The 144,179-nt window shown below is 35.9% G+C and overlaps 3 protein-coding genes across 3 annotated transcripts; 2 read left to right on the top strand and 1 right to left on the bottom strand.

The window, feature by feature from the left end:
* Nucleotides 1-42,082: 42,082 nt before the first annotated feature.
* LOC145292830 (uncharacterized) lies at nt 42,083-43,093 on the bottom strand. The gene has a single exon (XM_080138873.1). It carries the CDS (start codon nt 43,091-43,093, stop codon nt 42,083-42,085), a length of 1,011 nt encoding a protein of 336 aa, XP_079994999.1.
* Nucleotides 43,094-68,591: 25,498 nt separating this feature from the next.
* LOC145293317 (uncharacterized) lies at nt 68,592-114,321 on the top strand. Its single transcript, XM_080139962.1, has 2 exons — nt 68,592-68,792; nt 106,149-114,321. Exon 2 carries the CDS (start codon nt 106,333-106,335, stop codon nt 107,218-107,220), a length of 888 nt encoding a protein of 295 aa, XP_079996088.1. The 5' UTR covers nt 68,592-68,792; nt 106,149-106,332; the 3' UTR covers nt 107,221-114,321.
* A 19,048-nt stretch (nt 114,322-133,369) lies between these two features.
* On the top strand, nt 133,370-134,788 carry LOC145292829 (uncharacterized). Its single transcript, XM_080138871.1, has one exon. The coding sequence runs from the start codon at nt 133,370-133,372 to the stop codon at nt 134,786-134,788; it is 1,419 nt and encodes a 472-aa protein (XP_079994997.1).
* The last annotated feature ends 9,391 nt before the right edge of the window (nt 134,789-144,179 follow it).

The raw sequence follows: 144,179 nt of genomic DNA, 5'->3' as shown, positions 1-144,179 counted from the left end.
AAAATGTATATTTTGTTTGTTTATTTAATCAAGTGACAGTGTAAAATATTGAGATGACCCTTCTAGACTTGTCGAATTTACTTTCGACTTTGTCGGGCATAAGTGAAATTGCAAGGCTGCCTAATTTTCTTGGTTCAAATCTATTTTTGTCATTTGTCTGACTTCGTCGTTTGTGCAATTTCTTCCTCATTTTTTAGTTGTTTATGTGAAATATTTCGTTTCACAATTTTTTAAATGATGATTATTTGGATTATGCGGACTGAAGTTCTCATCGTGGATGTTAACAATAGTTCCACAAATCCAAACAATAATGAAATGTTCAATCTCCAAAATAAACATGATTTTTATAGCTACATGTGTCGGTTAACCTGTACGGATAGGGTCCCGACGTCCAGCCTCGTTATGAGTTCGGGGAAAAGCCGTCTGACATACTTAAATCATTCAGTGACATCTATGCTGATGACACGACCATCTACGGCAACACATCAAAGGCTGTAAATGACAAAGTTCTCTCTGATTCTCTCTCCTCTAATCTATCTCGAGCGCGTGGTTTGGTTCACTGGTTCAGTGGGGAAAGATGTGGCTGGTTACCTTTAATGCATCCAAAACCAAACTCCTATCCTTACATCATCAACACTCTGATCCCCATCTGGCATCAATTGTGATGGATAGCTCTCGTCTGGGTGAGGCCCCGTGTTTTGACAAGCTTCTGGATTTGACCTTTACTCCTGATCTGAAATGGAACACGTACATCAAGTCTGTTGCCAAGGTCGCTGGAAAGATGGTGGGATCCTTCTACTGCTCCAGAAGATAGCTCACTACTGATGCAATTCTCTATCTATATAAAAGCCAAGTACGTCCAAAGATGGAATACTGTTGCCATATCTGGGCAGGAGCTGCTAAAAACAACCTATCCTGCCTTGACAGAGTACAAAATAGACTTCGTGACTTAGTGGGGGATGCCCTTTTCTCTACCCTGCAACCTCTCTCCCACAGAAGAGACGTTCCGAGTCTATCCTTGTTTTATCGTTATTTCCATGGCAGGTGCTCGTCTGAACTCCAATCTCTGGTTCCCCCTCGCCAATCTTACACGAAAAACACCCGTCTAGCTGAATCCACTGTGAAAAATTTCCCCCACTCTATATCTGTGCCTAAATCAAAACGTGGATTCCATGAACAAAGCTTCTTTCTTAGAATTACTGCACGCCTGTGGAACTCTGTTCCGTCTGTCTGCTTCCCACAGGACTACAACTTGGATGACTTCAAGTCCAACGTTAACAAATTCCTAATGAACCGCCCCCTTAAGTAAACACTTCATCAAATCTCCACACTAACGTAATGTACTTGCAATAACCCTTATCCCTGAGTGGCTTCCGGGCCTTGACAAGTGGTGATCACTGTGTAAAAAAAAAAGAAAAGAAAGTGGTGTCGAGGCGAAAAATTACCCCTTGAATAAACTGCCGAGTTGTTAACTTAAGAAAAAGAAGAAAAAAACCCAGTTCAAATAATTAGAATTTTTAAAAAACAACAGTTAAAATAATTAGTATTTTTTTACCCCTTACCAAATTTCTTTTAATTTAATAGTTCAAATAATTAGAAATAAAAAAAATAAACAGTTCAAATAATTAAAATTAAAAAAAAAAAATAAACAGGGCACCTGACAGGTTAACCCATGTGTCTAATTTAAAAAAATAAAGTAGATATTCAAAAATGAAGTGTATTAAAAAAATCAAAATAGAATAAAATAAAAGAGAGAGAAATTTAACAAAGAAATTTCAACAAGCCTTTAATCATTGACATATCATAATCTAAACTAACCAATTCAGCACAATTAATTAATGAACGGACATTTTCACACGAGGAACGAAATAATGATTACACCGTGCTAAGATGATAATAAGTTGTTGATTTTATCTGTAAATAATTTCACGTTTAAATCGTGTTTTTCATCTTTTAATTTTGATTCTTTTATATTTTCATATATTTTATTTCTTAATGAATTGGACACACAAAACAAAAGTTGTATCAATTTACTTAAGAAATCCTAACAAACAAAACGCATTTTCTGTTTTGAACACAAACGAAAAATGAATTCATAATTATTTTATTTATTTATTTTTTTTGTATGTCTTGAAAAGAAAGGTAAGTTGGTATTTTTTCTGCTTTCACATTAAAAAAAAAAAATATTTTTAAATTTTTTATAAAATCTTAAAACTGAAAATATATGTTTGGTACTTGTGCATTTAACGAACCAGACGTAACTCAGTATTTGCTCGGCTTTGTCCGGCGCATGACGTCAACAGCCGGATATAACCGAGCGTTGCCGATTAAGCAGACGAGAATTTCGCTATCAATTGGAAGAGTGTCACAACAAACGCTTATTTGAAGAGAGTTAAAAAAAATTTGTTTTAAAGATAACTCACAAAATAAACCTTGCGGACGAGCTCCAGACCCCAGAGGCTGCACTAAACTTTTGGCCAGGATTGTGTACTTGCAAAGAGAACAAGCCTTTCCGACGGTTACGGTTGGAGGTATAGAAGTGTAACATGTCGTCGATGGACCTCCATTAGGATTGGGACCTTCTTCTCAAAATCCCGACTAACCATCGCATGTATAATAAATAAAAATAATATACTTATGGGCGTTCGAGATGGCATCTACAAAAAATCTCCATCGCGAATGTAGGTTACGTTCTCGCCACACAATCGTGGATTGGAAAATTTTCCTGCGTGATATATGCAGGGACTATTTTCTTAGGAATCCCTGGCAGATTGGAGGCCCAGGCCATACGGTAGAAACCGACGAGTCCGTTTTTAACCGCAGAAAACAAAATGTCGGCAGACTTCTGACACCGGTGGTCTGGGTCTTCGGTGGATACAACCCCGCCGAAAAGGAGGGTTTCTTGGTCACTGTACCAAATAGGAACGCCGAAACCCTCCTTCCACTAATAAATAAAAAAAATCCTTGTTTCTGGCAAAACAAAAGTCCTTGTTCTTGCCCCCCCCCCCCAATGATTTTTATTGCCCTTTTTTAGGCTTTTTCCATTTATTTGACATAAAGAGTTGCAAAAAAAAAAAAAATAAATAAATAAGTAACTTTTACGTGTTTAAGACATAGACAATGTTTTTTAGGTTAAAAATTGAAAAAAAAAACAAAGTTCAGACAAAAAAAAGTTTCCTATTATTTAACAAAAAAACTTGTTTTATATGTATATATTTTGAAAACAGAAAACAATTTCAAACAATAATTAAAAAAACATAAGTGAACGGTAGGTTTTTGTTTTTTATTTATTTAATTTTTTTATGTTTCTACATTTTACAATTTCATTGTACAGTTATTTTGTTGTAGCGTTGTTTTTATTTTATCGCCAACGCTCGGTTTTATCCGGCTGTTGACGTCATGCGCCGGACAAAGCCGAGCAAATGCTGAGTTACGTCTGGTTCGTTAAATGCACAAGTACCATATGTTTTTATTGCAATCCAATAAAAGGTACTCTTGCATAATTTTACTCGAATTCTCGTCAAGCATGGATCGGGCGAGACCGGCAATCATCGGTGCCAGCCGAGCGTCGTAACAGACGCAGACTAATGAAAAAAACAAAACAACCCGAAAAACAAACAAACAAACAAACAAACAAACACAAATGCAAAGAATAAAAAAATAACAAAAAAACCTACCTTGAAAAAAGCAAATATGTTTATTTAATTTATTTTAGTATTTCATTTATTTATTTATTTTTGGTGCTAGTGCACTTACTGATCCGCGCTATTTTTTAAAATCGCATTTCCAAGTTTAATTAAAGTTTTATGATATGGGTTTTTATTCAATTGTAAGGTTAAAGTATAGAATAGGTACAAAACACCCTCCCCTCCCCACGTTAAGAATGGCTTTTTAAATAATAAAGTTATTCTTTCAGCACGGATCAATAAGTGCACTAGTACCATTTTATTTTATTTTATTATTTTTTTTTTTTTTGCAAAATATTTATCAACAGCAAGTTTTTAAAAAATATTTCTTCAAGGAAAGGTTATTTAACTGTATAATTATTATGTGTAAGTGCAACAGTTTTTCTGTAACCGTATTTTTTTTTCTTGTTTATTTTTTATTTTTAGGACTTTTTGTTTAGTCAAGTTTGGGTTTTTTTTAGGGGTGGGGGTGGGGTTACACAGAAATAGAAAAACTTTTTTTTATTTATTTATTTTTTTTTTAAATTGATTTAAAAAATTTTATTTATTTATTTATTTTTTTATGGTTGTTAATTGCCGGCTGAAGAACTTTCTTGAGATCAGGATATTTCCTTAGGAATCTTTTACTTTGGTCGACTGTTGAACGGCCATCAACAGCAAAGAGGGAGGAGATGGGTAGAGCAAATTGAAGGAAGCTTCCCGATCGGGTAGCTTTCGGAATGTGATTCATGATGGAGACAAAAGGATCGTTTCCAAATTTTTGTCTCCAACTAAATTCAAGTAAATTCATGTACGTAAGAAGCTCCTGCATTCTTGCTTATTACAGTGTTTTGCTTCCTTCCGACATCCTCTCAACATGATTTGTTCTTGCCTTTGTCACGGGGTCTATAAAATGCATACTTATGATTCACTGTCAGGTGGTTGGTGGAATCCTTCTCCTACTTTGTTATAGGCCTTCTAACAGTCGGATATATGACTGTTGTCCCCGGCAGAATATATTTGTTTGTGGAAGGAGGGTTTCGGTGTTTCGATTTGGCACAGTCACCAAAAAACCCTCCTTGTTGGTGATGTCATAGCAGCCGAAGACCTAGAGCAGTTGGAGGATTCTCCCTACGTGATGTTTTCTTCAGTTGAATAAAGATTCATCAATTGCAACAGTGTACCCTGGGCCTCCTATCTGCCAGGGATTCCTAAGGAAATACTCCTGACAAATTTCTCTCAGGAAATTCTTACAATCAGTGTGCATGTGCTTGGATATAACACCACATTCTCTTCTCATATTTTTTTTAGGGTTGCCATTTCGAACGCCCATAAATAGATTATTTTTACTATTGTTGCAATCTCCAACTTGGATCGTGCAAAAAAGATCCTGTGCACAATGATACCGATTGTCTGCATTGTCCATTGGTACACCACCAGGAGAAGCCATCTTTTGCACACAATCTTTTTTTAGTAAACATTTGTGTTTACAATTGTTGCACCTCATTCTAAGGGAAAGCAATTTCTTTTCCTGACAATATGAGATTGTTTGCATCGGTGTTTCGATTTGTTTTCTAGCTTGCACAGATTTATTTCCTTGCCTGTCATTTTTCTCTTTGACGAGTCTGAAAATATATTTGTTTGTCAGCTTTTTTGGGTTCAGTCAATTTCTTCCAATTTGAATGTCGTCTGCTTCCATTTAGATATCGCTTTTTTATTGGTTAGTCAGTCTCAGGAATTAAATTACAAAAAAAAAATTTTTTTTAAATAAATCAATAAAAATAACTAATCAGGAAATTAAAAATTACTAAAAACATAAACAAAAAAAATAACTTAATAAAGTTGAGTTAGCGTTTCAACATTTGAAAAATGCTCGGCTGACACAGATGATTGCTGGTCTTGCCCAATCCAAGCTTGACGGGAATTCACAAGAATTTGGGTCAAATTATGCAAGAGTACCCAATAAAATATATTGATATGTTCATACTTTATAACAAACGTGAATAAAAAAAGTATGAATTTCTGAATAAAAAACTGTCCTAAAAATGTATTATTCAATCTGTCATTAGATGTTGATACTGGTGTACTTATTAAACAATGCTGAAATAATAACGTTATTATTTAGACAACTATTCTTAACATGGTGAGTGAAGTGTGTTTTGTAACTAAACTGTACTTTCACCTAACAATTTGATAAAAAAGCTATCGTAAATCTTTAAATTAATTTGAAAATACTATTTAAAAATAGTGTGGTTCAATAAGTGCACAAGCACCTAAATTTTTGCAAAAATTATGATTATTTTGTAAAACTTGTGTGGTGTCTGCAAAAATAATAATTTCATTCAGAATTGATTGAATTGTTAACAACAAAAGCTACTTTTCCGATATTTAATTGTTTTAAGATTTAAAAAAATATTTTTCTATCTACAGTTATCTATCATATTGCTTAAGAATTCGTGGGGATCACTCTTTTTTATAAAATTTACATAAAATGATCAATAACTTAAAGTAGAAAAATATATTTGCTAATCTTTACAATCTAACCCAGCATAGTTTACTTGCATAAAAAAAAAAAATTGACATTATTTTGGCTATTACATTTCAACAGCCTTAAAAATTATCTGTTAAAGGAATAAAAAAATAATTATATGCATCCCAATTTTCTGCAAATTCTCCAAACACTTTACTGGTGAAAGCAGTGGCGTTGTTGGTCAGTATTTTTTATCTGTGCATCTCGCTCAAGGAAAATATTCTCCCAATGTCAGGTAATGGTGCTCACATCCATCTTATGCAGTGGCTGCCATATTGCAAATCTAGAGAGGCTAGTGTGGATGATAATTAGAAAATTCTCACAATTGTGGTGGGTTGTGTCCATCACTAATCTGTCCCAGTTGTTCTTCACACTAAGTTTTCCTTTTTTCCAGTGAACAGGTGCTGGATTTATTTATCAACATGTTTCATAGGCTTTCATAATGGATTTAGCAGTCGCTTTGGACACTTGTGGTCAACTGACATGGCAAAATATAAAGTTTGTTTCACACCTGGATGTCCACTTTGATGAGATGTCAACCACCTGGTCTTCATCCAGTCATCTCACTGTTGTGCAACTCCTAAGCACCAGTTTTCTTTCTTTCTTGAGTAGATCAATCAACCTATGCAGTATTCGGTCAATCCATATTCTTTTGCCACTGATGGCAGGGTTCCTAACAGTTGCTTGCTGAACATCTCACCAGCTGCTCTCGTGTTTACACATGCGTTTTCAGTTAATGTGTCAGAAATACACCAGTGCATGCATGTTGAATCAGTGACCAAGTGTAACACTGTCACTTCCCACTGAAGGGCCAAATCAGCTCCTTTGAGTGGCACGTTGAGTTCAGCTAGATTGATGTGCTAAGCATCATTAGTTGAACAAAGGCAACAAGCATCCTCAATAACCGTTCCATTCATTTCCAATGCCATTCCTGCGGCTATGCAACTCGCATCCATCCAGACTGTAATTTCTTTACCATACATACACTAGTCTCTTCCATTAGAATCCACTTCTCGTACTTTGCTCAAAGTTTCTACCAATATCTGACAGAGATGCGTTTTTGATTCTGTCATCTAAGCCCTTTGTTACTGCAGTTGCTACATGCTTGATAAATGCAACTGCCACTCAGAGCCATCTACATATGGGGAAGTGATCAACGAGTTTCCCAGAGAAAATACACACCAACAGTTCAATTCATCAGGAATTTCCAGAATTAGACTTCCTCATTTCTATTGAAGAGTGCAATCTTTTCCCAGACTTGCAAGCTAAGAACTCTGGCTCCATTTCTCAGTTGCACTAGATCCTTGGAAACCAAACCATAATATAAAAAATGTTGTTGCACATACAACACAGGAAGACTTTAATTAATGAAAATATCATTAATATTTACTGATTTGGCACTTTTGATTACATGGTGTTGAGACACGAAAGCGTCTATAACAGACTTTGTATTAAGTGGTGCCACCTTCAGGTCAAATCCCAACCATGTCAGACAGAAGTGCTGGGCCCCTGAAAATAACTGCTTGAAATGACCATAGTGCCTTGTCAACGTGGATTTGCAATGAAAGCACTTACAAACTCATTAAATTTGCACTAGTCAAGCACAGGACATACCTTTTGCTTTTACTCCTGTATGACTGCCATTAACGGAATTAGACCCTAGGGTGGGTCAAGTTCTTCTGAATATGGCACCAACCATCCATTCTGCTGCCTCTGTTGAATTTCGTTTTCATAGGCATCCCTGGCATGACAAGGCACTGTGTATTCTTTCACACTGTTTCTCAATTACTGGAAGAGTGACTGTTTGCCCATTTCCACAATTCAGTCCATTTTTTGTTAATGTGATCATAAGTCACGCTAAAGTCTGGCTCATCGATCGAGATGGCAGCACATCTGTTTAGGCCTCTGAAACATGCTTTGCCTTATTCCAGGAAATAACCTCCACAAGTTTCTTAATCGTCTCAAACCTCAACAGTGGATAGAAGCCCAACAGCAGCTGTTATCTACAACCAACATCTCAATGTCGGCAGCTCGAACTTGGCTAACCTCTCCTTTTTTTTCTGCCGTATTCTCGACCATTCAATGTCCTTCCATCAGTTGTTAGGACTCCTGCTGATTCCACTTCCAAAAGCAACACATAACTTTACTCACTAGATTCTGCAAACACCCCAAATCGATCAATGCCCTGCACTCTTGCCCATCTACACATACTTTCGCAGAGGGGAGCTTCTTTATGCTCAGCTTGTCGGGGAGGAAACTAATGCTAATGCCTCCTCGCATTCAGCATTTCCCTGGCACTGCGATGCTATATGGCCAAGGCCACTGCATCTGAAGCAACATATCTCATGACTAAATTTATGCCTCTGACTGTCCGTCCTTTCTTGACAATTATGTAAGCAGTTTTTGTGCCAAGTAACTGTAGCAAACAAATTTTTTTACTATTATTCTGCACTTTTGATTCTGAAGGTGTTCGTCTGACAGAGGTAGCAGCAACCAATTCTGCAGAACCTTCATTTTCAGTCATAACAGCTGTTGTTTGGGTCAACAGTTGTTCCGCACTCATTGATTTCATCCTGGATAATATATGCCTGACATGTTGCAGTAGTCCAGAAATGAATGTGCATGTTAACGAACATTCAACCAACAGTCCCCCAACCAACCAGGCCAGGCTTTGCAGCTCAGTAAAACTTGTCCACTGTCTCATCAGGGCAAAGTTGTTGAGTGAGAAACTGGTCATATGCATTAAATGCATTGGAAGCGTTTGTGGTTATAAGAGCCTGCTTGATCTGTTCTGCATCTGTTTTCTGCTCTGTACTTAATTGCCTGTATATGGCCAGAGCTCCCCCTCACAATCGCAATGGCAGGACACACTCGACATTTTCCATAATGCAAAACTCGCACACGTTTTCAATCCACTCGATAATTGGCATATCAGCTGCAGCACTACTAAATTCTGGGATGAAACAGGCATAAAAAATCTTGCCATCCATTGCTGAAAAGTAATATAAAGCTGAAATAGCTTCTAGTTTTAAAATTCATTGTGCTGTATTGGTTTGCATCCAGTCTACTAAATGTGATCATAATTTGCACACTAATATTTCAAACTGCTGTAAATCTCTTTTGTTAGAACATCAGTTACCAGAATACATTTCCACAATGTCATTTCTGGCATTGATGGATTATCAGTTTTTACCACGAGAAGGTCACAGTTACATTCAACTTTATGAAAGTCGTTGGACTTCTTTGTCTTTTCTCCAACTTTGGTTCGCCTTAATTCTCCATTCTTTTTGGATCGCATGGCATCGCCTCTTGGATGGTCATCTGTTTTGCCTTAGTCAAAGCGACCACTGCTAATTCAACCAGCAGATCGACGATTTAGTTCTTGATGTTTTCCTGATGAATGTTCCTCGAAATTTTGTGGAATTTTTTTAGCATTGCATTCACTACTCCATTCATTTGAGGGAGATTTCTGACGATCAATTCATTCTTTGTCTATAGATATTAACTTCTCCATTTTTGATTGAGGAGATAAATTAGTAAAAACTTTTTCCTGTGAAATTTTCATTTTGGTTTTCACATTTCGAAAATCACTTTAAAAACATTGTTATGCACAATTCTAAGACATTAAGTGTTTCGGTTTCCACCAGTTTTTGGAAATGAGGAACAGTGATGTTTTCCATCCAAATATGGTCCACAAAAGTTGATATCCTTTTTTGTGTTCCTGCATGAGCAAGTAATTGCTGCATGGGATGCTACCTTTATTTTATTGCAGTTCAAATAGTACATGTTCCCAACTTTTGAACCTGTAGCTGCTATGTTCTGCTTGTCGAACATTTTACAACCCGTCTCAGTAAATATACAGGTTTTCCCAGATTTAGTAACTCTTGACACACAATAAGTTGTAACATAATTTGGAAGGTATTGAGTCTCATACAACTTGCATCTTTGGTATTTTCCTTTTGATACACTTGCATTTAATTCTATTGTTTTTACTCCTAATGCTTCGATGGAGAATACATTTCCAAAGATAATTTTTTCTGACACTTTTCTGAAATGATTAAATTTCTTCATATCATAGCACATGTTATATCAGAGTCCACAATCCATAATTTTATGTAATTTTATGTTTAGACAAGGGAATATGGGAGAAACGTCCCACAACGTTTGAATTATCCTGCATTTTCTTAGTAAAGAGCACTTTCTTTTTCAGATAATCCTACTTGAAAGTCTCTTTAGTATCTTCACCAAGCAGTCAACAATCACGTTTAATGTGTCCGGTTTATCCACAATGATAAAACTTGGGTCCTTTTTTGCTGACCAAATGTTTTGATTTCGTGGCTTTTAATTCGGCATTATTATTTTCCCTTTCTTTTATTTTAGATTCTTCACATAATAGTCGCTCATTTAGTAAGATCCACTTTGAAACCTCTTGATTAGCTTCGAGTGTTGTCAGCAACATGTTCTAGGAATCTGGAAGTGTAGCTATGAAATGCACAACTCTGTCTTCTTTGCTTATTAAATCACTAATGACTGCCAACTCATTAAATATTTCAATCATCGTTTTGACGTGTTCATTAACAGAGTCACCGTCTTTTAATTAAAGAGAATATAATTTTCTTCTCAAGCATAATTTGTTAGCTCACGTTTTCTTTTGAAATTGATCAGTCAATTTCTTCCAAACGACCATGAGATCAGTCGGCTCTCCAATTAAATATGATAGTGATGTTTTCACTGAGAGAAATATTGTGGCTAATGCTCAGCCTCCCCTTAACTTATACATTCTGGGTGCTTGAACATCAGTGTCCTTTTGGGGAGCAGATTTTGTTCCACCAACAATTCCCCAGGCAGATTTTTAATTAAACCATTTCTATTTGAATTTTCCATGTGGAGTAGTTAACTTCATCAAGTTGTGGCACGAGAACACTAAGCTTTACATACATAATTATTATTTGTTATAAACAATAAAACCCTTTTTTTTTTGCTTTTTATCACAACAGAAAATCCAGATGGTAAAAAACAATGTTTAAACATGTTTTAATTCTTTTCTTTATTTGTTTTTTATTGTTTTATTGTTTTTTGTTTTCGCTGATATGTCGTTTATGGTGTCATGAACTTTATTAATTATAAAATAAATAAAGGAAACGTACGTTTCTTCCTTAAATTACTTCTTACTGGAAGTTATATCAACAAGTTGACAAAAGAAAACAAATCAATTAGCACTTAACATTTTCTTAGCCTTTTCTGAAACAGACAAGGGGAACAACGCCAAGTTGCCTACATCACTGGAAAATAAGTCCAAATCTAGAAGCGTCAAAAGAAAACTCTTTAAGCATTAAAATCCGATGACATTGATAAATTTCCAATATTAGAACAATTTTCTTAAAAGTTTCCCAATTTAGAGTCCTTCCAACCAGCACAATCATTGTTATACATCACTGAAAATAAGCAGAATCTAGAAGCATCCAAGGGAGAAAATTTTTCAAGCATTAAAATCCGACAACATTGATAATTTTCAATATCGCAGTCCTCCCAATCAGCACAATCACTGTTATACAGGTCCTCATACTTTGTAAAGTACTAAACGAAAATTTTGTCTTCATCTGGAGCATAAATTAAATTATCTATAACATTAAGAATTGCATTTTCTGAAACTGCTCTGCAAACTTTCTAAAAATTGGTATTAATATTATTTTTAATTTTTTTGTATAAATATGTCTTCTCTTGTTCTGGTCAGATATGCTTTTGTTGTTTTTTTATTTATAATAGTTTTTGGAATTTTCCTATTATTTTTGTTGTTGTTCTATTTGGTTTCAGCGTGTCCTTCATTCTTTGTTATGTCTGGAAATTCATTTGAAATGTTCTGCATTTGACGTTTAAGTTCACCTTTAAGAAAAAAGTTAACAACAAGCTCTTTTGATTACAACATTTAATTTTCTCTTGGAAAGAAAAACTAAGTGACAAAAAAGAAAACCGGTAAGTTACATTTTAGTATAAAAATCAACTTACAGAGTTTTCATTCATAATTTTTATCTGTTGAATGTCAAAATGAGAGTTGGCAGTTACTAAAAATTATCCTTCAGAATTGTGTAAAGTTCAGAGTTGCTTACTGGTCCTTACCAGGTTTAGTTTTCCAATACTAACATTCTGAATGATTCATTAGTTTTTTTTTTAACAATATCTTCATCACAATATCGCCGTTGTTTGCAATACCATGATTGTTAGTTTGCATACAGTTGTTTTGTAACACAGCTGTATTTTTAATTTGACTTTTTAGCATGCATTCATATCATCGGTTTTGGAAGAACAATCATTTAAAAATTCAGTTTTACCTTATGATTAACTTGAGCCACACTGCAAGGTATTGTAGCCCTTAATAAGAGTCATAAAAGTAAACACAAAGAACAGGTTAAAAAAGAACTAAAATATTATACAAAAAAGTAAAATACAAAAATAATTGTCAGTACATTGACTGGTAAGTAAAATAGTTTGTAGTCTCGCATTAGATTGTGATATCTCCTCCATTAGAATATTAGCCGTGTGGTTAATAAAATGGTTAGAAGAGTCTATTATCTTTGAATGTGTAAGTCTCTGTAACAGTTACTGTTTTGAAAATAAGTAAATTAAAAATTTCTTTCTACCAATAGTTAAGATAAAACATACATTTTTATTTCAGATGCATTAGGGCTGCATATTCGTATGTCAATTACATGTTGTGGAAGACAGAAAATAATTGTATGCAATAAAAGCTTTGTTGAGTAACCCATCGTCAATATTCTGTCATTATAATAATGGTTAACATAATATAAAGTTTCATACACACACACACACACACACACACATATATATATATATATATATATATATATATATATATATATATATATATATATGTACTTCAGAATAGTGTAATGCAATAGATCTCTGGTATGAAAATCCAGTGATTATCGGTCTTACAAAATACTATTGGCTGTAATATTTTATAAAGAAAATCCCAGTTAAATAAAAACTTGCTCAATATACCAGATAGAGCAAATAAATCATAATTTATATATATATATATATATATATATATATATATATATATCATAAATTAATATGCAAGACAAAGAATACAATTCAAAATGTACTTTTTCCCATCAATATAAAACTATTAAAAATGCTAGATAAAATTTTCTCAAGAATATATATTATCGGAAACATCTGCATCGACTGCTTCGTTGTAAAATGAAAGAATATATACTGTGATTTTCCTATTATGTTTTACAATTAATCTAGAGGTTGCACAGAATTCTTATATGTTAATTAAATACTAAACATATTAACTTTCATTTATTTTTATTTACAGATGTTCGTGCGTGAATGCATTTATTGAATACTTCATGAATCATTTTCTGAAAACATTATTATATGGAAAAATCTTGCTTTATGTGGAAGACAATATCGACTTCAGCAAAAGCATTTATTTTACTGGATATATATATATATATATATATATATATATATATATATATATATATATATATATAGCAAATCCTCTGAAATGGTGTGGAAAATCTGCACATCTCGAAGGTAATGTTAATTATTGATAAATATAGATATAATGTTGAAATACATCAAAGTGTATGAACAGATCGCAAATTGCAGTAAAGTACGTATTATTTGAAAAAGCAGTGTTTTATACAATAGCGGAAACCATAGCACTAAAAAATCTTGTAAAAGAAGTAACACTAATAAATAATTTTGTCAAGTAGCTTCTCAGAAAATCAAATTTGGATAGCAATATGAAAACCCATACGAATGAAAAGCCTTATTCTTGTGAAGTGTGTGGATATTCTTGTTCTTTTAATTCATCTTTAGTGAGGCATATGAGAACTCATACTGGGGAAAAGCCATATTCTTGTGAAGTGTGTGGATATTCTTGTTCTGAAAAATCAAATTTAGCATCACATATGAGAACTCACACTGGGGAAAAACCACATTCTTGTGAAGTTTGTGGATATTCTTATTCTGTTAAATCGAGTTTAGTTACACATATGAGAACTCACATTGGCGAAAAAAAGAAAAAGCCTTATTCTTGTGAAGTGTGTGGATATTCTAGTTCTGAAAAATCAAATTTAGTGACGCATCAGCGAACTCACACTGGCGAAAAACCACATTCATGTGAAGTGTGTGCATGTTCTTTTGCTCAAAAATCAAATTTAGTAATGCATATGAGAACTCACACTGGGGAAAAGCCACATTCTTGTTACGTGTGTGGATATTCTTTTTCTCGCAAATCAAGTTTAGTCACACATATGAGAACTCACACCGGAGAAAAAAGAGAAAGCTTACATTCTTGTGAAGTGTGTGGATATTCTTGTGCTCAAATATCAAACTTACTGAAACATGTGCGAACTCACACTGGTGAAAAACCACATTCTTGTGAAGTATGTGGATATTCTACTTCTGAAAAATCAAATTTAGTGACACATATGAGAACTCACACCAGGGAAAAACCACATTCTTGTGTGGTTTGTGGATTTTCTTTTTCTCACAAATCAAGTTTAATCAGGCATATGAGAACTCACACTGGGGAAAGGCCATATTCTTGCAGCGTATGCGAATTTTCATGTTCTTATGAAATAAATTTAGTGAGACATTTGAAAAAACACTATAAATAAAAGCCATATTTTTGCAAAATAATTCTATGGTCTTTTTTTAAGTATTTGTTTTTATTTAAATTTATATGAGAACTTCTTAACAGACAGTATTACAGAATGATATAAACATAACTCGGTGTAGGAGCAAATGGACTGAAATAAAGTTAGAGATATAATTAAACACAATTCTTGGAAGATCCAGCTTTTATGCAAAGTAAATAGCATCTATAAAAACAAAATGTATATACTTAAATGAGCCTTCTGGTATATAATAAAATCAAATATTAGCTTGGAGAACAACTTGATTTCCATGAAGAAAAACCATAATATTTCACACTGTGCTAATATTCGTTTTCTTGGTAAAAACAACTGATTAAGCCATATTCTCAGAAATACTGTGTTTATACATGTGTTAGTTAACACTGTATTTATACTATATATATATATATATATATATATATATATATATATATATATATATATTAATTCACACTAAGAAAACAATTTAAAAAATTTCCATGACAAATATATCCTGTGAAAAAAATTTCAGAGATATTCTAACAATTGTACTTTAAGGAAGATAGAATCTTTAAAAGATCTCTTGGTTGAATGTATGAGCGGTTGAATATCTTTGGTTTGATTGATGCCTCATCTCCAACTAGAACCAAAGGATGAGAATTTTTTTTAAAAATGAATATAAACAAGAGGGTCCAGTAGATATTGAATATAGCGTAATTAAAAAAAAAAATTAAATGCCAGAATCAGAAATAATGCCTGGAATGTTAAAGATAATGTTGGATCGATTCTAGTATAACAAACCCCAACATAGACAATCTATCAAATTTTGGATTGGAGAACCTTTCATCACTTCATGGAAAACATTGTGGTTGTTTCACTGATTCGTTGATTTATAAGGAAGCCTATAACTATGGCTAATAAAAGGTGATATAACTATCATATCTCCGTAACAGTGAGACACTACAGTTTAACAAAAAAAAAAAATAGAACTCTTCTGTCATCTGGTTGTTATGCAACATTTATGAAGAATTTTGTTTTGTATGTACCTTTAAAAAGAACAAACAGTAAATGTTTTGGCATCAAGAATTTCGTTGCTGATAGTCAATGAAGGTTCTGGAAGTGGCACAAAAATCTAAGTTTTGCTTGAATTGATTACCAAAAGGCCTGTACTATGCACGTGTCTACTACGGTGTTTTGAATTATTTATCAGCTAATCAAAAAAAAAAACGTTTATAACAAAACACTGTTATTAAACAACATAAATGGAACAATAGCAATCTGTAATATCAACAGCCTGAAACAAATCTTTTCAAGTAGACAACTTATTTCTTATTCTATTTTGCATGGCGGTAAATCTGCCAATCAATACATGAGAAGGTGTTAACAACCTAATCTAAGACCACCAACAAGACACGAACAATCACCTGCCCATTTAAAGACACAGGAGAGAATTCTGTCTGTAAATATTTGGAAGTAAAAGAGAATAAACTGATTGAGTGTCGAATGATAAAACAATGGTAAAAAAAAGTATATCAGCCTCGGATGATGAGAAATAAGGTTTGAGGAGAATAAATCAACTGAAGTAATAAAATCTGCTTATTGGAAATATTACTTAAAATAATTGTTATCAACTGACAAAAATATCACTTAAAATAATTGTTATCAACTGACAAAAATATCACTTAAAATAATTGTTATCAACTGACAAAAATATCACTTAAAATAATTGTTATCAACTGACAAAAATATCACTTAAAATAATTGTTATCAACTGACAAAAATATCACTTAAAATAATTGTTATCAACTGACAAAAAATATCACTTAAAATAATTGTTATCAACGGACAAAAATATCACTTAAAATAATTGTTATAAACTGACAAAAATATCACTTAAAATAATTGTTATCAACGGACAAAAATATCACTTAAAATAATTGTTATCAACTGACAAAAATATCACTTAAAATAATTGTTATCAACTGACAAAAATATCACTTAAAATAATTGTTATCAACTGACAAAAATATCACTTAAAATAATTGTTATAAACAGACAAAAAATATCACTTAAAATAATTGTTATCAACGGACAAAAATATCACTTAAAATAATTGTTATAAACTGACAAAAATATCACTTAAAATAATTGTTATCAACGGACAAAAATATCACTTAAAATAATTGTTATCAACTGACAAAAATATCACTTAAAATAATTGTTATCAACTGACACGAAATATCACTTAAAATAATTGTTATCAACTGACAAAAATATCACTTAAAATAATTGTTATCAACTGACAAAAATATCACTTAAAATAATTGTTATAAACAGACAAAAAATATCACTTAAAATAATTGTTATCAACTGACAAAAATATCACTTAAAATAATTGTTATCAACTGACAAAAATATCACTTAAAATAATTGTTTTCAACTGACAAAAATATTACTTAAAATAATTGCTATCCACTGACAAAAATATTACTTAAAATAATTGCTATAAACTGACAAAAATATCACTTAAAATAATTGTTATCAACTGACAAAAATATCACTTAAAATAATTGCTATAAACTGACAAAAAATATAACTTAAAATAATTGCTATCAACTGACAAAAAATATCACTTAAAATAATTGCTATAAACTGACAAAAAATATAACTTAAAATAATTGCTATCAACTGACACGAAATATCACTTAAAATAATTGCTATCAACTGACAAAAAATATCACTTAAAATAATTGCTTTCAACTGACAAAAATATCACTTAAAATAATTGCTTTCAACTGACAAAAAATATCACTTAAAATAATTGCCATCAACTGACAAAAATGTCACTTAAAATAATTGTTATCAACTGACAAAAATATCACTTAAAATAATTGTTATCAACTGACAAAAATATCACTTAAAATAATTGTTATCAACTGACAAAAATATCACTTAAAATAATTGTTATCAACTGACAAAAATATCACTTAAAATAATTGTTATAAACTGGCAAAAAATATCACTTAAAATAATTGTTATCAACTGACAAAAATATCACTTAAAATAATTGTTATCAACTGACAAAAATATCACTTAAAATAATTGCTATCAACTGACAAAAATATCACTTAAAATAATTGCTATCCACTGACAAAAATATTACTTAAAATAATTGCTATAAACTGACAAAAAAATCAATTTAAATAATTGTTATCAACTGACAAAAATATCACTTAAAATAATTGTTATCAACTGATAAAAATATCACTTAAAATAATTGTTATCAACTGACAAAAATCACTTAAAATAATTGCTATCAACTGACAAAAAATATCACTAAAAATAATTGCTATAAACCGACAAAAAATATAACTTAAAATAATTGCTATCAACTGACACGAAATATCACTTAAAATAATTGCTTTCAACTGACAAAAATATCACTTAAAATAATTGCTTTCAACTGACAAAAATATCACTTAAAATAATTGCTTTCAACTGACAAAAAATATCACTTAAAATAATTGCCATCAGCTGACAAAAATGTCACTTAAAATAATTGTTATCAACTGACAAAAAATATCACTTAAAATAATTGCCATAAACTGACAAGAAATATCACTTAAAATTATTGCTATCCACTGACAAAAATATAACTTAAAATAATTGCTATCAACTGACAAAAATATTACTTAAAATAATTGCCATCAACTGACAAAATATATCACTTCAAATTAGCTATCAACTAATAAAAATTATCACTTAAAATAATTGCTATCAACTGACAAAAAATATCACTTAAAATAATTGTTATCAACTGACAAAAATATCACTTAAAATAATTGTTATCAACTGACAAAAATATCACTTAAAATAATTGCTATCAACTGACAAAAAATATCACTTAAAATAATTGCTATCAACTGACAAAAAATATCACTTAAAATAATTGCTATCAACTGACAAAAAATATCACTTAAAATAATTGCTATAAACTGACAAAAAATATAACTTAAAATAATTGCTATCAACTGACACGAAATATCACTTAAAATAATTGCTTTCAACTGACAAAAAATATCACTTAAAATAATTGCTTTCAACTGACAAAAAATATCACTTAAAATAATTGCTTTCAACTGACAAAAATGTCACTTAAAATAATTGCTATCAACTGACAAAAAATATCACTTAAAATAATTGCCACAAACTGACAAAAAATATCACTTAAAATAATTGCTATCCACTGACAAAGATATTACTTAAAATAATTGCTATCAACTGACAAAAATATCACTTAAGATAATTGCCATCAACTGACAAAATATATCACTTCAAATTAGCTATCAACTAATAAAAATTATCTCTTAAAATAATTGCTATCAACTGACAAAAAATATCACTTAAAATAATTGCTGTTAACTGACAAAAATATCACTTAAAATAATTGCTATCAACTGACAAAAAAGATCATTTAAAATAATTGCTATCAACTGACAAAAAATATCACTTAAAATAATTGCCATCAACTGACAAAAATATCACTTAAAATAATTGCCATCAACTGACAAAAGTATCACTTAAAATAATTGCCATCAACGGACAAAAAATATCACATAAAATAATTGCCATCAACTGACAAAAATATCACTTAAAATAATTGCCATCAACTGACAAAAGTATCACTTAAAATAATTGCCATCAACTGACAAAAAATATCACATAAAATAATTGCCATCAACTGACAAAAATATCACTTAAAATAATTGCCATCAACTGACAAAAATATCACATAAAATAATTGCCATCAACTGACAAAAAATATCACATAAAATAATTGCCATCAACTGACAAAAGCTGTCGTTTCTGATGGATGTTTCATTATTTATTCACCACCATGCAACATAAATTGCATTGACAAAAGAAAACGTGAAAAATGTTGCCTCTAAATAATATCATGTAACTAATGTACTTAACATGAAGAGAAGATAAGTTGTGCCTAAAAGAACCCTCGAATATTATTTTATTTCAGCGAATCAAGTGATACAGAGGAACGCTTGATATCTTTGGATTACTTGAAAACAAAGTAAACTTATTTACATTTTTTAATTCTTTATTTTTTTCATGAACTCCGAATAAAGTCAACCATAGGAACCTCATATAACATTGGCATCAGTAATAAAAGTTGTTTAAGAATGATCATGTTGATATTAACGTGTAAAATATATTCCACACTTTTTCACAAACAATTCTTTTTACAACTGTTAACATATGTGACTTTAGATTAAGTAATTGAACCATGAACAGATATATTGAACATATTTTGGAAATTAAATGTATACAGTCTTAAAGCATTGAAGTGCTATGTAATTTAATATTTCTCTTGACAAATACAATGCATATATTAATGATTCTGGTGGATCAGAATTATATTTGTACAATACATTATCTACAAACATTACAATATCGCCATGTGTTTATCATTGTCACTCTTACTAAATATTTCAAAAGTTTTGTAAATTGTTGTTTTCTTCAATTTTCAATTAGATTTTCAGCTATTTTTTGTTGAATAACCTAAACACATTATCTACAATACAGGCCTGTCACCGCCAAGGGACCTTACTCTAGTGGTGTAACCTGAAATTAGTTCCTCATACAATATCTTCCCCCTTTTAAGAACAACAACAAAGAAAAAAGATCCACTAACAAAACCACAAAATAACTAAAATACAAAAACAAAACAATGCTTTGTCCTTGTGACCTAGGCCTTCACTGGGCTGACTATCCTCCGGCCTAACAGGGATTATTCTGTCCTTTTCACTTGGACTCAATTAGTTTGTATAGTCTTTGAATCTAGCCGGATTCCTTACTAGTCTCCCTGAACGTGTCATCCTCATTCCTTCAGTATTTTGGTTTGCTGAGGATGGTGTCACCGGCATCATTCCTTCTATTCTATTAGTTTTGAGCTGAGGTGTTTGCAAATTACAAACCCCTTCTGTACTTGGCAGTTCAGTTATTGGTGCCTCCTCGCCAGGCCTTTGATATGACTTAGGGATCAATGATGGTGATGGAAGTGCTTCTGTGTTTTTTTAAAATCCACCCTATTACGTCGGAGCAACTCCCCATCAACTTTGACATGGTATGACCTCTCATCCAGTCTCTGCCACACAACTGCCTTCTTCCACTCTTGCTGACCTTTTATGTGTGGTTTAATATGTACCACATCTCCATGTTGCACTGGCTGAAGTGGTTTTACTTTCCAGTTGAAATAATGCTTTTGCTTTCTGCTGTCCCACTTAACTGTTTTGCTTAGATTTTTGTGTAGTTCTGGTCTGAGTAGGTCCTCTCTGGTTGGAAGAAGTGTCTTTGTTCTTCTTGACATTAGCTTCTGCGCAGGTGATAAGTGACCCTTGGCTGGTGTATTCCTGTGTTCCAGCATCGCTAGGTATGGATCAACCTTATCTTCCATTGATTTCTGGAAAAGGTTCTTTGCCATATTTACAGCAGATTCTACTTTTCCATTTGCCTTGCTATTGTAAGAAATGACGGGTGAATGTGCAAAACACCACTTTCTTGTAAATGTGGAGAATTCTTGACTACTAAACTGTGGTCCATTATCAGTAACCACCTGATCTGGTATCCCATGTCGTGCAAAATGGTGCTTAAGCTTAGTGATCACCGTTCTAGCTTGTGTAGTTGGGAGATGGTCAATTTCCCAGAAATTACTCATATAATTAACGGTGCAGAGATAGTCCCTATCTGCAAAACTAAAGAGATCTACTCCTACTTTTGGCCAGGGTCTCTCCGGAATTTCATGAACCATTAACGGCTCTGCAGGATTGGCTATCTCATATTTCCTGCACGTTGGGCATTTTGAGACAAAGTTTCTGATGTCACTATTCATATTTGGCCAGTAAAAGCATTCTGTTGCTCTTCTGCAGCATCCTTCGACCCTAGGTGTGTGAAATGCAATTTTTCTTTTAACACTGCTCGCTGTGTTGTTGGTACTACTACTCGGTTTCCTCTGAATATTAATCCGTCTTGCACCGTCATTTCATTCCGCATGCTGAAATATGGTCTCACCTCTGGGTCAAGGTGTACTTTGTCTTCTGGCCATCCTTCCATAATTACTTGCTGTAACATCTGCATACATCTGTCTTCTTTTTTGGCTGAGCGCAATTCTAGAAACCTTCCCTCTGTTACTGGAATATATTCTGTTTCCTGGACATCATCATCATCATCATTGATACATTCATTGCTCACTCCATGAATGTATGCCCTTGATAATGTGTCTGCTAGAAACATCTTACCAGGATTGTATAGAACAATCACATTGTAAACTTGTAACCGCATTAACATATTTTGCAGTCGCTTTGGGCATTTCCCCAATTCCTTTTTCATTATTGCTTCTAATAGTTTATGGTCAGTCAGTACTGTAACCTGTTGACCAAATGTGTATTGGTGAAACCGTTCACAGGCATAAACCACTTCCAATAGTTCTTTCTCAATCTGTTCATATCGGGTGTCTGTGTCTGTAAGTGCTCGGCTAATATATGCTAAGGGTTGACCTTCTTGCAGCCATTCAGCCCCCATTCCTTTCTCACTTGCATCACATTGAACGACCAATGGTTTGTTGGGGTCATAGTATCTCAATACTGTTGCTTTTGTGCTTCACTCACCAACTTTTTGATTTTCTCAAAAGCTTCTTCATGGAGCTGAGACCATGTCTATGGCACATCCGCCTTTGTTAAGTTGCGAATTGGAGCCATCACATCAGAGATGTGGGGCAGAAACTTTGCCAAATAATTCACGAATCCTTCCAATCGTTGCACTCCCTTAATGTCTGTTGGCCGTGGCATATCTTTTATGGCTTTTATTTTCTCAGGATCTGGAAGTAAACCCTCACTGGTTATCCTGTGACCCAGGAATGATACAGAAGCTTGCCGTAAATTCATGTTCTCAGCATTCAATCGCATCCCACGATCACGACATCTTTGCAACAGTCTTCTGAGTTTTCTATCATGGTCCTCTGTTGCTTCTTCCATCGTTTTACCAATCCCGACCACCAGAAGATCGTCTGCTTTGTTGATGATTTCTTTCAAATCGGCCACATTACTATATAGTTCTCTTTGAAATATTTCCAGGGCTGGAGCAATTCCAAATGGTAACACCTTCCATCGAAACCGACCATATGGAGTGGCAAAAGTGGTCAAGCGACTGCTGGCTTCATCTTCAGGTGCCAAAATCCATCCCTTAGATCAAGAGTTGAGAAAAGTTTGCTATCAGCAAGTTCTGGGAGGAGATCGTCCAGTACCGGTAACTGGAAATGCTCCCGTTTAAGAGCCTTATTTAATGGTCTGGGGTCAATACATATCCGTAACTTTCCATTTTGTTTGAGTACCAGTGATAAGGCACTTACTCATGGTGTTGGCTCGTTCACTAATTCAATTACCTTCTTTTTTATCAGTCTTTCTAATTTGGCTTTCACTTTTACCTTGATAGCCACTGGTATTCTTTGAGCCGTTGCAACATGTGGTGTTACATTGGAGTTCACCTCCAGATGAACCTCTTCAGGTAACTTACCCAATTCTTCCTGGAATACATCCTGAAATTTGGATATGATGCTCTCTGGCTGCTGGCTGCTGTCTTTTTGAAATATGTTTGCAACCCTCTAAAATTTATCATTGTTCACACTAATGAGTGCCATTTGCTGGATGGAAGTCTTCCTTTACAATAACAAACTTCACTGCATACTCGAGTCTGGTTTTTGGGTTTATCATTTTTATCCGATGTTCTCCTAACGGTTTCATTTGTGACCCGTTCCACATGACAAGGGTCTTATTGGACTCCTCAAGTGTTTTTCCCGCCAATGTTTCTCGTTCAGGATGTTCACTGAGGCTCCACTATCTAGCTGAAAAACAATCGGCTTTCCTCTGACCATCATTTCTGCCTTTATCACTTCAGGTCTGATGGAATTGATTCCTTCTTTCATGGTCACACTGTCCATGTGTCCATAGCCTGAACCATCATTACTGCTATTGCTATCATCTTGTTTCCCAACAAACCGAATATTCTTTTTTCTTGATTTGCATCTTTTTGCAAAGTGGTGCTTTCCATTGCATTTGAAACACGTCTTCCCAAAAGCTGAACAAAACTCTTTTCCGGGTTCATGTCGCAATGCACACACCCTACACCCTCTGTTACTTTCTGTGGTTGTTGGCCTTCCCTTAGGTTTCAAGTCCACTCTGTTAATTGCCTTGGGTCTCAGAATTCTAGACTGTAGCATTGCATTTTCCGATAGTTTGCATATGTCTATGCATCTCTGTAAGTTCAAGTGTCTCATTTTAAGCAGTTCCACTTGGGTGTGGGAGTTGTGTACTCCAAGAATTATCTGGTCTCGTAGTATGGAAGAGACGCAATTCTCACAGAAATTGCATGTCTTTATCAACGTACGGAGTGGCGTGATAAATGCTTCCACTGTTTCACCTTCTCTCTGTTTTCTTGTGTGGAAGATATATCATTCGTCTCTCTCATTAATTTCTCCAATGGCATACTTATCGAACGCTTGGAGAATTTCATTGGGTGTTCTCTCTTCTTCCGGAGTTTGAAATTGAAACCCAAAATATACTTTTAACGCTTCATCTCCAAGTTTATGCAGCAACATCGCCGTTTGGTATGGTACTGGCTGTCTCACTAGATACCTGATGATAGCCTAGTTATTCCATCTTAATTTAAACAGCTTTCAGTTCACTGACAGATTATTTTCCATACACAGGGGTTGTGGAGGTCGTACTCCCGCCACTGGTCTATTTATCTCTTCCATGTTAAGATCGGACACTTTTTTTTTCAATACAATCTTGTGTTTTATGGCCGATTAAATTGGGTTAAACTTCTTTTTTCATATTATTTAAACGCAAATAGATCACAATGACCAGATAAAGCAAAACAAACTTTGTGTGTGTGTGTGTGTGTGTGTGTGTGTGTGTGTGTGTGTGTGTGTGTCCATGCGCAATGTAAAACAATAAATCAAACATTACTTATCTTCGTTTATTTTTCTTACAATACATTTTCCATTTTGTATTCTTCCTTGGAACTCTGTTCATCCGACTGCTGCCAACATGTTTCATTATCTTTACATGCGGATTCCCGTTAATGAAAACAACACAACGCATACACTTGGTTTACTGACATCTTATTTTATTCTCGCACCATTATCTACAATACAGGTCTGTCACCACCAAGGGACGTTACTCTAGTGGTGTAACCTGAGATTAGTTCCTCATGCAATAATCTTATTACACGGTGAAAAGAATATTAACAATTGAAATCTTTAGAAAAATTTAATGTTTTGTATATTAAGTCCTTACACTAATTGGAATGTGAATTTATTAAATTGTATCTTATTAAAGAAAAACTTTCAACATTTAAGACAAAATAAAAAGAGAAATATAAAGAATTGGATGAAAAGAAAGGAGATAAAGAACGAGATAAACAAATATTAAATATAATCATATAATATTTAAATAGAGATGGAAAAGTTTAAAATTTCACCAAATTGTTCAGTCTAATAAAACATTATTTTTTAAAACAATCTAAAGACTAGTGAAACATTTGAAAAAGTGATTGCTGGAGCTTGTGTTAGTTCTGTAACTTTGCTATAACTCTGAAGTTGAGAAGAGTTATTGCCCTTAGTTGTTATCCTTATTCATGCAATGCGCCTCTGAAACAGTTTGAAAAATGATTGGTGGAATGTGCATGCCTTAACATAATCTGAATAATGTTCAACTATTTTGAATAAATTCACTTTGCTAAAATATATATATTAATGCCATCTTCTCCCAGAAGGTATAAAATTCCATAATTCAATTAACTGAGTAACTAAACCATTAAAGATCTTTACTAACAGTGTTTAAGAAGTGCCTGTGTGCGTTCAACCAGCCATTTTTTTTTTTTACATATGAAATCAATTGAATTTTATGAGTGAATATTTTTCAATTTTTAAACTTTAAAAATCTATCAAAATTTTTCTCTTGGTTAAATTTTTACGATATTTTCAGGATCAATATGAAATTTTATGCTCTTTCTAATAAACCGAATATAGTATTTTAGATAAACGTTTTTTTTTAATTCACCCCCCCCCCCAATTTTGAAATGTCTATTAAAATTTGAATAATTAATTTACTCACCAAAGTTTTATATATCACAAATTGAAGATAAAAGATCAAAAAATAAAATATTCTAATTTAAAACAAAAAAAGAAGCGTCTTTTTTTAAATTTACCTGTAAAGTCCAAAGTGTAAAACCTTTTTTTTAAACCATGTTGATTTTTTTTTTTAATGAAAGCTCATGTTATGCTTATATTGTCAAGTAAATACTGGACGCTGACGACATTTTTTTCTATTTCATTCAATGTTTTCTTTTTTTTAGATATTTTAAAAAAATCACTTCATAAAGTAGAAATAAAATATAATAATCAAAATCTCGTGTATTTCATTAAGAGAATTAAAAAAAATCGGTCGTCTGGGTTCTTTGTTTAACAAGTGAAGGTGTGCTTTTTTTCACCTACAGAGGCCCCAAAATACTAATTTTTGTTAACAGCATGCAATAAAAAGAGTTATTAATTATGGCGTTTATAAGTCACCATAAGATAATCGCAAAAAAAAAATCAGAGATTTGTCTCCCTTTTGTTTCATGTGTGAGGATGCCCACGGATAAAATATAACATAAAACCAGTCGTTGTGTTTACTCGGCAACCATCTTTATTTAATACTCTTCTTACACTGGTCACCTCCAAGGGGCTTTACTCCAAACGGTGTAACACCTGTTGCTGTTCATGCAACATCTTCCCTTTTCTCAAAGAAAGGAGAAAACAAACAACAACAAAAAAAAAACGTCTGAACGGAATTAAAATAAAATATATATAAAAAAGTGACCTAGGCATTCATTGGGCAGACTACCCTCCTGCCTAACAGGGATTATTCTGCCCTTCCCTACTTTATTTTGCGTAGTCCCTGAATCTCACAGGATCTCTCTACTCTTCCCGACCGTGTTGTTCGTAGGCTTGCTTTTGTTTGTTCGGGGCTTGATATCATTGGAGGTGGTGTCCGGTTAACTCCTTCTCCCAATTCACCTTCATACCCAGGTTGGCCTGTGTCATCTCTCTCTTCTATGCCATTACCTTCATTCCTGACTATTTCGCTCTGCACTCCACATGGCTGGTTAATCAACGATGTAAGTGGGGGTGCTTCTGCAGTTTTTTTCAAGTCGACCCTATTCCGTCGATATAGCTCCCCATTCACTTTTACATTGTATGACCGCTCATCAAGTCTCTCCCATACAATTGCCTTCTTCCACTCTCTCTGGCCCTTTATGTGGGGTTTCATTCGTACTACATCTCCAGGGTGTAACGGTTGAAGTGGTTTCACTTTGTGGTTAAAAAACTGTTCTTGTCTCCTGCTGTCTCGTTTGACACACTTTTTGAGGTTTTTGGCCAATTCTGGTCTGAGTAACTCCTCTCTGGTTGGGAGAAGCGTTTTTGTTCTCCTTGACATCAGCTTCTGAGCTGGTGATAAGAGACCCTTAGATGGTGTATTCCTATGATCCAACATTGCTAGGTATGGATCAGCCTTATCCTCCATCGCTTTCCGGAAAAGGTTCTTTGCCATTTTTACTGCAGATTCCACTTTCCCATTCGCCTTGCTATTGTATGGACTGACAGGTGTATGTATAAAACACCACTTTTGGCAAAAGTGGAAAATTCCTGGCTGCTAAACTGAGGCCCATTATCAATTACCACCTGATCTGGTATTCCATGTCATGCAAAATGATGTTTCAGCTTGGTTACTACTGTCTTAGCTTCTGTATTTTGAAGATGATCAATTTCCCAGAAGTTGCTTATGTAATCCACAGTACAAAGATAGTCTCTATCTGTAAACTTAAACAGGTCCACTCCCACTTTCGCCCAGGGTCTGTCAGGAACTTCATGAGCCATTAATGGTTCGACTGGATTGGCTACTTCATATTTTCTGCATGTGGGGCATTTTGAAATATAGTCTCTGATCTCACTGTTCATGTTTGGCCAATACAAACATTCTCTTGCCCTTCTGCACCATCCTTCTATTCCTAGGTGTGTAGAATGCAGCTTCTCCTTCAGTATAGCCTGCTGGGTAATTGGAACCACGACACGATTACCCCTGAAAATTAACCCATTTTGTACAGTCATTTCATTTCGTATACCAAAAAACAGTCTCACCTCTGGGTCAAGATGTATTTTTTCGTCTGGCCATCCCTCCACAATTACTTGCTGCAACTGCTGCATGCTTTGGTCTTCTTTTGTGGCTGAGCGCAGTTAAAGCAGCCTCCTCTCTGTTACAGGAATGTATTCAGCTTCCTTGATATCATCTTCATTGTCCATATCTTTGCTGTTCACTCAATGGATATATGCTCTTGATAGCGTGTCTGCAAGGAACATCTTCCTACCTGGATGGTACAGAATGGTAGCATCATAAGCCTGTAATCGCATCAGCATGTTTTGCAGTCGTTTTGGGCATTTTCCCAACTCTTTTTTCATGATAGCTACTAATGGCCTATGATCGGTCAGGACCGTTATCTGTCGACCAAACGTATATTGATGAAACTGTTCGGTAGCATAGACTACTGCTAGCAGTTCTTTCTCAATTTGCGCATATCGGGTTTCTGGGTAAGTCAGCGCACGGCTGATATAGGCTAGAGGTTGACCTTCCTGCAGTATGCAGCCCCCATACCCTTCTCACTTGCATCACATTGAATGACCAAAGGTTTGTTGGGTTCATAGTATCTCAATACTGGTACCTCACTCACTAACCTTTTAATTTTTTCAAAAGCTCTTTCATGAATTTGGGACCACGTCCATGGCACATCTGCCTTCACTAAATTCCAAATTGGAGCCATCACGTCGGAAATATGTGGCAGAAACTTTGCCAAGTAGTTCACAAATCCAGCCAATCTTTGCACGCCTTTAACATCTGTTGGGCATGTTATGTTATGAAGCGTATGGTGACAAGCAAAAAGAATAGACAACACAGGATTAAGATTTGAACGAACTCAACAATTTATTTTCTAATAAATAACACAGAATAATAACGAGCTGTCCTTGGGGTGAAGATGGCAGATTGTTGTTAGTTGTTGTTATTGTGGTTATAAGGCACGACGAAACCTTCGTTTGTAATAGTAGTAGCAGCAGTGCTTGTCTGGTTATAATCGTGTGTCAATAGCGATAGTTGTTGTTGTTAGAAGGCGCGACGAAGCCTTCGTTGGTAATGGTAGTAGCAGCAGTGCTGGTTATAATCGTGTGTCAATAGCGATAGTTGTTGTTGTTAGAAGGCGCGACGAAGCCTTCGTTGGTAATGGTAGTAGCAGCAGTGCTGGTTATAATCGTGTGTCAATAGCGATAGTTGTTGTTGTTAGAAGGCGCGCCGAAACCTTCGTTGTAGTAGTAGTAGCATTGGTCGCGACAGCCGTAGCATTGTGGTGATGGCGAGGCTGGTGGTCCTTCTGCTGTCTTTTCCTTGGCTTCGCTAAATATAGCAAGCACGCGGACGTAGTTGTAGACAAACGGTTAGTGATGAAGAAATTGCCTCCATGTCGAGAAAACTGTGTTTCTTTTGGGTTGTTGTTTTCGCTACGGTGTGTAAGGCATCTAAGCGTTTTGCCCGTAATTTTGTGGAGGTAACCATGATCATGTGCCTCGACTTTGGTGCCATGGTAGCGATCGTAGCGTGAATCCCTACGTAGTCAATTTCTCCCCAAAGCGGTCAGGAATCATGAAACTTGAGTGGTGGTCGTCACGGTGACACGTGGCAGACAGTATGACGGCGTCCCCAAGTCAAAACGAGATCTAAATCATAACATCATAACAGCTCCCCCAGATCTCATTTTGGCTTGAATTGTCCAGTGCGGTCATAGTTGCATGTGTGAATAATCAACCCATGATGAAATCCTTAAACCGTTTAGGAAGCTGGCCTCGTGTTGACCGATTCCGAATCAGGTCCGATCTGTATCCGGACGGTAGTCGAGGGGTTTCTACGTATATGGGGTCCTGCAACGCTCTGTGTGCCCCTGCCTTGGGTGGAAGCGTTGTCTCTTCGGTAGATTGACGAGTTGGGTAGGGTAGAGGAGGTAGATTGGGGGACAAATGTTTTGGACGTGGTATTAATCGGCGGACATGTGCCCGGTGAACCCATTCACTCTGGCCATCATCATTTTTTATCTGGATCACCATGCTGTTGGTCTTGGCCACTTCGAAGGTACCGATCCAGGGTAGGTGAGATGCGTGAGCAATAGCTGATTGAGGCCGGTGGATTAGTACCTTGTCACCGACTTGTATTGGTTCCTTATTCATGTCCTTGTCTAAATTTGGGTCTTGGGCGTGGTCAGCTTCATTGTTGGCCAGCGCGACGTGTCGATGAACTTGTCTTAACAGGGCATTGACCTGCATGCCGTAAGCCGTGGGGCTGGGGTTTGTGATACTGTTGTCGGGTAATCTTGGCAAACCAATGTTGGGCTGCCGACCAGTGATTATATAGTGTGGTGACGCTCCAGTGGCACTGTTGATGGTAGCATTCATTGATGAGATGACGGATTCGAGGACGTCGGTCCACTCACAGTCTCTATCTTCGCACAGCATGTATATGGCGTTTTTCATCGTGCGATGCTGTCGTTCAATGTTACCTGAGCTTTGTGGTCGCCAGGCACAATGTAATTCCTGCGTGATTGATGTGAGTTGGCAAAAGATCCTGTATACCTCCCCCGTGAAGTGGGTTCCGCGATCGGATGAAACAATGCGTGGTATTTCCCGGTGTCGAAGGAAGAAACTGTAAATTCCACGGGCAGCATCGATCGCACGATCTCTGGAACACGGCACAGCCGTAAGGTGTCTACTGAAACTGTCCAGCATGGTTAGGATGTAGCGTTTCCCCTTTGAAATTGGCATCGTGACGAAATCAATGTAGATGATTTCGAACGGTCTTTCTCCACGTTTGCAGTGCCCGGTGGGCCAGACCTTACGTTTGCCATAGTTACCCTTCCGCTTGGCACATGTTTCGCAGGAGTTGACATACGTCCTGATGTCATGGTCCTTGCATTCCCACCAGTAGCCGGATAGATGTTCGCGCATGCGGGCGATACCTGAATGATTGATACAGTCATGGGCCTGATGCAGGTACTTGGGACGGAGTTTGTATGGTACGACCAGTTTTGGGGAATGATTGTTGTCCCTAATCATCAAGACAGATGTGCCGGGCTCCAGGTAGAACTGGTGGATGTATTTGTTGAGTATGGGGGCCCGATGGTCATCAGGGTCGATGTTACAGTTTTTGCTGGAGTTATTCGTCTGGAGGGTTTTGATGATTCTCGACAGTGTGTTGTCTGTGCATTGCTCAGCAGCGATATTGATATGGTCACAATTGTATTTTGTGGGGATGGTCGATGAAGAGTGATAGGCAAAGAACGCATCCACAATATTCTTGTGGTGGCGGGTGTTCTGAGGTGTGTGTGTTTCGGGGATGAGCATTGATCCATCAATTTCGTCCATACACCAGGATGGGATGTAAATACGTAGGTCCGAACCCTGGATTCGGAATGTTTTGCCTGCAGGGTTGGCGTCAGCTGGTGTGTTATTTTTTCTTTGGCCATGACTTCTGCTGAGCATGTCGGCCCAGACATTGGATTCGCCCTCCACAAATTCCAGGACGAATTTATAGCATGCGATCTCTTCCTGCCATCTGCGGATTTTGGCATTGTTGAATACCCGCTGATCCAGATAGGTTAGTGATCTGTGGTCGGTGAAGATGACGAAGGGGCGGCTGTGTAGGAAGTAGTCGAATTTTGCTATGGCCCACTTTATTGCGTATGCCTCGCGTTCAGTTGTGGACCAGTTTTGTTCCGTGGTGTTAAATATGTGTGAAGCGACTGCTATGATCTTCTTCTTTCCCCTGTCATCTTCTTGCATTAGGATGGCCCCACATGCGGTGTCACTCGCATCAGTGGTGAGCGTGAAGAGTTGATCAAAATCAGGGAATGAAATGACAGGAGGCGAGGACAGTCGTTTCTTTATCTTATTAAAGGCCTTGTCCGCCTGCTCAGTCCATGCAAATGGTTTGCCAGCCCTATTCAGTTCATGGATGGGGGTCATGATGCTGGAAAATGTGTCCGACCTGATTTGTTCCTGTACCCGTGTCTCCAGGAATTGCCGTATCCACACTAAACGACCTATGAGGCCTTGCAGTTCCTTTTTTGTTGTTGGAGGCTTCATTTCCATGATGGCGCGGACGTATTCGGGGTCGGCCTTGAAACCCTTGCTATTTACGATGCGACCGAGGAATTTTGCTTCGTTCGCGAGGAAGGTACATTTATCCGGATTCAATTTTAGTCCAAATTTACGTAGGGCGGTGAATAGTTGCTCCAGTGCCAGTATGTATCCTTCAAATGTTTTGGCGTGGACTAGGTTGTCGTCAATGTACGAGGATATGTTGATGCGAGATGTAACAGTGGCCAAGGCTTCAGCTATGCAGCGGGAGAAGATTTGTCCGGCAGATGTGAGACCAAAGGCGAGTCGTGTGTATTGGTAGCATTTGCCCTTCCATGTGAATGCAGTTTTGTGTCGATCACGCTCGTCGATAGCGATCTGCCAATAGCCACTGCGAAGATCAAGGGATGCAAAGTATTTATTTCCTTCGCCGATTCTGTGGAACAGGTGGTCAATCGTAGGTATGGGGTAGGGGTCGAGATCGACTAGGACCTTGTTGAGTGTTGCTTTGAAGTTGGCAACTACCCGGATTGCCCCGTTCTTCTTGCGAACGGCAAATACAGGGCTATTAAAACCCTTGGGGTCCTTGCATGGTTCGATGATCTCTCTGGCGGCCATGTGCATGATTTCAGCATCGACGTCAGCCTCGAGAGCCTGGGCGATTGGGTGTTGCTTCTGACAGCGGGATTGGCCATTGGTTGGTATTCGAACTGGTCTGATGAAGGTACCCTTTTCTCCCTTTTCGGTACCCATGATGTCGGCGAAGCGGATGATTAAGTCTGCTGTGGCCTCCAGTTCGTCGCGGTTTGGATGGTTGGGCAATGCCACACCCACATTACTCTGTAGCCAGTGTAGTTTTTCATTTAGTGTCTTGGGGCTGGGCTGTGTGAGTCTAGTGGGATGATCGATGGTGTGGGCTCCAAATGTGGTATCATCAGCTGGTATCTTCTGTGTAAGAGCTGGTAGTATTGCTGCCGTGTGAGTTATCGGAGTGGACGCGAGCGTGCGTCTGAATTCGATCGTTGATTTTTGGTGGTCGATTGTGTAGGAGTCTAGTGTGCTGTGACCAAGGATGCTTTGGCCGATCAGGATTGGAGATATAGCGGATGTTATCAGCATGTTGATCCCGTCGAACCTGGGTGAATCGTGGTTGCCGATGGCGATGCCACAATTAAGTTCGCCAAGGATATGGATGCTGCCGTTTATGCCTCTCACATGCACGTTGGATGGCGTTATTCGACGTCTGACCTCTTCAGGTATTCGAGACACTGGCATAATGCAAGTGGAGCAGCCTGAGTCCAACATAGATATGTCCGAGAACGTAGCTCCCTCGATCATGAAATGTGTGTTGACGAAAGGTGACTTCTGCGCCGAGTGTTGATGAAAGTTAAATATGTGATTGTGAGTCTGTTGGACCACGGGGTGAGCCATCACATCTCGCCTGGTCCGTATTGAAAATCCTCGGCCCTGGTAGTGGGGAGAGTATCTTCCGGTGGCATATCCTTGTCGTCTGTTGCGATATATGCCTGGGCACGAGGTGGGTGCCGGTACCGACAGTTGCGTCCATGGAAGCATGCATAGCCTTTCATGTAGTTTTGGCAGATCTCAGCATCCTGATTGTGTTCATCATCCCTGCGCATCTGAAAATGGCCGCGAGTGCCAGTGGGTTTGGTGTTGCGCAGTGTTGTGGTATCTTTCCTTGCCTGTGGGCGGAGAGTTTGCCTGTTCACATTGTGTTCAGTTCGCCTGGTCCTTTGATCAGATCGTTGTGGCCTGTTTGCGTAGTACGCGATGGGACTATCATTGATTTCATCGTCCGTTTTGACACCACAGTCGATGTACCGCTGTACATCACTAGCTATCCCACCCGCCGTATAATGCTTATCCATTGTTTTGACGATGTGTGGGTATAAGCTCGGTGTCCAGGCTTTCACCTTCTCACTCATTAGCATTGCACCCATGAGAGAGAAGACAGTATCTGCAGGTATTTCCCGTGAGTGGTCCGACTTAAATTTTGCCTTTATGTGTACTGCAGCCTCTCTAATCGTGTTTTCCAGTCGGCCGGCGAAATCTGTCAATCTCTCCCCATCTCGACGCTGCAAATCCCAAGCCCGGCTGAGGTGCTGGAAGTTTGTCATTTGGCTGCCGTGGGTCGTTATGAGGTATGCTTTGAGTTGCTCGAAGGTAGATGTGTCGTGTTGGGAGTCCGTCATTTGCTGGAATATCCCTTCGTTCAGAAGCTGTTTGCAGATTCTGACAAACTCTTTTTCGATACTAGGGTGTGTACCGATTTCCGGCTTGACATGTATCATGTATGTTTTGTTTACATCCGTGATGAAGCGGTTAACATCGTTCCCGGGGTTGAACTTTTTTATGTCCTTTACCGAATCGTGTATGGCCTGTAATCTGATCATCAGATTGTAGTCGTTATTATCGGCTTTGGGCGTGTCGTTTAAGGTGGTCGATTTGAGGGTGGAGAGCATAATCTCTAGGTCCGCTTTTATTTCGAGGATAAGGGCCTCGTCTGGTCGTGATGTACTCGATTTTAGCTGGAGGAGTGCCGATTTCTGGTCTCTGATAAAACTGAGAAGTTCGTTACGGGTGCACCCTGAGTAGTCCATTCTACCTGTCGCACGCTTCTGACACCAGTTGTTATGTTATGAAGCGTATGGTGACAAGCAAAAAGAATAGACAACACAGGATTAAGATTTGAACGAACTCAACAATTTATTTTCTAATAAATAACACAGAATAATAACGAGCTGTCCTTGGGGTGAAGATGGCAGATTGTTGTTAGTTGTTGTTATTGTGGTTATAAGGCACGACGAAACCTTCGTTTGTAATAGTAGTAGCAGCAGTGCTGGTCTGGTTATAATCGTGTGCCAATAGCGATAGTTGTTGTTGTTAGAAGGCGCGACGAAGCCTTCGTTGGTAATGGTAGTAGCAGCAGTGCTGGTTATAATCGTGTGTCAATAGCGATAGTTGTTGTTGATAGAAGGCGCGACGTAGCCTTCGTTAGTAATGGTAGTAGCAGCAGTGCTGGTTATAATCGTGTGTCAATAGCGATAGTTGTTGTTGTTAGAAGGCGCGACGAAGCCTTCGTTGGTAATGGTAGTAGCAGCAGTGCTGGTTATAATCGTGTGTCAATAGCGATAGTTGTTGTTGTTAGAAGGCGCGACGAAGCCTTCGTTGGTAATGGTAGTAGCAGCAGTGCTGGTTATAATCGTGTGTCAATAGCGATAGTTGTTGTTGTTAGAAGGCGCGCCGAAACCTTCGTTGTAGTAGTAGTAGCATTGGTCGCGACAGCCGTAGCGTTGTGGTGATAGCGAGGCTGGTGGTCCTTCTGCTGTCTTTTCCTTGGCTTCGCTAAATATAGCAAGCACGCGGACGTAGTTGTAGACAAACGGTTAGTGATGAAGAAATTGCCTCCATGTCGAGAAAACTGTGTTTCTTTTGGGTTGTTGTTTTCGCTACGGTGTGTAAGGCATCTAAGCGTTTTGCCCGTAATTTTGTGGAGGTAACCATGATCATGTGCCTCGACTTTGGTGCCATGGTAGCGATCGTAGCGTGAATCCCTACGTAGTCAATTTCTCCCCAAAGCGGTCAGGAATCATGAAACTTGAGTGGTGGTCATCATGGTGACACGTGGCAGACAGTATGACGGCGTCCCCAAGTCAAAACGAGATCTAAATCATAACATCATAACAGGCATGGCATCTCTTTTATAGCTTTTACCTTCCCAGGGTCAGGAGTAACCCATCACTGGTTATCGTGTGACCTAGGAAATATATAGATGTTTGTTGTAAGTTCAATTTTCCAGCATTCAATCAGATCCCACGATCACGGCATCTCTGCAACAGTTTTCTCAGTTTTTTGTCATGATCAGCTGTTGCTTCCTCCATTGTGTTACCTTTCCCAATCACCAGAAGATCATCTGCTTTGTTGATCACACCCTCTAAATCCCATAAATTGTTAAAGAGGGCCTTTTGAAATATCTCTGGAGCTGGAGTAATCCCAATGGTAAAACCTTCCACCGAAACCGACCAAATGGCATGGTAAATGTAGTTAAACGACTGCTGACTTCATCCAATTTCAAATGCCAAAATCCATCTCGTAAATCCAGGGTGGAAAATACTTTGCTGTCAGCCAGTTCTGGCAGCAAATCATCCAATGTAGGTAGTTGAAAATGTTCCCTTTTCAAAGCCTTATTTAGTGGTTTTGGGTCTATGCAAATCCTTAGATTTCCATTTTTCTTCATCACCAATGCCAATGCACTTATCCATGGAGTTGGCTCACTTACTGGTTCAATAACTTTCTTTTTAACCAGTTTCTCCAATTCAACTTTTAATTTGTCTTTCAGTGCGACTGGCACTCTTCGTGCTGCAGCTACATTTGGTGTTACTGCTGTATCCACCTCCAAATGTACCGCTCCAGGTAACTGACCCAATTCCTCCTTAAATACATCTCTGAACTCGTTTATAATGCTGTCAGAGTTCTGGCTGCTGGATTCATCCACTTGGGAAATTTGTGCTATCATTTTGAACTGGTCCTGGTTGATTGTGATGAGTGCCATCTTCTGAATTGCATTTGCTCCCAGTAAAGGATGGAAATGCTCTTTTACAATGACAAACTTAACTGCATATTTTTGTCCAGTTTTGGGGTTTATCATTTTGATTTGACACTCTCCCAATGGCTTCACTTCTGTTCCATTCCACATGACCAGTGTCTTATTTGAAGGCTCCAGTGTTTTCCCCATTACATGCTTCTCATTCAGTATGTTTACTGATGTTCCACTGTCAAGCTGAAAAATAATTGGCTTTCCTTTCACCATCATTTCCGCTTTTATCACCTCATGATTCACAGCGTTAACTTTTTCTTTTATTGTTACACTGTCTACCTGCCCATAGTCTGAAGAACTACTACTGTCATCTTGATCCTCGTATTGTTGCGTTTTGACAGTCTGCACCTTTTTTTCCTTGATAGTCTGCATTGCACAGAAAAATGATTTTTTCCATTACAGTTGTAGCATGTCTTGCCAAATGCAGGACATACTTCCTTGTTCGGTTCATGTTGCAGTGAACATGCTCTGCATTCTCTCACAGTTTTTTCCCCTGGCTTTTTCTTGTGTTTGAACTCCACTCAGTTCACTCTCTCAGGCCTTATGATACTGGCTTGTAACGTAGCATTTTCAGACAGCTTACAAATGTCTATACATCTTTGTAAATCCAGCTGTCTTATTTTAAGTAACTCAGCTTGTGTCTGAGGGTTACGTATTCCCAGCACTACTTGATCTCTGAGTACTGAGGAAACGCAATTGCCACAAAAATTGCACATTTTTACTAACGTCCGAAGTGTCATAATAAAAGATTCCACGGTCTCCGTTTCTCCTTGCTTTCTTGTGTAAAAAACATAATGCTCGTAAGTTTCATTTGTTTCCCCTATAGCATATTTATCAAACGCCTGAATAATTTCCGTAGGCATTCTTTCATCTTCGGGCGTTGAAAAGTGAAACCCGTAGTACACTTTCAAAGCATCATCCCCTAACGTATGAAGCAAAAGTGCAGTTTGATATTGTATCGACTGGGTTGTCAGATACGTAATAATAGCATAATTATGCCATTTCAGCTTAAATAGCTTCCAATTCTCTGTCAAATTCTGCTCCATACAAAGGGGTGGTGGTGGTCTTATGCCAGCTACCGGTCTGTTTATTGCACTCATGTCTCCTTCCGACATTTTTTTTTCTCCTCACCACCTCGTGGCGTCGTAATTTTCACACCGAAAAATTAAACGTTACTTATCTGTTTTTTTTTTCTGCTACCTTTCCACTGTTTTGTTTTTTCTTCTCTTTATTGTACATCCCACCGCCATCACCATGTTTCATGTGTGAGGATGCTCACGGATAAAATATAACATAAAACCAGTCGTTGTGTTTACTTCGCAACCATCTTTATTTAATACACCGGTCACCTCCAAGGGGCGTTACTCCAAACCTGTTCATGCAACACCTTTATTTGAACAGTCAAAAAATCTGAGTTCGCGTTTTTTTTGTTTAAAAAAGTATTTTATTTAAAAGGACATGGAATATAAGTATAAATATGGATAAATTCTTAACAATGAACAATAGAAGTACACATTGAATAGAATTTTTTATAGGTAAGTGAGTTTTTGGAATTTATATATACTTTTTATAATCGAAGTAAGTAAAATTTCGTTGATTTTCTTTAAATCTTTTTTTTTTAAAGAAAACCGATTGAAAAAAACAAATGTTGCATAATTTGCTATTAAGCTTGTTGTTTTTTTTTTAATTTGGTCTTTGCTCCTTTAAGTGAAAAAAAATTTAGGGTTCGAATTATATTTTTCAAGTAGTTATAAGCTTCAAAATATAGTAAGTTGATTTACTCAAGTTCATATACGGCATTTTTAATAGTTGTTTCTGATAAACACCTATCCATTAACCCCTATAACATTATATTATAGTATTTACTTAAACGAAACGGAATAAACGAATTAGCCATGATATTTGATTTTCTCCACAAAGTTATTTAAAAAAAAAAAAAAGAAGCACGTGGGTAACTGCTAACCACAAAGGTAAGATATTTATCTTTATACAAAATCAGTAGGATTTAGTATAACAACGTCATCTGACGTACCTCCAGCAACAATAGATCAGAACAGCTCAAACCTTGCCAAATCAATGGAGATGCTATTCATGTAGAACCAAAAATATCACCAGTTATACAACTACCTCGACGAATTCCCATAGCTCTAAAAGAACTAAAGAAAGGAGTTTAACTCCTTAATAGCCCCAAACATAATATCCCCTGTGACAATGGTCCTGGATATGACCTTAAACTATATCCAGTGGTGAGGCCCCAGCTTGCGGGCTTTTGGGAGTGTGGAGCCTCCCAGGTCCACTCTGACCCGGAGTGGTAGTACCTGTTAGGGTCCCAACTATGGGTTAAATAGAAACCGACTTGAAAACAACAAATATATTCTATTAAAACATTTGCTTCAAAATCTTTGTATTCGGCATTAAATAACCTGAAAAGGGTTGATGTGACGTAAAACAAGAACAACCAACCAACCCTGTGACAATAGGGCAGGTCGCTTTTGGAACCCCGAATGGTGATGATAGTTGGGGTTTGACATAGAAAAGACCTACACGAAATATTTTTTTCCAAATCGTTATCTTTGCTTGAGGAAATGACTTTAAAAGTTGCAAAATTGCAGCTATTAAAAGTTTTTCGGTGAATTATAATAATAACAGTATGGATTGTTTTGATGATGGAACGTTCTTGATAATTATCAAGAACGTTCCGTCATCAAAACAAACTGTTAAGAAAATGGAATAATTATTTAGAATATGTTTTAAAGTACATTTTTAAATAAAATGAGTGAAGATAATGAATTAATAAAATAAATATTAACTGTAAAGGCAAAATTATGTTTTTTAAATAATAGCGACCAAAGTTCGCTTTTTCACGTTAGGAACATTTTTTGGGGTGGGAACATTTTATATTTCACCGTTGTAAATGCACGCTCGTTATTTCCATTGAAATTTAACGTTTGTTTATTATTTAATTTGAAAACATTACGACTTTTAGACTTATTTATTTTGAAAGGAGAAACGAAAAAGACTTGTTTAAAATATATTGTGAGAAATTAATCTCACAAACTCAATACTCACTGGCTGAAGCAAAAATAATTCCACAATTACAAAATCATACATTTAAACTCAAATTGTATTCAGTTATAACATCAAAGAAAGGTTGTTGGTCCGGGTACAGTCCTTGCAAAATAGTGGGTCAGTTTTGCCTCCCAAATTGGGAGCCAGTAGTTAACTCCTTCTGTTGGAGTGGTAGCGTGGTTTTCCTTTGAAAAGGTCCATGATAATTCATGGTGTTCTCAGTAAGAGTTTTGGTGCCTTTAATTAGGTATAAATCGAGTCCCTTGGCACCTTAATCGAATTGAGAAAAGTTCAAACATTTAGGTGATATAAACATGATGAAAAAGTTCAAATGATGCCATCCTCTAATTGGAATATCTTCGGCACATTATAACGGTGTCTCTGCTTGTAGAGATTTCAAGTTCTTTTTCACCAAACATTTAGGTGATATAATATGAAGAAATTGTGGCGGCTCCATTCTCGATAAGGCATTCTTCTCGGAGCTGACTTTTGGTGAGTCTTGCTCTTGCCGGATGTTTTCGTAGACTGAAAAACAAAATAGATGTTTATAAGAAAGGCGCCAAGTAATCATCATGGCCCATACAAATTAACCAATCACAGGCTGCCTACAAGAAATGTGTGTACATGACTTAAAAGATGAAAATGGCATTGTAACTGGAATTTCTCACACACTGCTAAGGAGGGGAATAAAAAGTAATGAATAATCATTACTTTTTCCCAATACAAATTAATTGATAATATGGTCAGATAAATGATAAGTAACAAGTTAATCCAATATACATAAATCTTAACTCGGACAAATTTATCAATTTCAATGTTTTAATTTGCTGAAAATTCAAATTGAGATTCAATAATTATATAACTTTAATTCAGTTAAAACTTCCTAATTTTAATATCTGCACGCCACTGTCTGCTGTCAATTCTAATTGAAACTTCAATAATTCTAATGCATCCAGATATTAGTTAATGACCATTATATGTGGAATGACCTGCGGAGCTTCATCCTTACAACTTGAACAAAGCTACTCCCCTAAGGTATCCTGCTGATTATTTCCTACACAGCTGAAATGGTACCAGCTGTCACAGGAATCACAGCACACCATAGGTGATGTTCCATCATTAGGAACTGAACAAGTTGGATAGAAGAAGGGACCTCCTTCCTCAATAAACTCGGTCGATAAAATATCATCATTAACCTTAATTTCCAAGGGTACAAGATTTTTTTAAGGAATAGACCTATTCACACCAGTCTTACTTTGGTAAGGGGGTGCAATTTCTCAGAGAAGTTGGATATCCATTTTGAATAATGAGAAAACATTCCCATCGCTCGACGAAGAGAAGGAAGGTCTGGAGGAACAGGCAAGTCCATCAAACCTGTGAGCCTGTCAGAGTCTGGTTTCACTGAACCTTTGCTTATAGTGTACCCAAGCAGGTCTACAGAAGCAAGAGAGTAGTGACACTTGTTTTTGTTCAGGGTTAGTCCATACTTCGCCACTGCCTCCATAAAGCTTTGTAAATTGGTATCATGCTCAGCCTGATTTTCTCCACAAACTGTAACGTTGTCGATGTAGGCGAAGGTTCCTTGGAGGTCCTCTCATTTGATGATATCATCGATGACTCGTTGGAAACTGGCTACTCCATTGGTTACTTTGAATGGAATCTGACGAAACTGGTAGAGGGATTCAGAAGCATGAGAGGCGGTATACTTTCGTTCTTCCGGTTTGATGGCAACTTGATGATAGGCACTGGTTAAATCAAGAGTGCTAAACACTTGGTAAGTGGCAATCTCATTTACCATATCCTCCAATCGAGGAAGAGTATAAGTGTCTAGAAGAGTGAAATGATTTATCGTTTGGGAGTAATCCACAACAAGCCTCTCCTTATGATTTTCAGGAGACACTACAAGAGTTTGAGCTCGCCACGGAGATTGAGAGAGTGCTATAATACCTTCCTTTAGCATACGAGTTATTTCTAATTTAATAAATTCGACATCAGTTAAGATATGTCTCCGGGATTTAATGGCTATTGGACGACAGTCGGTGTTAGGTTTGTAAAGAGAGAGGGGTAAGGAACATTTTTAATGGCGGTTAGCCCACAAACAGAGAGAGCGGGGAGGGGTCCTCCGAAAGGTATTTCTACTGACAAATGTCGGTTTAAAAATTTATGCCCGAGAATAATGTCACTGCATAAGTCTGCCATAATCGACAGTTTGATATTATTGTGCACCCTTCCTTTAAGACTGAGAGATACAACACAATGTCAAAGAGTAGTAGATGTATGAGAACTACTAGCCATTAAGATTCTCTCCGAACTTGACAAGACTGCTAACCTGAGCTTCTTAACTTTATCAGGGTGGATGAAATTTTCGGAGCTCCCGGTATCGACGAGTATACTCATAGGTTCACCCCTGATTTTTCCCCATAAGGATGAATGAGATAGGCTTTTTGAGGAATTAAAATAAGGAACCGAAGAAGCAAGAAGAGACTCACCATAATTCGTAGCAGCCACCCTTGGAGATCTACAGACACGTGCGAAATGCCCCTTCTTCTTGTAGTTTTTGCATATTGAGTTTCTGGCAGCACAACTCGCCCTGTTATGCTTTGGTTTTCGACAGAAGAAGCATTTCTGCCCCGGGAGTGCCGCTGCTGTGAGTTGCTCCTCATGCTCAGTCTGGTCGTTCTTGTCCTCTTCGTTTTTAGCAGCAGATATGGATGCAGTCAAAGAGTCTGACTGGGCATAAGTAGATAGCTGTTTTTGAGCGGACTCCAACGTGAGCGCTTGATCATACACCGTGTGTAAGTCGAGTCTTTTGTTTTCTAAAAGTCTTTGTCTTATGTGGGATGATGAAATCCCATTTATGAATGCGTCCCTTATGTATTCGTCCCTCGCCTGTATGGCCGTCATGGCCTGGAATTCACAGTCCTTGGCAAGTTCTTTCAATGACTGTGGATACTGGTCCACACTTTCATTTGTCCGTTGACGACGAGTAGCCAATAAATGCTGACAGAAAATGACGTTTTTGGGTTGAACAAAAACCTCCTCGAGGGCATTCATTGCTGTCCAATAGTTGTTGATATCCGAGATATATTTATATATTGTCGGAGACACCAAGTTGATCAACAGGTTTAATTTCGACTCGTCCGTAAGTGGTGAACCATTAACCGCTTCTAGGAATATTGTGACCGCCCGCTTCCAGTGTATCCACGTGTCGGCAACGTCCATTTTTGTTGGATCCAAATCCAGCCGTTCAGGTTTCAGGAACTTCTCCATTGTTTGTGTTTTAGTTGTTCAAAGCAAAATAAATTGTAATGAAAAACTTTGATACAGAGTGAACTTTAAGAAGCTTTATTTTACTAAAAACAGACCCGGGAACGAGATCTATTACTTCGAGGAAAGGAAGAGAAAAGAAAGAAAAACTCAAGGGAAGTAACTCACTTCCGGAGAGTAGAAATGGAAGTTAAAGAAGTTAAAGAGTTCTTTTCTGTCAGCACAATGTAAAAAAAAAAAAGCTTCTGCTAAGATACAAGTGTCGACCTTTAAGAGACCCTTTTAGTGATTACCTGGTTTGAGGATATTTGTATAACTAAACGGCAAATCTGCCCGGACTATTATCCTCATCTTTTTTTTTTTTTTTTTTTAGTTGCTGTTTCACGACGTTTCGGCCAACAATTCCTCTGGTCTTCGTCAGGTGGTAACCACAACGGGATAGGAACTCCAAATCTTCTAACTGCATCCTTGGCAATTACTGCCTTCCATAATTGTTGTTGTCTCCATCACGTTTTGACCAAGTAAGCCTCTGGCTGGCTTTGGGTAGGATTGAAACCGCTATATTCAGACAATGTTCAGTTCACCTGAAAAAAGAAAGAAAGAAAAAAAACGATGAGGATAATAGTCCGCAATAAATAAATCAATATAAATAATACTCATCTCAATAATGAATTGCAATAAATAATATATATATATATACCGTCCGTGTTTGTTTACAATATCTCTTTGGCTGATATTTAGGCTTGACAATGAATGCCCTGATTAGTACACCCTGGCTTGAACAGGGGATCATTCGATCTGTAGTCAAATACTCTTCCACTGAGCTATATCAAGACCGTCTTAAAAGACAAGATGGCCGGTGGGCAAAAATAATTTAATCTGCTGACGTCATCACGTATAGTCCTTACCGGTGACACTGGTAGTCACCGGTAGGCACTCGTAACGTCTTGGAGTCAGTGTAATATTTCTTTTTTTATTAAAATGCCTTCACGGTGCATCGTTCCAAATTGCTGAGGAAATTATCATAAAGGACCAAAAAGTGACAGTATTTTCATTTCCGAAAGATAAAGAATTATAATGCAGTAAAAAAAAAAAAAGATTTTACATCATCTCCATTCAGCAAAGTAAGTTTTAACGTGCTCCCCCCCTGTATTTAACACGATGTAACTATAATTTAATTCAATATTATCATCCTAAATTTTTTACCATTCAAAAGAAGAAGCTTCAAATAAATTGCTAATATTAAAAAAAAATTTTTACAGCATACAAAACTAATGAAAATGCGAGACAACATCGATTCTTTAAAACACGTGTTTTAAAAATCTAGCAAAAATTAATTTTCCTGAAATTTTTCAATATTTAAAAATAAATTATGTCGGCTGATAAAATTTTAAAACTTTTTTTTAAAGCTAGAAAGATAAAATTAAAAAATACTTATTTATATATATATATATATATATATATATATATATATATATATGAAACTAAACTTAAAAAAAACGCGCGTTCACTCGTGGTCTTTTCATTTCATTTCATTAACGTAATTGGGTTTGTATTACTGTACACATAGATTCGAAAAAGTTGTCAAAAAACAAATATATAACAAATAAATGTTATCAAAGGCAAGATAAGTTACTTTTCTACCAAATATTTTTCATGTTTTTATTCAATGTAACATGTTTATTCAGCTCGAAAAACATAGTGTTTACCGATGTATGTATTCGAAAATTCCAGATGGCGTCTGATTCTCTCTTTAACACGGTAAGTTTGGGATAAGGTGTTATATATAAAAAACTATACAACATACTATTAAAAACCCGCCGAATATATGTCAACCTGTGTCACGGTAACATATATTGAGCGAGTTTTTAACAGTATTTTATCCGGTTTTGTATTTATAACACCTTTTCCCAAACTTACCGTGTTAAAGAGAGAATCAGACGCCATCTGGAATTTTCGAATACATCGGTAAACACTGTATGCTTTTCGAGCTCAATAAACATGTTAAATTGAATAAAAACACAAAAAATATATCCAGTTTGGCAGAAAAGTAACTTATCTTGCCTTTGATAACATTTATTTGTTATATATTTGTTTTTTGACAACTTTTTCGAATCTATGTGTACAGTAATACAAACCCACGTATTTTAACAAACTGAAAATATGGATATAAAAAAATGACTTTGCATGTTATTTTTGTTATGTGGTGAAATAATCTTAAATAAGAAACATGATTTTTTCTTTAGGTTAATTATTTTTTTACTGTGCAATATTTCATGAATTTATTAAAAATGATTTTGAAAAAATATTGTGGTTCATTTTGATTAAAAAATATTCATTTTGATTAAAAAATATTCATTTTGATTAAAAAAAATATTCATTTTGATTAAAAAATATTCATTTTGATTTAAAAAAAAAAACGTTTAATTTTAATATTTGTTTATTGTCTTAACTCATATCAAATGTTTTGCTTGTGTTCTGCTTCAAATATTCATAATCTTACATGCATAATTTTCATTTAATTATATTAAATAAACTTCAAGTTTATTTCAAATCAAATCGTGTTCCTTCACTTATTAAAATGTAATTTATAAGTAATTAAAGAACGCATACTAATCTTTAAAATCTATAATACAACGAAATATTCAATTGCTAATATACTTAAACAAATAACTTGTGTGTTTTTTTATTATTTTTTTATTATTAATATTAGATGAGTTTCAGTATAAATCATCGTGTTCTTTCTTTATTTTAATCCAATTTTGAAGTTTTGTAACGCTGTCTGTAAAAATTACTGTTGATTATTGACAGTCTAAGAGTTCCACATATCTTGCTTGTTGGGACCTCGGCGATGACGTCATTTTTTCAGCTGGCCGGCCATCTTTATAACGAAGGCCACGGCTATATCCCCAGATGATAAATGTTTTTTTTTGTTTGTTTTTTTTTTTTTAAAGAGATGATTTGATTTTAAGTTAAGATTTTTGCGATTATCGAAAAGAATTTGCTGAGATTTTGTTTTATTTCCCTTATTCGGTATAACATAAAATATTCCTCTGTAAAAATTCTTCTTCTTTTGTCAATAAGAGAGAAAAACTATTTTTAAGATCTGATTTTTTCGATTTCGAAAATAATTTGCTGAGATTTTATTATCTCTCTCGGCCGGTGTAACGTAAAAAATATATATTTTTTATATATATTCATAAGAGAGAAAACTATTTTTAAGATCGGATTTTTTTTTTATTTTCGATACTTTTCAGGTGAGTTTTTGTACAAAACATATCTAAGACATAAATTAACTTTGTGTGAAATTTGCAAAGGATAGGCTCAGCAGTTTCGGAATCTCTCTCTCTCTCTCTCTCTCTCTCTCTCTCTCTCTCTCTTTCTCTCTCTCACACACACACACACACACACACGCACAGTAACTTTATATAATAATACGGAATATATCTATTGATGCTTTTGTAGATTAGTAACTTTTAAACCAACGCTTTTCATGTGAAAATATTATTACGTATTTATGTTTCATGTTGAAACATAAATAAAGGCTGAAACGTTCCATTCAATAACTACTGACATAAAAGTGTGTATTTATGGTGCTTATTCAGATTGGCACTTATAGCGATAAACAAAACCGAGGAAAAACTTTTATCGTGTACCTACTTGTCCAGGAATGAAGATAGTAAAAAAATCACAAAAAATTGATCAAATACTTTTTTTTTTCGAAAAAAGAAAAAAAAAATGCCGTTTTTTTTACAGATTATAATATATTCCGAAAAAAAAAATGATCATATACTTTTTTCTTTTCGAAAAGAAAAAAAAATTGCACTTTTTTTTTATCAATTATAATGAAGGCCGAAGCCATTTTAATATTCAAATTTTGTTTTTAACTCATATAAAATGACCTTCTAAAACATTTTTTTTTAATACACGTTATTTTAATAAATCATTGTCTGGTCTGAAAGCTTGTTTCGGTTGTCTATCTGACATTATCCAAAAAAAAAAAAAAAAAAATCGAGATGAAAGTCGGTTGTCTGCCCTTAATTCCTTCATAAATATTGTTTCAGCTCACATCCTTCATTGACACGAAATAAAATTTGATTTTCTTGAATAAAGAAAAAACTACTTGATAAAATTACGTAATTTTTTTTAATATCTTATTTTCGTTTCGCGACTGATACGCACATCGTACATAATTTTCTGAATTTTCTTTATTATTAATTGCTGCCATAAGCGACAATCTGAAAAATATTTCTCACTGTTTGGACCAAATAAAGACTTATCTATAGAAAGTTGATTTTTACAGGTGTTAAATACCACAGTTACATTTATTGTCAGCAAATAGTTTTTCTGGTATTAAAACTTTCATATTCCTATGTTTTATCATCAGCAATATTTTTGGTATTATTATACAAACACCGTGACAGCGTTAGGGTTAGGGTTAGGATTAGGGTTAGGGTTAGGGTTTAGGGTTAGGGTTTAGGGTTAGGGTTAGGGTTGGGGTTAGGGTTAGGTTTAGGGTTAGGGTTAGGGGTTAGGGTTAGGGGTAGGGGTAATTCGCTGTCACGGTGTTTGTATAGTTTTACCATATTTTTTAAAATTTATTACGACTTTCATATTCCAATGTTTTATCAATATCAAATAAGTTTTATGACTTTTATATTTCCATGTTTTATGAACAGAATCTAATTTTTATTATATAAAGAATTTCATATTCAAATTTTTTATCAACATCAAATAAGTTTTATAATCAGCAATAAATTTTTATGATAATAAGATTTTCATATTCTAATTTTTTATAATACATAATGAATTTTCATGGTATTGAGACTTTCATATTTCCCAGTTTTATTATCAGCAATTTAATTTCTATGATATTAAGGGTTTCATATTCCAATGTTTTATCACCAACAAATAATTTTTATGATATCCAGAATTTCGTATTCCTATCTTTTGACATTCAGCAAAATTAATTTTCGTGATATTATTAAAACTTTCAGATTCATATCTTTTATAAGCAGCAATTAATTATTGTCACGTAAAAACTTTAATATTCCAATGTTTTATTGTCATTAAAATAATCTCTATGACATTGAGACTTTCATATCCCCATGTTTTTTAATCAGCAATTAGTTTTTATGATATAAGGACTTTCATGTTCCCTTTTTTTATCATCAGCAATTAATATACATGATATAAGGAGTTTCGTATTCCAATGTTTTATCATCAGAAAATAATGTTTATGAAATTAAGAATTTTATATTCCAATGTTTTATGATCAGTAATAAATTTTTTTGATATTAAGCACTAAAAATGTCCATGTTTTTTCATCTGCAAATAGCTTTTATGGGATTAAGACTTTCATATTTCCATGTTTTATTATCAGGAATTAATTTTTATGATAATGAGACTTTCATATTTTTATTTTATTTTATAATCAGCAATGAATTTTTACGATATTAAGACTTTCATATTCCAATGTTTATAATCAACAATAAATTTCTATGATATTAACATTTTCATAATCCAATGTTTTATCATAAGTAATAATTTTTTTATTATATTGAGACTTCCATATTTCTATCTTTTATCACCAGTAATAAATTTTTATAATATAAGACTTTTACTTTCAAATGTTTTATCGCCAGCAATTAATTCTTATGATATTAAGACTTTCAAATGTCAATTTTTCATTATCAGAAATTAATTTTTTTATAAAAGGACTTAAATATTTTCATGCTTTATCATCAGCAATTAAATGTTATGATATTAAGACTTTAATATTCCTAGGTTTCAGCATCAGCAATAAATTTTTATGATGTTAAGACTTTTATATTCCCATGTTTTAGCGTATGAACTTGAAATGAATAAACGAACATTTATTCATTCCAATTTCCCCGCACACTTTGCACAAAAATAAGTTCTAGCAACGGCACAATTTCAAATACGCCCACACACTTTTTCTAACAACAACAAAAGTAAAATGAACATATTTCTGGCGGACGCAGTTGACAACAGTATCGTGTGACACAAGCGACCAATGAGAAAATTTAGAAGATTGTCTTTTTAACGCTTTTCCAAAAACCAAAATATCAGCAGTAGCAATCTTGTTTTGGAGATGGTCCAAAATATATAAAAAAAAACGCATCAAACGTTCTTTCTTCCCTTCTTTTTCCCTTCTTCTCACTTCGACGTCACACAAGAACATGCCTCTCGTTTTCATAACATTGTCGCTGTCAAAGCTGTCAAAACCATGATTACACACAGCATGCGGGACCTCAAAAATCACTTGTGCACACACGCACCTATTCTGCACATTTTCTAATTAATAACAAATTACTTTCCTCACGAATTACTTTCCTCATGGGACTTTTGAATAAGGCGAACTTTGCCAGTTAAAACACCAACTTTAAAATAAGGACATTATTTTCACACAAGACTTTTACCTTCTAATCTTATTAATTCCACAAAGGACTTTCATCTACCATTCTAATTATAATGACTTTGAAAGAACTTTCACTGATTGGACCTTTGCTTATTCGTCTTGTTGTTTAAAAATAAATGCGGTGCATTTTAGACTGGAAGGAGGTATCATTTTGTTTGTTCGAACATGTTTTTCTTCACATATACACACCCACATGTACGCAGACACATATGCACACACACACGCATATACACATCCTCATACACACACCCACATGTATGCACACACATACACACAGACACGCACATATATTCACGTTCACGTATATACACTCACATTCACGCACACACACACGCTAACGTACACACATATATGCACACAAGTACGTACACATGCGAAACGTCACTTCCTTTAAAGTGAAAACCAGACCTGCGCACCCAGAACACTAACTCCAGTATAAAAGTCAACAAAACCTGTCAACTTCCCTTTTTCGTCCAGACCAGCATTCGACCTGCTGCGTCGACGAACTGACCATGTGCTCTAATGTCACTTTCCCTGCTACTGTAATGTGGGGTAAGCGCATGTACATTTTATACACTTTCTCTCTCCATGAACTGGATTGACTTTCTCACTCTATCTCCCCTTTGGCTTTGGTCCATCAAAACAGACATGTGCGCGACTCTCTACTGAGCTTAACCCTCTCTTTCTACAGGCCGGCTTGCCACTTCGTGTTTCTCTATTGCATTCCCCTTTCCTTCTACGCGCGTAGTCGTCAACGGCTGAATGAACACGTGTACACCCAAGACTTTCATTTCTCAACAGAAAATAAATGACATGTTTATTTTATTCCAGCATTTGAGTTCTTTGTTTCCTCCATTCAATTCGTTTCATTATTTTTTCTTGTAGCGAGTTAGGGTATTTATATCCTGGTCCGCAACATGTTTTATTCCTTTTTTTTTATTATTTTGTTTAGGGCAAAGAGATTTAATTTCACTTAAACTTCTTTTTACCTACAAGCGTCAGCAATAAATTCTGATATTAAGGCTTGCATATTCCGTTGTTTTATCATCGGCAAATAATTTTTATGATCTTAAAACTTTAACAATCCCATAATTTATCACGAGAGAGTAATTTTCATGATATTAAGACTTTCATACTTTAACATTTTATCATCAGCAATTAATTTTTATGATATTGAGATTTCCATATTTCAATATTTTATCAAAAACAATAAATTTTAATGCTTTATTATATTAAAATCGTCATATTTAGATATTTTATGATTAGAAATTAATTTTTATGATATTAAGACTTTAATATTCCCATATTTTATCAGAAAGTAATTCTTATGATATAAGGAGTTTAATATTTCCCTTTTTTTTCTTTTTTTTTTTTTTAATTACATTTTCACCCCAAACAAGGCACATTGCCACTTTGGTCTAGGGGGCTACTATCAGGGGCAGCAACTACTGGGGTACTATGTTGGGATTTGGGAAGCAAGATGTTGATTCACGTTACACTTGAACTTCTGCATGTCAGTACAGTTGGGCAAGCAGGAACCTGGAATAGAATTCCAGAGTTTAGCGGTTCTGGGGAAGAAACTACTGGAGTAGAAAGATCTTTTACATCTAGGGATCTCTACTGTGTGGGGGTGGGATTTCGCTACCTGTTGGGTTTGTCGAGGATGTCTACATCGTGGGGCCACAAGTGTCTGCAGTTCGCCAGAGCATTCACCATTAAAATACTTGTAGAACAGGCAGAGGGATGCAACGTTTCGTCGAGGGGACAGAGGCTGAAGTTTTGATGCCAGTTCAGGACCTATCAGGTTGGCGACTCTCTTTTGAACCTTGTCTAGGAGTGAAAGACTAGTAGCAGATGCACCAGCCCAGATGTGACAACAATACTCCATACATGGACGAATGGTGGCCTTATAGAGGTACAGGATACTTTCGGGTGTTAGTAGTTTTCTAGCACGGTAGAGAGAGCCTACCTTCTTCGCAGCGACCCTGGCAACACTTTCAATGTAATTGTTCCAACTCATGTTTCCTATGAACGTTAGGCCAAGCAGTTTGAAAGATGTACTCGCAGATAAAGAGTCACTGGCCATTGCTATTGGTGGCAGAGAAGGTTTCTTGTAATTATTGAAGGAAACCAGGCACCAGCAATTAATTTTTATGATACTAAGACTTTTATATTTCAATATTTTATCATTAGCAATGAATCTTTATGATATTGAGACTTTTATATTCCAATTAATTTATCATAAGCAATAAATTTTTATGATATTACAAGTTTCATATTCCTGTGTTTTATCACCAGCAATCAATTTTTACAATATTTAGACTTTAATATTCCAATGTTTTATCATCAGCAACAAATTTTTATGATATTAACATATTTATATTTTCTTGTTTTATTATCAGAAATAATTGTTTATGATATCATACGTTTTATATTTCCATGTTTTATCATCAGCAATAAGTTTTATCATATAAATGCTTTTATGTTCGTAAGTTTTTTCATAAGCAAGTAATTTTTATGATATAAAGACTTTCATATTCTAATGTTTTATTATAAGCAATCAATTTTTAGAATATTGAGACTTCCATATAACCATGTTTTATCATCAGCAATAAATTTTTATGATGTTAAGACTTTCAGATTCTAATGTTTTATTATAAGCAATTAATTTTTATGATATTTTGTATTGCCATGTTTTATTATCAGCAATGAATTTTTATGGTATTAAGCGTTTCATATTATAATGTTTTCTTCACCAGAATTTATTTTTTTCATATTTCCATGTTTAAGATTTTCATATTTCCATGTCATCAACAATTAATTGTTACGATATTAGAACTTTCATATTCCTATGTTTTACCGTCAGTGAATAATTTCTTTGATATTCACACTATCATATTTCCATATTTTGACATCAGCAATTTATTTTCATTATATTCAAACTTTCGTGTTCTTATCTTTTTTAACCAGAAATTAATTTTTATGATTATAAAGCTTTAATATTCCAATGTTTTAGCCTCATAAAATGATCTTATTATATAAGGACTTTCATATCCATGTTTTACTATCAGCAATTAATTTTTATGATATTAAGATTTTCATATTTCCATGTTATATGATCAGTAATTAATTTTTATGATATAAAGACTTCCTTATTCTCATGTTTTATCATAAGCAAATGGGTTTTATACTTTTAAGATTTCCATATTTTAAGGTTTATGACGAACAATTCAATTTTATTATATTAAGACATTCATATTCCAATGTTTTATAAACAGCAACTTTTATGATATTAGTACTTTACTATATCAGTTTTTTATCATTAGGAATACAGTTTGGTGATATTATATATAAGTTTTATCATCAGTAATAATGTTTATGATATTAAGGCTTTCATATTCACACGTTTTATAATAAGCAAAATTTTTTTATGCCTTTATATTTCCATGTTTTCTCATCAGCTAATAATTTTATGATATTAAGGCATTCATATGTGAATGTTTAAGATTTAGCAATTAATTTTTGTAACATCAAGCCGTTAATGTTCCCATGTTTTATTATATGCAAATACTTTTTATGATATTAAGGCCTTCATATGTGAATGTTTTAGATTTTGCAATTAATTTTTATGATATTAAGCCTGTAATATTTCCATGTTTTTTTATCAGCAAATAATTTTTATGATATTAAGGCCTTCATATGTGAAAGTGTTAGATTTTGCAAATCATTTTATGGTATTAAGTGTTTAATATTCCGATGTTTTATTATCAGTAAATAATTTTTTATTCATGTGTTAATTTGTTAGATTTAAACATTAATTTTTATGATATTAAGCCTTTAATATTCCCATGTTTTTTTTTATCACCAAATAATTTTTGTGATATCAAGCTTTTAATATTGCCATGTTTTATTATCAGCAAATAAATTTTATGATATTAAGGCCTTCATATGTGAATGTTTTAGATTCAGCAATTAATTTTTATGATATTAAGCCTTTAATATTCCCAGGTTTTTTATCACCAAATAATTTTTGTGATATTAAGCTTTTAATATTGCCATGTTTTATTATCAGCAAATAATTTTGTGATATTAAGGCCTTTATATATGAATGTTGTAGATTTTGTTATTAATTTTTATGATGTTAAGCCTTTACTTTTCCCATGTTTTATTGTCAGTAAATTATTTTTGTGATATTAAAGCTTTTATATGTGGATGTTTTAGATTTAGCAAATAATTTTTATGATATTAAGCCTCTAATATTCCCTCTGTTTTATTATCAGCAAATAATTTTTATGATATTAACGCATTCGTATTTGAAATTTTAGATTTAGCAATTTATTTTTAATGATATTAAGCCTTTAATATTCCCATGTTTTTTTTTATCACCAAATATACTTTCTGATAATAATTATTTTTATGATGTAAAGCCTTTATATATTCCCATATTTTATTGTCAGCAAATAATTTTTATGATATTAAGCTTTTAATATTACCAGTTTTTTTTTTTTTTGTCAGCAAATATTGTTTATTATATTAAGGACTTCATATTTGAATGTTTTAGATTTATCAATTAATTTTTATGATATTAAGCTTTTAATATTGCCATGTTTTATTATCAGCAAAATATTTTTATGATATTAAGGCCTTCATATGTTAATTTTTTAGATTAAGCAATTAATTTTTATGATATTAAGCCTTTAAAATTCTCATGTTTTATTATCAACAAATATATTTTATGATATTAATGACTTCATATGTGAATGTTTTTGATTTAGCAATTAATTTTTATTATATTTAATATTCCCATGTTTTATTATCAGCGAATAATTGTCATATTAAAGCCTTCATATGAAAATCTTTAAGATTTAGAAATTAATTTTTATTATATTAAGCCTTTTATATTACCATGTTTTATTGTCAGCAATTAACTTTTATGATATTAAGCCTTTAGTATTCCCTCTGTTTTTTAACAGCAAATAATTTTTATGATATTAAGCTTTTAATATTGCCATGTTTTATTATCACCTAATAATTTTTATGATATCAAGCTTTTAATATTGCCATGTTTTATTGTCAGCAAATAATTTTTATGATATTAAGCTTTTAATATTGCCATGTTTTATTATCACCTAATAATTTTTATGATATCAAGCTTTTAATATAGCCATGTTTTATTGTCAGCAAATAAATTTTATGATATTAAGGCCTTCATATGTGAATGTTTTAGATTCAGCAATTAATTTTTATGATATTAAGCCTTTACTATTCCCAGGTTTTTTTATCACCAAATAATTTTTTGTGATATTAAGCTTTTAATATTGCCATGTTTTATTATCAGTAAATAATTTTGTGATATTAAGGCCTTAATGTGTGAATGTTTCAGATTTAGCAATTAATTTTTATGGTATTAAGCCTTTAATATTGCCATGTTTTTTATCACCAAATAATTTTTGTGATATTAAGGCCTTTATATATGAATGTTGTAGATTTTGTTATTAATTTTTATGATGTTAAGCCTTTACTATTCCCATGTTTTATTGTCAGTAAATTATTTTTTTGTGATATTGAGGCTTTTATATGTGGATGTTTTAGATATAGCAAATAATTTTTATGATATTAACGCTTTCGTATTTGAAATTTTAGATTTAGCAATGTATTTTTATGATATTAAGCCTTTAATATTCCCATGATATTAAGTTTTTCATATATATATATATATATATATATATATATATATATATATATATATATATATATTTATAATTTTCATGATAGTGTTTATGATATTAAGATTTTAATATTCTCATGTTTTATTTTCAGCAATTGATATTTATGATATAAATATTTGAATTTTTTTATGGTTTGTCATCAGCAATAAGTTTTTATTATATATAGGCATACACATTTCAAGATTTTGTCATCACTTTTGACTATTTCCCTAGATGAGTTCGTAATTAAAGAATACTCTAATTTAATTTCCAAATCTGACCCACAAGATCGCCATGGGAATGAAATATGTGCCTATATAAAAGATGGCTTTCCATGTGGTAGGGACATCTCCAGAGAAGATCCTTACTTACCTATATGTGCTTCCGGGTTGCATTTGCTCAAACTACTACATTTATATTTGCTCCTATCGCCCCCACAACAGCAGAGTTACTATCTTTAAAAGCATATCTGAGAAAATTGACCACGTAATGTCTGTGTATCCTTCAGCAAACATTCACGTCTGTGGAGATTTCAATGTTCACAATGTGGAATATTTAACCCACTCAAACAAGACTGATGATGAGGGGAAGTTCTGTCAGAGTTCTCCATTGCTTATGACCTCATTCAGATTGTTCACAAACCCACCCGTGTGCCCGATACTGATGGCCAGTATGCAAGTCTCCTAGATCTTTTTCTCACAACTTGCCCTGAACTGTGTTCAGCTTCCATTCTGTCTCCACTAGGATCTTCCGACCACTCTGTTGTATCAGTTAGGATAAAAATGAAATGTAATAAGTCCTCAGATGTACCTCTCCATCGTACAGTATATCGATACTTTATGGCTGACTGGGGTAGATTCCATATATTTATATCAGATATACCTCTGCATTCTATGTGTAAAAAGGACGTGTCCTCTATAGTATCAGACCTGACAGAATCGTTAATTGTAGGTATAGACCGTTTCATACCCTTGAAAAAATTCCAGCAAAAACCTAACAGCCAGCCGTGATTCTCTCCAGAATGTGCTGCTGCGATTGCGCACAGAAATCACTTTTTTCATTGCTTCCAATGTAATAGATGTAATGAGACTAAAGTAGATTACATGACTACCAGCAACCACTGTAAAAAAGTTATAAAGAACATAAGAGAGTCGTATGCTCAGTCTATCAAGTCCAAAGTAGCTGAGCAGCGGCTTGGTTCCCACCAGTTTTGGCAAATAGCAAACAGAATCCTGAACAGAAGTGTGTGTTCTATTTCAACTATCATAAATGGATCTGAGGTAATCTCGTCAGCATCAGACAAAGCCAAACTCTTTGCCAAGAACTTTGCAGCTAATTCTATCCTTTGTGACCAAGGCTGCCAACCTCCAATATTTCCTCCTGTATCAGAAAACATACTATGTGATATACAAATATCTGTACGTGATGCTGCCAAGCTAATCAAAAACCTTGATTCCAGTAAAGCAACCGGCCCTGAAAGTATTCCAATTTTCTTAGAACTGCACGCCTGTGGAACTGTTCCATCTGTCTGCTTCCCACCTGACTACAACCTGGATGTCTTCAAGTCCAATGTAAACAAATTCCTGATGAACCACCCCCTTAAATAGACACTTTATTACATCGCCACACTAATGTACTGTACATGCAATAACCCTTATCCCTGAGTGGCTTCTGGGCCTTGATAAGTGGTGACCACCTTGTAAAAAAAAAAAAAAATAGTACTCAAGACTTCAACCAGAACTAGTGCCCATCCTTACAAAACTGTTTAAACGTTGTCTTAAGGAGAATTGCTTCCCATCACTCTGGAGAATCTCATCAGTATGCCTGTATTTAAGAATTCAGGTGATTGCTCATCTCCCTCTCAGTACAGGCCAATAAGTCTCCTGTGCATCATGAGTAAGTTGCTGGAATCTGTGTTAAATAGAGAAGTAATAAACCATTTCAGCAAAAATAACCTTCTTATTGACATGCAATATGGTTTCCGTTCTGCTAGATCTACAGCAGATGTGCTTACAATTATATCTCATAGGATTAGTGAATCTCTCAATGAAGGCTTCATTTCTAGGGCAATTGCTCTTGACATATAAAAGGCCTTTGATAGAGTATGGCATAAAGGTTTACTTCACAAGATCTCCAGCTACAGTATAACTGGAAATGTTTTCTCAATTATTAAATCATTTCTCTCTGATAGGTTCATAAGAATAGTGGTTGACGGGCAGAAATCAGAAGCTCACAGTACTAATGCTGGAGTCCCTCAGGTTTCCATTCTGGATCTAACTCTCTTCCTGAGCTACATTAATGATCTTCCAAATCACATCCTTACATCATTCGTAGACATTTATGCTGAGGACACTACTATCTATGGTAGCACATCTAAGACCGTAAACGACCAAGTTCTCTCCGATTCACTCTCCTCTGATGTTGAGCATGTGGTACAATGGGGAAAGAGGTGACTTGTTACTTTTAATGCATAAAAAAAACCAAGCTTTTATCTTTGCATCATCAACGCTCTGATCCCCATCTGGCATCAATTGAATTGGATGGCTCTCATCTTGGGGAGGCCTCATGTTTTGACAAGCTTCTGGGCTCGACCTTTACTCCTGATCTTAAATGGAACACATACATTAAATCCGTTGCCAAGGCCACTGGAAAAATGGTGTGATCCTTCTATTGATCCAGTAAATATCTCACTGCTGATGCAATTCTCTATCTATATAAGAGCCAGGTACATCCACATTTGGTAGGAGCTGCTAGAAAGGACATCCTACCTTGATAGAGTTCAAAATAGACTTCATAGCCTCGTAGAGGATGTCTTTTCTCTTCTCTGCAACCTCTTTCTCACAGAATAGATGTTGTGAGTTTGTCTCTACTTTATCGTTATTTTCATGGCAAGTACTTGGCTGAGCTCCAATCTATGGTTCCCCCCTCGCAAAACTTTCACAAGAAACATCCATATAACAGAAAACACTATCAATAATTTCCCTCGCTCTTTATCTGTGCCTAAACCTAAACGTAGATTTCATGAGCAAAGCTTCTTTCTAAGAACTGCACACCTATGGAATTGTCTTCTGTTTTCCTGCTTTCCAGCTGACTACAATATCATTGTCTTCAAGTCTAACATGAACAAGTTTTTGATGAGACGTTCTATATAAGTTTTTTTTTTTTTTTTTTTACACAGTGATCACCACTTATCAAGGCCCGGAAGCCACTCAGGAATAAGGGTTATTGCAAGTACTTTACGTTAGTGTGGAGATTTGATGAAGTATTTACTTAAGGGGGCGGTTCATTAGGAATTTGTTAACGTTGGACTTGAACACATTCAAGTTGTAGTCCGGTGGGAAACAGGCAGACGGAACAGAGTTCCACAGGCGTGCAGTTCTAAGAAAGAAGCTTTGTTCATGGAATCCACGTTTTGATTTAGGCACAGATATAGAGTGGGGGAAATTTTTCACAGTGGATTCAGCTAGACGGGTGTTTTTCGTGAAAGATTGGCGAGGGGGGACCAGAGATTGGAGTTCAGACGAGCACCTGCCATGGAAATAACGATAAAACAAGGATAGGCTCGCAATGTCTCTTCTGTGGGAGAGAGGTTGCAGGGTAGAGAAAAGGGCATCCCCCACTAAGCCACGAAGTCTATTTTGTACTCTGTCAAGGCAGGATAGGTTGTTTTTAGCAGCTCCTGCCCAGATATGACAACAGTATTCCATCCTTGGACGTACTTGGCTTTTATATAGATAGAGAATTGCATCAGTAGTGAGATATCTTCTGGAGCGGTAGAAGGATCCCACCATCTTTCCAGCGACCTTGGCAACAGACTTGATGTACGTGTTCCATTTCAGATCCAGAGTAAAGGTCAAACCCAGAAGCTTGTCAAAACATGGGGCCTCACCCAGACGAGAGCCATTCATCACAATTGATGCCAGATGGGGATCAGAGCGTTGCTGATGTAAGGATAGGAGTTTGGTTTTGGATGCATTAAAGGTAACCAGCCACATCTTCCCCCACTGAACCACGCGCTCGAGATCAGAGGAGAGAGAATCAGAGAGAACTGTGTCATTTACAGCCTTTGATGTGTTGCCGTAGATGGTCGTGTCATCAGCATAGATGTCAACGAATGATTTAAGTATGTGTTTAGGGAGGTCATTGATGTAGGTCATCAGGGAGGTCATCAATTTTTGTCCATCTACCACTACTCTTATTAGCCTATCGGAGAGAAATGATTTAATGATTGAGAAAACATTTCCAGTTATACCATAGCTGGAAATCTTGTGAAGTAGACCCTTATGCCATACCTTGTCGAATGCCTTTGATATGTCAAGAGCAATTGCCCTAGAAAGAAAGCCTTTGTCAAGAGATTCACTAATCCTGTGGGATATAACCGTCAGCACATCTGCCGTAGATCTTGCAGAGCGGAAACCATATTGTGTGTCACTAAGAAGATTGTTCCTGCTGAGGTGGTTGACTATTTCTCTATTTAATATGGATTCCAGCAACTTACTCATAACGCACAGGAGACATTGGTCTGTACTGAGAGGGAGATGACTTATCACCTGAATTCTTAAATACAGGGCAAACTGATGAGGTCTTCCAGGGAGTCGGAAAGCACCTCTCCTTAAGGCAGCGCTTAAATAGTTTCGTAAGTATGGGAGCAAGTTCTGGTTGAAGCTTTTTTAACACTAAAATTGGAATGCCATCAGGGCCAGTTCGTTTACTGGAATCTAGGTTCTTGATTAGCTTAGCGACCTCATGCGCAGATATTTGTATGTTACCTAGCTTGTTCTGTGTTATAGGAGGAAATATGGGGAGTTGATGGCCTTCGTCGCATAGGGTAGAATTAGCTGCAAAGTTCTTTGCAAATAGTTTGGCCTTGTCTGACGCTGACGAGATGACCTCTGGTCCATTGATAATGGTTGGGATAGAACGCACACTTCTGTTCAGGATCCTATTTGTTATTTGCCAAAACTGGTGGAAACCAAGCCGCTGATCAGCTACCTTGGATTTAACAGACTGGGCATATAGCTCTCTTGCATTTTTTATTACTCTTTTACAGTTGTTGCTGGCAGTCCTGAAAGCAGCTTTAGTCTCAGTGCATCTATTACGTTGGTAGCTATGGAAAAAATGATTTCTGTGCGCGATAGCAGCAGCACATTCTGGGGAGAACCATGGCTGGCTTTTAGGTTTTTGTTGGAATTTTTTAGATGGTATGAATCGGTCCATGCCTACAATTAACCATTCGGTCAGATCTGATACTATAGAGGACACATCCTTTTTAAACATGGAGTGCAGAGGTAAATCAGATATGAATGTACGGAAGCTATCCCAGTCAGCTATAGAGTATCGGTATACAGTACGGTGGAAGGGTACGTCTGGGGACTTATTACATTTCATTTTTATCTTAACTGATACGACAGAGTGGTTGGAGGATCCTAGAGGAGAATGAACGGAACATGAACATAGCTCAGGGGAAGTTGAGAGAAAAAGGTCTAGGAGGCTTGCATATTGACCCGGTGTATCGGGCACACGGGTGGGTTCGCGAACAATCTGAGTGAGGTCATAAGCAATGGCAAAATCATGACAAAACCTCTCCTCATCGTCTGTCTTATTTGAATGGGTCAGCCATTCCACGTTATGGACGTTGGAGTCACCACAGATGTGGATGTTAGCTGAGGGATGTGCAGACAGTATGTGGTCTATTTTCTCGGATATGCCCTTAAAGATAGTAACTGCGCTGTTGTGGAGCCGATAGAGGGCAAATATAAATGCAGTGGTGTTAGCAAGTGCAACCCTGAAGCACATATAGGGTAAATTAGGATCTTCTCTAGAGATATCTCTGCCACACGGGAAGCCATCCTTAATGTAGGCACATATTCCATGCCCATGGCGATCTTGGGGGTCAGATTTAGCTGTTAAGTTAGAGTATCCGTTAATTATGAACTCATCTAGGGAAGTGGTCGGCCCTATTCCAGTTTCACTTAGAAATAATATGTTCGGTTTCGTCTCCTGTAATTGGGTTTCAACCTCTGGAAAGTTGGAACGTAGACCCCTGATGTTGGAGAAGGAGACCTGGTAGTAGGGGAAGTTTACCGAATTTCCATTACTATTGATCACTGTATTGTCCTCTTTAATCCTTATCCTCGAGTGGTCTCTTGGCCTTTATTAGTGGTGATGTCTATGTAAAAAAAGGAAAAAAAAAAAATCAGCAAGTATTTTTTATGATATTAGACTTTAATATTCCAATATTTTATCATCAGAAAATATTTTTTTGATATTAAGACTTTAATATTTCAATATTTTCTGACCAACAATTAATTTCTATCATATTAAGACTTGATTATTTCCATATTTTATCATTCAGCAATTAATTTTGATTGTATGAGCTCTTTCATATACCCATGTATTATCATCAGTAATTAATTTTTATGATGCTTAGTGTGGTGTTTTTCATGCAGAACGCAAACGCCGAGTTTGTTTTAAAACTTTATTCAGCCGACTGTAAGTATCTGCATGCTGTCTCTTTTTTGCACCGCCCGTTTTCCAGTGTTCCCCCTGTTATCGTCCCCTGTGTACCTACGTACATTACATCTCCCGCCAAAAAAGAAAGGTCCATTTATCATTGAAAAAGGTCAGGGTAGACTGCCCTTGTGACCCTTTTGTGGTCGAGGATTATTCTGCCTCAGTATGTGACCATTGAAATCCGCCCCCCCCTTTTTTTTTTTTTAAAGTTAAGAAAAAATAAAAGGTAATTGTTCAATCTTTAGTCAATCCGGACTAAAACGATTCAGTGGTCTTATTGTACGGCCTGATCATCGTGGCAAGGCAAGTGGGGTATGCTCACTCACTTCTCTATCTGGCTGCTCATAATCGGGCGAATTCTCATGTGTCAATGGAGTCTGTGGATGTGTATTATTTTCTGTTGCCATATCTGGAGGCATATCTAGTTCCGTGAAAATGCGTTCTGGATTGTTTTCACTTGGGGATTGAGGTGCTGGCTCGGTGATACAACGGCGAGACCTGATGTGATCCTGATGACGACGAACCAACCGGCCATCCTGCAATCTGATTAGGAGATACTCTTTCCAGAATGTGACCAGCGAACCACATGGATCCGGAACCAAAGTTCTGTGCAAATACTGCTTGGTCTTCATCAAATGAACGCATCTGGGCAGATTTGTTATGGTGAAACTTTTGACATTCTTGGTTGTTATATACAACACTTGAGGTGGCGGGCTTCATACGATCCAGATTGGTGCACAATCTTTGCTTCATCAATAACTCTGCCGGGGTAGATCCCGTTGTTGTGTGAGGCGTTGTCTGCTATGTCAGCAGAAAACAGGATATCTTTGTTTCCAGAGTTCCTCCCGACATTTTTTTATTACCGTTTTTAACCAGCCCAACTGAGCGTTCGGCTAGACCATTTGATGCCTGATGATGTGGACTGACAAATTTGTGTCTGATACCATTCCGTTTCATGAACTCTGCAAATTCTGAACTGGTGAAGCATGGGCCATTATCACTGACAACAATGTGCAGGAGACCATGAGTAGCAAAACAGCGCCTCAACCTTTCAATTGTAGTGGCTGAAGTAGCTGCACTTGTGGTATAGACATCAACCCATTTTGAGTGTGCATCCGTAATGACAAGCAGGTATTGGCCATTGTAATTGGCATAATCAACGTGAACCCGCTGTCAAGGTTCAGCTGGCCATCCCAAGGGGTGTAGTGGTGCCTTAGCAGGTAGGCTTCTGGAGCACTGACAAGGGTAACAGTTGTTCACCTTTTTTTTGATGTCAGCATCTATCCCAGGCCACCATTCATAGGTCTGGGCGAGAGCCTTCATCTTGACTATGCCAGGGTGGCATTGGTGAAGCTCGTCCAACACTCTCTGCCTGAGATGGTGGGGAATTACCACTCGTGAACCCCACAGCAGGCACCCCCTTTCAACACTTAGTTCGTTTTTACAAGCATGAAATGGTAAATACGGAGCATCATGTGGGAGATTGTACCCTCCATGTTGTGTGGCTTGAACAACCTTAGAGAGGATGGGGTCTTTGCGTGTATGAGCACAAATGTCAGTCGAGTAAACGGTGGAATTGTCCAGGTGATCCATGAGATGTATAGTGCAGCCTGGTGTTGGGACATCTAACACTTCCTGCAGGGGGAGACGACTCATTGCGTCGGCAGTGACGATGTATGAACCAGGCCTATATTCTATCGTGTAATCGTAAGTACTCATCAACAGTGACCAACGTATTATTCTTACTGGCAGGGTGTCCAATGTTGGCTTTGTTGGGCTAAAGAGGCTGATAAGTGGCTTATGATCCGTAATGATACGGAATGCACATCCAAATAAGTAGTGATGAAACTTTTTAACCCCAAAGATAATACTCAGTCCCTCCTTGTCCAACTGACTATAATTTTTCTCAGCCAGTGACATTGTTCTCGAAGCAAAAGCAACAGGTTTCTCTGAACCGTCGGCAAAGATGTGTGACAAGACAGCTCCGACACCATATTGACTGGCGTCACAGGTTAGTACCAGTTCCTTCTTCGGATCATAGTGAACCAGGACATTTGTGGTCTGCAATGCATCTTTGGCTCGCTGAAAAGCTGTTGATTGGGGGGTGCCCCACATCCAAGAGACACCTTTCCGCAGTAGATAATAGAAGGGGCCCAACTTATCTGCGATGTTGGGGACGTACCTAGTGTAGAACTGGAATAAGCCCAAGAAAGCCTTAAGTTTGGTCACATTGCGTGGGGCTGGTGCATCCCGGATGGCATGGATCTTTTCTGCTGTAGGGTGAAGGCTTTCGGAGTCAATCCAATGACCTAAGTAGGTTACGGAGGGTGCCATGAACTTGCACTTGTCCAGACGAATGCGGAGACCAGATTCTGAGAGTTTCCCTAACACTCGGTCAAGGGTGATCAAGTGTTCCGCGTCTGATGATCCTGTAATTAGTATGTCATCCTGATAGCATATGACATGTTGTTCATTTGCCAACAAATTGTCCATACAGCATTGATAGATACCTGGAGCTGAGTTTACTCCAAAACTGAGGCGGTTGAACCTGTAGAGACCCCGTGGTTATTGATTGTAAGGTACTGCTTTGAGTTTTCCTCTAACAGAACCTGCAGGAACGCTGATCTTAAGTTAAACTTGATGAATTTCTTTCCCTGCACCAATTTTGCATACAAATCATCAATCCTGGGGATAGGGTACTGGTCGAGATTTGAACATTTGTTTATTGTAGTTTTATAGTCTCCACACAACCGTATTGTTTGGTCAGTTTTGACAACTGCTACTATAGGTGCAGCCCATTCTGAGTATTGTACTGGTTCGATAATACCCAGAGACTCTAGTCGATCCCGCTCCTTGTCAACCTTTTCACACAATGCAAAGGGCACGTGTCGAGCCTTGCAGAATATGGGCTTTGTTTTCGGGTCAACACTAAGTTTTGCTGTGAAACCCTTCAGTGTGCCCAATTCATTCTTGAAAACATTGGGGTATTTTGCAATAATGTCTTCAACTGCAGGTGTAGCATTTACTGCTTTCAGCTGATGGATGCGTTTCCAGCTGAGTTGCACTACTCGTAACCAGTTTCTACCAAGAAATGCAGGGCCAGAACCAGGAACAATCACTAATGGCAGACGAAACTGTCGGCCATCATAGTCTACCAACACTTGACACGTACCACACGGCGTGATACTTTCTCCCGTGTAGGTTGCTAGTTTCTGTGACATAGGCTTAAGTACCGGCTTATCAGGTTCACACCATAGTTTTTCAAATGCATTGTGGCTGATCAATGAAACCGCAGCTCCGGTGTCGATCTCCATCTCGACATTGCGACCATTTATTCCCACCAACACCATCAGGGGCTCGGTTTTGCTATTTGCTGGCAGGTTAAACAGCCTATGCACCGAGGCGCAGTCGCTGCCTGTATCTTCGTCTACTGGTTCTTCACTGGTGACATTGTGGGTTTTATGATTTCCAGCTCTGTCGTTGCACTTCCGGGTCAAATAGGCTGGCGAAATGTGACCGGTTTTGTGACAAAAATTACACGTTGCCTCTTTGAAACAACAGGAGTCGGGGTAATGTTTTCCGTTACATCGGAAACATGGTCTTTGTTTTTGTCTCCGTAGTGGAGTAGGCCGTTCAACCTGGTTGACTTTCGTCTGTATTGTAAAATTGGACGTTGAACAGGCTGCTATGTGACTAACATTCCTGTCTGCACTTTCCATCGCAAGGCCTATCTGTCGGGCATAAGAAAATGTTAGTTTTCTCTCGGAGAGCAGTCACCAACGAATTCGGTTATCCATCAGTCCAACAACGAGCAAATCTCTCAACATCTCTTCTATTGTATTTCCAAACTCACAAAACTTTGTAATTTTTTTTAAATGAGCAATAAAATCCGAAATGGATTGACCTGGTTGTTGGCGGCACATGTAAAAGTTGAATCGCTCAACAATTACGGACGGTGTTGGGTTGCAGTGCTCTTTTAACGAGAGCGAGAGTTCCTCATAGCTTTTGTCTCTTAAGCTGTGCGGCGTAACGAGATCCTTCAGCAGAGAAAATGTTTCACCACCACAAACAGAAAGAAGGATGCCCTTTTTCTTTCCTGGATCTTGTATTCTGTTAGCCTCGAAATAATACTCCAATCTTTCTGAGTATGTGTCCCAATCACCTCCACTCGGCGAGAATTCGTCGATTTTACCATAAGACGTCATGTTTTAAAAATGCGTGTGTGCAGGTAGAAATATGTCGCTATTAAATTTCTATTAAACGTGATGTTTTTCGGAGAAAAAGTTTAAATAACTTTCCCCTTTATGAGGAATTATCTCATCCTCGTCGCCATGTGGAGTTTCTCATGCAGAACGCAAACACCGAGTTTGTTTTAAGACTTTATTTAGCCGAGAGTCGACCGGAAGTATCTGCATGCTGTCTGTTTTTTGCACCACCCGTTTGCCGGTGTTCTCTCTGTTATCGTCCCCTGTGTACCTACATACATTACACTTAGACTTTGATATTTCCATATCTTATGAGTAGCAATTATTTCTATGATATTTACTTTTTCATATTCCCATACTTTACCATAAACAAGTAGATCTTATGATATTAAGACTTTTATATTCCAATGTTTTATCATCAGCAAATTATTTTTATTGTATTTGCTGACTGCCCGCAGGGAGAAAATAGACAAAGAGGAAATGACATGCAAAATCATGCTGATGGTTTAATGTCAAGAGACGGAGTCGGGCAGAGAATTGCTTACTCCTGAAATTGCATCACGAACTGAATTGGATTTCACATGCAGTCCTGTATATACATTTAGACCGGCTCTGGGAGAAGGCTATCAGAAAAAGAAGTTAATAAGTGTTTTCTTTGAATGCTGATTGAATAAAAAGTGGACATGCTGTCATGTGGTACGACTGTGTATTACGTCTCTGCAAAAAGGCACAGTTTTAGTTTTTATGCACACAGAATTTGTGTGGGTGTATACAGCAAATGTGCGCATAGCTAAAATGTTCTTTATCCATCTATGTTAATGTCTCTGGCGTGTTGCTACCACTACCCCCTACTAGACAGAATGTCAATAAGGAAGAATAAAATTTTACTGCATATAGGAAGCGAATCGGTATGGATGTCTTATGTCTTATGTATATGCCGGATCTGGTGAAAATCGTACCACTGTATTTTTAGGCATGGTGGCTGGCCGTGTCTGAAGGGTATAACTTGGTTGATGCCAGTCGAAAAGAAAAGTGACATTACCAACTTGTGTTGAGCAGTTGCCTGGTGAGATAAATGGTGCAATCTCAAAGGAAGTGAGCTGTGTGTGTAGCGAGCTACATTGGATGCTTGTATGTGAGAATACTCCATCGAGTTAAGCAAAGTAAGAATGGCATTCCTTCAGTTTAGCTGCGATCTGTTAGAGATCGGTGATATCAATGGCTTGAATGGCGTCGCATATGCATGTTTTTGGTGCATCCGCATTGTGGAAAAAACGTGATGCGCTCGTCATGCTTATGCATGAAAACATATCGGGATGGTTTAAGAATCTGAGGTGCTGGTGATGAGCTCGTTCTGAAGTGTCAAGCATGGTTGGCCAAGGGGGTGCGATTAATTTCTGCACGTATGAAAAATCGCGGTATCTCTGATTAGCCTGTTGTCTTGAACAGGCCGTGGGTATGTGCGAGAGTATTTGTCCTCATTGTGTTATGAGATGCATGGTAAACCATTGCATTAAATAGGCATCGATAATGACCACTTGCAACGATGCTGGTAGAATTTTGTCAGTTGGCAGTTTGTTTAATGTGCTGACTACAGGAATGCTGATCCGTGAGAGGTCCATGTTTGTTCAATTCGTAAGAAAATCATGTCGTTTAATGTTCGATTTTTGAGCGATTATTTGCAAAAATCAGTAGTTTTGAAAGACCAGTCTAATTATTTCGTAAGAAGCTCCATGGATACGCATGGTTGATTTATTGATGTCATATTAGATGATGATTGAAAAAGAAAGATCAGTTTCTTTGTTTTTCTTTTTATTCTGGGTGTCTGGTCCCTCCTTTTTTTTCATACAAAACTCATAATAAGAAATTTTATGAGATGCATGGGAAGCGTCTATCCAAAAAGGTGGGATTTTAACGAATGGAAGTGTATGTGCTTCGATAATTCTGTGGCGTTTTCCATTTTGTACCGTGCAGTGTTCTGGTCCGCTGTTGTCATTTGATAATGTTGTCAAACAAGGGAAGATATGGTCATTAATTATTTATGTGTGCTCTGCCATAGCCACCGAGAGTAAGAAGAAGGCCTGTTAACTGAAAAATGCTTGCAGGCAATGTAGGTAAGATTTGTCAGACGGTCAGTACTATATGAGGGCCATTTGAAAATGAAATGTCTCTGACGTGTCGCTACATTACTATTTTTGATGTGACAATTAAGTGTGTGATATTGTTTTTGTTTACAACGACATATTTAAAAAAAAAACGATCTGTCGACTTTATCTAAACAAGCAGCGGCGAAAAGGGGGTGGGCAATAAAATCAAAAAGTTATATGGTGTTATGCAATATAGTAAAAAAACAAAAACAGAAATTATTCTTATTTAATTCTAGGCAACGTCGTATTGTCCTGTTGATTAAAAATAAATGAGAATTTTGCGATTCTGTGTGGAATTAAATTCGGATTTAATACAAACGGTGTAGTAAGTTTTATTCTCCTACAATAGAATAAAATTTAAAAGTTTACTTTTTTTGTCACTTTTGATCATCCATACAAACGATGAGAAAACCGTTAACAGTGGCTATATAACAATATTAATGATTCATTTTTTTTATTATTATTACTACAACAGAGAATGAAATTCGGTTTAACGCTGAAGTTATATGATTAATTCAAATGATTGCTTCATATTAAAACAAAAATCAAAAGTGTGTATTTTTATCACGCTTGGTAACCCATAGAAACAGTGAGGAAAACGTTAACACCGGCTGAGTAGGCACACAACCTTCATTAATATACTTTTTTTTTTATATTACGAACGACATACAGGTTTCATTTTTCCCAGTAAGTATTTTTTTTTGTTTTCTTTTCTTGTTTGGTGTTTCCTTAAAAAACATATTCGATGATTCATTAAATGAAAAATGTCATCGATTTTATTTGAATTGATAACATTGAAATTATTTGTTTGTTGTTACTTGGATGAATTTCGCAAACCTATATATAAACTATCAAATCCCTGGGTTTGTTTTGCAATCCACGGACTAATACCTTAAGGAACCCATCGAATATAGGTTAACGTGGCAAACCTCGATAACATATATTCGGTGGGTTTAACTTGATTTTTTATAAATTTTTAGGGTATATATATATATATATATATATATATATATATATATATATTTAATTATGACCTTCCCGAACCCCTAGGTTAAGAACGGCTTTCGGAATACCCCCCCATGTTAAGAACGCCTTTTAAGGTTGCGGGTGTTTAATCCGAAAGCCGTTCTTACTATGGGGAGGTTAGGAGTGTTTATACTACGCCGAGGTAGGTCGTAAAAATGCCATTTTTAGTTTTAATTCATTTTCCCAAACTTCACGTATTTAACAGTCAGTTCGCCGCCATTGGTCATTTTCAAATATATCGATAAACACTGTATGATTTTCGAACCGATTAAACGTTTTAAAGTAACACTAAAAACTTTTTCCAATTAGGTAGAAGAGTAATTATCTTGCCTTTGATAACATTTATTTTTTATAATTGAAAAAATGTTTCGTACGTTTGTGGATTGCAATGCAAACCCAAATCCCAATTTACTTGATATCCCCCCCCACTCTATCTTCATGGGACCAAAATGAGACCTGAGTTTTTTTGTTTGTTTTTGGTGCTGTGAGACCCAATCAAATTCATAAAAGGGACGTAGTCTAATTGTGGAACAGGAAATGTTTTCTGGATTAAATACAAACATTGGTGCTTCTACAGAATTTTAACCAGGCACTTTATGCACTTTTGTACCTCGCTGTTTTTTTTAAATAGTATTTTCAAATTACATTCAACTGTGAACTTGAACGATCGTCACCCCCACCCCCTCTCTCATTTAAAAAAAAAATCTTTTTGCAATTTTATCAGTGTATTATTATTGCTTGGACATTAATAACCATATTATCTTAAAAAAAGAAAAGAAGACATTTGAAGGGGTGCTCACTTTTTAGTTACAACATTGTAGTAAATCGATCCCCCATTTTGTAAACATGGAAGGTGATTATTGCCCTTTGTTCCCTTTTTCTTTTCTTTTTTTTTGGTACTTGTGCGCTTTTGCTATCGTGCTGAAATAATGTTATTTCAAAAGTCATTCTTAACATGAGAAGGGACAGGTGTTTGATAACTATTCTGTGCTTTCACCTAACTAAAAAAAAAAAAAAAAAAGGCCGACGTGACGTACACGAATACCCTACTAGCGAAATACGCATCGGCTCCGATGTTGAACGTTGTTCGATTGAGGGAGACATCATTATTTTTACAAGGAAAGCATTTTTGTGTGAGTGATCTAGCTTTTTATTTGTTTATTTTGGCTTGAAATTTGCGCATGATTGTTGTTATTTTATCTGTTGTATTTTTTTTGTTTTGTAATATATATATATATATATATATATATATATATATATATATGTATTTATTTTTTTTATTTATTTATTTTTTTTCCAGAGTTTATGTAATTATTCACAGGAAAATTGGTGAAAAAAACTAACTTTTTTTTTTGGCCGGATTTAGTAAACAAACAAACAAAAAAAAAAAAAAAAAAAGCAAAGCCAAACAAAACAAAAATTTGGTGCTTTTGCACTTATGTTACCGTTATTTTTTTTTAATGGTTTTAGTGTCTCCCCCAATGTTATAAAATACCTGTTCTTATCAAATTGTTAGGTGAAAGTACCCGCGCTATTTTTAAATAGTATTTTCAAGTTTAATTACAGTTTTACGACACCTGTTTTTATTAAATTGTTTGGTGAACCCTCACGTCCCTTGTTTTATCTGTTTTATTTATTTTTTTTTTTTGAGGGGGGATATTTTTTTTGCACGAGTTTATGTAATTATTAACAGGAAAATTGGGGAAAAAACTTTTCTTTTTTATTTTTTGGCCGGATTTCATAAACATAAAATCAAAGCAAATCAAAACAAAACAAAAATTGGTACTCTTGCATAATTTGACCCGAATTCTCATGAATTCCTGTCAAACATGGATCGGGTGAGACCGGTAATTATCGGTGTCAGCTGAGCGTCGTAACAGACGCAGACTAATGAAAAAAACAAAACAAACCGGAAAAAATACAAATGCAAAAAAAAAAAAAAAAAAAAAACAAACCTATCTTGAAAAATGAAAATATGTTTGTTTCATTTTAGGATTTAATTTTTTTTTTTTTTTTTTTTTTTTTTTTTGCAAAGTATTTATCAATGTTTGTTTTGTTTTTTTCTCCAAGAAAAGATTTGTAACCGTATATAATTGTTAGGTGTAAGTACAAGGTTTTTTTTTTTTTGTGTTTTCTTTTCTTTTTTGTAACCGTAATTTTTTTCTTGTTTTTTGTTATTTATTTTCAAGACTTGTTGTTCAGTCAAGTTCTTTTGGTGGCACTGTCCATTTGAACATCTCCAGGAGAAACCATCCTTTACACACGATCCTTTTTTAAGTAAATATTTGATTTTACAATTATTGCACCTCATTTTTTGGGACAGCAATTTCTTCTCCTGACAATATGAGATTGTCTGCATCGATGTTTTCATTTCTTTTTCTAACATGTATAGATTTATTTTCTTGCCTGTCATTTTCCTGTTTGGCGAGTTTGAAAATATATTTGTCAGCTTTTCTTTTCTTTTTTTTTCTGTTGATTTAGTCGCTTTATTCCAATTCGAATGTCGTCTTCTTCCATTTAGATAATGCTTTTTCATTGGCTAATCAAACTCCTAAAAATTCAATTAAAGAAAAAAATAATAATAAATAAATCAGTAATTAATCAGAAAATTAAAAAGTCATCCCCCCTGCCCCCTTAATATCACCTTAAAAATTACTAAACACATAACAGAAAAAAAAAATTAAATAAATAAAATAAAAAGTCGAGTTAGCGGTTCAACATTTGAACAACGCTCGACTGACACCAATGATTGCCGGTCTCGGCCAATCCGTGCTTGACGGGAATTCGGGTCAAATTATACAAGAGTACCTCAAAATTTGGTGCTTATGCACTTATGTTAGCGTTATTTTTTAATGGTTTAAGTGCCTACCCCAATGTTCGAAGAGTTTCTAATTGTTTTTAAATATTTGGAACTTGTGCTCATACCCCCCCTCCCCCGGCACCAAAATTGAAAAATGTTGACAGTTACAAGTCCGTGGCCACTGAAATTTCGACTCTATCCAGTCAGGTCACCCGCACCCGGTCACATACATATTAGGGACACTAAATAGAACCACCCCTCCCCCAAATAGATACAGTAGCTGATAGGGATTTCACATGTACTTTCACCTAACAATTTAATAAAAACAGGTATCGTAAAACTTTAATTACACTTGAAAATCATATTCACCAATTTTCCTGTTAATAATTACATAAACTCTGGCAAAAAAATATCCATCCAAAAAAAAATATTCTTTCCTTGTAAAAATAATGATGTCTCCCTCAATCGAACAACGTTCAACATCAGAGCTGATGCGTATTTCGCTAGTAGGGTAGCACTCGTGTACGTTGGCCAAAAAAAATATTGTGAAACTTGAATTTAATCTGAAAAAAAAAAACTATTTAAAAATAGCGTGGTATCAAAAATGCATAAGCATTGTTTTTTTGTTTTTTTTCTATTTTGTAAACACAGAAGTGGATTTTTTCGCTGTGCTAAAAACAAATCTCACAAGTAGTTTTCTGGATATGAAACAAAATGGTGGTCATACACAACTGCTTGTTTATGGAAACATGGTATTCGTTTTTCACACCCAAGAACTCCTACTTGCTTTTACAAAATACCTGAAAAAAGAGGAAAAAACAAACAAACAAACAGGGTTTATGCAATTTTGATACCGTGCTATTTTTAAAGTTTTTTTTCCAGATTAAATTCAAAATACTTTTCTTTTTTTTTATTAAATTGTTAGATGGAAGCACAGAATAGTTACCAAACACCCTCCCCTTCTCATGTTAAGAATACTCTTGCATATTTTGACCCGAATTCTTGTGAATTCCCGTCAAGCATGGATCAGGCGAGACCGGCAATCATTGGTGTCAGCCAAGCGTTGTTAAAATATTGAATTGCTAACTCGACTTTTTAATTTTTTTTTTCTGCTATGTTTTCAGTAATTTTTAAGGTGATATTAAGGAGGGGGCTTTTTATTTTCTGATTAGTTGGTTATTTAAAATTTTTTTTTTTTTTTTTGTAATTCAATTTCTGATTAGCCAATGAAAAAGCGTTATCTAAATGAAAGCAGACGACATTCAAATTGGAAGAAAGTGACTATCCCCCCCACCCCCAAAGCTGACTCACAAATATTTTTTCAAATTCGCCAGACAGAAAAATAACAGGTAAGGAAATAAATCTATGCATGTTAGAAAAAGAAATGAAAACACCAGTGCACGATGCAGACAGTCTCATATTGTCAGGAGAAGAAATTGCTGTCCCAAAAAATGAAGTTCAACAATTGTGAACACAAATGTTTGCTTAAAAAAAGAACGTGTGTAAAGGATGGTTTCTCCTGGAGATGTACAAATGAACAGTGCACACAATGGATATCATTGATTGAGATTGTCGGACTGACTTCCTCATCTTGGTTGTTATTGTCACAACGTTTCGGCCGTTTTGCCCTCCGGCCTTCGTCAGGTGAACGGTTTGTTAGGAGTCTCGAACCCAACCCTTTATTATTATTACGGGGGTACCGTGTTCGGACTCCAGCTAGGCTTTGGGACATAGTTGCTAATTCTCGGTTTTTCAATGTTACTTTTTCACTGCCTTCGTTCAGGATTGAACTCAGCACCTTTGGGTAACTGTACACTTTGATACAACGTCTAGGACCACTCGGCCATATGTCACTAGGACAATTCTTAGTTAGTTTTTGTTAATGTTAAACCTATGTTGTTATTCAAGGTTTTCTCTCTCTATCAGAGGTGTCCAAATTGCATTCAGCTCTATGCTTGGTTTGCTCAGTAGGTTGTTATGTCCGAGCATGTGAGCTGTTTCTTTAAGTTTTCTCACTTTCCAGTGGGTCTCTCCGTTTATTATTTTTACTTCATCCCATAGGGGGCGATGATCCCCCCTCTCCATCCAGACATGGTTGGCTATACCCGATTTTTCCGTCTCCCCTTTAGTTACCGCTTTTCGGTGTTCTTCCACCCTTACTTTAAGGGGGCGGCATGTTTCACCCTTGTAAACCTTTTTGCAACTGCATGGGATGGAGTATATGCAGTTTTTGGTCATGTTCTCATCCATGCGGGCTTCACTCGTACCAGGTGTCGTCTGAGTGTTGACTCGCTTTTGAATACCGTCCTGATGTTGTAGGGGGCACATATTCTCTGAATCTTTTCGGAGATGCCTCGTATGTATGGTAGGCAGACCGTTGGAGGTTTTTGGGTTTCATTCTCCTCTCTTATACTATTAACACGTCTGGTGGATAGTATGCTATCGGGGTAGTTGTTACGACGGAGGGTATTCTTCAACCTGACCATTTCTTGGTGGTATGTAATGGTGTCGCTACTTATTGTCTCTGCTCGATGTTGTAAGCAGCGTGCGATTCCATGTTTGATACTGTATGGGTGATGGGAGTTGAAGTTTAGGTATTGTCCGGTGAAGGTAGGCTTGCGATATACGGATGTCTTAAACCCATGCTCTGTGCGTGATATGAGGATATCAAGGAAGGCCAGTTGGTTATCTTTTTTCTTTCTCCATTGTGAACTGTATCGATGGTCTTATTGAGTTCACATGATCTAGGAGAGCCTGGATGTCTTCCTGATGGGGCCAGAGTATGAAGGTGTCATCAACGTATCTTAGCCACATGGTGGGCTTTAAGGGAGCTGAACCTAAGGCCATGTCTTCGAAGTATTCCATGTATATGTTCGCCATCACTGGTGATAATGGCGAGCCCATAGCTAGTCCCTCCTCTTGTCGATATAGGTCAGTACCCATTCTGAAGTAGGTTGTTTCTATGCAGAATGTCAGCATTTCCATTAAGTTTGGCAATGGTACACATGTGCGCTCTTCTATGGAGAGGTCCGCAGCTAGTTTGTCTTGAATTACTGCTAGTGCCTCACTAGTTGGGACTTTAGTGAACAGGCTAACCACATCTAGGCTTACCATTTGGTCATTTGGTTTGTACTGATGGGTGCTCCCTTGATCAGTTACGTGAAGTGGGCAGAATTCTTTAGATCTGTTGCTGACTTGCCTGCTAATGGGTTTATTATATCCACAAGGTACCTGCTCAGTGGGTGGCATGCTGAGCCTCGGCAGCTCACTATGGGTCTGAGTGGAATACCGTCTTTGTGTATCTTGGGGAGACCGTACATATGTGGTAGCTTACTGTAATGCTGGACCAGCTGTCTATATCTCATCGGAGCGATGTGTTCCTTGTTTTTCGTAAGGATTTGTAACAGCTTTCTTTCGGTTTTCAAAGTTGGGTCCTTCTTTATTTTACCGTAGCTACCACCTGCGATTAGGCCTGCCATTTTTTCAGAGTATTCTGACATGTCCATCACCACAGTAGCATTGCCTTTGTCTGCTGGCAGAATTATTATACTGCTGTCACCCTATAGGTTTCTTATAGCCAGCCTATCTTCCCGAGAGATGTTTGATTTAGGAGGCTTGGCTTTCTCGAGTACTTGTCTCACTTTCCATCTTATTTCATCACCTTGGGTTGATGGGATTCTCAGGGCTATATCTTCCATGTGTGTTATGATATCTAAGAATGGAACGCGTTTGGTTGTTGTTGCGAAGTTGAGGAGGCGGGATCATCGCCCCCTATGGGATGAAGTAAAAATAATAAACAGAGAGACCCACTGGAAAGTGAGAAAACTTGAAGAAACAGCTCACATGCTCGGACATAACAACCTACTGAGCAAACCAAGCATAGAGCTGAATGCAATTTGGACACCTCTGATAGAGAGAGAAAACCTTGAATAACAACATAGGTTTAACATTAACAAAAACCAACTAAGAATTGTCCTAGTGACATATGGCCGAGTGGTCCTAGACGTTGTATCAAAGTGTACAGCTGAGTTCAATCCTGAACGAAGGCAGTGAAAAAGTAACATTGAAAAACCGAGAATCAGCAACTATGTCCCAAAGCCTAGCTGGAGTCCGAACACGGTACCCCCGTAATAATAATAAAGGGTTGGGTTCGAGACTCCTAACAAACCGTTCACCTGACGAAGGCCAGAGGGCAAAACGGCCGAAACGTTGTGACAATAACAACCAAGATGAGGAAGTCAGTCCGACAATCTCAATCAATGAAAACAACTCATCTCAAAAATACAGACAATTACTACAATGGATATCCTTGCGCACAAGATCATTTTTTTGCACGATCCAAGTTGGAGATTCCAACAATAGTAAAAATCATTTATTTATGGGCGTTCGAAATGGCAATCCTAAAAATATTTCCTCTACCCCATCTCTAGGTGTATCAGAATTTGGAGGGGAATTTTTGACACCCTTAATACAAAACTGCAAATAAAATATTAAAAAACTCTTAATTTCTCTTTTTAAAGTGGGTCACTTATTTTCTTTATGGAATATACTTCCAAAATAAACTATTAAATTTGTTTAAAAAATAATAGAAATATTTTTTTTTATTTTTTAAAAAACAGTGTTTACAAAATGCCGGAATTCCTTCATGCAGCCATTTTTTTATGTAATGAAATCAATTAAATTTTGTGAGGTAAATATTTTTCAATTTTTAAACTAAAAATCTATCAAAATTTTTCTAATTTTTATGATATTTTCAGGGTCAATGTGAAATTTTATGCTCTTTCCAATAAATTAAATATATTATTTTAGACAAACGTTTTTTTTTTTAAATTCACTTCCCCATTTTGAAATGTCTATTAAAATTTAAATAATTAATTTACTCACCAAAGTGTTATATATCACAAATTGAAGATAAAAGATCAATAAATAATATATTGTAATTTAAAACAAAAAAATATTGTTTTTTTTTAAATTTACTTGTAAAGTCCAAAGTATAAAACCTTTTTTTTTTTTTAAACATGTTGATTTTTTTTAAGTCGAAGCTTATGTTCTGCTTATATTGTCCAGTAAATATTGGACGCTGACGGCAGTTTTTTCTATTTCATTCAATGTTTTCTTTTTTTAGATAATTAAAAAAAATTTCACTTGATAAGGTAGAATTAAAATATGTTAAATCAAAAATTCATGTATTTCTTTAAAAGAAATCGACATTTGGTCGAGCCAAGTTTTAGTAATCGGACAAAATGCATGAATGAAATGTTACTATTTTGCAAGTATGGTAGCACATACTGCCCACTTTGTAGTTGAAATGAAATATGTCAAAAATACAAAAGGGAGATAAGACTACCTGGCATTTTAGAGGGTGGAGTAATTGTTCATATTTACCCTATCGAGATTACTAATGTGTTATTTTTACGTTTTTGAAATAATTATTTTTTTTTTGTCACTTTGATGCTTCCGTACATAACAAACTAACAAATCGAAGAACATCTGGGTTCTCTAATGGCAGATAAACTATTGTCGAAAAGACAGTTTACTGTGACTCTTGGTTGAAAAATCCTTTCATTTAAAAAAATACATGGAATATAATATATAACTATGGATAAATTCTTATACAGGAAGAATAGAACAACCCATAGCTTGGTAAGTGATTTTTTTTGCAGTTATATATACATATATATATATATATATATATATATATATATATATCTCAGTACAGGCCAATAAGTCTCCTGTGCGTCATGAGTAAGTTGCTAGAATCTGTGTTAAATACAGAAGTAATCAACCATCTCAACAAAAATAACCTTCTTAGTGACACTCAGTATGGTTTCCGTTCTGCTAGATCTACAGCAGATGTGCTTACAGTTATATCGCATAGGATTAGCAAATCTCTCGACGGTGGCAATCTTTCTAGGGCAATTGCTCTTGACATATCTAAAGCCTTTGATAGGGTATGGCATAAAGGTTTACTTCATAAGATCGCTAGCTATGGTATAGCTGGAAAAGTCTTCTCAATTATTAAATCATTTCTTTCTGATAGGTTCATAAGAGTAGTAGTTGAGGGGCAAAAATCAGAAGCTCACAGTATTAATGCCGGTGTCCCTCAGGGGTCCATCCTGGGCCCAACTCTTTTCCTGATCTACATTAATGATCTTCCAAATCACATCCTTACATCATTTGTAGACATTTATGCTGACGACACTACCATTTATGGTGCCACATCTAAGACAGTAAACGACCAAGTTCTCTCTAATTCTCTCTCCTCTGATCTTGAGCACGTAGTACAATGGGGAAAGGAGTGGCTGGTTACTTTTAATGCATCTAAAACCAAGCTTCTCTCTTTACATCATCAACATTCTAATCCACATTTGGCATCAATTGAAATGAATGGTTCTCGTCTTCAGGAGGCCTCAAGTTTTGACAAGCTTCTGGGCTTGACCATTACTCCTGATCTTAAATGGAACACGTACATCAAATCTGTTGCCAAGGCCGCTGGAAAAATGGTGGGATCTTTCTATCGATCCGGTAGATATCTCACTGCTGATGCTATTCTCTATCTATATAAGAGCCAGGTACGTCCAAGGATGGAATACTGTTGCCACATCTGGGCAGGAGCTGCTAGAAAGGACTTGTCCTGCCTTGATAGAGTTCAAAATAGACTTCGTAGCCTCGTAGGAGATGTCCTTTTCTCCTCCTTGCAACCTCTATCTCACAGAATAGATGTTGCGAGTTTGTCTCTGATGTATCGTTATTTTCATGGAAAGTGTTCGACTGAGCTCCAATCTATGGTCCCCCCCTCGCCAAACTTTCACAAGAAACACTCGTCTAGCTGTAAACACTATCAATAATTCCCCCCACTCTTTATCTGTGCCTAAACCTAAACGTAGATTCCATGAACAAAGCTTCTTTCTTAGAACTGCACGCCTGTGGAATTGTCTTCCGTTTTCCTGCTTTCCGGCTGACTACAATATGGTTGATAAATATTTTGCAAAAAAAAAAAATAAATAAATAAATAGATAAATAGAAGAATAAAATGAACAAACATATTTTCATTTTTTAAGATAGTTTTTTTTGGCAGATTTGCCGTTTAGTTGTACAAATAGCCTCGAACTCTATTATCACAAAAAAGGATACGTTGGGGCGACACCGGTATATAGTACTTAATGTAAACCACGTTGTTTAACGAAAAAGAAAAAATAAATAATGAAAGATAAAGTTTTTAAATTATTAAATGTGTATTATTTTATCATTTAAACTATTGAACAATACAAATAATACGTTGGTTAACAAATAATAAAAAGAAATAATGCAAGATGAAGTTTTAAACTTCATCTTGCATTTTTTTTTTTTTTTAACCTGTTAAACAACGTGGTTAATTTAAATTAAATTTTCATCATAGGATTACATTTTCAATAATCACGCTTGTTTACATTAAGCGCTATATACCGGTGCCGACCTAACGTGTCCCTTTTTGTGATAATACGGTTCGAGGCTATTTGTACAACTAAACGGCAAATCTGCCGTTTGTTGTTGTTGTTGTTATTTTTAATTATTTGCATTTGTATTTTTTCCCCGGTTTATTTGGTTTGCATCACATCGCGCGCCCCAGCATCACATCCGTTCCCCCCTCCCGCTCGCGCCCCCAATGTAAACAGTAAAATCTTCGGAAAATGTTAAATGGTGTTCTAATTGGTAAATGTCGGTGCGTTCTGCGTTACTTACGGAAAAACGTTTAACTAAACTGCAAAAGCACCTATTAAGCCACATAAGTTCTATAATTGAATCCTCCTCCCGCAAAAAAAAAAAGAATGGTGCTTATGTTTTTGTAAACCACATTAAAAGCTACGTGAGACAAAAAAAAAAAAAGAAAAAAAGTCCCCCAATTTGTTGTACTTTTCTTTAACTGTAAGTCATTAAAAAAATGTCAGTACGTAATTTTTTGATTGGAATGGTACGCCATGTGAGAAGGCAGTTTGCTAGGTGAAGCAAGCCGTCGTTCATGCTGCAGCGCGCGCGTAGCAATAAACGGAAGCTGCAAAATGGTGGAAAATATTTCGTGGGTTCGGGGGTTAATACTATGCAAACGGTAAATTTGCCCCAAGTTTGACTATCAGATTCGTTGTCAGCGACCTCAATTACCTACAAAAAACAAAAAAAAAAAAATAGAGTGGTCGGTGTTCTGTAGTAGCGGATCTGGATATTTACCGTTTGTTTGTTTTTTTTTTTTTTAAATTAGTATGCGTCTGTTACGACGCTCGGCTGACACCGATGATTCCGATTTCGCCCGACCCATGCTTGACGGGAATTCACGAGAATTCGGGTCAAATTATGCAAGAGTATCATCAAAAGTGCATAAGCAGTTTTTTTTTTGTTTGTTTGTTTTTCCTATTTTGTAAACAGAAGTGTTTTTTTGTTTTTTTTCGGTGTGCTGAAAACGAATATCACAAGTAGTTTTCTGGATATGAAGCAAAGTTGTGGTCACGCAGTCACGCACAACTTGTTTATGGAAACGTGGTATTTGTTTTTCAAACACGAGAACTCTTACTTGCGTTTACAAAATACCTGGAAAAAAAGAAAAAAACAAACAAACAACAGTGCTTATGCAATTTTGATACCGCGCTATTTTTAAAGTTTATTTTCAGATTAAATTCAAGATACTTTTCTTTACCTTTTTTTTTTTTTTTTTTTTTTTTAAATTAAATTGTTAGATGGAAGCACAAATAGTTACCAAACACCCTCACCTACTCATGTCAAGAATGTCTTTTGAAATAATAACGTTATTTCAGCACGATAGCAAAAGTGCACAAGTACCATAAAAACAAAGGGCAATAATTTATTTTCATGTTTACAAAATGGGGGATCGATTTACTATAACGTTGTAACTAAAAAAAGAACACCCCTTTTAAATGTCGGAATAATAACTTTTATTTATTATTATTTTTAGATAATCTGGTATTACTGTCCAATAAATAACAATCCACTGTAAAAATTGAAAAAACAAAAAACAAAAAAACGAACAGAAAAAAATTAGAGGGGGTGACTCTCGTTCAAGTCAATTCAAGTTAATCGGTATCATTTTTTTTTTTTTTTTTTTTTTGCGGACGTCTTCAAGATCCCCCCCCCCCTAAAAAAGGTGGGGATTACGAATTCAACTTTCTTAACCCCCTCCTCTCCCTAAATTTACATACCTCTGTCCTATGTCCTTTCCAACTCAAGGCTCACCTATAAAATGACGACTTTTACAGCTTTTAGGATATGCTGAAAACGAATATCACAGCAATGTCCTGTTTTAGTGGCGAAAAAGTTTTTTTCCAAAAATATTCAATTCAAACAAAAAATTGAATAAAAAGTTTATTTGTATAAAAATAAATGAAAAAACGTTTTTTTGTTATAAGTAAAAATATTAAAATATTTCAATAAAATAATTTTTGAACTTCATATAGATAGTATTTTGGCACTTATCCAGTGCAGTGCACTTTTGTTACCGTGCTGAAATAATGTTATTATTTTGAAAACCATTCTTAACATGGGAAGGGGAGGGTGTTTTGTAACTATTCTGTGCTTTCACCTAATAATTTAATAATAATAATAAATAATAATAATAAAGAAGATATTACGAAACTTTAAAGTTAACATGAAAAAAACTATTTTAAAATCTCGTGATAACAAAAGGACATAAGCATAAATATTTCTGTTTTAGTTTAAATTAAATTATTTTGGTATTATTATACAAACACCGTGACAGCGTTAGGGTTAGGTTTAGGGTTAGGGTTGGGGTTAGGGTTAGTGTTAGGGTTAGGGTTAATTCGCTGTCACGGTGTTTGTATAGTTTTACCATTATTTTTATAGTCACATAATTTGTTTTTGTTTTTCGACGCTAAACTATAACATTTAAATTTGGGGAAAACAAGTAGTTTCTGATTTGTTTTTAATTCACAAAAAAATGTTACCAAAGGTAAGAAATAATTCATTAAAAAAAAAAAAAAATAGAGAGAGAGGGGCGGGGTAAGAAAGTTCCCTTTGTAATCCCTTTTTAGACAGGAATATTCACCAGTCACGTATAAGAGTCGTTAATTTTTTTCTTGATGATGGTCACAAAGTAAGTGTTCAATTTAGTAGAACGTTATGATTGCAAACTGATCCCCGATGATAAAAATCACAATTTATTTTTTTCATTTTTTTTTAAATTCTGAATGTTAAGTTTGAAATTGATGAGATTATTAACCGTAAAAAAGTGTTTTTTTTTTTTTTTTAATTTTTTTTAAGTTTATAAAAGTGAAAATTGTGGAATTTAGAGGGAGGGAGGCAATCTCGTAGATGTCTAACTTGGTTTGGTGAAAGTACAGAATAGTTACAAAACATCCACCCTCCTCATGTTAAGAATGGCTTCCAAATGTTATTATTTTAGCACGGTACAATAACTGCATAGGAAAATTGAATTGTTAGATGAAAGTACAGAATAGCAACATGACGACGAGAGAAAACGATATGAAATACGCCTAAAAAGTAATTTGTTTTAAGTTAAGTCTTTAAATGTCGGGTGACGAAACTTGGAGATGTCCATAAATATGTATAGAAAATATTCGAAGCAAAATTTATAAAAAAAAAAAAAAAAATGGCTTTAAAAAGGCTAGATTCGTGAAATTTGGACATAAAATGCCGAATGGTTCTAAAATGTGTGATCAATTTACTAGAACGTTGCATTAGAAACTGGAACAGGAGCAGTGCCTAGAAATATTGGTATTTTCTCCCCTCCCCTTTTTTGATAATCTGGTAGACTAGTGTCCATTCGATAATAATCGGCTGAAAAAAAAAATTGAACAAAAGACGAAATTATATATATATATATATATATATATATATATATATATATATATATATATATATATATGGTGAAATGGGCCAAGACTCTTCAGGCCCGCTTTAAATTGCGAGGTGAAAGTACAGAACAGTTACAAAACACCCTCCCCATGTTAAGAATGGTTTCTAAAATTATGTTATTATTTCAGTCAGCGGTGCTGTAGGTACTTTGAATTTGAACCGAACCAAGTATTGTCTCGCGGTATTTTTTTGGTCAATGTCAAGATTTTTTTCAACTCTCAAAAAAAAAAAAAAACCTTTTACAATAACCATTTTTGTATGTTTTTGGGAAAGCTGGAAAACGAAGTTTTCATGATATGAAGAAATTACTTTTTTAAAAACTGGGGATTATGTCAAAAATATGCGCGCTTGTGAGTACAGAAAGAGAAATGACTACCATTGATAAGATGAAGAATTACATTGCTTAATATCAGAAAAACTACAAATTTAAGTGCGATATTCGTTATCAGCATACCCGAAACCTATAAAGTTGTAATTTTTTAAAGGTGATTATTAAAGTGGAAAGTAAGTAAAAAAAAATTACTAAAAAAAAAAAAAACCCAAAAATCTTTCAGGCAAACTAACAAAACGAAAAAAGTCTTCACTATGTGGCCAGAAAGTGGGTGCTCATTTTACGGTTAATTTATAAAGAAAAGTGGTCCCCACTTTAAAAAAAAATAATTTCTTCATATCATAAAAACTATTTCTCTGCACCATTTTTAAATCTTATATTCGTTTTCAGCATCCCCAAAAATGTATGAAAGTCGTCGTTGTAAAGGTGTTTTTTTTAAATTATTTTATTGAGTTGCCATTGACCCTTTTTTTATTAAATTGTTAGGTGAAAGTACAGAATAGTTACAAAGCACCCTTCCCTCCCCATGTTAAGAATGGCTTCCAAATGTTATTTCAGTGCGGTACAATAAGTGCATAGGTACTTTTTTTTTTTTTTTTTTTTTACACAGTGATCACCACTTATCAAGGCCCGGGAGCCACTCAGGGATAAGGGTTATTGCAAGTGCATTACGTTAGTGTGGAGATTTGATGAAGTGTTTACTGAAGGAGGCGGTTCATTAGGAATTTGTTAACATTGGACTTGAAGACATTCAAGTTGTAGTCCGGTGGGAAGCAAGTAGACGGAACAGTTCCACAGGCGTGCAGTTCTAAGAAAGAAGCTTTGTTCATGGAATCCGCGTTTTGATTTAGGCACAGATATAGAGTGGGGGAAATTTTTCACAGTGGATTCAGCTAGATGAGTGTTTTTCGTGAAAGATTGGCGAGGGGGGACCAGAGATTGGAGTTCAGACGAGCACCTGCCATGGAAATAATGATAAAACAAGGATAGGCTCGCAACATCTCTTCTGTGGGAGAGAGGTTGCAGGGTAGAGAAAAGGGCTTCCCCCACTAAGCCACGAAGTCTATTTTGTACTCTGTCAAGGCAGGATAGGCTGTTTTTAGCAGCTCCTGCCCAGATATGGCAACAGTATTCCATCCTTGGACGTACTTTGAATTTTAAGGTGAAAATACAGAATAGCAACATAGCGACCCATGAAAACAATACGAAATACAGACCCAAATACGCTTAAAAATTAATTTTTTAAAGGTGATCCTATAGTTGGTACTCTAGTGCACATTCATTGCCCTTAGATTGTAAATGTCGGCTGAAAAAACTTGAAGATGACCATACATATGTATTAGGTTATTGCAAAAATAATATCGTTTTTTGACATCAAAACATCATAACTCCTTTCATAACAAACTTTATTAATCAAAATAAGAACCATTAGAATGGAATCATTTTTGCCAATGAGAAACAACTTTGGCATAGAAATCCAGAGTTCTGGAAGTAATGAAGTCATTGAAGGCTGATCTGGCGTCATCTTGGCTTTTGAAAGATTTTAAAAAATTTATTTTTTTATTACATTTTCACCCCAAACAAGGCACATTGCCTCTTTGATGTAGGGGGCTACTATCAGGGACATAAGCTACAAGGGTACTATGTGAGGAGTTGGGCAGCAACATGTTGGTTCACGTTACACTTGAATTTCTCCATGTCAGTACAGTTGGGGAAGCAGGAACCCGGAAGGGAATTCCCAAGTCTAGCAGTTCTGGGGAAGAAACTACTGCAGTAGAAAGCTCTCTTACATCTAGGGATCTCTACTGTGAAAAGGTGGGATTTAGCTGCTTCTTGGGTTTGTCGGGGGTATTTACGTCGAGGGGTACAAGTGCTTTCAGTTTGTCGGAGCATTCACCATTAAAGTACTTGTAGAACAGGCAGAGGGATGCTACATTTCGTTGATGAGACAGAGGCTGAAGCTTAGATGAAAGTTCAGGACCTATCAGGTTGGCAACTCTCTTTTGAACCTTGTTTAGGAGTGAGAGACTAGTAGCAGACACCAACCCAAATATGACAACAATACTCCATACATGGGTGAATGGTGGCCTTAGAGGTACAGTATACTTTCAGGCGTTAGTAGCTTTCTAGCACGGTAGAGAGAACCTACCATTTCCACAGTGGTCCTGGCAATGCTCTCAATGTAAATTTTCCAACTTCTGTTTCCTGTGAATATTAGGCCGAGGAGTTTAAAAGATTTACTTTCAGATAATGAGTCTTTGGCCATTGCTATTGGTGGTAGAGAAGGTTTCTTGTAATTATTGAAGGAAAAAAGTTTAGTCTTGGCAGCATTGAATATGATCATCCATTTTTGTCCCCATTCCACTACGGATTGGAGGTCATCCTCTAGTGTTTCTGCCATTTCTTTAGATATGTGATCATTTGTTTTCCTGTCGTTTCTCTTATAGAGCATGGTGTCATCAGCACATATACCCATCTCACAGACAATTTTGTCAAGGAGGTCATTTATGACTATTAGGAATAATAGAGGTTCAAAGACAGTCCCTTGAGGCACTCCCACATTTATATCATATTGTTTAGATGTACAACCATCGGACAATCTGGATTTTTCTCTTCTCTAAGGATTTAATTATGTTAAGTATTCTTCCAGTGATACTGTATGATCTGATTTTCCTGAGAAGACCTTCATGTTATACTCTGTCAAAAGCCTTAGATATATCTAGAGCTACCACTTTACCCTCCCCTGCTTTGTCCAGTGAATGGTATATATGTTCAGAGATTACAGTTAGAATGTCTGCTGTGGAACAGGCTTGCCTAAATCTATATTATTGGTCAGTCAGAAGTTTAGCATCTGTAAGGTGATGGACTAGAGCTTGGTTAATTATGGACTCAAATATTTTGGCGAAAAGTGGGAGGAAGTTAATGGGGTGATAATTTAATGGGTCAGTTCTTTCGCCAGAATTCTTGAAAACTGGTACCACAGAAGCAGTTTTCCAGCAGGCAGGAAAACAAAATTCAATAAGGCATTTGTTTTAAAGTTTGGAGAGAACTGGAGCTACTTCGGTGGAACACTTTTTTAATAGCACAGCCAGGATGAGATCAGATCCACATGCTTTTGAAGTGTCAAGATTTTTTATGATAGCATGCACCTGAGAAGGGGTGATTTTCAGATCGCCTAGTGTGGCGTCTGTCCGCAAGGGAAAGTCAGGCAGGGGGTGGATAGCAGGGTCCAGTGTGGAGTTGGAGGCAAACCAACTGGTAAGCATGTTAGCCTTCTTGGTTGCTGAGCAAACAACCTCGTGATTGTTGGATAGCGGGGAAATTGTTGATTGACCATTATTTACTACACTGTTGTAGATTTTCCAGAAATCACGTGTTCCTAATTTCTGTGCTTTGATGCATTTTTTGGTGAAATTCTCTCTTAGCTGTCGCTATTTTTTTCTTACAGGTACTTCTGGCTTCTATATACTTCTGTTTGAACTGAACTTATGTCACTTAAATCTGTGGTACGCATGCTGCATTTGCGCAATGGAAGCCGCACAAGTAGAAGTAAACCATTGAGAAGAGTGAGGCTTGCTATAAAATTTCAACGTTGGAACATGTGCTGCAATTGCAGTTTTGAACCATTCAGTCATCTCATTTGCGCACTGTTCAGCAGGAAGTGAAAAGATATTTCGCCATGGGGCGTCTCTGATGAGATCCCTGATGGCTTCCTAGTCAGCCTTTTTATAATATCTTGTTATTTTGAGCAATGGCTCTTCAGTTTTGGTTCTAGATTTTAGGGCGATTTCAACCATTATCACTGCATGATCAGCATTCCCAAGTGGGCTGTGGGCATTTGTAACACAATCATCGGGAACTGTTGTCAGAAACAGATCTAGAAGTGATGTGTGTTGTTCTTGCTGGTCTGGGAAACAGGTTGGAAACGTAACCATCTGTGATAGGGAATGAGATATAGAGAAGCTATGTGTTGTGCTACCAGCTGCGTCTGTGTAAGTAGAAAATCCAAGCCAGTTGCTGTGGTGGACATTGAAGTCACCAAATACATGCATTTGTGCACTAGTGTCGAGGGAGAGTGCTGTATCTATGCTGTCAGAAACTTTGTTTATTAGGCTACAGTCCTGGGTCGAGGCAAAGCGGTAGAGAAAATAAAAGTAACTAATGTTATATTGCATGTTAAGTCTAAAGCACATAAAGGCTTGATCGTCCGATTCTAATTTTGTTTCTCTAGTCAAGGGGAGGGTGTTTGAAATATAGACTCCAAGCCCGTGTATATGTCTGTCAGAGTCCTTACGGCAGAGTGGGAGATATTCAGGCATGTTAAATTAGTTAGAAGGGATGGAGGAGTGTAGGTTAGTCTCACTTAGTGCTCAAATATCCGGGGTGTTTGTTAGGAGAAATACTTCAACATCATTTAAATTAGTTCTAAGCCCATGGATGTTCGTAAATGCAAACCTCAAGGGAGGAGGCAATTTGGTTTTGTTTGAGTATTGTCCTGGTTTAAGCATAATTTTAGATTGTAGTCATTTTTTTATTTTTTTTAAGAGTTTCAGTTTTGGTAAGGGGTGCTGAACAAGTGGTTATGCAGAATACCAGACATGAAACACAAGTAGACTACCAGTTGACTTTGCATCTACTAGGATTGTGGCCTTAGGGCAGGTCGATTTGCAACTTTTTTCAGAAAATCAACATGGCACTGGTGATGATAGTTGGGTTTTGATGTGATAAGAACATATACCAAAAATTAGATTCCCATCTTGAACAGAAAATTGAGCAATTAATTTTTAAAATCGTGTAGAAAAATGCTGAAAAATCCTTCATTTTCATAGCATTTTTCACAACACTGACTTTGAAATTTCACTATTTTTATAAAATATTCAATTAAAATTGATATATTTATATGAAATACATTAAAGAAAAATAAATACATGAATTATTATTTTAATTATGAATCACACCTAGCAAAATATCTCAACTTTTACTGCATTGATTAAAAAAATTGTAAAGAATGCTAATTAGCAAATAAATCTTTTAAATTTCACAATTCAAAAAGATATGTGGAGATGTATTACACAATATAACAACTTGATACAAGTTAAAGAACAATGTATTTTAATTTTTTATTAAACGCAATTGTATAAACTTATCATAGAACTAAATTGTTCTGTATAATTTCCTTTTGAGGAAAATGAAGGTCTAATTTGCTGGCATGATGACTTTGTAATAATGTGTCTATGTCTTGCTTCCTGTACATATACAACCTTTTGGGAAAAATCAATCAAATTTGACCAGTGTGTGGCCGCAAAATTGATAGCAGCAATCTTTTTCATTTTTTTTTTTTTTTTTTGACTTGTTCACTATTTCTAGAAAAACAACACAAAAAAAAACCCCAAAAATAATTATTTGAAAACACTTATTTTTTTTGTATATTTTTGCGATGTAATATGAATAAAACTATTGTTTGGGTAAATTAAGAAAACTAATAAAATTTAATGGATAAATATTTATTTACCTAATGGACAAAATCGTTTGAATGCCCTCTTCTCTCACATCAAATTCATCTGAGTTTATCATTAATATTTTTTTTTCGGAAGTAGTGTAAAAGCACTATATTTTGAACAGTTTAAAACAGTAATTTGGATTGCAGTTAACTGTTTTGTTCTCTGAATCATATTAAAATATTCTGTTGTTGGTTAAAAAAAATATTGTCGGTTTGGATCTCAAACCAACTAAATGCATACACTTGGATGATAAATTTGACCAAAATGTTTAATTTATCATAGTGTTTGAGGATAGACAACTCTAGTCCATAAACACATTAATCTTGTGGCTTATGTTAGCCATCTCCCTTGATTCAAGGCCCCAATTTTCTAAGTTAACTTCTCCACAAGAAATGCCAACAGCATACTCTCAAAAAGTAGTCTCTGGTCTTTACACTTAAATTATTTGTTTCTTCTGCTGTCAGATAATGATGATCGGGAGGGACACTAATTTTTTAGAATTCTACTTGAGTCAAATCTTGATAATTATTGATACAAAGTTTCTGCAAAGGACCAGTAAATGTTGTTAGGCTTTTTGTTGTTCCATCAATTAATTTAAAAATTGCTGTAAATTGCAGTTCTTCTAGTGGAACCTGAAAATTGGAAAATTTGCATGTTTAATAATAGAGCCAGATTACATAATAAATACTAATATATTATTTTATTTTCCACAAAAAAAGACATAATTGCAGGTGAATCTATAGAATTAATTTTACCTCCTTGTTAGAAGGACAAGTGCAGACTATGTGCCTTGTTTGACAATTTTCTGTCTTGCACTTTACTGCAAAGTCATCACTTCTCAAGACAAAAAGTATACAGCTATAAGAAAATATATCAAACAGTCTATCTAGCTGTTCCTTCATTCTTTTCACTTGGAAAGGAAATTTCTAGCAGCAATCAATCTGTTTGGCCCTTTTATAGCAAAATATATTGAACATCTGTCCTATATAATATTACCTTAACAAGGATAATTGTGGATTGACTGCTTGCCGAATACTAATTATTTCATTGGCAATTAACTTAGAAATCTCACTATTTTTTAAGTGGGGATAACTGTTTTCGAGAAAATAACTAAACTGGATGACTTTCGTGAAGTTTAGGGTGCTGTTTCATCCAAATGACAAGATGGACCAGCAAATTTTGTGAACCACGGGTTAAAACTGAACACCGTGCTTTTATTGACATTCTAATCTGAAAAGTAAAATAAATAAATGGATTATAACTGAAGGAAACTGTTTAAGGCTATCGTCCAGTTTCATACGTAAAAAAATAAGTGCTAGTTATAAGAAATAATGAAAAACTTTGTAGAGTCGAATTAGATGTATTGAAGAGAGAGGAGCAAACCCAATCAGAGGTATAGTAAAGTTCAGTTTAGAAATTTTTAGCAGATTTTAGCTCCTCCTTCGATAACATGAATTTATCCATAAAGAGATTCATTCTTGTTGTAGCTGTGCCATTTAAACGAGTGTTTAATGTTTAGAGTTTGAAAAACCAGTGCTTGTGCATCTATGTTACTATGCTATTTTTAATAGTATTTTCAAGTTAAATTTAATTTTTATGAAATTTTTGTTTAATAAATTTTTAGGTGAAAGTACAGAATAGTTATAATACAGCCCTCCTTCCCATATTAAGAATGGCTTTCTAAATAACAAAGTTATTTCAGCGCAATAACATAGATGCACAAATAACGAAAAACCTTTAAAGGAGTTTCCTTATTTACTTGTATTAATCTTTTTGGGTTAACGATTTTAAAACGATAATTTTAGAAGAAAAACACTGCTTAAAAACAATTACTCCCTAAAAATAAAAGAAATTAAAATTTGGCACTAATTTTCTGCAAAGAATTTTTATTCAGTAGAAAAACTTGAAAATCTATGTGGTTATGTTTCGTAAAGAATGTGTAGAATAAAATAGTATGGACTATTTTGTTTTTGTTTTAATAATAAGAATAAAATAGTATGGACTATTGTTTTGTTTTTGTTTTAATATAAAACTGGAGTATGACCATATTTTAATAAAAATTTCAAATAGAATTTGATGTGAAATATTAGGTTGGTGCAAAAATAATGTTTTTGACGTTCATTTGAACGTCAAAAAATGGCATAATTTTTGCACCAACCTATTAGAAAAACAAATTATAAAAGATAAAACAAATGTTTAACTTCACTGCAGACAATTGAAATATAATGATATATATTTTAAACAAGTCTTTTTCGTTTTTCCTTTCGAAATAATTAAGCCTAAATTGTTATGTTTTCAAATTAAATAATAAACAAACATTAATTTTCAATATCAATAACGAGCGTGTTTTGCGACAGTGAAATCTAAAATGTTTCCACCCAAAAAAGTTCCTGAAATGAAAAAGTGAACTTCAATTGTTATTATTTAAAAAACATAATTTTGCCTTTACACTTAATATTTATTTTAATAATTCATTATCCTCACTCATTTTATTTAAAAATGTAGTTTAAAATATATTCAAAATAATAATTCCATTTTCTTAACAGTACGGATTGTTTTGATGACGGGACATTCTTGACAATTCACCGAAAAACTTTTAATCGCTTCAATTTTTCAACTTTTAAAGTCATTTCCTCAAACAAAGATAACGATTTTGAGAAAAATATCTTGTGTAGGTCTTTTATATATCAAACCCCAACTATCATCATCATTGCTTCACCGGGGTTCCAAAATCGACCTGCCCTATTGTGGCCTCAGGAAAACCCACCGGAGATGAGTGCAGGGTCCCTTTCCATGCAAAAAATGGCACTACAAACATCCTGATATTATTCACCTGTTGATGGAGCAGCCGCTCTAAGCGCTACCAAAGAGTTAGGCCTCCTGTACTACCAGTCAGCAACAGCAGTCAGATACTGTCAATTCAATATCCTCAACCCATAAGACGATGGTCAACCCAATCTACTTGCACTGCCATTATGGCATTCAAGCACTCCCAAGTGCCCAGTTTAGAGGGATGGGATGTGTTGGGAGTGAGGAAAATGGCGTTCATTGCCCTAGTCAGGAAACAAGATCGACCACTGAGTGTTTCGAATCCCTGTGATTGGCAAAGAAGGAATATGGAAGCTGGGCGATAGATAGTGCCTATCTACTCCTTAAACAGTTTAGGTTTGTAGACCGGTAATTTGTTTGAGTCACCAACTCTAGAAAGGTTGTCATTCCAAGACTGGAGAGGCCTCCCTCCCCTTATGTTTAGCTTCAGAGTTTCCCTTCTCCTAGACGGATGACCTGGGAAGAGCTATGGGTCCATCAGCACTGAGAAGGTTTGTTCCGCGCCTGGGTCCTAATCCAGGTATTTCATGACCCCGCGTGGGTAGTTAATGTTACTGGGTTAGTTTGTAAAGATTATATATCTACTGAAAATTACACTCCTCAAAGTGATAAAGGGACATTGCTATTTCATTATTACTGGAGGAGGTGGTGAGTAAAAGTTCATGCAGTGGAAGCAGTTATATTTGCAACAAGTTTGTTGGAAGGAGTTAATATATGGTTTAATATTTTTCCTTTAAATTTTTAATTAAATTTAAAAAAAAAATTTATGTTGGCTTAGGAATAGGATAACACATTACAGAGTGGCTTGATATTAAGAATTAACTAAAAATTTTGTTGCCCAAGCTCTGGATATTTAGATGGCAAGAGGGTTTAGATGTATCTTCAATGTAGATAGAAGTAACGTCATTTTTAATATGAAGTACAATACAGTACAGGTATAATTAGAAGAAAATTATAAGCTATGGCGTATTCAGGATGTATAATAAAGTAAATAGATATATCGGCAGATTTCCAGTGGATGCGAATATATGTAGGTATTAAATATGTTTCCACTTCTAATGCAGATATCTATCTTTAGCTTTCATTTAAGAATCAGGAAGTTGTATTTCGCATTACAGAGTATCGGTTCAGTTTTTGTATTTATCATTGCAAAACTAAGTAAGAGACAGCTATTACTATGTAATGTAGATAGCTGTATATCTAAGTACAGACTATAGCTAGTAGGTATCTACCTGGATAAGAATAAACTAATGGATGCCTTAGAGGTAGAAATGTATAAATGTTTAGTGATAATGACTTTCAATCGGTCAGCATGCGAAGGTTAAGGGCTTAGAGCTAAGGACCCCTCTCCAAAAGCATGTTTAACGTATGTGTTAGTTGCAGCTTGGAGAGTAGAGCAGATTGTTAGTTTTCAGGAGAAGATTAAACTTACAGAATACAGTTGAATTAATTATTAGAATTTAGAGTGTCAAGTAAAGTTTAGTTGGAGTAGAAAAAAAAAATGTTTTTTTAGTTTAACATGCAAATCAGATAAAGGCAGTCGTCTTGGAGGTAACGTATATATTGGATATACGTAGCAAGCCAGCAGGAGTGTTTGTACCATAATGAGAGAAACTATTAGTACATGCCACGTCGGAATTCGTAGTTAAAGAGAGTCAATTAGATCAGGCACAAAGCATTGTGTATCTATTCAAAAATAGTCTTAGTGACGTATCTAAGATCACTGTATATTTCAGGTACAAATATAATTGAAAGTAAGACAAACTACAATTCAGTGGTTTGATATAGATAGCAAGGAAGCCACATTTTCAATACAAGCGAGCTTATAGTAATTGTAGACGTTAAGTATATTATTTAAAGTCCTATCTTCTTTTAATGTAGGAAAAAATAAATCCAGGTTTGTGATAAATTCTGGAATTTACTTTGCCTAGGCTTTTTTTTCACTATTTTATTTGGCAAGAGAAGAACAAGAACAAATGGGGCAGCATGTATATATTTTGTTAGGATTAAGATGAATTTAAAAATGAACACATCGTTTGTTTAGGCACCATGGTCTCCAGCCCGTTTTGCTTGGCTGAAAGAGTAGTTGACCATATTTTTTAGAGGTGAAAGAGTAATTTCTATTAACCGGATATTGTGTGCACGTGTACTTATCTATTTATAGAAGATTATTCTTTGTTACGCCGTTAACTTTTACGTTTTTTTTTGGGGGGGGGGCGTATATAAAGTTCTATCTTCTAACGTAGGAAAAATAAATCCAGGTTTGTGATAAATTTTTGAATTTACTTTGCCTAGCCTTTTTTTTTTTTTTTTTTTGCTAGTTTACTTGGAATATAGTAGGAGTGAACAGTGTTTTGTCCGTTCGAGGTGGGGGTGACGAATTTCAGCTTACGACAAGTTCAAATTTTGCAAAACAAGAAAAATAAAGACACAATAAATAAATATAAATAAAACAAGGCAAGAGAAGAACAAACGAGGCAGCATGTATATATTTTGTTAGGATTAAGATGAATTTTAAAAAGTAGCACTTATCCTTTGTTTAAGGCACTATGGTTTCCAGCCCGTTTTGCTTGGCTGAAAGAAATTTTTGTGCAGGAAGTTGTGACGATGCTTCAAAAAGTGATAATAGGTGGGCGATAGGTTTGCTGAATATGGCGGATGAGGCAGTCTCGCAGCCCAATTCGTTCAGCTTCTGCAGGGTCAATTGAGCAACATGCAGTCGAATATTGTCATGAAGAAGAATTGGTCCCTTCATATTGGCCAATCTCAGGCACATACGTTGGAGCTTCTCGTGCATTTCGTCAATTTGTCAGCAGTACTTCTCCGTCGTAATCATTTCGCCCGGATGCAAGAAGCTATGATGGATGACACCGGCCGCAGACCACGAAACGGTCACCATAACCTTTTTATGGTGCAGTTTCGGCTTCAAGAAGTGTTGTGGAGCTTCTGTAGCATCCAACCGCTGTGCCGAACGTCACAGGTTGTGTTAGAGGATCCACTTCTCATCACATGTCACAATCTGCTTGAGAAATGGGTCGTTTTTGTTGCGCAGAAGGAGCAGAGAAGACAGCTGAAAACAACATTTTTTTTTCTATTATTGTTCAATTCATGCGGCGCCCATTTATCCAACTTTTTTGACTTCCCTATTTGCTTTAAATCGTGAACAACTATTGAGTGGTCGACTTCGGATTCAACAGCAACTTCTTGTGTGGTTTTACAAGGATTGGCTTCAATTAATGCTTTCAAATAGTTGTTATAAACCGCAGTCAGCTGGCTGCGACTGTCTTCATCTCTGAGGCTCTTATCGCAATTGCGAAATTTCTTAAGGCACTGTTGTGCCACACGTTCATTAGTAGTTCCTGTGTCAAATGCATTATTGATATCACGAACTGTCTCGGCAGCTTTTCTGCCTAGTATTAACTGGAACAAGAAAATCGTGCGCATTTAAATTTTGTCCATGTTGTTGAAAAGCCTGCAAAAAAATGAATGAAGAGATGAGAATAAGGAATAACACGATTTGATAGAGTGAATACCACACTTCAAAATGATATATAACATGGCTATATATATCAATGAATTAATTCAGAAATCATATATAAAAGTAACATGTGCGAGAAAACGATATTGTTTTTGCACCAACATAATATATAAAATAATCAGACAAAGCGAAATTCAAAAAAAGGATAAATTGTTTAAAAAAGGTTAAATTTGTGAAATTTGGCATAAAAAAGTCGAGTGGTTCTAAATTGGGTGATTAATTTACTAGACCATTGCATTAGAAACTGAGCACCCCTACAAATATTTAAATATTGACTTTTTTGTTCATTTTTTTTTATATAATCTGGTAGACAAATGTCCTAGTGTTCATTCGATATTAATCCGCTGTAAACAATTGAAAAAATAGACGAAAATAAAAAAAATATATAGATGGGTGGGAGGGGGCAAGACCCTTCAGGTCCACTTTAAATTGTGAATTCTCTGCATAAGTATCATCTTTTGTTTATTAATTTGTTAGGTGAAAGTACAGAATAGCTGCAAAACACCTTCTCCGTGTTAAGAATAGTTTTCTAAATTATAACGTTATTATTTCAGTACAACCATTATCAGCAATTTCACATTTTTACATTAAGGCCCGTCTCACATTCGTATATAATGAAATATTTTTTTTTGTAGATTTCGGTGTGCTAAAAACGAATCTAAAAACCATTTCCATCGCAAAAAAATAGTTTTCATGATATGAAGAAGTTACTTTTTCGAAAAGTGGGTGATCACTTTTCCATGTAAATATAACTTAAAATGAGTACCCATTTTCTGGCCACCTGAGAGAAGGGACATTTTACTGTTTATTGTATAAAAGGTTTTGTTTTTATCTTTCAATAAAGACACAAGGAAATTAAAAAATAAAGAAAAATCGATATTTTACTTTAAGGCTCGTCTCACATTTGTATAGAAAAAAAGTTTTTTGTAGTTTTCGGTGTGCTTTTGAGTATGGTAATAGTTTCCGTCGCAAATTTGCCATTTGTATGGTATTAACCCCTTAGCTCTGGGACTATTTTCTATTTCACAGCCCAGCCTTTGTTTATGCTATGCGCGAGCATAAAAAATAACTACTAGTTATTTATTAAAAAAACAGATGGCTTGAATGCTATCAACTTTAATCAAAATCAAAACCATGAAGAAACTACTGAGAAAACTGCTAAATTGGAAACATTGTTATTTTTTATTTTATTTTGGAGTCACCACTTATCAAGGCCATTCAGGGATAAGGGTTGATGAATGTAAGGTGGTAGTGTAGTAATTGGTAATGGTGGGAATTGGGTAGAATTTTATTTATGTCTTAACAAGGACTTCTTTACATTGGATTTGAAGGCTACCGGGTTGTATTCAACTAGGAAGCAGGCCAGCAGAACAGTGTCCTACAGGCGAGCCGTTCTGAGAAACAAGCTTTGTTTATAGAATCTGCATTTTGATTTAGGAACAGATAGAGAGTGGAGGACTTCATATATAGTGTTGTAGCTATTCGAGTGATTTTTATGAAAGTTTAGCAAGGGGAGGGGTTATAGATTGGAGTTCAGTTGAGGTGTTATGTTGCCAATGTAGCATTTGACTTTGATGTGCGACCAGTTGAATGGGAATGATGATATAACAAAAACGAGAAAATAAGTTGATCAACTAAAGCAAAGTGCTGAAATAGTATTGTTAATCAAGGTGTGGTAGTGACTGGGACAGAGGTTTCTATATTTACAGTTATGATGGGCCTTAAATAAGTTTCTAAATTTTTTTGTATGGGTACTTTTATTGATAGTACACACCTGAAACTCTACTTTGTAGTAATCTCCTCTGGCTGCAATGCACTTGTATCATTCCAACAACTTCTGGAAGACCCCCATGGAAGTTCTCTTGTGTGAGCATGTCAATGACCCTCATCACAGCCTCTTTCATCTCTTTTATTGTCTCATAATTACAGCCTATAAGGTTTTCCTTGAACAGGAAATATCCAAAAGTGACAGGAAGCAAGATATTGATTATAGGGAGGATGAGGAATTGTGTTGATGCCAGCCTTGGTCAAATAGTCTGTGACAAGGCTAGAGATGTGGACTTGTGCATTGTGATAAACTTTGTGCAAATCTTCAGTGTCTTATAAATAGTACATACATAAAACTCTAGTCCCTGTTAAATTTTTTATTCGGAAGTCTCCATGGAAGTCATCTTGTGGAAGCATGTCAATGACCCCTGTCACAGCTTCTTTCATCTCCTCACTTGTCTCATAATGACAGCCTCTAAAGTTTTCCTTGAGCTTAGGGAAGGAACAAAAGTAATAGTGGGCAAGGTCTGGATTATAAGAGGATGAGGAATTGTTTCGATGCCCATCTTGCTTAAATTGTCTGTGACACGGATAGTAGACTGCTGCATTAACGCAAATCTTCCACATCTTCCGTTCATCACCAATATTCATGTGTACAGTTCTCACAAGAAGCAAGATCTGAACTGCAAGATCGGAATTGATCAGCTTGAACATCTCTCTGCTGTCATGACAACATCTTTCTTGCTGATCTTCTCTAAAAACCCTTGCAACAAAGTTTGCGTAAGTCTTCCACATCTTCAATTCCTTACACTGAAATCGAACTGTGCACTTATTGTCTTTATAGAGACGCAAAGGTCTTTATCCATGATATTCTTTATTTGGCCAATCAATTATTCTGGACTAATTTCCTTACTCATCCCACACCTCTTACTCCCTACAGATTTCTCGCATTTCTTAAATCTCTTATGCTACACAAAAATTGATGCTCGATTCATGCAATATGATCCAAAAATAGCCTGAAGCATTTTATACGTTTCTTTGGCATTTTTTCCAATTTTAAAACAGAAATTTATTGCATATCCTTCTTCTAAAGTGCCCTCACATCCGGATTGTATTTTTAAAAATTCACCAGCTATGAAAATCTGGCTTTAGTAGGGTGTTTTCAAATTACTGCTGTAGCTGTTTATTTAAATTTGAAATCATAAAAATTGGTCGGTCATCTCATAAGATGTATAGCAATAACATACTGAATTTCCAAGAGTCTACGACAATTTTAAATGCCTTTACAAGAAAGTCTGGAAACTTATTTTAGACACCTCATATCAAGGCCTGAAGCCACTCTAGGATCAGGGTTGAGTAGATAATGAGATAACATGGTCAGTTATGGTGGAATTTGGGTATGGCATACATTATTTTAGACGATCTTGCATTTACCAACTCACGGTTTCCACAAAGTTTCTTGGGTGTAGTCAGCTGCTTTTTGGAATAAACAAGCAGCTGATCATGAAACATTAAATCGCTACAATGATAAACTAGGACAAATATAGGTTGATATACATGGTAGAATAATAAAAGTGTCACCTTAAAGAAAACAACACTACAACTTTATTTTAAAACTTTTATTGAAAAATATCAAATCAGGTAACTTTATTATGTAGTAGAGCTGACATCTATTCAATGCAGCTGCCGCCAGTCTCAACCACCGCCTCAATAAAGGTCCAAAACTGGATGCATGGCTTTTCCATAAGCGCCAGCAGGAGCTCGATAAATACTCTGCTTGGGTTTGCCTGGAATATAATGTAAACTGTTGGAATGTGATGAACATTGACGAGGAAATCTTACTAATATTATAGAACAGAAAATAGCAATGCTTGTGTTATTTTGATCAATGAGACTATTATTCTCATCTTGGGTGTTATTAGCACAACATTTCTGTTGCTGCAACCTTCTTCAGGCGTTCAAAACGTGCTTCTTTTTCTCTACTAAGGAAAAGAGGGTTGGCTCTGCATTACAAGAATTTGAACCATTTGGGTCTGTAGATCATAAAGAAAGTTCAATCTTTAGGGCTCACTAAGATATTTTTTTAAGGTTCTTCTATGACTAAATTTTTTGGGATATCTATAATAATTGTAAATATTAGTGAAATAAATGTTTTATGGAACAGAGGATCGATACCCACGCATTTTTTTTTTAATGTGGGGAAACTTTACAAAAGTGAAACATGCTGCCCACCTCAAAGTAAGACTAGACGAACACCGAAAAGCTGTCACATGTGGAGAAATCGAAAAATCAGCCCTAACAAAACATGTGTGGAGGGAAGGAAATAACCATTCCCCAATGTGGGATGATGTCAAAATACTGGATACAGAAGAAACATGGAGGATCAGAAAACTTAGAGGTAGCACTTATGGTAGAAAATAACATCATCAGCAATCCCAGTATAGAACTGAATTGCATTTGCACGCCCCTAATTACTAATTCACAAAAAAGCAAGAAACAAGACCTATGCCCAGCCCAACTTCACAAAAAAAAACGTTTTTCCTCTTGGAGTTGTTCCCCTAGCATTTTGTTAAAAAAAAAATACATGCATGGGTATCGATCCTCTGTTTCATAAAACAGTTTTCACTAATATTAACAATTAGTATAGATATCCTGAAAAATTGAGTCATAGAAAAGCCTTAAAAAATATCTTAGTGACCCCTGCAAATTTAACTTTCTTTATGATCTATAGACTCACCCAAGCCTATTATATTATATACAATATATTATTATATATCTACTCATTATATATATATATATATATATATATATATATAAGTAAATATTACTTAGAAAGTGATTACTATTATGAATTTAATCTGTGGACTTTATATATATCTATATATGATGAGAATAATGGAAATAGTATTCCAGTGCGATAGAGAGATAAAAAAAAAAGTAATAAACCAAGTCATGTGCTCATCAACGTTTTGTCTTTATTGTCAGACTTCTTCTGAATGAATGAAATTAAAGAAAATAAAATATCAGTACGATATTTGAAAATATATTTTTGATGTAATGAAATGTGTGACTTTTCAGAAACGAAAGACAAATTGGACTCCATGGAACCCTCCATTAAATCCACCTATGAAATAGAAAACAATCACTCATTAACTTTTCTAGACAGGCTTATTATAAATTCCAATAATAAACTATCCTTCAACGTTCACCACAAAACTACACACAAAAATGATTACATCATTTCTACACACACCATAATAACAAAGTAAAAACAGGTATGATAATTTGTTTCTTCCTACATGCATTCAGAATTTGCAGTTCAGAATATCTTGAGGAAGAATTCAAATATCTCAAATACTTTAAAAACTTATTACATGCAAAGAAAATATGCACAAATATTTTCCAGGATAAATTAGCAAAAATCATATACACCAGACATTTCTCATAAACAGACATATTTTACCTACACACAGCAATAATACTATAATTTGCAACATTGAAACAAACTAGGAATTCCAGTCATACAAAGCACATCTTAAACTATAAAACAAACATTAAAAACAACAGAACATCTCCAAAACTAACCAATTTCCAATGCAGGTATATACACTGTTCCTAACCAAAATTTCATCATATATCCGTTGGTGAAACCCAACCTAGATTAGAGAAAAGACTCAATGAACATAAAAGAAATAGGAATTCTCTGAATTCTCCTCATTCATTGCAGCATAATCATACTTTTGACTTCACACAAGCAAAAATAGTTAAATTTATTTCTAATAAACTGTGACAGACACTTCTTGAATCAGCGCTTATTGCAGATTCAAGCATAATTAATCAACACGGTCATTTCTATAATTTATCAGCATTAATAATTAAACCTTTATTAAAAGAACATAATTTGATTTTAAATGCAAGTTAACTCTCTCACACCATAGAAAACGCCACTTATAATAATTAATACATATAACCCGTCTATAAATTACGTAAAAAATACACTCCTTTCATTTCAGTTACATATCCATATTTGAATTATAACGGATATATTTGTTTCAAAAAGTATATGAATTGCATCATATCTTTTTAAATATATTAATGGCTATATGGCGTTATATGAAATATCTTACTCTTTCACAATGATATGCCCCTCTTTTTTTTAATTTCCAACTACTTTATTAGTTTCTGAAATAGAAAAAGTTATACATTTCTTACATCAAAAATATATTTTCAAATACTGTACTGCTATTTTATTTTCTTAATTTCATTCATCCAGTAGAAGTCTGACAATAAAGATGAAACGTTAATGAACACATAACTTGGTTTGTTCCTTTTATATATAGATAGATCTAATATATAAAAGGCAAAATGTCCACAAAAGGCTTTTTGCGTTGGTTACATTCCGGTAGAAGTTTTCTTATATTTCTTAGATTGTAATATCTAAGATTCACAAACGGTCACTGTCTCTATCTTTTTTTTTGATCGAGTTTTAAAAATTCCTTCATTTCGAGTGTTTGTTTGTCTTTTTTTGTATAAAGTGGAACTGTTTGAACACAAATGACAGCTCGATGGCTTGGAATGTCCGCGCTTGCACTGCACCAAATTGAGATTAGTTCTTGGTCAATGGCAGAGGAAACCTTTTTATACTGAGAAAATTCCGTTTTTAAGCAAATTGTGTCACATTTTGTTTTTTGTGGGAAAACAAATAAATATCGACAGAAAGCCCCAAGCTTATCTAGCCCTCAGCCAGTTTAAAAAGTAGCGACTCCTATGATTCTTAACTCAATTACCAACTCATTGACTTCAATTTCCTCTTTGGCCTAATGTTTAGCGAGGAAGACTACTCACCCTACATTTTCAAGTATGATTCCATCTATCTTTTTTCATTTTAACCATGTGGAAGCCATTCTTAAAATTGCTTCGGCGTTGTACCAATATCCTCCATCCGGGCAATGCTGGGTACCCCCATTAATATATATATTGTTATGGACCGGTATGAAGCTGAGTCGGGTGGATGTCCCCTGGTAAGAATCTTATGACTCTAGGTCAGCGCCTCACCCTACGTTGTCCGTAACACCATATAAAAATAAAAATAAAATAATGACAAGTAAAGTGTCGGCCATGATTTGTGACCTATTTGACACGTTGTCTGAGGTTCTCATTAGCACATTTTGTTTCAAACGATTCAAACTCAAAGCAAGAATGACACAACGCTAAAATCTTAAAACACAAATTTTATTCAACATCCTTAAATTTTTAAGGGCCCTGTTGGTAGGGCATTAGAATACGCCGACTGCCTCCCTGCAGAGGGTAAAAGTCCCTTAATGGGGGTCCTAGATATGACCTTAAACTATATCCAGTGGTGAGGTCCCAGCTTGTGGGCTTTGGGGAGTGTGGAGCCACCCTTTAATTACCATTGCTCCCAGGTCCACTCTGACCCGGAGTTGTAGTACCTGTTAGGGTCCCAACTATAGGTTAAATAGAAACTGACATGAAAACAACAAATATATTCCATTAATAAAAATTTTCTTCAAAATCTTTGGATTCGGCATTAAATAGCCCGAAAAGGGTTGATATGCCGTAAAACAAAAACAACCAACCAATCAACCTTAAATTCATTATCACACTGCAATAGGTTGGGATGAGGTCGGATGATAAAAAAGGAAACATCATAAAAGAAAGAAAAGAAGACAAGGTGAAAAAATAATAATAATAATATAAGAGAAAATGTATATTCCATTTCCATTATGGTAGGGCAGTTCGGCCAAGGACAAGGAGTTGGGATATCGGGATGGGTAAATCATAATAGTCACTTAACTTTATCCAATTGGACTTTCGTGTTTCATAATGTCTCTGCAAAGTTCATCATTCGCAAAATTTTTCCTGTTTGGTTACTTCTTGGATGGGGACGCCCGTCGACATGACGATATTTTTGTTCGTTGCCATCCTCTTCTTATTCATCTTTAATATCTTCGCTGTGAACTTTCCATGATGTCCATTCTCAGCTGAAAGAATTCAACTCCTGTTTATTTCATGGAAATCTGTTTATGCTGCGCTTTGGGCATTCCGGAGCAATCACCGGCTCATAGCGAATTTTTGTTATTATTTTTTTTTTTTGATTCATTATTCGCTCAAACATAAACAAAACAACCGGTCCATTTAACAATGTTCACTGCTCTCCGCAGTTTCTTTTTCTTTTCTGTTTTTTTTTCTTGCCTCTCTATTTTTTTATACGAACGCTATCATTTTTCACTGTTAAAAAAGACGCTCAGTTCAAAAACTGCTTTCTCTACTCGTCCGCGTCGACTTTCACTTTTTCTTTCTCTCCCTTTGCACGCCCCTAATTACTAATTCACAGAAAAGCAAGAAACAAGACCTATGCCCAGCCCAACTTCACAAAAAAAAACGTTTTTTCCTCTTGGAGTTGTTCCCCTAGCATTTTGTTAAAAAAAAAAAATACATGCATGGGTATCGATCCTCTGTTTCATAAAACAGTTTTCACTAATATTAACAATTAGTATAGATATGCTGAAAAATTGAGTCATAGAAAAGCCTTAAAAAATATCTTAGTGACCCCTGCAAATTTAACTTTCTTTATGATCTGCATACTCACCCAAGCTTATTATATTATATGCAATATATTATTATATATCTACTCATATTATGGTAGGGCAGTTCGGCTAAGGACAAGGAGTTGGGATATCGGGATGGGGAAATCATAATAGTCACTTAACTTTATCCAATTGGACTTTCCTGTTTAATAATGTCTCTGCAAAGTTCATCATTCGCAAGATTTTTCCTGTTTGGTTACTTCTTGGATGGGGACGCCCGTCGACATGACGATATTTTTGTTCGTTGCCATCCTCTTCTTATTCATCTTTAATGTCTTCGCTGTGAACTTTCTATGATGTCCATTCTCAGCTGAAAGAATTCAACTCCTGTTTATTTCATGGAAATCTGTTTATGCTGCGCTTTGGGCATTCCGGAGCAATCACCGGCTCATAGCGAATTTTTGTTATTTTTTTTTTTTTTGATTCATTATTCGCTCAAACATAAACAAAACAACCGGTCCATTTAACAATGTTCACTGCTCTCTTTTTCTTTTCTGTTTTTTTTTTTCTTGCCTCTCTATATTTTTATACGAACGCTATCGTTTTTCACCGTTAAAAAAACGCTCAGTTCAACAACTGCTTTCTCTACTCGTCTGCGTCGACTTTCACTTTTTCTTTCTCTCCCTTTCATCTGCTTCGCTGATAGTGGGCTCTCTTGCGCATTGCATTTTCAGAGGGAGGGAGGGAGGGGGGTGTACGACTCGAATGCTAGTGCGTTATTTGTTTGTTATTATTTTTTTATTTTTTATTTTTTTATTGAATTTAAATTCATGCTCGCCAAAGGCAAGGGGGGTGCATGCTTTCATATTTATATTTGAATTTAAATTCACCGTTCGCCATAGGCGTTCCCTAAGAGATAAAAAAAACTATTTCTTATTCCGTTATGGTTATTTCATAATTTATCAACCGATATCAACCAGTCTCTCTACCAATATAACAATATATATATATATAGATGGTACTCTTGCATAATTTGATTCAAATTCTCATGATTTCCCGTCAAGCGCAGATCGGGCGAGACTGGCGAACATCAATGACAGCCGAGCGTTGTTCAAATGTTTAAACGCTAATTCGACTTTAAAAAGTTTTTTTTTAATGTTTTTAGTAATTTTTTACTTTATGATTAATTATTTTTAATGATTAATTTAATTTGAATATTTTTTTTGTACTTCAATCTCTGGGAGTTTGATTAGCCAATGAAAAAGCGATATGTAAATGAAAGCAGACAACATTCGAATTGGAAGAAATCGACTGAACCCAAAAAAAGCTGACAAACAACTATATTTTCAGACTTGCCAAATAGAAAAATGACAGGCAAAAAAATAAATCTGTGCATGCTAGAAAAACAAATGGAAACGCCAATGCAGACAATCTCATATTGTCAGGAAAAGAAATTGTTTTCCCAAAGAATGAGGTGCAGGTGCACCATATCAATGCACCATTCACCAATTGTAAACTTTCTGAGAGAAATTTGTCAGGAGTATTTCCTAAGGAATCCCCGGCAGATAGGAGGCCAAGGGCATACTGTAGAAATTGATGAATCTCTATTCAACTGAAGAAAACATAATGTAGGGAGAATCCTTAAACCGCTCTGGGTCAAAACAGTGTAACAAACAAGAATGCGGGACCAGCCGGGACCCAGGAGCTTCTGGGTAGATATTTACTTGAATTTATGTGGAGACAAAAATTTGGAAACGATCCTTTTGTCTCCATCATAAATCACATTTCCGAAAGCTACCCAGTTGTGGGGCGGGGGGCTTCCTTCCATTTCCTCTACCTAGCCTATCACCTCCCTCTTTGCTGGCGATGGCCGATCAATAGTCGACCGAAGTAAAAGAAATTTTTCAAATCTGACTGAACAAAAAGTCTTGAAAAAATAAAAAACAAGAAAAAAATATGGTTAAAGAAAAACAAAAAAATTGTACTTGCACCTAACATTTATACGGGTAAACAACCTTTTCTTGAAGATAACAATCTTTAAATAACTTGCTGTTGATAAATATTTTGAAAAAAGATAAATAAATAAATAAATACTAAAATAAATTAAATAAACATATTTGCTTTTTTAAAAGGTAGTTTTTTTTTTTAATCATTTTTTGATAATTTCCATTTGTATTTTTTTTTTTTTTTTTCGGTTTGTTTTGCTTTTTTCCTTAGTCTATGTCTGTTACGTCGCTCTGCTGTCACCGATGATTGCTGGTCTTGCCCGATCCGGGCTTGGTGGGAAATCATGAGAATTTGGGTCAAATATGCAAGAGTACCATATATATATATATATATATATATATATATATATGTATATATATATATATAAAGAAGCATAAATGAAAATTTACATGTCAAATTTGTTTCAACAGAATACCTCAAGCAAAGATGATTAATAAATCCTTATTCTGCAAATAAAAATTTCAAAGAATGCAAATTTCTCTAAAGCAATAAAATTAATTCTTGGTTTTTTATTTTAAGGATTCAGCTGTGGAAAACTGATGGCCATGTTTTGAGATTGTATATGAACTATATACATCTTATATATATATAAATATATATATATATATATATATATATGTGTGTGTGTTTAATTAAGTGAATACTTTCTTTCATCATTTCTTATAAGTTTACATTATGGATCTACAAAACACAGACTGACATGGGTGATGATCCAGTTCATTGCTACATGTGTGGTTTATTGTTCTTATCATATTTGATTTCTTTTACAAATTTTTTGGAACCAATGCATATTAACATATAATTTTTATTTTCAGGTTTCAACTATGGAAAACTGATGGACTTGTTTTGAGACCACATGTATTATATATATATATATGAGGAAATAAGTACTAATGATATTTCTATTATAAATTTCATCTGTGTAAAACTAATGAACTTTTTTTATATATATATATATATATATGAGAATATATCATTTTTTTGTCATTAGTTTACATTATGGATCAACTAAAAAACTTGGAGAGCGAAATCAGTGATAATCCAATTCCTTGTGACATATGTGGGTTAATGCTTTCATGCGAATCTGATTTCAAAGCACACATGCTCAAGCATACACCTGTGAAGCTGTATAGATGCGGTGTTTGCGCTTCGACTTTCACAAAAGGTTACAGCTTGAAAACTCACATGCAAGCTCACACAGGAGAGAAATCCTTTCGCTGTGATCTGTGTGATTCTGCATTCATACGACGATCGGAACTTAAAATCCATACACGTAAACATACTGGAGAAAAACCATATACATGTGAAGTGTGTGGTTCAGCTTTTTCCCAGAAATCAAATTTAAAAACGCACGTGCTAACACACACGGGTGAAAAGCCACATGCGTGTGAAGTTTGTGATTTAACATTTGCACAGAGCTCTCACTTAAAAATACACATGGTTACACACACTGGTCTTAAGCCTTACTCATGTGAGATCTGTGATTCTGCTTTCGCTCGGAAAGAACATCTAAGCCGACACATGAAAATACATTCTGGCGAAAAGCCTTACACATGTGAAGTCTGTGGTTCATCTTTCTCAAGGAAAACCAATCTAAAAACGCACGTTTTGATACACACTGGTGAAAAGCCTCATTCATGTGACGTGTGCGATTCGACTTTTTCACAGAGTTCAACATTAAAGAGGCACCTGGAATCGCATGCTGGTGTCAAACCATTCAAGTGCGAATTGTGTGATTCAGTTTTTTCCCGCAACGAAAGTTTAAGGTATCACTTGAAAACGCACTTGCGTGATTCAGCTAATATTTCTGTGCAGTGTGTTGATCAGCATTTTGAAAAGGATGAAATTTTGAAACTAGCAAGCACAAAGGATAGCAACTCTATGTGACGTGATTGAAATAATATTTCTGTGCCATGTGTTGATCAGGATTTTAAAAAAATATCATTATAACCAAAAAAATGTACTACTTTTAATAATAATGCAAATACTAATGTTACTATGACTATTACTACTACCACTACTACTACTTATAATAATTATAATTGTGAATTGTGTGATTCATTTATTTCCTGCAACAAAAGTTTAAGAATGGTATCACCTGAAAATGAACTTGCACAATTCAGTTAATGTTTCTGTGCAGTGTGTTTTTTGAAAAAGATCAAATTTTCAAACTAGTAAACACAAAGGATAGCAGCTTTGTGATGTGATTCAGATGATGCTTTTTGGCATGATCAGCATTTTCAAAAGGATCAAATTTTCAAATTAGCAAACAAAGGATAGCACCTATGTAACGCGATTGAAATGATTTCTTTTCAATGTGTTGATCAAGCGTTTTCAAAAGGATAAAATTTTGACACTAACAAACACAAAGAATAGCAGCTCTGTCACATGATTCAGATATTTCTTTGCAGTGCATAGATCAGCACTTTCCAAAAAGATCAAGCTTAAAAACTTCCAAAGGGATCACATTTTGAAACACATAAGAACAAAGGATAGCAGCTCTATATAACGTGTTGATCATCATTTTTATAAAGTATCATTCTTTTACCTAAAAATGTATACCTTATAATAATAATAATACAACTAATAATGCTGCTGCTACTACTATTATTACTACTAATTATAATAATAATTATAATTTGTCTAAGAATGTCTCCATAATTGAATATGTGAAAAATTTCTTTAGTAAAAATATCTTTTGGAACCCATTTGTCAGTGATGCCAAATCAGATATCACCATCTAGAAAACACTGCAAGTAATGCAACAATTTAATTCATCAAGAAACTAGCAAGAACAAAGAATAACAGCTCTATGTAGCATGATTCAAATGATATTAACCAAGCTCTAGTCCATCACCTTACAGATGCTAAACTTCTGACTGACCAACAATATGTATTAAGGCAAGCCTGTTCCACAGCAGACATCCTAACTGTAATCTCAGAACATATATACCATTCACTGGACAAAGTGGGGGAGGCTAGAGCGGTAGCTCTAGATATATCTAAGGCTTTTGACAGGGTATGGCATGAGGGCCTTCTAAAAAAATCAGATCATATGGCATCACTGAAAGAATACATAACATAATTAGATCTTTCTTAGATAAGAGAAAATATTGCATTGTGTGCACTCAGTATATATAACTGCGCGGACAAATGGTTGCCGAACAAGTTTACCGGCGAGTGTATATTTTGAATGACAACTAAAAGACTCGACCGTTTACAAAAGAATTTGAGTTTATTTTCAACAATCTTTCTTTACACTTTGGTGTCGGTTGTCACTGACTCCACTAGCGAGGAGAGAGGCGTTGAGAGAGATAGGTGGCGTGGCGGGGGTGTTGACAGATGACAGACTTGTTTCTCACTGCGTCGGCCGCTACTCTCTTTTTTAAAACCAAAACATCTTTGTTTATATTGGTATCGGTCACGTTCCTCTAGCCCAGCTGCGAATGTCAGCTGCATTCCGATCTGGTCATAAAATATTTGTTGATGTTATTATTTTCGATTGTAGGCCAATTTCCTTTTGTTTGTTTGGCCTTGAAACATCACCGCATTACAAATGTGTGTTACTAGCTCAGGTGACACTCATGTCCAACATTCTATGTTGTCATGGTTGAAACGTGACCCTCACATCACGTTCTTGGCTTGCCTCTCCGATTTCTTCACAGCCTGTCCCCTTATTATACAACAAAAAATCCAGGTTGTCCTTGATGGTCGTACATCTAAACAATATGATATAAATGCGGGAGTGCCTCAAGGGTCTATCCTTGGACCTCTCTTATTCCTAATATTCATAAATGACCTCTCTGACAAAATTGTCTATGTGATTGGTATGTATGCTGACGACACCACGCTCTATAACAGACATGACAGGAAAATAAATGAACACATATCTAAAGAAATGGCAGAAACACTAGAGGATGACCTCCGATCTGTAGTGGAATGGGGACAAAAATGGATGGTCACTTTCAATGCTGCCAAGACTAAACTTGTTTCCTTGAATAACTACAAGAAACCTTCCCTACCGCCAATAGCAATGGCCAATGACTTTTTATCTGAAAGTACATCTTTTAAACTCCTCAGCCTAACGTTCACAGGAAACATGAGTTGGAACAATTACATTGAGAACATTGCCAGGACCGCTGCGAAGAAGGTGGGTTTTCTCTACCGTGCTAGAAAGCTATTAACGCCTGAAAGTAGAAAGCTTTTAACGCCTGAAAGTATCCTATACCTCTATAAGGCCACCATTCACCCAGTATGGAGTATTGTTGTCATATTTTGGTTGGTGCATCTGCCACTCGTCTCTCACTCCTAGACAAGGTTCAAAAGAGAATCACCAATTTGATAAGTTCTGAACTGTCAGCTAAACTTCAGCCTCTGTCACATCGACGAAATGGTGCATCCCTCTGCCTGTTCTACAAGTACTTTAACACTGAATGCTTTGACGAACTGCAAGCACTTGTACCCCCTCAACATAAATACCCCCGACAAACCCGACAAGCAGCTAAATCCCACCCCTTCACAGTAGAGATCCCTAGATGTAAGAGAGCCTTCTACTCCAGTAGTTTCTTCCCCAGAACAGCTAGACTTTGGAATTCCCTTCCTGGTTCCTGCTTTCCCGACTGTACTGACATGCAGAGGTTCAAGTGTAACGTGAACTGACATCTTGCTGCCCAATTCCTACACAGTACCCCTGATGCTTATGTCCTTGATAGTAGCCCCCTACAACAAAGTGGCAATGTACCTTTGGGGTGAAAATGCAATAAAAAGAAAATTTAAATATGGTTGTTCGGCATATTTCTCAGGGCATTAAATTGTTGCTTTACTTCAGCCATTTTCTAGACGGTGATAGCTGATTTGTTTCAACAGAGATTTTAACTGAAGAAACTTATCACATATTTAATCACGGAAACATTCTTAGACCAATTATTAATATTATTATAACTGTGAGAAGTTATTTAAGGCACTTCGTATAAACGTATAATAGATAGTAACCATATAAATGTGACTTGCTTCAGATATTTTCACAAAGATCTTGTTTAAAATTAACTCACTTTTTCATGAGAAAAATCATACACATGCAATTCTGCTTTTGCACAGAAAGAGCATCTAAGCCAATACATGAAAATACATTCTGCCAAAAAGCTTTACAAGTGAATTCTGTGGTTCAACTTTTTCATGGAAAACTAATCTAAGAATATACGCTACTGGGGTATGATTACTATATGACGCTATACAATAGTGTAAAATATCTCCACTGGACGTTCTGCAAAAAACTGATTATAAAATGCAGCAGCAAATCTTGGGAACATGTTTACCAGAAAGAACAGTCGGAATTAAGTCATACACATACTACTTAATTTTTACAACTATGTACCTAGAAAATGGAACCATAAAACCTTACGTAGTGATTTGGGACAAGAAAGAGAAAGAAGCAACCTTAGTAAAAGTTAGTGTCTCCAATGATGCTGGGTTAAACAGAGATGAAAGGGAAAAGATAACGAAATACCAAAGTTTTACGTATGGCATAAAAAGAATCTGAAATCTTAAGAAGATATTTATTATTGTTATTATAGAAGCAACTGGACTCATGAAAACAAAAATTCCAAACCTGCCAAATATACGTGGTGAACCAAGTGCAAGGCGATTCAAACAAATTGCACTGCAAGGGAGAGTCAGAATCTTAAAAAGATCTCATTTGAAATATATGAGTTAGCAGGTGAATGTTTGGCATCGCGTAGTATGCTCCATCGCCAGCTTGAACAAACTGATTGAAAAAAACAAAAAACCTCATTCATATGACATGTGCAATTCGACTTTTTCACAAACTTCAACATTAAAGAGGCACTGGGAATTGCACGCTGGTGTCAAGCCATACAAGTGCAAATTGTGTGATTTGTTTATTTTTTCCCCCCAACGAAGGTTTAAGATATCACCTGAAAACACACTTGCATAATTTGGCTAATAGCATTTTGAAAAGTATGAAATTTTTAAACTAGCAAACATAAACGATAGCAGCACTATATCATGTGATTCAAATGATATTTCTTGGCATGATCAGCATTTATAAAAAAAATAAAGCTTACGAGGTACCTTCAATAAGTTTCCAGACGTTTTTCGTGCACAGCCTCTTTCATCTCATCAATTCTCATAAAAACAGCCATCTGTTATGGTCAAAAAGGAACAAACAAACTAAAAAAAATAAATCTAAATTGGCGTTTTTTTCTGTTTTAGCAAGCACATTGAATAGCAGCTCTATATAACATGATTCAGCTAATATTTCTGTGCAATGTGTTGATCAGCATTTTTTACAAAAGTATCATTCTAACCCCCCCCCCAAATTTACTAATTTTTAAAGTAATACAAATACTAACGCTACTACTACTACTGATAATAACTATAATTGCGAATTATGTGATTCTGTTTTTTCCTGCAACGAAAGTTTAAGAAAGATATCACCTAAAAAGACACCTGCATGATTTGCCTAATATTTCTGTTCAGTTTGTTGATCAGCATTTTCAAAATTTTGGAACTAGCAGAATTATATAATGATGTAACATGGCTGTTGTGCTTGAACTGTGTTCATTACAATTCAAACATCTCTCGAACCCCCACACCATCTGTTATGGTCAAAAAAGGACAACCAAACATAAATAAATTTGATTTTGCTTTTCTATCAACACTTGATGTCCATTTTTTTTCTTGTCACGCAAGCCCGTACACACTTCCTAATTTGCAGATGTGCCTTTTTGGCTACTGCTGCTAACATCTTCACAAACCAGCTATCCTACAGCTCCTACTGATAGTTTCCCTGGAATAGCACGCTGGGGTAAAACCATAAAATTGTGTGATTCGGTTTCCCATCAATCCATAGCCTTCAGCCCCTGGAAGGGCAGAAGCCATCCACAACTTTGTTGATGCTTTTTTAGCGAGGATTTCTTTTTTCAGGGTTAGGGTGCTGACCCGACAACCAACTTTCCCAGTAGGTACATACAGCACCTAGTCTTCCCAAATGGTCACTATCTGGTACTGGCCAGGCTTAACATCGCTTAACTTCAGTAATATGGTTAGAAACGGTGTCAACCCTTTACAGTGTGTTGATCAGCATCCTACGCTCCTATTGATATTTTCCCATGTGCTCTGTTACACTGTGATTCAAATTATATTTTTGTGCGGTGTGTTGATTAACATGTTCAGAAGAATCAAATTTTGAAACTGATGCAAAGAATACCTCTGTCACATAATGTAGCCATTATGCTCAAACTGTTTTCGTTATAGTTAAAACATCTCTTGGATCCCCACGATGTCTGATATTTTATCACACATTCGTTACCTCATGATTCAGCTAATATTTCTGTGCTCTGTGTTGATCAACATTTTCAAAGAATCAAATTTTGAAACTAGCAAACACAAAGGATAGAAGCTCTGTAATGTGATTCAAATGACGTGATTCAAATCAAACGTGATTCTAATGATTTCAGTGTGTTCATCAACATTTTTGAAAGGATAAAATTTTTAAACTAGCAAGCACAAAGAATAGAAGCTGTGTGTAACGTGATAGAGCTTACATTTCTGTGCAGTGAGTTGAATGTTAAAATCTTAAAATGATCTTCTGGCTCTCCAATGTGGGCAGCTATCCATAGCCTGAAACAGCTCAACTTTTGAGGAAAATAAAATCTAATCGATCAAGTTGTCCATCAAAGGGCATCTTGGTTTACCTTGCTTTTTCAGTCCTGGTATTCTACCAGTTGTTCTATATTGCTTTGATGGTAAATATGGCCTAAGAAAGTCGTTTGTCTTTTCATGATAATTTCCATTAGCTTTCCTTTGGGGCATCCAGATCTAGTGCATATATCCACACTAGAAATGTGATCTTTCCAAACGATGCCTAACATTTTAAGTATGCTTTGTTTAGTCTTCAGCGTGCTGGTATTAGAGAATAATACTGAGATAAGTTTGATAAATGCTTGTTTACTCTGAGTTATACATGATTTTATCACACCACGATTGTCCTGTAGATGTAATTCATGATCCAAGGTAACTTGTGATCCAATGTAACTAAATTTATCCACCTGAATAACTGATGTGGCTCCAATTGTTAAATCACACATAGGTATGACTTATCATCAGTCAGATTCAAATCAAAATTTTCACTCTCATTCATTATTATTTCGAGAAGTTTCTGGAAATCTTCTTTAGATGTTGAAAGAAGAATTGTATTGTCCATATGACATAAATTACTTTCTTGGTGTTCACAAATGTAATGTGATTGCGATAGTTTCACAAAGATTCATGCATTCAACAATGTTTTATATGAATTGTGCGGTTCAGGAATGTCACCTATTTTAAATTTAAATAGTCATACATGAGAATCTTAAAAAGATCTCTCGGTTGAAATATATGAGAATATAGTGGTTGAATGTCTGGCATCCAGTAGGATATTCAGTCCCCATCTTGAACAAACTGAAAAAAGAAATTGAGAAAAAGCGGAGAGAGCTTGAATGCTTACAACACTATCCTCAAATGTCTCAGATCTCTCTGTTCTGACGGTTTGTCAAGACAAGCTGGTATGAGGATAGTTTTCTCTGCGAGTATTTTGTCTGACTAAATAATCAAAAGTAGTATTTGCAGTCCATAAAAGATATCCTTAGTATTGCAAATATACTCTTGTTTTTATGAGGAATGGTGCACTTTCTCCAAGTGATGGGTAACAACACAAAGACGGATACTACACCTGATAAGATGAATTCTTTTCTTGAAATCCAGTAAAACCAAGAAACCACAAAATAAGTGTACTTAAACGTATTTAAATGGTTTATTTGGGAGAGAAAAATTATGTTTTCAACTTATTTACTGTTTTTGAGATAAATGAGAAATTTAATCGAACAATCAATTATCTATGTATCTCAAGTCTTAGCCTCAGGTATGAGGTCCCTTGATTTCTGAGAACTTAAAGAAAAAAAATAACATCAATCCTTACTTCTTTACTAACTTAACATTTAAGTTATAAAAAAGAAATTTAAAGGAATATTCAAATCATGCATCTCATATAGAGATCAAGTATTTTTTTTTATTCATGTTCAGCTCTAACAAGGCACATCGCTACTTGGACGTAAGGGGCTACTATTTAGGACCATGCTTAGGAAACATTGACAAAATGTTGGTTTATGTTCCATTTAAGCTTCTGCATATCAATACAGCCAGGGAAGCAGATGGCAGAAAGGGAATTCCAAATTCTAGCTGTTCAAAAGAAGAAACTATTAGAGTTAAAAGCTTTCTGACATTTAGGGACCTCAACAATGAAGGGGTAAGATTTTGTTGCTAAGTGGGTTTGTCGGGGATATGTATGTTCAGAGGCCACAAGTGTAACGAGTTCATCAGACCACATTCCATTAAAATATTTTTTTTTTTTTTACATAGGCATCACCACATTATCAAGGCCAAGAGGCCACTCAAGGATAAGGGTTAAAGAGTGTACAGTAGAAATTGGACAATATAGTAATCATTAGTAATGAAAATTTGGTAAATTTGATAACTTATATGGAACGGCTCATCAAGAACTTATTTACGTTAGACTTGAAGACAACCATATTGAAGTCAGCCGGAAAGCAGGAAAACGGAAGGCAATTCCACAGGCGTGCAGTTCTAAGAAAGAAGCTTTGTTCATGGAATCTACGTTTAGGTTTAGGCACAGATAAAGAGTGGGAGGAATTATTGATAGTGTTTACAGCTAGACGAGTGTTTCTTGTGAAAGATTGGCGAGGGGGGACCATAGATTGAAGCTCAGTCGGACACTTTCCATGAAAATAACGATACATCAGAGACAAACTCGCAACATCTCTTCTGTGAGATAGAGGTTGCAAGGAAGAGAAAAGGACATCTCCTACAAGGCTACGAAGTCTATTTTGAACTCTATCAAGGCAGGCCAAGTCCTTTCTAGCAGCTCCTGCCCAGATGTGGCAACAGTATTCCATCCTTGGACGTACCTGGCTCTTATATAGATAGAGAATTGCATCAGCAGTGAGATATCTACCGGATCGATAGAAAGATCCCACCATTTTTCCAGCGGCCTTGGCAACAAATTTGATGTACGTGTTCCATTTAAGATCAGGAGTAATTTTTAAAACAGACAAAGATGCAACATTGTGACGATGGGACAGGGGTTGGAGCTTAGTTGACAATGTGAGAATGATTAGATTGAAAAATCTTTTAGACTGAATCCAAGAAGGAAAAGCTAGTGGTAAATGCACCAATTGTGGCAACAATACTCCATGCATTGTATACGAATAGTAGCTTTGTAGAGGTACAAGGTACTCTCAGGTCTGAGTAGTCTTCTAGTGTAGGCTGCAGGAAGGGAGTTCCTTGATTTTTGAGAACTTTGACTCAAGACTCCATATTTTGACAAGCTTCTGGACCTGACCTTTACTCCTGATCTGAAATGGAACACATACATCAAATCCGTTGTGAAGGTGGCTGGAAAAATGGTGGGAACATTCTACTGCTCCAGTAGATATCTCACTGCTGATGCAATTCTCTATCTGTATATAGGCCAAGTACGTCCAAGGATGGAGAACTCTTGCAACATCTGGGCAGGAGCTGCTAGAAAGACCTTATCCTGGCTTGACTTTGTAGCCTAGTGGGGGATGCCTTTTTCTCTTCCCTGCTATCTTTTATTCCATAGAAGATATGTTGCGAGCCTGTCTCTGCTTTATCATTTTCATAGCAAGTGCCCATTTGAACTCCCCTCGCCAAACTTTCATGAAAAACATTTTTCTAGCTGAAACCATCGTCAATGATTTCCCTCACTCTTTACCTGTTCCTTAATCTCAACTTGAATTTCATTAACAAAGCTTTTTTTCTGTGGAACTCTCTTTCGTTTGCTTGCTTTCCAGCTGACTAGAATATGGTCATCTTCAAGTCCAATGTAAACAAGTTCTTTATGAGCTGTCCCCTTAAAGCAATTTACCAAATTTCCACTACTACTGATTACTATGATATTGTTCCATTGACTACTGTACACTCGTTAACCCTTATTCTCAAGTGGCCTCTGGGCCTTAATGTCTGACTCCTTTGTAAAGAAGAAAAAAATCAAACACAAAATGAGAATATTTTAAATGGAATATTTAAAATGGATGAAAATGCTTACACCAAGATATGCCCATCAATCAAAGAAGACCTTTGGCTGTACATATAAAAATGTGCCAAACAACCATGGCATCAATCACACTAATGGAATTGTAAAACTTCCTTACATAAAGATCAGAAAAATAATCTTCCAACCAGATAACTGATCTCTTTTACACTTCTGCCTGACAATAGATCTGTTTAGCAAGCTACGCCAGAGTTTCCTAAAGTGGGTTTTATGGAGCCCTGGACCTCTGTGAGTGAGGCTGAGGGGCATGGAAGCTCTATCTTAAAGATAACTAAATGCTTTATATGGAAAAATGAAATGGCTGCAGATATTTAATTATTGATCTTTTTTTACTGGAAAAAGATATGATTCATCACTACAGGTGTAAACAGTTTTAGGATCATTCATGAGAAATTATATATAACTTTCATTTAAGTATTATTGTTTGCTCCTTTTAATTGTGTTGAGTTTTCCTTACCTTGATAAGTTTTGCTTTGTTAATGATTTGCTCTTTTGATAACATGTATATATATATATATATTTAAGAATAAGGACCATTTATTTTCCAGAATAACTGCCAAAGCAAAAAAGGGTAAAAAAAAATAACTGCCAAAGCAAAAAAGGGTAAAAAAAAAATATATATATACAATAAATAAATGTTACCAAAGGCAAGCTAAGTTGCTCTCCTAACTACTTGGATAATTTTTTGTATTTTTATTTTTAAGTGTTTTTGTTTTAATTAAAAATGAAAGTAAGGCATTTATGGCGTCCAAGACGATTATGCAAGGGGGATAACTAGCATTGACTAAGCAAAGATAATCATTTTTTTGCTAAAGATAATTTGCAAAGCTAAAATAATCTATTGAACAGTGAAAAAATTCTAATTAACAAAAAAAAAAGACTTTGAGTCTGCATGAGAATAGTCCTAGAAATGACTGAGGCAGTTTTGTGTAATTTTTATTGGTTTCCTTTTAGTAAAAAGGAAACCAATAAAAATTACACAAAATAAAGTGAAAATAAAAGGGCAACTATTGAAAAGCATTAGGAAAAACATTGGATACTAAATGTCTTAACGTCATAAACACTACTTATTGGCAACAATTTTAAATGTTGTACTCGTTTAGAACAAACACGAATACCTTTAAAATGAACTTCTGAAAAGTAAGTCTAGTTAATACTCTCGTGCAGGGTTTCCCAATGTTGACTCTACAAAGGCTCTTTTGATGGAGAGAGGGGCAAAATGCTTTATATGGAAAAATCAAATGACTGTTGACATTTAATTATTGATTTTTTTTTTAAACTGGAAAGAGATATGATACATACATTCAGGTGTAAAGAGTTTCAAGATGGTTCATGAAAAAGAAAATAAAAATAAATTAATTAAAAACAAAGAATGGGCGTAAACATTACAATTTGTCAGTGCTAAAATTTGAAATTAATGTTTTTCATATTTATTTTAGAAATTATCTTGTTAGTGTTCTGTGAAAACCATTACTCTGCTCAGAGACTCCATGGCATCCTGGAGTTTGGGAAACCCTAAGCAACATCATCCAACATCAACTATTCTCGACATTGGTTTCCCTGATAATGTTTCTAGTCATAATTCTTGCTATCAAAACATCAGGTATTTACAGAAGGGACCATGTGAAAGTTGCTACCATCCTAAGTGAGATTTTTAGAACAAGACGAGAGCCATTCGTTTCAATTGGGGCCAGATGGAGGTCAGAGCAATTGTGAGGAAAATATAGAAGATTGGTTTTCGATGGATTAAAATAAAATTAATCTTCAAATCTAATATCAACAAATACTTGTCAAAAATATTTCCCATCAGTAATCATATTATGTTTGTTGCATGATAGTCTTCCTTATTCGGCTGGCAATCAATGCATCTCAATTAATCTTTATCCTTGAGTGACCTTTCCGCCTTGATAAGTGGTCAGTTATTAGTAAAAAGATATACAAAACAAAAAGATTTTCTTTGACAGCAGTTTTGTTTGACCTTGATGTAGAGCACTTTGTAATATATCGAGAAAGGGAGAGGGGCAAAGACAGAACTTGTTCTGTTTCTGCAAAGAGAGAAAAAAGGAAGATAAGAGAAGGAAACTTTTTTGTTTTGATAAAAGAAGAAAAGAGAAAGAGGCAGAAAAAGAGAGGCGATACAAAGAGAGGATAAAAAAAGGAGAGAGGGGGGGGAGATAAAACTATTTCTATCTATACAAGGAGAGAAAAGTACAAGCCATAGTGCTTGATTTCTGAGAACTTGAATGCCAAAGGTCTTTCGAATCTATGCATCTCATATAAAGATATGTTAACCCCATGAAATCTCCTTCATTTCTGAGAATTTTGAAATAAAATGAAACAATGAGATAATTTGACATCATCCTTGAATGCCTAAGGTTTTTCTTTCCAATCTACTATGGGATGGTTTGAATGCATCATCTTTTGAATGTATAAGGTCTCTTTTTCCATAAAAAAATTGAAAGTACTCGTGATATACATTATGGTTTGCACAGACTTGAAAAGTTTTTGATTTTTGCCTTGAAAAGACCTTATTTCTATTATTACCTTGAAAAATCCTTGAAAATTGTATATTTTATGTCCAGTAATAATTTTTGTCGAGATATTAAAAATAAAATCGACATAAATACTGTTAAATCATTTTTTAAATATTAAAATTCTATTAAAATATTTTTTTAAATATTGAAAATAAAATCGAAATACATTGTTTTGAAATTGCGTAGTAGTTTTTTTTTTTTACACGGTGGTCACCACTTATCAAGGCCCGGAAGCCACTCAAGGATAAGGGTTATTGCAAGTACAGTACGTTAGTGTGGAGATTTGATGAAGTGTTTACTTAAGAGGGCGGTTCATTAGGAATTTGTTAACGTTGGACTTGAACACATCCAAGTTCTAGTCAGGTGGGAAACAGGCAGACGGAACAGAGTTCCACAGGCGTGCAGTTCTAAGAAAGAAGCTTTGTTCATGGAATCCACGTTTTGATTTAGGCACAGATAAAGAGTGGGGGAAATTTTTCACAGTGGATTCAGCTAGACGGGTGTTTTTCATGAAAGATTGGCGAGAGGGGACCAGAGATTGGAGTTCAGACGAGCACCTGCCATGGAAATAATGATAAAACAAGGATAGGCTCGCAACGTCTCTTCTGTGGGAGAGAGGTTGCAGGGTAGAGAAAAGGGCATCCCCCACTAAGCCACGGAGTCTATTTTGTACTCTGTTAAGGCAGGATAGGCTGTTTTTAGCAGCTCCTGCCAAGATATGGCAACAGTATTCCATCCTTGGACGTACTTGGCTTTTATATAGATAGAGAATTGCATCAGTAGTGAGATATCTTCTGGAGCGGTAGAAGGATCCCACCATCTTTCCAGCGACCTTGGCAACAGACTTGATGTATGTGTTCCATTTCAGATCAGGAGTAAAGGTCAAACCCAGAAGCTTGTCAAAACACAAGGCTTCTCCTAGACGAGAGCCATCCATTTCAATTGATGCCAGATGCCAGATGGGGATCAGAGCGTTGATGGTGTAATGATAGGAGTTTGGTTTTAGATGCATTAAAGGTAACCAGCCACGTCTTCCCCCACTGAACCACACGCTCGAGATCAGAGGAGAGAGAATCAGAGAGAACTGTGTCATTTACAGCCTTTGATGTGTTGCCGTAGATGGTCGTGTCATCAGCATAGATGTCAACGAATGATTTAAGTATGTGTTTAGGGAGGTCATTGATGTAGATCAGGAAGAGAGTTGAGCCCAGGATTGACCCCTGAGGGACTCCAGCATTAATACTGCAGGCCTCTGATTTTTGTCCATCTACCACTACTCTTATGAGCCTATCAGAGAGAAATGATTTAATGATTGAGAAAACATTTCCAGTTATACCATAGTTGGAAATCTTATGAAGTAGACCCTTATGCCATACCTTGTCGAAGGCCTTTGATATGTCAAGAGCAATTGCCCTAGAAAGTAAGCCTTTGTCAAGAGATTCACTAATCCTGTGAGATATAACCGTTAGCACATCTTTGGTAGATCTTGCAGAACGGAAACCGTATTGTGTGTCACTAAGAAGGTTGTTTCTGCTGAAGTGGTTGACTATTTCTCTATTTAATATGGATTCCAGCAACTAGTAGTGTTGTGGATATGTCGCATTATAACAAAACGAAACTACCTCAGAATAAAGAGACATAAGTTTATGTTTTCCGCCTTGATGGTCTAGTTTTCAGGTATCACTTTTTTAGAGAGGGGATAAAATCTTCCTCTATTTTGGCTTTCATTTATAATTTAATTTTTTTTTGTGAGGAGAGGAGTAGTGACGGCCGCCATAAATAAAAATTACTGCTCTTCTCCCTCTAATAAAAACTTTCCTTTGCCGATAGGACTCTCCAATGGCGACTCCCCCCCCCCCCCCCAACGTGATGTCCTAAAATGAGACTGGTCAGGCGCAAAAATAAATGGACAAGATTGTAACGCTTAGTTGGAAATTTAAAAGTCGTAAAGAGAGTTAATATTTGAGATGAAATAAAAACATTTAAAATCACCAACAAAAATGATGCATGTTGATTGCAAAATAACTTTTATCCACTATGGTAACATTTATTTGTTATATATTTGACTTTATACCACTTTTTTGGATCGCTGTGGATTGTAGAACATCCCAAATTTTGTTTGAAAATTTAAATTTTGTGTAAACGTCTTGAAAAGTCCTTGAAAATGGATAATGAAAATCTGTACGAGTCCTGTGCAAAGATTAATTATGGATCTATTTTATTTTGAAGCAAAAAAGATTATTAGAAAAAGTAATAAAATTATAATTGAACAAAATAATGTTGTGATTGACAAAAAAAATACAAACAATGAAATAAATTTTTGCAAAAGAAAGATATACTATAACGTAAGTGAGAGGAAAATTAATAAAGATAGGGTGGGACGATACCATTGTCGGCCCTAGAAAAGACTCCATTTCTGTTTGATGAGAACCAGTTTTTTCATTATTTTTTTTTTCTTACAGACTATCTACTAATTGGCCAGTTGTGTACAAATCCCAATAGCGATAGGATCCTTCTATTATGTCTGAAAGTGAGATAATGGTAAACAAATGAGATTGGAGATGTACCGCTATACAACTCATGCTCTCTACAGATCAAAGTTTTGACAACAGGACCGTTGCCAGCACCCTCAAAATGCAAATCCAAACAGTTCAACACATTGAACGACTCACAGTTATGATCTTTAGTGTGGTTTCAAGTGAGGACCACATCATGCCACCTCACATCTTTGAAGTCGGCTTAAAAGTCAACACGAAAATGTACCTGGATGGGCTGAAGAGTGTGGTGATCCCCTGGTGCAATCAGGTGGATGCTGGCAGATCTTGAGTGTCACAGCAGGACAGGACCCCTGCCCAGAAGTCTAAAGAGACCTAGGCTTAGCTTCAGAAGAAGTGCCATGACATTGTACCTTTCTTTCACTGGTTCTCCTCCTCCCCCAACCTGAACTCACTGGATTCTTCATTTCGTCGAGAACGTTAGCAACATGACTTTTCACAACACCAAAACCAGCCTGATTGCCACCATCTAAAGAGCTCCCATTGGCGCTTGTAGAAAAGGCATGCTCTGACTGAATTCCAAACCTGAATTGAGGCAGTGATTGAGGCTGAAGGCCGCTACATTCAATAGATGCCAGCTCTACTACATAAATAGATTTTTTAATTAAAAATTTTAAAATAAAGCTGTAAAGTTGTTTTCTTTAGGGCGACACTTTTATCGTTTCACGCTGTAGTTTTCATCATATAGAACTGTACTTCCTTAATTGTATATTTAACATCTTGTTTTCATTTCATCCTTTTTGTTTTCTTAAACGTTGTTAATGTATTCAAATAAAAAAGTGAGAAGCCAGTCTATACGCGTTCATTCAATTGAAAAGTAATCATGAAATAGTTAAATATGCATGTGTAATTTAAAGAAATTAAATTTTACTAGGAGAATCCGTGGAAATTCCATGGTAGTTGAAAATTTTTAAAAACACATATGAATAAAAAAATAAACCAACGAATTAAAAACAATTTTTTAGCAAATTCTTTTTTAACATTTTAAAAGCCAAAAAGAATTGATTTAAAACATGTTGATTTTTTTTCAATGAAAATTCAACACAACACCTGTTTTGTTTTTGTTTTCTGAATAGTTTATATAAATTAGAATGGATGTCAATTCAATTTCACATTTTCTTAAATTTTCAAAAGAAACAATAATAAAAAAAAAACTTAGTCTCCTCTTAACATATTTTTTTTAATTATAAAATAAAATAGCCAATTTGAAACTTTAAACATAGTCATGTCTTTTTGTTGTTGAAAATTATTGGTTTTAATGATTTTTAACTGATAAAGAGTGACTATAAAGGGAGGTAATTCGTTTTTCAATAATTAATGTTCGCGATGATGTTTTTTGTGACACTGGACGTACAGACAAGTAACGTAATATTTATATATTATGCAAACATGTTATCACGATAAGTTTTCGAGGGTGCTGAACACGAAAATAACGTTTTAAATTCCAGGAACGAGTAGTTTTCAAGATATGAAGAAATTAAAGAAAAGAAGTAAAAAAAAGTGGGGGATCACTTTTCTATATTAATTTAATGTAAAATGAGCACCCACTTAATGGCCATGTTTTGGGGGTTCTTATTTTAGGATTGGTGTTTATTGTAGTCTGGGAGACCAACACAAAACTTTCCTTATAAAACTTATTTTAGTAGGTTTTAGAGTGTGCTGAAAACGAATATCGAATTTAAATTTTCTGCAAATAAGTATTTTTATGGGTATTATGCAAAAATATGCACGATTGCGCATACAACAACGGATACTACATATAATATAAAAAATTACATTGCTTAACACCCGGAAAAATATTTATTTGTGGAAAATTTAAATGCCATATTCGTTTTCAGCACACCCGAAAACCTATAGGAAATAATTTTTTTATGGTAGGTTTTGCGTTGATCTACTAGGCCACAATTAGGAATAAACACCACCACTAAAAAATAAGACGTCTAAAAAAAGAAGGTGGCTAGAAAGTGGGTGTTCACTTGACGTTAAATTAATATAGAAAGGTGAACCCCCCTTTTAAAACTATGATTTCTTCATAACTTTGAAACTAGTCGTTTCCTGGAATTTCAAACGTTATTTTATTTTTCAGCACCTTTGAGAACCTTTGTTACACGTGCGATAAAAGAGGAGGGGAATTAAGTAAAATAAGCAAACGTAGGGATATGAAAAGAAATTTCCAAAAAAACACAAACAATTGTTTATCTTTGTAACACATTATCAAGGGGGGGGATAAAAGGGAATTTGTGAGAAAAAAAAATTATCGCATATGTGACACGGGTAAAAAAAAAAAAAACGAATAGAGACACAAAGACTGAACACAACAAAATGTGAGAAAGAACGAATACAGACACCAGGGATAATATTTTAAAATTAACTTTATTATAACAATTTAAACTATGGTAGGGAGGGGGGAATGAGATTAAGTAAAATAAAAATAAAACAAATTACGAGGGTGTGGAAGGGGTATCTTGATATACTATCTGCAAATGCCGACGAGAAATGTAATGATACAAAAATACATCAATATCAACAAATATAATGGCAAAATGAACTCATAACTTAATATACGAGAGAGAGAGAGAGATTCAGAAAGACGACTTACAATTTTTATTTTTCTGTTCTCTTTTTTTTATTTGTTTCTTTTCTATGTGAAGTTTAACCTCCATTTTATTCGCTTCGGACGACAGTTTGTAACATACGGTATTCCTATGTAGTATTCATCCAATGTTTTGGTTATTCTTGGAGTGTTGTGTCCCTCGTGTCCATAGATACTTTCATTCCATTTTGTTTTGGACGGATTAAAACACATATTGGTAAAGTTCACTGTTTATCACTGCCAACGCCACCTCCTTTTGCTGCAGTTGCGGACCAGGATATAAATATCCTAACTCGCTACAAAAGAAAATATTGAAACGAATGGAATGAAGGAAACAAAAACTCAATTGCTGGATAAAATAAAGGTCTCATTTATTTATTGTTGAAGAATGAATGTTTTAAGTGTAACACATGTTCATGTCTGCGCGAGTGTCACCATACTTTTTGTGGGACTGGTGGTATAGAAAGAAATGCGTGTTCATCTCATGAACGTTTGTTCGCGCGTGGCAAGAAAAGGAAATGGAGTAGCGAAATGGCAGTCCGGCATTTAGAAAGAGAAAGAGAGAGAGGGTTGACATCAGTTAAGCTGCACACCATGTTAGCAGTCAGCTACACGGAGGTGTTCTCGGGCGCAAGTTGTAGAAGAGTCGTCTGGTTGATGGACCAAAGCAAAAGGGGAAAAAAGAGTGAGAAAGTCAATCCAGTTCATGGAGAGAGAAAGCGTATAAAGTGTACGTACTGTCTGTTAGCTTTTGCCCCACATAGTAGCAGGTTGCGTGAGGCACGCAGGCACACACCCCGAAACAGAGGCGGCTGGTCCGCCGACCACTCGGCTCAGAAGGCGAGTCAGAAAAGGGTAGGAAACAGCTTGTCTATTGCTTTTATAGTTGTTTCCGGTGGTCTTTTGCGCATGTGTGGATTTCCTTTGAAAGGGGAAGTGATGTTGCCCATGTATGCATATGTGAGTACATGTGTGTATGTTAGCGTGTGTGTGTATACACATGAATGTGAGTGTATATACACGAATGTGAATATATGTACGTGTGTGGACGTGCGCGCATATGTTTGTGTGCACGTATGTATATGACAAGTAATATAGCTTGAGATGTGAATGCATGTTTTTGTGTGAGACTAGAAAAGGCTCGTGCACTGCTGATATAGAGGTTCTTGTTGAGTGGTGCATTTTAGGTGGAATTGAGATAGGAAATGGGTTAAGATTCAAAGGAGGAAATATGTGTGGACGGAGAGAGAGAAGAAAATTTATTACAGGGCACAAAGGGATTGTGGGATTTTTACAATAAAGGGGAGGCAATCACAGGAAGAGTTCCAACACCCCCGCTTGCTCTTAGAATGTTATTGTGTATATTATATAAGAGCATCGTATTTAAAGTCCAAAAAGAATTTCTTTGAATCTTTCTAACTTTGCTCGGGTTGGGGGTTTCGTCAAAGTGTCTGCTAGCATGTCATTTGGAGGACAATAGATAATTTTTATGTCGTCGATGTTTAGGGCATCTCTGATGAAGTGATATTTTATGTCTATATGCTTGCACCTCTGTCGGCGCACAGGGTCCCTGGAAAGTGCTGTTGCATTCTGGTTATCTTTGAATATCTTAATCGGTCTGTAATTTTTGCATAGGTCCATTTCTGTGAGTAGTTGTACGGGGTACATACCTTCTTGAGTGGTCTTTGCTAATGCCACATACTCGGCTTTGCATGTGGATAATGCTACCGTAGGTTGTCTTTTTGCTTTCCATGAAATGGGTGGGCCGTATAGGGATTTGTTTAACATACAGTCTGGTTTCTCGCCTGTTTTCCATTTTACTTCAAATCCTTCTGGTTGTTCCATGTAAATTTCATGGTCGATAGGGGCATGAAGATATGCTGTTTTTACATATATTTGATGTACGATGAGATCGTATTGGGTAGCCATTTGCATTTATATGCGGATTGATGTAATGTCGGCTGTCGGTGAGAAAGTCTCTGTATAAGTTACTCCTTTGGTTTGATTATAGCCCTTGCGATGAATCTTGCTTTGTATTTTGGAGTTCCATCAGGGTTTTCTTTAATTTTGTATGCCCATCTGCCACTGATTGTTGTTTTACCTTTAGGTAAAGATATTAGTTCATATACGTCATTTTCTTTTAGGAAATTGATTTCCTCCTGTATTGCTTTGATCCAGTGGTGTACCGCTGGGGAAGTTGTAGCTTCTTTATAGGTGTGTGGTACACCATGTGCAGCTTTGTAACAGTAATCGACGTTGATTAGTGTGTGACCGCTCTCATCTTGAACTGTTGTTACATAGTCCTCTAAGTAGCTGGGTATCTTGTGTTCCACTCAGGGTATTTCTGTGTATGGATATCCTCTTCCATGGCATTAGGTGGTTCATTAATACTAGATTGTTTTGGGTTTTCTGTCAAACGTCTCTCGGGAAAGTCCCCATCATCATCATTTAGTAGGGAGGTTTGAGTGTGTTGTTCACTAGTGCTGTTGATAAATTTTACTTGTCTACGTTTATACACTTTCCTGTTTTCTGTGTAGTAGATAAGGTATACTCGGCTGTTTCTGTCATATCCGATAAATATTCCTCTCTAGCATTTTGGGTCAAGTTTTCCTCCTTTTGTGTTAGAGTAGGCACTGCACACCGAGCCGAAAATGTGCATTTTTGAGAGGTCGGGTTTTCTGCTGGTTATCTCATAATAAGGAGTCTGTTTTAAGTGGTTGTTGAAGCATCTGTTTCGTATAACTGTGGATGTCATGACAGCATAAGTCCATAAGTTTTGGGCAAGCCGCTTTCTACGATCATGCATCCCACCATTTCAAACAATGTTCACCAATTTCTTTCGGCCATTCCGTTCTGATGAGGTGAGTACAGCACCAAAGTTTCATGTTTTATTTTATTTTTGTGGAGTAGCTTCTGGAAGTCATTTGATTTGAACTCCGAGCCATTTTCCAATCTTAATATTTTAATTTTGCCGTAGGGGGAAATGTCCGCGATGAACTTCTCGGTGGCGAATGTAGTGTCGCCTTTATTCTTAATGAAATATATGAATACGGCGCCGGAAAAATCATTGAACGAGACAGCATAGCAGTTCTCGCTCAAATCTGCCAGGTCTATTGGGCCAGCTAAGTCTGAATGTACTAAATGTAGTATACCGGTTGCCCGTTCATCAGGTTGTTTATTTCTGCTTTGGGGGAATTTCCCTTGAAGGCAGATGTCATAGGTTCTGTTGCTGAAGGTTTTATTTTTTATTTTCATTTCGTTGACTACAGCAGGTAGTTTTGCTACGTTGTCATAGTTACAGTGGCCGAGTATTCTGTGCCACGTGTGGATGTCGTAGTATTGATGGCAGCTGTCTTCATCATTTTCATCCTCTACATTCATTAGATAATATAATCTTTTGTGTACATATAGTTTAAATTTGGTTCCATTTTTGTGCATTAGTTCATCTTCATTTTCTTTGAAGATGACCATTGCTCCATTTTTAGTGGCGGTTTTCACGGAGAAAATAGCTTGCAGATACGTGGGTATCAGTAACGCCATTTTCAGGGTTACTGTAATGCTGTCTCCATTTTTGTCTAGTAGACATATTTCGGCATCTTCTCTTTTTAATGCTATATCACTGGTTTTCATTCCACCCGCTAATTCCATGTAATGGTTCTCTGGTTGGAACGTAGCATCAAAGTTTTTGAATTTCTTTTCATCTCTAATAATGTGGGAAGTTGCTCCCGCATCGACTAGTAAGCTCATGAGTGATATCGCCTCTTGTCTGTTGTAGTCTTCCATTTTGAAAGTGAATGTGTTTTCTTTGGTGTCTGCTGCCTTTTTCATAGTATCCCTGCATTTATAGCAGCAGGACTCTCTCTTATGAGTAGTGCGTTTACAGTAGTTACACCACTGTTTTTGCCTGTTGTTGTTGGGACACTCTTTGAATATATGTCCCTTCCTACCGCATGTAAAACATGAAGCGTCTCCCTTTTTTTTTTTTTTTTTTTACACAGTGATCACCACTTATCAAGGCCCGCAAGCCACTCAGGGATAAGGGTTATTGCAAGTACATTAAGTTAGTGAGGAGATTTGCTGAAGTGTTTACTTAAGGGGGCGGTTCATTAGGAATTTGTTGACATTGGACTTGAAGACATCCAAATTGTAGTCCGGAGGGAAGCAGGCAGACGGAACAGAGTTCCACAGGCGTGCAGTTCTAAGAAAGAAGCTTTGTTCATGGAATCCGCGTTTTGATTTACGCACAGATATAGAGTGGGGGAAATTTTTCACAGTGGATTCAGCTAGACGGGTGTTTCATTCGTCACAACTATCGTTTCTCATAGTGGTTCTTGAAAAAGAAGATGTCAGTTTCATGACGTCATCACTGCTAGACTGATCTCTGCGCCTTAGCATTTCTTTGAAGCTGTGGAGCTTGGTTTTAAATATAGAGAACGTCAGTTCTTTATTGCTGTGGGCTACATAGATAGAAAAAGGATCAAACTGGCTCGATAATCCCTTTAATATCATTGCGATGATTAAGGTGTCATCTACTGTTTGTCCAGCATTTCTGAGAGCTGTAAAAACGGTTTCTGTTCTTATAATGCGGTCTGTAACGTATTTGTCAGTTTGCTTTTTAAGGGACGTCAGTTGGGTATATGAAGAAATAACTCTCGGTTTTCCTTTACCCGTGTAGTGTTCACGTAATATTCCTAGAGCTTTTCTTCCATGATCAGTGGTTTCTCTCATTATCAGGCTTTTATCATCCAGGAACTCTACAAGCTCTGCATAGGCTTCTTCGTTTCTCTCATCATCGTGTCCGTCTCTAACGGGATTTACGCCTAAAATCGCGTCTTTCAGGCTGAGCGCGCATAGATGGCCTAAGAATTTTACTTCCCAAACTTAATATTTGGTTTTGTCCCCCCGTTGAATAGTAACCTGCTTCATCGGGTTCCATTCTCGCTCCTAAGTCCATAACCTGTTGAGTTTTGCATTTTAGGTGGAATTGAGATAGGAAATGCGTTAAGATTCAACGGAGGAAATATAAACACATGTGGGCAGATAGAGAGAAGAAAATTTATTATAGTGCAAAAAGGGATTGTGGGATTTTTACAATAAAGGGGAGACAATCACAGGAAGAGTTCCAGCAGTTTTCCCAGGCATTATCTTTTTTGACAGTGTCAAGTCGTTTCTTTTCTTCTCTGTTGTTGTCGGGTGAAAATTTTTCCCCGTCCACTCGGCATGATGCCTCGGCGGAGAGTCCTATACCAAAATCTCTCTTTTCTTCTTTCTCCCTCTCTTCTCTATACATTTCTTATCCCTCTCTTTTCTTTCTTAGTTGTTTAGTAACTAGTAGAGATCATAAAGTGTGTCATTGACCGGGTAAGCTGTCAACTCGCGTCTTTCTCTCTGCCTCTTTCTTCTATACTCTCTCTTTCTCTTTCTCTCTCTCTCTCTCTTTATAGGTTTAGCCTCTCTTTCTCTCTTTTTCTTCCATGTTCATTTTGTCTCGGCGACAAAATATAAAAACAAAAACAAAAAAACGATGCATTTCTCGTTGGCCTAAAATTAAATATTTAAATTTTCATTTAAATACATAATTCAATTTAAGGATTATGTCACACCTTAAATAGCAGTAATTTAAAAGGATTTTTTGAGGGTGGAATTATATTCCAACTTTACCAATTTTTCAATTATAGTCATTTGTTTTCCTAATTTTGCAGTTGAATTACAAAATATCTGATATTTCCCCCAAAACCTCTGGCCTTGATGGAGTAGAAACTAAAACTTGGAAATACAAAATTAAAATAAATAAATAAATAAATTAATTGTGTATTTGTAATAACTCAAATAACTGTAAAAACGGGAAAAGAAATTAATTGTGTTTGTAATAACTTGTAAGAACTTTTTATAACTGTAAAAATGTGAAAATTTATCGAAATTTTAATGAACAAGCGAACACGTTCTTAGACGGTGTAGCAGCACTGTAGCAGTGTAGCACTGATTATGAACCGTCAAGATGTTATCGAACCTACCCGGACATAACTGCAATACTACTTCTTTTTTTTTTTTTTTGCTGAAAACACAATAGTAGTTGTTCTACTCGAATTTTCGTAATTTTTGTACATATTACTATTTTTGACATTATAATTAAGTAATACAAATTTACTGCCTAAAACAATATTTACAAAATCGATCTATCGACTAAACAAGCACCAGTGCACCAGTCACCACATTATTACAATAGTGTCGCAGTCGCATTTAACATTTTTATTAATATTTTATTAATGTTATAAAACTTTGTTGCGTTAAATAAAGTAGTTGAAAAATATTTTTCTTACAATTATTCGAATGCTTTGTTTAATAAAAAATACAATATCGTCGCATTTTATATTTTATTAATGTTATAAAACTTTGTTACATTAAATAAAGTAGTTGCAAAAATATTGGTACTTCACGGGGAACTTAAACAGTGTTTTTATTTAATGATTGCTCCCTCAAAGCGCATGCGCAAAAGGTTTTATTTCGTTTATTTAATCACGAAAACCCTTTGAAGGTACTATTTGAGTCTTAAAAAGGTGGCGAGCATTATTTAAATATGTATTAATAAATAATTTGGGTTTGTTTTACTGTACACATAGATTCGAAAAAGTTGTCACAAAACAAATATATAACAAATAAATGTTATCAAAGGCAAGATAAGTTACTTTTCTACCCAACTGGATATGTTTTTAGTGTTTATATTTAATGTAACATGTTTATTCAGCTCGAAAAACATACAGTGTTTACCGATGTATTGGAAAATTTTAAATGGCAGCCGACTCTCTCTTTGAGGCGATAAGTTTGAGAAAATGAGTTATAAATAAAAAACAGACGAAATACTGTTAAAAACTCGCTCAATATATGTTACCGTGACATAGGCTGACATATATTCGGCGGGGTTTTCAAACAGTATTTTGACTGTTTTTTTTTTTATTTATAACTCCTTTTCCCAAACTTACCGTCTCCGAGAGAGAGTCGGCCGCCATTTTGAATTTTCCAATACATCGATAAATACTATGTTTTTCGAGCTGAATAAACATGTTACATTAAATATAAACACTAAAAACATATCTAGTTAGGTAGAAAAGTAACTTACCTTGCCTTTGATAACATTTATTTGTTATATATTTGTTTTTTGACAATTTTTTCGAATCTATGTGTACAGTAAAACAAAACAAAATATTTAGTGGAGAAAATTATTTAAAACAATTAAATTAAATAAAATAAAAACAAGCACGAAATAAAAGTATGAATCAAATTTACCCAAAGAAAAAAAAAATCAAAAAAATAAAATAAATACACGCGCGATTAAAAATAAAGTCTATGAGCTATATACGACGGTGAAAGAAACCGCTGGGAGGGAGAAATCATTAAATACAAACACCGTTTATACCGAGTCTCCGTTCCTCGTGAAGTACCAAAATATATTTTCTTACAATTATTCGAATGTTTCGTTTAATAAAAATTACAATATCGTCGCATTTTACATTTTTGTTCAATAGGGTACTATATTCTTGTATGAAAAAATGGACACATCCGTAGACAATATACGGTAATTCTTTTTTAGCACGTCAGGATGCAAGCTCGCCAAAAAGTACGCCACGCGCCAAATTTCATTCCGACATAAAAACAACTTTCTACAGAAAAAAAAACAAAAAAAACAACTTATTTTTACATTTTTATCTCGTTAATAAACATAAAATTATATATTAAAATTCGCTTTTATTATTTTAAAAATCAAACAATGGAGTTGAAGCAAATGTTTTCGATTGTAAAACAAATCTATTTTTTTGATAAATCTCTGTTTGGAATACTCATAAATTATTTTTTCTAACGAATAAAATTGAATAAAGTCTATTTTTACAAGAATGTTTAGACATATGCCCAGTAAATAAGCATAAAAATATATATGAAAAACCGCGTTTATTATTTTTTAAAAGTAAAAATTATACACTGGGTTTGAAGTTTTTTTTTGTTTTCTTAAACGAAACTGACTTCATACCAGGTGTATAATTTTTATTTTTTAAAAATAATAAACGCGGTTTTTCATATATATTTTATGCTTATTCGCTAGGCAAAAATGTCTAAACATTCTTGTAAAAATAAACTTTATTCAATTTTATTCTTTAGAAAAAATAATTCATTCCACACAAATTTATCAAAAAAATAGATTTGTTTTACAATCGAAAACATTTACTTCAACTCCGTTATTTTATTTTAAAAATAATAAACGCGGTTTTTAATATATAATTTTATGTTTATTAACGAGATAAAAATGTAAAAATAAGTTTGTTTTTTTTTGGGGGGGGGTCTGTACAAAGTTGTTTATGTGACGGAATGAAATTTGGCGCGTGGCGTACTTTTTGGCGGGCTGGCGTACTGGCGTACTGGCGTGCCAAAAGAAGAATCACTCGGTAATATACAGCTATCTCCCTCAGCAAAATGACGACGATTGCAAGGGTGCCACGTTTAATACTGTCAATCGGGAAAATACATAATTATTGCATTAGTGGTAGATTATTTTTATTTTGCTTCCAAACCAAAAGTTCCTCTTTTGGAGACAACATAGAACCTTAATTTGAACCTCGTGTAAATAAGCACATTAAATTTTTACATGATTTTCGGTGCTTCTATATTATAATAACGAAAGAATATTGAATTCCAAGCGATACAAATGGTACCTACGTAATCATTAATCTTTAAAAATAAATAAATAAATAAAAACGGCAGTTGCAATGCATGACAGGGAGCACAACACAACCAATATTTTACTTTTGCTTTCACTTAAGGGCGACAGGGGGCAATTCTCGGTCAAAGAACATGGCAAAAAAATAAATAAATAAAAATAAATAAATAACAAAAAATGTTTGCATAACACCAAAACATTTATTATATAAAAATGTATACAAATGCAATTTGAAAAAAATATATATTGTAATATATGGCGATACGGAGTTATTCCCCCTTCACCAATAACTTTAATCGTGTTGACTTAGCGTGTATTATCTCCCCCTTGTCTATACGCTCTTCAGTAGAGAACTATATTCTAAAGAAAACAGTCCTGTATATATTTTATCGTGTATTAAAGCCTTCCGTTTTTAAGGTTATTTCTGTCTTTTTCTCTACTCACTTCAATTTAATACACGATAAAATATTAAATATATATAACTATGAAAGCACGAAGATGGACAAATTCTTAAAACCTGACAAACTGGATACACTTCCTAACAGCGCTTCCTCTACGAAAATATTCAACCACTGGTATCGGACTTTTTCGGCTTTGATGAGGAGAACTGAAATACGGGATGATATCGATAAACTAGACCTGCTGATTACTTACATTTCCTCGGATGTCTATGAATACGTAGTGGAACAACAAACCTACGAGGCAGCAATCAATCAACTCAGGGAATTATACGTTAAACCCATCAATGAAATTTTCGCCAGACACGTGCTGTCAACTCGCGCACAAAAAGAGGGAGAATTCATTGACGAGTACGTACAAGAATTACGACTTCTATCAAAAGAATGTTTTTTTAAAGCAGTTGACGTGGCACAAAACCGGGATGATAGTGTAAGAGACGCTTTTATTACCGGTCTACGATCGAAGATCATCAGGCAACGGTTATTGGAAAACAGGACTCTCGACCTAGATACCGCCATTGACCAAGCTAGGGCACTCGACACAGCTCAGAAAAACTGTGAATCTTATTCGCGCTATTTTCCACCAGTCAGTGCTTCTACAACCGAGAATGGGAACGTTTCAACGATGGAAAATTGTGCCACGCTCCCCAACAAAAAATCACGGTGTTATTTCTGCAACGGACCACGTCACGATCGCCAATTCTGCCCAGCTAAGGAAAGTATGTGTCGCCGATGTAACAAAATCGGCCATTATGTGAAAGTCTGTCGGTCCCTGCCAAATACAACTACTTCAGCTTCAATACATTCGTCAACTAAAACACACAGACTTGCTACTATTACAAACAACAATAAGTCCGCACCTGTAACAGTAGCTTCAGATTCAACGGCAGCTTTTTCTTGTTCCTCTTCATCAATACTAAGGCAAACCACTGTATACATAATGATTGGAAAAAATGAAGCTGCGGCATTAATGGACACCGGGAGCTCTGGATCTTTTATTTCGCTCGACTATGCGAAAAGAAATAAATTAAAAATAAAACCTGCTTCAGGATCCGTTTCCATGGCCTCTTCGCCACTGAACGCTCCAGTAAAAGAACTTTGCTCAGTCAACCTCAACTTGCTAGGTGAGTCTTACCCAAATACTCCTCTCTCTGTACTACCAAATCTTTGCAGTGATGTCATTCTTGGTCAGGATTTCATGAGACAACATTCTGGAGTCTTGTTTGGTTTCGGTGGTCCTAGGAAACATCTTGTCGTGTCTAACCCTACTGCATGCAGCGTACCATCAGCTTCAGTAGAGAGTCCCCCACTTTTTTCAAACCTTGCACCTAACTGCAAACCCATTGCTACTATATCTAGGAGATTCGGAGGCAATGAAAGAAACTTTATCGAATCCGAAATAAATACTATACTTCAGGAGGGAGTAATTGAAGAGAGTACATCTCCGTGGAGAACTTAAGTTCTTATTGTCTCAAATGAACGACAAAGAAAAAGACTGGTGGTTGATTACAGCCAAACAATCAATAGATTTACAAAACTAGATGCTTACCCCTTACCTAGAATGGATGACTTGGTGTGGGAAATCTCCCAATATAAACTATACACACCACTAGACTTAAAAAGCGCCTATCACCAGATACCTATTCGGGAGGAAGAAAAACCGTATACAGCTTTTGAAGCTAACGGGAAATTATACCAATTTTGTAGAGTACCATTTGGAGTCACGAATGGAGTGGCCTGCTTCCAAAGAACCACAGATTATCTAGTAAAACAAAACGGCCTCCTTGGTACCTATGTGTACATAGACAACATAGTAGTGGTAGGAATGACCCAGCAGGAACATGATAAGAACCTCACGAAATTCAGGGAGGTAGCTCGGCTACACAACCTGACCTTCAATGAAAATAAATCTGTTATATCAACAGAATCTATTGATTTTTTGGGCTACACTATATCTCAGGGTAAAATAAAACTCGACGCAGAAAGACTACGGCCACTGAAAGAAATGCCAACCCCAAGAGATAAAGCGGCACTACGGTGAGTTGTCGGGTTGTTTTCATACTACTCTCAGTGGATTCCCAAATTTTCAGACAAGATCAGACCCTTGATTATAGCCGACTCCTTCCCCCTGAAGCAAAATGCCGTGAAGGCATTCAAGGACCTCAAAGAAGAGATCAAGGGTACCTTACTACACTCCATCGATGAGAATATCCCACTGGTAGTGGAAACAGACGCCTCTGATACAGCTGTTGTGGCTACATTGAACCAAGCCGGTCGTCCTGTGGCTTTCTTCTCACATACACTAACACCCACTGAGCGTAAACACGCCTCAGTCGAGAAAGAGGCTTGCGCCATAGTCGAAGCTGTCAAAAAATGGTCCCAGTATTTATCTGCTCGACATTTTACAATTGTCACCGACCAACAAGCAGTGCATTACATGTTCCACTCAGAGAGACTAGGTAAAATTAAAAACAATAAGATCCAAAGATGGAGGATGGAGCTGGGGTGTTATGACTACAACATAATGTACTACCCAGGCAAGAATAACATTCCTGCTGACACACTATTAAGAACACATTGTGGAGCTGTCGTTAGCAGAGAAAAACTATTCGACCTGCATACTCGACTCTGTCATCCAGGCATCACCAGACTAACTCATTTCATAAAAATTAGAAAGCTGCCATACTCGATAGAAGAGGTTAAAAAGGTATGTGCTGAGTGTCCTGTATGTGCCCGTTGGAAACCTCGTTTCCACATACCAGACGCAGCGAAACTAATTAAGGCCACACAACCAATGGAACGACTCAGCATGGACTTCAAAGGACCCTTACCTTCCAACTCCAAAAATCGATATATGTTGGTAGTGGTCGACGAATATTCGCGCTTACCATTCGTCTTCGCTTGTCCAAATATGACAACAGATGTGATGATTAAGTGTATTAACCAGTTATTCACCATTTTTGGAATGCCCTCATATATCCACACCGATCGCGGGTCTTCATTTGCGTCAAAGGAACTCCGGGAATACCTTACCGGTTTAGGCATAGCAACCAGTCGAATGACTCCATATAACCCTCAAGGGAATGGACAATGTGAACGCTACAACGGCATTGTCTGGAAACACGTACAACTGGCACTAGCCTCTAGAAACCTCCCAGAAGCTCAACGGGAAACCATACTCCCAGAAGTACTACACGCAATCAGATCTTTGCTCTGCACTGCAACTAACGCAACCCCTCATGAGAGACTATTTTCTTATCAACGACGTTCACCAAGTGCACACTCCTTACCTTCCTGGCTCACTACACCGGGCCCGGTACTTTTATGTCGTCATGTTCGTACCAGTAAGTATGAACCCCTTGTAGAAGAGGTGCATTTAGTAGAAGCGAACCCACAATATGCACATGTGCGTTTTCCTGACAGAAGGGAATCGACAGTTTTCATGAGTGACTTGGCTCCAGTTGGTGACTTATCCTTAAGAAAAGACACAACCACCACCAGAAATGAGGAAATCACACCTACACCGACACCGACACTAACTGAAGGACCAAACATGGAAGATGACCCGGCAGAGATGAGCATGATGGATGGTGAGAGCATCCTGCATTAACCCAGGAACCTGAAAAGTTGAGACGGTCTACACGAGAGCGTCGCAAACCAGTACGATACGACGAACTCTAAATCTTTTAAGGATGGGAGAATGTAATATATGGCGATACGGAGTTATTCCCCCTTCACCAATAACTTTAATCGTGTTGACTTAGCGTGTATTATCTCCCCCTTTTCTATACGCTATTCAGTAGAGAACTATATTCTAAAGAAAACAGTCCTGTATATATTTTATTGTGTATTAAAGCCTTCCGTTTTTAAGGTTATTTCTGTCTTTTTCTCTACTCACTTCATATATATATATATATATATATATATTCGATTAAAGTGAATGTTTAATAATTATTTTATTTCAATGATTGATTTTTTAAAATTTTCTCACATACTTTAATTTAAAAATAATTAAAATATGTAAGAAATTCCACGCACAACCGCCATCTTTCCTTTAGGCCGGCCATACAGCTATAGTAGCCGGTCTGTGGTTGGTTTAAATTTGAATATGTTAGGTGATTTGACTTGGCGCCTTTTTTGTATTCATGCATTTATTTTTCAGTCTAAGAAAAAACACAGAATGGGATAGACTCAACCCAGCAGCTTCTATGTCGAGAGAGCTAAGATAATTCCTTCATGGACACCAAACAGTCGGTGAACGAAGGACACAATTCTACAAGCAGAGACAACTTATTTGCTTAACCTATTCAAATCAAGGAGGACATTCTACTACTGTTTGGCATGTTATTATCCAATTATCGGAACTTATCTTATTTCTTCTTGAGTCCCACGGGGCTCACATTATGCCTGAATATAGGCGCCATCATTCCCGCCATGTTCTCCATGATCATCATGGATCTTTCCAAAGGAACAAGGAACTAACATTCCAACAATAGGAATTCGAACTAAAGGCCACCGTTTTGCAAAAGGACTATACCAGAACCAAAGAACTTTCATTGCAGTTACTTGTGAATAAATTTTGAGTTTAAAGGTATGGCTTTTGTTTGTGGAATTCATTTTCTTCTGCAGGGAGGGAATTGAGTGTGTAGGAAAGAAATTTCTTAAAAGTAAAATTGATTTTTTTGCCGAACATTTTAACGAAAATTCACTGTAAGAAAAAAACTATTTCCTTAGAGTGACAATCTTACTATAATTCAAAAATGTTTTATTAAACATTTATTTGTGAAATAGGAGCTATCGCCGTTGGTAAAAACGAAAATTATGGCCGGTAAATTTTTAGTTTACCTACCCCTCGGCATTCACCTTTAATTTGTTTACTTAGATAGGTTTTCGGGTTGGCTGAGGAGGAATATCGCATTTATTTTTGGCACAAACCCGCAGTTATCCATATTTGAAGACATTCAGTATCCAACGTAATCTCTATCATTTTTAATGGCGGCCATCTTGTTTTCCAATAACGAAAAAAAAGCCCCAAAAGGCTAAATATGCCACATGTAACTGGAATCCACTCTTCCCCACCACCGGCATTTTCGCAAAAAAAAAAAAAAGAAGGTTTACTGGAGGGGGGGAAGGGGCAAATTCCAGGAAATCTTGAGCAAAAGGAAAGAACGTAAAGATAAGACCACAAATCAAAAACAATATTTAGAATAATATTTATTAAAATAAATTAAAAAGGTAAATATTACCTTTCACTACAACAGAACACCGACCACTAATTTAAAAAAAGATTTTTTTATGGATATTCGATGTTGCTGGCCACAAATCTGATGATCAAATCCGTCGCAAATTTACGTTTTGCATGGTATTAATCCCTTTTAATTGATCTAAAAAAAAAATAATTAAGTTTCCACGAGGGGTTTACAAAAGCATATTTTATGTTTTTCGTTTTTTTGGGTGGGTGGGGGGGGAGAGAGGGTATTCAATTATAGAACTTGTGTAGTTTAACAGGTGCTTCTGCAGTTTAATTAACCATGTTTTCATAAGTAACATGCCAACATTTACCGAGTAGAATACTGTTTAACATTTCATAGAAATTCCGTGTTTACATTTGAGAGAGGAGGTGGAGGTGGGAGCGGATGTGTTGTTGCCCCCGCCCCTCCACCGCCTTAGTTAGTGGTCGGCGTTCTGTTGTAGTGAAAGGTAATATTTACCTTTTAATTTATTTTAATAAATATTATTCGAAATACTGTTTTTAATTGTTGTTTACGTTCTTTCGTTTCGATCAAGATTTCTTGGAATTTGCTCCTTTCTCCCTCAAATAAATCTTTCTTTTTTTTTTTTTGCGCAAACGCTGGTGGTGGGGAAGAGGGGACTCCAGTTATATGTGGCATATTTGGCCTTTTTTCGTTATTGGAAAACAAGATGGCCACCATTAAAAATGATAAAGATTACGTTGGTGTTGCATGAGGGACTGAACAAGAGTTTTCACCGGCTGGAGTTACGCCCCCTTACCGGTGTCGGTGTACTCATGTTTGTCAGATGTAAATAAAGACGCCATTTATATAGGAGCTGATCGGTCGTATGTCTTATTCAATCTATTGACATCCTCGATAATGACACATGGTGGCCGCGAGTGGGATAAAAATATGTCTAAGTAAGATGTACAAAAGGATAAGAAGCGGAAAGTTATTTGCAGAAACAGATAAGTAACTTTATTGTTCTTGTTTAAAATTGTAATTCGTACGTACGTCACGTGGAAAAAAAAATGTCGGATGGAAGCATGGAAGAAACAAACAGACCAGTGGCTGGCATAAGACCACCAGCGCCCTTATGTATGGAATATAATTTATCGGCGAACTGGAAGTTGTTTAAACTGAAATGGCATAACTACGCCATTATTACGTGTTTGATGAGACAGTCATTACAATATCAAACGGCACTTTTGCTTCACACGTTGGGAGATGACGCATTGAAAGTTTACTACGGATTTCAATTTCTAACACCTGAGGATGAAAGAACACCCACCGAAATTATTCAGGCATTCGATAAATACGCTATAGGGGAAACGAATGAAACCTACGAGCATTACGTATTTCATTCTAGAAAGCAAGGAGGATCAGAGACTGTGGAATCCTTTATTACAGCACTACAGACGTTAGTAAAAACGTGCAATTTTTGGTGACAATTCCATTTCATCAATACTCAGAGATCAGGTAGTGCTGGGAATACACAACCCCCAGACACAAGCTGAATTATTGAAAATAAGACAGACTTACAAAAATGTATTGACATTTGTAAGCTGTCTGAAAATGCCACGGTCCAGTCCAGAATACTAAGGCTTGAAGGAGTGAATAAGGTTGATTTTAAACTGAGGAGAAAGACATCGGCACAAACTGACAGAGATTGCTGGGCGTGTGCACTGCAGCATGGTCCGAGAAAAGAGTTATGTCCTGCATTTGGCAAGACCTGTTATCAATGTAATGGGAAAAACCACTTTGCCGCGAAATGCAAAGTATCAAGGAAAAAGAAGGTGCAGGCTGTCAAAACCCAATATGAGGACCAGGTAAACGACAGTAGTAGTTCAGACTATGGGCAGGTAGACAACATAATGATTAAGGAAAAGGTGAATGCTGTGAGTCAAGAGGTGATAAAGGCGGAAATGATGGTGAAAGGAAAACCAATTGCTTTTCAGCTTGATAGTGGAGCGTCCGTGAACATATTGAATGTGAAACACGTGATTGGAAAAACACTAGAACATTCAAATAAGACCCTTGTCATGTGGAATGGAGCAGAAGTGAAGCCGTTAGGAGAGTGTCGAGTTAAAATGATAACCCCAAAACTGGACAGAAATATGCAGTTAAGTTTGTCATTGTGAAAGAGGATTTCCATCCCTTACTGGGAGCAAATGCAATCCAGAAAATGGAACTCGTCACAATCAATAACGACAACTTCAAAATGGTCGCCAAAGTTTCCCAAATGAATGAATCCAGCACCCAGTACTCGGACAGCATTATCAATGACTTCAGAGATGTATTCAGAGAAGAATTGGGTCAATTACCAGGAGAGGTACATTTGCAGGTGGATCCAGGAGTGACACCAAATGTTGCAGCAACACGGAGAATACCAGTGGCAGTAAAGACAAGCTAAAAGTCGAGTTGGAAAAACTGGTTAAGAAGAATGTTATTGAACCAGTGGGCGACCCAACACCATGGGTAAGTGCGTTAGCACTGGTAACTAAGAAAAATGGAAGCTTGCGGATATGTATAGACCCAAGACCACTGAATAAGGCTCTGAAGAGGGAACATTTTCAGTTACCTACACTGGACGATTTACTACCAGAACTGGCTGACAGCAAGGTATTTTCTACCCTAGATCTACAAGATGGATTCTGGCATGTAAAATTAGACGAAGTCAGCAGTCGCTTAATAACATTTGCTACACGATACGGTAGGTTCCGGTGGAAGGTTTTACCTTTCGGTATTTCTCCAGCTCCAGAGATATTTCAAAAGACCCTTTTTAACAATGTGTCCGATTTGGAGGGGGTGGTTAACAAAGCGGATGATCTTCTGGTGATTGGGAAGGGTAAAACGATGGAAGAAGCAACAATTGATCATGACCTAAAACTCAGGAAACTGTTGCAGAGATGTCGTGATCGCGGGATGCGATTGAATGCTGGAAAATTGAACTTACGACAAACGTCTATATCTTTCCTGGGACACATAATAACCAGTGATGGTTCACTTCCTGATCCTGGGAAGGTAAGAGCCATAAAAGAGATGCCGTGTCCAATAGATGTGAAAGGAGTGCAACGATTGGTTGGATTCATGAATTACCTGGCAAAATTTCTACCACACATATCTGATATGATGGCCCCAATTCGAAATTTAGTGAAGGCAGATGTGCCATGGACATGGTCCCAAATCCATGAAGAGGCTTTTGGGAAAATTAAAGAGTTAGTGAGTGAGGCACCAGTGTTGAGGTACTATGACCCCAACAAATCTTTGGTCATCCAGTGCGATGCAAGTGAGAAGGGCATGGGGGCTGCACTACTACAAGAAAGTCAACCCCTAACCTATACCAGCCGTGCACTGACCGACACAGAAACTCGGTATGCACAGATTGAAAAGGAACTACTAGCAGTAGTCTACGCATGTGAACGGTTTCATCAATATACGTTTGGTCGACAGATAACAGTGCTAACCGATCATAAGCCACTGGAGGCGATTATGAAAAAAGAATTGGTGAAATGCCCAAAACGACTTCAAAACATGCTGATGCGACTACAGGCTTACGATGCTACAGTTCTGTACCATCCAGGTAAGAAAATGTTCCTTGCAGACACGCTATCAAGAGCATACATTTATGCATTGAGCAGTGAAGATATGGACGATGAAGATGATGTCAAGGAAGCAGAATATATTCCTGTAACAGAGAGAAGGCTGCTTGAACTGCGCTCAGCCACGAAGGAAGACAGAAGCATGCAGCAGTTACAACAAGTAATTCTGGAAGGATGGCCAGAAGAAAAAATACATCTTGACCCAGAGGTGAGACCATATTTTAACATGCGGAATGAAATGACGGTGCAAGATGGTTTAATTTTCAGAGGAAACCGGGTAGTGGTTCCACTGACACAGAGGGCGGTGTTGAAAGAAAAGCTGCATTCCACACACCTGGGAGTAGAAGGATGTTGCAGAAGAGCAAGAGAATGCTTGTATTGGCCAAATATGAACAGTGACATCAAAGACTATGTGTCAAAGTGCCCCACATGTAGAAAATATGAAGTGGCCAACCCGGCAGAACCATTAATTGTCCATGAAGTTCCTGACAGACCCTGGGCGAAAGTGGGAGTAGATCTCTTTAAGTTTGCAGATAGAGACTATCTGTGCACAGTTGTTTATATGAGCAACTTCTGGGAAATCGATCATCTTCTCAATACACAAGCAAAGACAGTGATAACTAAACTTAAACACCATTTTGCACGACATGGAATACCAGATCAGGTCGTAACTGATAATGGGCCTCAGTTTAGTAGCCAGGAATTTTCTATCTTTGCAAAAAAGTGGTGTTTTACAGATACACTTGTCAGTCCATACAATAGCAAGGCAAATGGCAAAGTGGAATCTGCGGTAAAGATGGCAAAGAACCTTTTCCAGAAAGCGATGGACGATAAGGCTGATCCATACCTAGCAATGTTGGATCACAGGAATACGCCAGCCAAAGGTCTCTTATCACCAGCTCAGAAGCTGATGTCAAGGAGAACAAAAACACTTCTCCCAACCAGGGAGGATTTACTCAAGCCAGAATTGCCCAAAAATCTGAGAAAATCAGTGAAGCAAGACCGCAGGAGGTAAGAACATGCTTTCAACCACAAAGTAAAACCACTTAAACCATTGTATCCTCGAGATGTAGTACGGATGAAACCACACATAAATGGTCAAAAAGAGTGGAGGAAAGCTGTTGTATGGAGGAGACTGGATGAGCGATCATACCATGTAAAAGTGGATGGGGACTTATATCGACGGAATAGAGTAGATTTGAAGAAAACTGCAGAGACACCCCCACTCACATCAGGAATACACCAGCCATATGAAGTGCAGAGCGAGTTACCCAAGAATACAGGGCAGAGTACAGAAGAGATATGTAACTCAGAACCACCTCAATATGAAGGTGAAATAAGAGAAAACCTCAACCCGACCCCATCCCCAACAAAACCAAGTCTGAAAAGGTTGCGGACAACACGGTCAGGGAGAATAATAAGAGATCCTGTGAGATTCAAGGATTTCACAACATAAGTGAAAGGGCAGAATAATCCCTGTTAGGTAGGAGGGTAGTCAGCCCAAGGAATGCCTAAATCACTGTGTTTTGTAGAGTGTTTTAATTCTTATCAGACTTTTTGTTGTGTTTGTTTTGTTTGTCTTTATCTTCTGTTTTTATTATTGAGAAAAGGGAAGATGTTGCATGAGGGACTGAACAAGAGTTTTCACCGGCTGGAGTTACGCCCCCTTACCGGTGTACTCATGTTTGTCAGATGTAAATAAAGACGCCTTTTATGTAGAAGCTGATCGGTCGTTGTCTTATTCAATCTATTGACATCCTCGATAATGACACAGTTGGATACTGAATGTCTTCAAATACGGATAACTGCATGTTTGCGCAAAAAATAAATGCGATATTCATCCTCACTGTACCCGAAAACGTAAAAGTCGACAAATTAAAGGTGAATGCCGAGGGGTCGGTAAACAAAAAATTTACCAAAAATTGTTTGTTTTGCAGTTTAAAAAATTAAATGAAATGAAATATTCGACTTCCTTCGATAGAAATAAACTTTGAAAACAGTTTTTTGTGTCCGA

Source organism: Euprymna scolopes, chromosome 14 (assembly GCF_053919585.1).
Source record: "Euprymna scolopes isolate OS-2025 chromosome 14, ASM5391958v1, whole genome shotgun sequence".
NCBI lineage: Eukaryota > Metazoa > Mollusca > Cephalopoda > Sepiida > Sepiolidae > Euprymna > Euprymna scolopes.
This window is presented reverse-complemented; position numbering and strand designations above follow the sequence as displayed.

Coding starts and splice junctions, on each gene's coding strand:
- LOC145292830 (XM_080138873.1), bottom strand. CDS start 43,093: ATGGAGAAGTTCCTGAAACCTGAACGGCTGGATTTGGATCCAACAAAA.
- LOC145293317 (XM_080139962.1), top strand. CDS start 106,333: ATGGATCAACTAAAAAACTTGGAGAGCGAAATCAGTGATAATCCAATT.
- LOC145292829 (XM_080138871.1), top strand. CDS start 133,370: ATGGACAAATTCTTAAAACCTGACAAACTGGATACACTTCCTAACAGC.